The sequence below is a fragment of the Amphibalanus amphitrite genome, unplaced genomic scaffold (assembly GCF_019059575.1).
Source record: "Amphibalanus amphitrite isolate SeventyFive unplaced genomic scaffold, NRLGWU_Aamphi_draft 000734F_arrow, whole genome shotgun sequence".
Classification (NCBI taxonomy): domain Eukaryota; kingdom Metazoa; phylum Arthropoda; class Thecostraca; order Balanomorpha; family Balanidae; genus Amphibalanus; species Amphibalanus amphitrite.
The window spans coordinates 2,990-123,880 of NW_024882228.1; the positions used below are offsets into that span (position 1 = coordinate 2,990).

Here is a 120,891-nt window from a genome sequence, read left to right on the forward strand (position 1 = left end):
GCAACCCCAGCACATTCCACGGAAAACTCAGACCACCAGCACAGCGGGGGTTACACCATTGTGTTCTCGCCGAGACGTGTCGAATGAACTGTAATTGACCTTAAAATGCCATTTGAAAATGTGACCTATGCTCAAGGCAATGACCTGACCGGAAAAGGTCATGTTGCATCAGTCGATCCGTATCATCGACCTGAACACTTCCAGACACCGCCAAAATGAGCACATTGCCTCCAAAACTGGTGAGCCATCATTTCAAACAAATTCATTCCCAAATCGCATACATTTTCTATCAAAATGAAATGGCATCTTGCCAGTTGCCACCAGATTATGCCCTTGCCCCAGATTATCCCTCAGATAGCAAAACTATCAAAACAACAAGCTTAATGTCAAGGAGAGTAAAAGCAAAGGTTGAATCTAACGGTACTGGATTTGGAATAGATTACCTAACCAAACTTATCAAAAGCTACTTAGCACAGATGTTCGGTGCCACTATTGATGGATACTCTGCCAACTCCGTCAGGAGAACTGGTCTTTGTGGGTCATGTCAAGGCGATAAGTACCTACCGGTCTTGTGACACCTCCAGAAGCCGACCCGATAGGCAAGGGTTGTTTAACAAATCATCCAGGTTCCAAATACTCATTAGATTTCGATTGCTTGCATGTTACGACTTACATGTTACATGTGCTTCCATGTAATTGAACGTCGACCACCTAAGCAAATGAAGACTGCAACTTCCCAAGCTGAGAAGTGCATCAATGGCTGCCGATTGTTCAATGAGGCCGCGAATCGCGGACATAGAGATAATGTACCGCAATGCATTGCTTTGAGGGGAGCTCTTCGAGAATTCCAACCCACTGCAAGCCCCACCGCATCCCAACAGCCCAGTTGACCCACGTCCATGATGGGACCGTTAGACCCACCCGAAACGCCCTGACCCGGGCCCCCTCACTCCGAAACGCTCTGACCCCGGCCCCTCACTCCGAAACGCTCCGACCCCTCACTCCGGAACGCCCTGACCCCGGGCCCCTCACTCCGGTTGCCTTGAACAGCCCCTTGCTACCTCGCTTCCTTTTCTGGCCTATCGCAAGAACCTTCGCAGCTTCTGGGATCCTACAAGTCCCCCGCGGCTCCCGAAACCCTAGACATGCTAACACAGGTTCCGTTTCGAGCACATCCGACACGAGCATCGCAAGGATTCTACGTCCTCTTTCCCTGCCACGTCGAGGTGATACCCGACCGCCGCAGCGGTACGAGCGTGTCAGATACGTTCGCTTCAGGGCGAGCACATCGGCCGTGTACATACACTGCACAGCGGCCTCACCCAACTCAGCCGCTCCACCCGCAGAGGTGAGGATCCGCTGGTCGTGTTCAGTCACTACTCAGCCGCTGGGCGCCGCGGGTCCACTGAGGGGCTGCCGTCAGCGCGGCCGGTGTCGGCTCCGGGCGGCTGCACGTGGTCCGCCTGTTTCCGAGGGCCACCAGCCAGTTCCTGGCGATATCCACCTCGGCTTATCCGAGCCATTGGTCTAATGGTAGCTGCTCACGGCACGGAAAGAGGCGCTTGATGACCCCATTCTCAGCTTCTAGTCTGTTATTTTGGTACTTGGGGAACCATGATGCACACCTTCATGAAAGGCAGGGTTTTCTTCGAGCACCGTCTTCTCGAAGTAGTCCAGGAATGCCGATGACTTTGGCCACCTCGCGGATCATTTCCGGAGCGTGAGCCCGGCTGTGTTAGAACATGTCGCCCTCCAGCGACAGCTGCAGACCGGCAATGTCCGCCAGGAACATGTCACGGGATTCAGCCGGCTCCCTTTGTGCTCTCTCCTCCCCTGACTTTTGATGTGGACCCGGCACACACTTCGCACCGCGTTTGAGAACACCTCCGCACCGGTAATGGCTCGCGCCATGTCACCCACAACCACCCAAACCATTAATCTTAAAAGTTAATGATAAGGTGCTGAAAACAAATATGGTTGAAAATCGTTGATTTGGATACTAAATTTCACATTTGGATGCACGAGGGAATATCTGGTGGCAAACAGTACCAATTTGATTATTATTATAGGATTAAATTGGACTTACTCCACAAGAGAATCGTTTTCGGTCGGAGCTTTCGACATGTATTACATGTCCTCTTCAGCGAAGGTCGGTAATCGCGGCGAAAATAAAACGTTCGGGTCGAATCGAATCGCACAAGAACCTTGTGCGATTCGATTCGACCCGAACGTTTTATTTTCGCCGCGATTACCGACCTTCGCTGAAGAGGACATGTAATCATGTCGAAAGCTCCGACCGAAAACGATTCTCTTGTGGAGTAAGTCCAATTTAATCCTATAATATCTATTTGCTCTCCACACTAACATGTCTCTAAATTTGATTATTGTTGTGCTCAATTAGGCCGTGGTCTTCGCCCATGTGGAGGCAGTAGGTTCGTTTTGGTGGTGTTATGTCCATCACGGGCGTAGGAACGTCATGAAAAGTGGGTGGGCCACCTGTCAAGGGGCCTCCTTTTCCAGGGGCCTCCTATTTTCAGGGGCCCCCAACTTTTGCCTCGTCCTGCTGGCTGCTTTCAAGTATGACCTCCAAATCTAGCTTCTGAGATCGGGCAGATGTACCAGGGGCGTAACCGCTTAAGCAAATAGTGCGGGAAGTCCGCACCATTTTAACCCTCGCCCCGTTGGGGGGGGGGCCATTTTGGCCCCCCCCCCTGTGGTTTTTCCTGAATAGCAAGAAAACGGCGGCGCGCAGCGCCGCCAAATTTTCAGTACCTTCCCGGGCATCAATTTGACACCTTCCACCAAATTTCAAGTCTTAGGTCACCTTAGGTCAGGAGTTATGAGGTCAAACTGAGGTCATGTTCGAGCAAAAATGAGCAAAAAACATGCAATCTTGAAACGCTCACCAAATCTACAGTTATCAAGCAATTTCAAAGTTCTTTATATGGTCTAGTAGACAAAAGGCGGCGCTACAAAACTGCTATCTCGGATTTTCAAAATTTTGGTTTTTGACCCAAAAAAATCAAAAAATTGATTTTTTAGAAAAACTTTGAAAAAATCCAAATTTTTTCCGAATTTCGAAAAAACCGGAATATATGTGATAGTCCCAGCGCTCTTTATATACATACCAAATTTCAGATCGATATCTCGTTTTTGGCCAAGTTATAGCGAAAAAACTGTTCAAAAATGATGACGTCAAATTTTTGAACTCAATTTTTAGCAATTCTAGACCTCGTACGGCAAAACAAAGACCACCATTGAACTCCCCGTGACGAGCTGCATCGATTCGATACCCATTTTATGCAAAAATATTAACTTTGAAATTTGACCTAATTTGACCTGACCTTGACCTGACCTTGACCTGACCTTGACCAAAACGTGATCTAAGCTGGCCCCAAAGGCTGCCTGACCCATATAATCGCATTTGTCATGTAAATGGACCATAAAACATGTATCACACGACACTTTCATATTGTGACCCCCCCGTGACCTGACCTCTGTGACCTGACCTGGTATCAGTGACCTCAAATAGCAAAATATGTGTTTGAAGAACATTTCCCCATCGATGATTTTCAATGAAATGCATTTTACTCGATTTTACAACGCATTTCTTGAAGTGCCTGTAAACGGTGAAAATTGGACCTTTGACCTGACCTGTGACGTCATCGGTTTGACCTAGGTCAATAAAATTGGGTCACAAGGTAGTTCCCCGTTGGGGCTATCCAACGCCGTTTACCGCTTGTCGCTATGTTGCGTGGTTCTCGAGATCTTAGGGGGGGGGGCCAAAATGGCCCCCCCCCCCCAACCGGGCGCGTTGCTCGGCAGAGCCCAACGGGGCGCGGGTTAAAACTTATTCCCTTTCCGATTTTTTTTTTAGAATCTATTTGCCGCAAACGGCGCATGACCCCTGAAAACCCTTACACAAATGTCTTCCTCGTTTCCCAGGTGCCCCATTAGCTTCATAGGCGCCCCCTTTGGAATATAAGCGTCCTATGTATAGTCATCAGAGACATCCCTATATGTCCCACAGTTGTCGCATACAATGTGCGCTTATCATAGGTCTCTCTTTTATAGACACTTGAAGGCGTCTCTCTTTGCCATGCCGGCGCCCCTGTTTCTTATCAATGCACCCCCATGGCATTGATCAATTGCAATTTGCAGACCTCTATTGCATGTGGACGCCCATATATGTAGGCCTCAGAGGCGCCCCTCTTTCGCATTGAGGCGCCCCTATGGGCTTCATAGGCGCCCTCTATTGCACGTAGGTGCCCTACTGTCTCAGAACCGCTCCCCTTTGGCATGCAGACGCCCATCTTTCGCACGGAGGAGCCGCTGTGGTTCTTAGAGACGGCATGGTGCTCCCAGACGCAGATGGGGCTCTCGGAGTCGACGGTGTGGGACCTTCAGTCGCTGATGGGTGCCCGCCAGATGTGGATCCTCGGAGACGCCGGTATGGGGCCCTTAGAGACGCCGGTGTGGAACCCTCAGATACTTCAGTGTGAAGCCCTTACAATTGCTGGTGTGGAGCTATGAATGTGCTGGCTTAAATCCCTGAGTGGCCGGTACATGGACATTAGAGCTCAGTGAGAGCTTGTGTGGTGCCTTCAGCGGCCTTGTGGAGCCGTTAGACATCAACATGGTGCTCTTAGAAGCCGGTGAGTCCTCAGAGTCACCGGTGTGGGGCCTTCAGATGTACCTATAGAGCCTTGAGATGCACAGGTGTGGTGGCCCACAGAGGCGCCGGTGTGGGGCCCCCAGAGCCACCGATATAGGGCCCTAAGAGACACTAGTATGACCCTCAAAGGCGCCGCTGTGTGGCGCTCATAAACACTGGTGTGGAACCATCACAGGCGGGTGGAGCCGTTAGAGGCCAGAAAAGGGCCCTTAGATGCCTACAAGGAGCCTTCAGAAGCCGGCGTGGCACCCTTATGGGGATAAGCGTGTCTACTTAGGAGCCCTTGAGGTGCTCTCATGAGCTCTGTGGGGCCCTACCGAGCCGAAATATGGCCACGGCCAGCTGCCGCCGCATGGCTCTTCGGACTATCATTCTCAGGGGCCTCATCTGCCTAGTTTGAATAGAAGGGCCTCTAAGACATCAGTCTCATGGGCCTCCTCTGGCTAGTAGAAATAGAAGGGCCTGTTAGACCATCAATCCTAGGGGCTCTGGTTAGTATAAATAGAAGAGCCTCTCAGACCATTAATCTCAGAGGGCTCCTGTGGACAGTGTAAATAAAAGGGCCTCTCAGACCATCAGTCTCGGGGGCCTCCTAGGAAAGTGTAAATGTGGATAGAGGGCCCCCTCAGATTCATTAGGAGTGGACCTCTCTGACTATCAGTCTCAGGGGCCTCTTGTGGCCAGTATGAATATAAGAGCCTCTCAGACCATCGGTCTCAGGGGCCTCTTCTGACTAGTGTGGATAGAGGGCCCTCCCAGACCACCGGTTTCAGGGGCCTCCAGTGGCCAGTTATATGAACAGAAGGGCCTCACAGCCATCAGCCTCGGGGGCCTCTTCTGACTGGTGTGAATATGAGGGCCTCTCATACCATCAGTCTCAGGGGCCTCCTCTGCCTAGTGTGAATATAAGGGCTTCCCAGGTCATCAGTCTCAGGGGACTTCTGACTGGTGCCGGATTGAGGGACCTCCCAGACCGAAAGTTTTGGGGGTTTCCTGTGGCCAGTATGAATAGAAGGGCCTCTCAGTCGTTCAGTCTCATGGGCCTCTTCTGCCTGGTGAGACTATAAGGGTCTCTCAGGTCATCAGTCTCAGGGGCCTCCTCTGACTACAGTGTAGATGGATAGGCCTCCCAGACCATCAGTCTCAGGGGCCTCTTCTGACTATTGAGGATAGAGGGGCCTCCTCTGACTAGTGAGGGTAGGGGGCCTCGGCTAGACCGCCAGTGTCAGGGGCCTATTCTGACTAGTGTGGATGGAGGGGCCTCCCAGAACACCAGTCTCAGACCTCTGACTAGTGTGGATAGAGGGGGCCTCCCAGACCGCCAGTGTCAGGGGCCTCCCCAGACCAGTGTGGATATTGGGCCTCCTCAGATCCACTAGGGTCTCTCAGGCCATCGGTCTCAGGGCTTCGACTGACAAGTATGAACAGAGGGCCTCCTTAGATCCATCACGGCCCCTTGGAGTCCGTGCGTGGGCGGAATTCGTGGAACTTATTTTTACCGAGTTTGTTTATTCTGGAAGGTGACGACGTCTTCTCAAATCGAGACGAGGGGCCTCGAGTAAAAAGTGGGTGGGCCAAAACACATGGTTGGCCCCCCCACCTCGAAAAGTGGGTGGGCACTTGCCTACCTGGCCCCCCCCCCCCTGTTCCTACGCCTATGTCGGTAGTGATCATTCATTCGAGTCACTTGGGTGATTCATTAACCCTCGCCCCGTTGGGGGGGGACTAATTTGGCCCCCCTGTGGTTTTTCCTGAATAGCAGGAAAACGGCGGCGCGCAGCGCCGCCGCCGCCGGGCATCAATTTAACACCTTCACACCGAATTTCAAGTCTTAGGTCACCTTAGGTCAGGAGTTATTGAGGTCAAACTGAGGTCATGTTCGAGCAAAATGAGCAAAAAAAACATGCAATCTTGAAACGCTCACCAAATCTACAGTTACCAAGCAATTTCAAAGTTCTTTATATGGTCTGGTAGACAAAAGCGCTACAAAAATGCTATCTCGGATTTTCAAAATTTTGGGTTTTGACCCCAAAAATTCTAAAATTGATTTTTTTACAGAAAAACTAATAAAAAATAAAAATCCGAATTTCGAAAAAACCGGAATATATGTGATAGTCCCTGCGCTCTTCTATATACATACCAAATTTCAGATCGATATCTCGTTTTTTGGCCAAGTTATAGCGAAAAAAGCTGTTCAAAAATGATGTCAAATTTTTTAACTCAATTTTTAGCGATTCTAGATCACATAGGGCAAAACAAAGACCACCATCGAACTCCCAGTGACGAGCTGCATCGAATCGTTACCCATTTTATGCAAACATATTAACTTTGAAATTTGATCTAACTTGACCTGACCTTCACCAGAACATAATCTAAACTGACCCCAAAGGCTGCCTGACACACATAATCGTATTTGACATATAAAATGGACCATAATACATGCATCACATGATATTTTCATATTGTGACCCTCAGTGACCTGACCTGGTATCACTGACCTCAAATAGCAAAATATGTGTTTGATGAACGTTTCCCCCATCGATGTTTTTCAATGAAATGCATTTTACTCGATTTTATAACGCATTTCTTGAAATACCTGTAAACTGTGAAAATTCGACCTTTGATCTGACCTGTGACGTCATCGGTTTGACCTAGGTCAATAAAATTGGGTCACGAGGTAGTTCCCTGATAGAGCTATCCAACATCGTTTGCCGCTTGTCGCTAGGTTGCGTGGTTCTCGAGATCTGGGGGGGGGGGGAGCAAATTGCCCCCCCCCCCCCCAACAGGGCGCGTTGCTGAGCCCAACGGGGCGCGGGTTAACCCGCGCCCTGCTGGGGGGGTGTTTGAACACCCCCCTTGTGGTTTTTCGCGAATATCTCAAAAACGGCGGCGCGGAGCGACGCCGTTTTTGGTATACCTTATCATACATCAATTCTACACATGTTGTGAAAATTTCAGACCAAGGTCATTCAAGGTCAGGTCACCAGGTCACTTGAAGTGACCTCACCTCATAAAAAAGTTTCAATGTCTGTCATAGCTACACCGAGTGACCGATCGCTTTGAAACTTTCAGCGATTGATAAGAGTAACAGTATCTATAAAATGTATATCTCGGAATTTTGATATCGGTGACCTAAGGTCAGGTCAATTTTGCGACCCTCCCCATTATAAGTCAATGGGAGAAAATTGCAATGCGCCTCTTTTGGACGAAAGACATTATAAACACTCCCAAACACTGAATTACAAGTGGTTTAGTCACACTGAACATGAAAATGGTGTCCGTGACCCTTGTTTATGCCCTGAGGTCATCTTAGGTCACGAATTGTATCTAACAGTTTTTCGCAAATAACTTTTGATAGAGGCATGCTAGAGCGATGAAAACGCCTTAGATGTGTTCAGCTCGACGATACAGATCGACTGATATGCAACATGACCCTTTCCGGTCAGGTCATGACCTTGACCTGAGGTCAAATTTTCAAGTTGACCTTTCAAGGTCAAGTTATAGTTCATTCGATGCGTCTTGGCGAGAGGAACACGATGCCGGTAAAAGTAAGCTCGTACAAGGCTTGGGTCAAAAGTTATTGCCGAAAAACTGTTTCCGAAAAAACCGGCTATTTTTGCAGTTTTTGCCCCCTGCAGGCAAAACCGTTGACGTTAGGTCAAATCTGAGAGAATTACTCAGAAAGGGCGTTAATAGGGCTATCGAATGCGCTTTTCCGCGGCGCTGTAGCTCTATTGGTTCCCGAGTTATGCGTTGGCTTCTTGGAAATTTTCGATATTCGACCTGTCGGCGAAATTTTGCCTTCAATGACCTCTGGTGACCTGACCTTTGACCTGACCAAAAAATTGACCGAAGTGATTTCGTCATTGTTTTTGACGCTCTTTCGAACGCCGCCTTCCGCGTATCGCTACGTGGCCCAGGAGCCGAGTTACAAGGGGGGGGTGTTCAAACACACCCCCCCCCCCCCAGCAGGGCGTGGAAATCCAGGACCCCCAGCCGGGCGCGGGTTAATAGCGAGCCCCCAGTAAATCATGCGTGACTTGTCATGTAAATTCTTTCTGACAGGCAAATTTTAACAGGTCAGCGAGAGCATAAGCCAATGGTATATAATACGTCAAGGCATCTATGTGCCAGCGGCGCAAGAAAGGCCGTGGTTAGGAGTTAGGGCGGCTAATCGGGATCAGGTGTTGGCCGGCACCGTTACTGGCACATTGCGTGCGAGGTGCGGTGACCGGCAGCTGCGGCTGATGCGCCGCGCGCCGGTCAATGAACGCACCTGGGCGGTCGGCGCTGGCCGCGCGCTGGTCGCTGCTGGCCCTGCGCTGGTCGCTGCTGGCCCTGCGCTGGTCGCTGCTGGCCCCGCGCTGGTCGGCCGGCTCCGTCAGCTCCTTCTCAGCACCTTCCTCACTCCGCTCACTCCTGTGCCTGCGAACAGAGCCACCGATAGCGGCGTGACAGACGGCGGAACACGCCCACCGACAGCGGGACGGCGGAACACGACCACCGGCACCGTCCATTTGAGAACACACACCGGCCGGAAGGAGCGCTTTGACTAGCTTACCTAGGTAGTGAAGTCACCTTTGTTACAATTTGAAAGACGTTTTCGACAAAAAAAAAAAACGCACTTCAAAACGATGTAGAAATGAGCTATAAGCTATAAAAAACAGATTGGCACATTATTAAAACTCTAGTTGTCTTGTGGACGGTGTCTAGTGAATAATCAGCAGTAGGAGTGACAAAATCCCCCCCCCCCTCCCCCTTGTCAATAGTGGGTCAATAGTGGTAAGTCCCATTAGTAACCATAGTTAGAAGCAGGAGCCTTATGTATGTTTGTAATGTAAGTACGTTCTGCTACTTTAAGCACGTCCTCACGTTTGTACTACGTAGCACTGCATATTGACAGGTATATTCTGCCGCAATCGGTCTTACTCGATAGTCGACAGCCTATACTAACCGTGGACAACAGCCAAAGACCACCACATCTGAACTGATGAGAAAAAAAAGGAGCTCAAGGCACCCGCAATAGCACCCCGTCACCCCACCAACCTCCACAGAAGCAATCACCGTCCACAGGACTGCATGTGCTAACGGTGACCGCGACAGGTAGCAAATCGCCGTTCTGTATATCATACTGAACGAGGCGGGTGTAAATAAATTTTCGAGACCGAGGTCCTTACTGGATTTTTGAACGAGACCAAAGGCCGAGTTCACAATCAGTAAGGAACACGGACGTATAATTAAACGTCCGTAGTATGGACGTTTATTTATACGTCCGTGTTAAGGAATGAGGTCTTGAAAATTTATCACCGGCCGAGTTTGGTAATTGGTACGTATTTTACTGTATGCAGTAGGTATGCAGTATGCAGTGCAGTGTGCTTCTAGTATGCCCAATATCCGAAATACACAAGATGTTTTCCATTATTTTCTTCAGGAGGGCCACACCTCCGGGACAAACTGAACTACATGCTAATATTCAAATTCCGGGTGTCCTGGTATTATCACTCAGTCGAGGGTGGAGGGCAAGTACAAATAAATTAGAGCCAATGAAACACCGTCGGAGAGAAGGCGAGGCAGTACCTCCTCATTTTCAGTCACACCCAGGCAGTGAGGAGAAACCCCCCAAATTTGCAGTGGGAAACCCGTCATCAAATGCACGGATGGTTGGCATTCCCAATTTCCCAATCACTGAGTCAGAAGAATCATGATTAATCGGATAAAACTTCAGTGCAGTTTTTTTTTTCATCGGATTTCCCAGAACCAACGTATGCAGTGATGCCTGCGTGCTTAAAAAGCATGGGTCCCGAGTCAAACAGCCGCCGATAACGCAGTCCGCACTGACAGCCAGCTGGGAGTTAGGTAAGAGGGCGAGAGGCGGCGGCCGTCTCGTAAACGTCAGCGTAGAGCTCCGTCAGCCGGGCCGCCGCCGACGCCGAGAGGCCGGCCGGCGCTGACGAGCCGAGGCCGACCCATCCCCGGCGGGCGCGCGCCGGATCCGGAGGCCGGAACCGGCCCGGCTCGCCCACCCCACAGCGGTCCCAGGCGGCCGCCACAACAACGCAGTCGAGCGTCAGCCGGCAGTGACATCAACGGACCGAGACCAGCCCCTGGCAGTCCGGGCCCCGCAGCGGCGGGCTGACTGGCAGTCCGGGCCCGGCAGCCACGGGCAAACAGGCAGTCCGGGCCCGGCAGCGGCGGGCTGACAGGCAGTCCGGGCCCGGCAGCGACGGGCTAACAGGCAGTCCGGACCCGGCAGGGACCCAGCTGATGGACTGGGCCCAGCAGGGGCTGGTTAGGTAGCGGTCCGTGTCCAGAGGGACTGGCTAGCTGATAGTCAGGGTCCAATAGGGACTGGGGACTGGTCGGGGTCGCGGCAGATACTGGTTGGGGTCACAAGGAAGACTGGTCGGGGTCGCGGGTAGGTCGGGGTCACGGGTAAGACTGGTCGGGGTGGCGGCAGATACTGGTTGGGGTCACAAGGAAGACTGGTCAGGGTCACGGGTAGGTCGGGGTCACGGGTAAGACTGGTCGGGGTCGCGGCAGGGACTGGTCGGGGTCACGGGTAAGACTGGTAGGGGTCGCGGGTAGGTCGGGGTCACGGTTAAGACTGGTCGGGGTCGCGGGTAGGTCGGGGTCACGGGTAAGACTGGTCGGGGTCGCGGCCGATACTGGTTGAGCCACGGCCACACCGGACCGTGTCGGTCAGATGTGGCCGGAGGCGGTCGGCCAACCGGATATCTCCGCACCCATAAGCCGGCAGTTACGTGCGACTTGTTAGCTCGCTTGAATTGTTGCCTGGACCGCCCTGCAATAAAACTGACAAGCTTTCAAGCAGCAACTCTTGGAACGCGCAGACCCGATCCTTCCCGAGCCCGGCTGACGGGAGTGACGCATTTTGGGGAACTGTATTCGGGCAGCGTCGCGGGAACGGACTATTCAGCCGCAACTAAATAAGGCACCGTTCACAGTCAAGGTGTGCCTAGCGCATCTTTTCTCGGCTGATTGCGAGCGAGCGGAGTCTTGCGTAGAATAGTTCGTACTCTTTTGTGGAATAGTAGAAATTTCTCAGTTTAAACGGCATGCCGGCCATGGGGACGCTTTTGCGAGGCTTATATCTTCGCAAACACTGGACACGGTATTTTTGTAGGGTATGTATAATGTAGCTTCATCCCTTCTATCAACTATTGGACTATCCCGATGCATGTGGGTGACCCCTATTGCATCCGCCGCGTGCAAAACGAAGAAACGTCAGTTTTGTAACGATTACAATAACTCGGTAACTTCTGGGCCGATTGCGCTGAAACGGGAAACCTCACATGCTTCCATTTGTCACGGTTGGGTTGCTACTGCACGTGCGCACGCGCAGGGGTTACTTTCAGATCTCGAGAACGACTGGAACGATTGCATTCAAATTTGGTACACGGTTAGGGACCGGCGAGAAGGGCGCCGTGCACAAGTCAATTGGGTTCCAGCTCGCACGTGCGCACATGCAGGGCGACGCTTCCAGATCTTAAGAACGGCTGGGCCGATTGCGCTCAAATTTGGCACGCCGTTAGACACCGGTTAGCACGGTGCCGTGCACAGCTCAGTTTGAAGTACTTCCTTGATACCGGACGTGCAAGGCTCACTCGAAAAAACTTATCTACGCAAAACCCTCTCACTCGCTCGTTTGTCGCCCCAAAAGGCGTCCTATTGGTTGCACTGATAGCACGATCCGTTGATATTCGACAGGTTAATGCACGGCAAAGATGACTCTCGAAGGTTTAACAGGTAGAACGCAATAGATCTGAGCGTACGTCACCAAGAGGCGCTCCCGGCCCCGTCTGACGTCAACGGAAGGCCCGACCTTGTGTCCGCCGCGAGAGTGGGGGCGCCGGCTCCGGAGGGCCGTACCCCACCTCTGCTGGGGAGACACCGAGGCGGGCTGGCGATGTGAAGAGCTGCCGATGAGACTGGGAAGTACTAGTACGAAGTACGCGAAAAATCAATTAGTGGTGAACATTTTTTGCGGTGCCAAAGCTGGAAAAAGGACCATGCTGGGAGACCACACTGACCGAGCAGGGGCGCTTCAAATTAAGGCCCTCCAAACGACTAAAGACGAGGCCACGTCTTTCGCAAACTGGCAACAAGGCCGGCAAACGGCAATGGCTAACGTTCTGTGTCTAAAACGACAGTTACCTACAATATGGAAGCAGCAAACGGTCTCAGGCCATCCAAAAGGCTTCAGTAAATGTTTGTGAGAATCAGCACAAAATCCAATAGAAACGCTGCAACTTGGTGGCGTCTAAGAAGCTAAAATAAGATTATCTGGATTGTCGAGTCTCCGTTGAATACGGTAATAGGATACAGCTGACAGAGACGCACAACTGTCTGGTTTCCGCGACCGCGAGGAAGCTCCCCATTCAGCCCAGAGCGCCCAGGGGTTGGCATGTCGTGCCGCATAAGAAGATTGTCAACACAAAGCACAGTGTCCGCGAGGGCCGCTGCCGGCGCTTCAGTGTTTTGTCCATGAGGGAGCGGCCCCGTCCCGGGGGGCGGGCGGTGCCAGGTATTGTGGTGCCTATTTTCACCAAGGCCGGTGGTCGGGGCTCACTAAAAAAAGACCACAGCGTGGTGCAGGGACGGCGGCTGGCCGGCCTTCTGAGAGGTGTGGCACGGACTCACCACAGACAAACCTGATGGACAGCTCAAATAATGCCGGTGAACCAGGCGCCGGCGACTTGGTCGGGTGATGGGTACGGTGCCGTCAGCGTCACGGGTGTGAAGTCATAAGGACGTGCCATTAAAAACTATCTGGGGTTCAAACAATAGCTTGTGGTTGAAAGGTGCCTTAAAACGTGAACAAATCATTGCTCGCTTCGAGATAAATCGACCGACCTGCAGCAGGAAGTTTTATATCAGGTCATCACTCATGACCATCACATTAAAATTCGTAGCAACTTTTGAAGCGGAGATAGAACACTTAAGCGTTTAGAAGTTTGAGACACCCCTACCAGAGTGTGAGCCACTTTAAAGGGGTCGAAGAACGTCCAGCCTGTCCGGCTCACGGTCGGCCGACCACCGCGCCGCTGCGGCACGTGTCAAAACTGCGGGACTGGCAGCTTATCAGGCAGACCACATCTGCGCCCCAACCTGCCCAGCACTGCGTCGCCCATAAGTTATCGGAGACGTATACGACTTTGACACTCGGCACGGTGGCCGATAGTGTAATCGATACAGGAAGACTGCGGACCAAGGCTGTCGGTGATACCTCCCTCTGAGCTGGACAGGGAGGTAATCCGCGGACCGCAGAGGGCTGACACCCTCTGCTGGGCGGGGGTTCGGCAGGCAGTTCTTTTCTGTGACATGCCGCGCTCAGCACATAGGGCGGCCGGCACTTCAGATACGACAGCGTGGGACCTTAGGTTAGTTCCGCGCCTGGGACGAAGAAAAAACATTGGATCTCTGACATCCTCAGGTGTTTAACTAGTTGCGTAATACGGCCTGCGCCTCGAGGTGGTTATACTTTAATCCGCATACTTTAATACTGGTTCTGCAGTGTTTTTCTTGTTATCGTTACGTAACAGTAAGTGGATTTTTAACGTACGCTGCAGCTTCGTTAAGCCTTTCAATCGAGCACTGTACAGCCCCAGTTGGATCAGAAGCGTGCAAAACATAGCACCATGTTGTATCTTAACCCGCGCCCCGTAGGGCTACCGGCGGACCCTACCACCCGTAGGGGGGGGGGGGGCCGTTTCGGCCCCCCCCCCCTAAGATCTCGGAAAGTTACCGGCCGATTTTCAAAATTCAAACGGTGTTTGATAGCCCTACCCGGGAACTACCTTGTGACCAAATTTCATTGACCTAGGTCAAACCGATGACGTCACAGGTCAGGTCAAAGGTCAGATTTTCACCGTTCACAGGCAATTCAAGAAATGTGCTGTGAAATCGAGTAAATTGGTAATTTATTGAAAACCATCGATGGTATATTGTTCGTCAAACACATACTTTGCTATCTGAGGTCACTGATACCAGGTCAGGTCACAGCGAGGTCAGGTCACCGGGGGTCACAATATGAATGTGTCGTGTGATACATGTTTTATGGTCCGTTTTACATGACAAATGCGATTATGTGGGTTAGGCAGCCTTTGGGGCCAGCCTAGGTCACGTTTTGGTGAAGGTCAGGTCAAGGTCAGGTCAAATTAGGTCAAATTTCAAAGTTGATATTTTTGCATAAAATGGGTATCCATTCGATGCAGCTTGTCACGGGGAGTCTAATGGTGGTTTTTGTTTTGCTCTACGAGCTCTAGAATTGCCAAAAATTGAGTTTGAAAATTTGACGTCATCATTTTTGAACAGTTTTTTTCGCTATAACTTGGCCAAAAAACGAGGTATCGATCTGAAATTTGGTATGTAGATAGAAGACGGTAGGTACTATCACATATATTCCGGTTTTTTCGAAACTCAAAAAACTTTTTGGATTTTTTGGCTAATATATCCAAAAAAATGCTTTTTTGATTTTTGGGGATCAAAACTCAAAAATTTCAAAAATCCGAGATAGCAGTTTTGTAGCCCTGTCAATTCTACACCTTTTATGTCTTGATCATTTTTCTGTATCTTCAAAGCTGTAGGCCTGACAGGTCTTCTCGCGAAGGTCTTTTTTCGGTCGAAAATGACAGAACATGACGTCACTCTGACGTCATTTGTGGCCAACCTATCACAGCCTCTGGAAAAATTTTTGGTCACAATGTGTAAAATTGATGCCCGGAGGGGTCCTGAAAGTTTGGTGGCGATATCTCCAGCCGTTTAGGAGATATCGACCGAAAAGGACAGGGGGGGGGGGGGCGTTTCGGCCCCCCCCCCCCCTACGGGGCGCGGGTTAATTTGTATTAACGTTACCTACCTCAGTATCAAACACAATCTCGTAAGAATGCCTAGTTAACCACGTCTCTCACCAGCTACAGCAGAGTTTTGTCATTTTCTCATTCATCTTGATTCCCGAGAAACCATATGACCCGTCGAAGATGCAATCATGTTGCTGTCACGGCACAAGGACGGGAGTACGGATAAGGACAATATGGGAGGCTGCAGGGACGCCGTAAGCACGAAAAGGCCAGTGTTATCAGGTGCAAATATAATCCGGAGGGAGCTGCTATCGGTGGTGCCGCTTTCGGCTTGTTGTCGCCTGGATTACAGCTGAAAATTACCGACACCCAATTTACAACTGGCGCTGTCAAAAATACTATATTATCAGATGAACACTAATTGATGTACACTAATTAATAAGAGTTCGTAGCCGGATCTCCGTAATTTGCGCGCTAATTAGGAAAACTGTGTAGAGTGCATGCTTCAATAATTGTTCAACCAACTAATAAAAACATTGAAATAAACGGCTTTATGTATTAGTAGTCTTTCGCCAATACTATATCGCCAGAGGGAATTTCGTGCATTACGGATTTAACAATTACTTACGGCATATTATACATGAGCAAGTAAATGCTCATTAAACACGGATTTTTCACTGAGCATCGGCCACAAATCCCTGAATAATGGCATGCCATTTGCAGCTCTTGAGTCTCAACTATTCGTTTCTCTAACCAAACGTGTCCATTTTATATTATATGACCTTCGGCAGTGAGTGGCTTCGTGTGTGAAAATAGCAACATTTCGATGATTTCGAAACACCAAATATCCTTTCTTGGAGGATGCGTTTATGTAATATAAAAAGATGAAAACATATCTTCCCTCGACAAAACAGTTGGGAAACTAATGCCAGCACTTTACAAGTGTGTCTTATCTTTGTAGAGGAGCCGGACAAATGCTTCCCCTTAGAAGTTATGTTATGTCAGTACCAAACTGAGGTATTCTGAGCAACCCCCGGGTGTAGGCGATTTACAGTGTGAGCGGCCGGTGTGCGCGCTCGGGTGACGGTGCTGCCGCCGGCCCGCCGGGCGGCGCGCTCACCTGTGCCGCTGGTCCCGCTCCTGCTGGTGCCGCTCCCGCTCCTGCGGGTCCCGCTCGGCGTGCCGCTCCCGCTCCCGCTCCTGCGGGTCCCGCTCGGCGTGTCGCTCCCGCTCCTGCTGGTCCCGCTCGGCGTGCCGCTTCTGACGCTGCTCCTCGCGGGCCTTCAGCTCCTCGGCGCGACGGCTCTCCTGCTCCTTCATCCTCTGCCGGCCAGAAACGCGGAAACACGTCAGAAACTGCGCGGAAACAGCACTACTTAGGGCAATAGTTAGCTTCACCGGTTATCCGAGCTTCACCACCATACGCCAAGCTCACAGATCGTCCAACACGTGCACGATAGAGCATTAGACGATTTCACGCCACAGGCGGGCAGAAGTGAGTGTGACTCCCATACTGACCGCAGAATCTGACATTCTGCACTGAAGCGATTGAAACCAGCGATAAATCGGTGAACACTTAAACCCTCTCAGATCGACGACCTTCCCAGTAGGATGCATTCATTTCCAAAGGCATGTGCGCGCAGGGCTACTACAAAGCCCGTGGATAACCGAATCCAGGCACAAGTTCACAGCATATCCGTTACCGTAAGGCGGTACAAAGATCTGGGCTCCAATAAGCGGCAGGAGGCCGGCTCACCGCGGCTCGGAGGTCGCCGGCAGGCTGCGGGCGGCGGTCTCACCTCAAACTGGCTCAGTTTGATGGTGCGCTTCTGGGCGACGCGCCAGTGGGGCGGCGTGCGGCTGCGGGACCTGGCCATCTCAGGATCATAGCGCTGTCACAGACAGCAGGCAGGTCAGCAGACAGATATCACAGACGGCAGACAGGTCAGTAGACAGATATCACAGACAGCAGGCAGGTCAGCAGACAGATATCACAGACAGCAGGCAGCTGCCACAGACATTAAGCAGCTACCAACGGCGGCAGACAGTAAATCACAGACAGTGGACAGCTACTTAAGACATTATGCAGCTACCACAGACAGTAGACAGCTACCACACACAGTAGGAGGTTACCGCAGACAGTTATGAACAACTAACACAGACAGTATGCACACAGTTATACGCAGACAGTATGAGTATGATTAGACAGCATGATTATGAATCTATGGCACAGCTAACCGCCTAGACACAATTTCATCGAAATCTGAGAGGTGGGGTGTTTTGGCTTGTTCGATCTGCTGTGGAACACCCCAGCTACCCCAGACAGTAGGCAGCTACCGCAGACAGTAGCTGCCGCAGACAGCTTCCACAGACGGTAGGTGGCTGACCACAGACAGTATGCAGCTACCGCAGACAGTGGGCAGCTACCGCAGACAGTAGCTGCCGCAGACAGTAGGCGGCTACCGCAGACAGTAGCTACCACAGACAGTAGGTGGCTACCACAGTTAACAAGCAGATACAGCATGGTAGGCCGGGGCGGCAACTTACAACGAAACCTCCAGACGTGCTACCAGACAGCATCAAACTCGCACAGCCAGTGAGCCCGAGCCGAACCCAGGCTGATTTCACCTCTACTCGGATAACATTGAGATAGAAATACGGTTGGATATTGTGTGGATGGGGAAACATTGGCCAGCCCGCAGTCAGAGCCAGCCTGCAGTCAGCTGTGTATAATATAGGTGTGGTTCTGCGTGCCATAATTATCGACCGATGCCGATGGGGTAGCGCGCGGTGGGCGGTGGGCACCGTACCGCCATTCGGGCTGGGTATGTGTTGGATAGGGACGGGCGGTGGGGCACCGTACCGTCATTTGAGCTGAGTATGTGTTGGATAGGGACGGGCGGTGGGGCACCGTACCGTCATTTGAGCTGGGTATGTGTTGGGGAAGGGACGGGCGGTGGGCACCGTACCATTCTTCGGGCTGGGTATGTGTTGGGAAGGGAACGGGCGGACGTGGGCACCGTACCATCCTTCGGGCTGGGTATGTGTTGGGAAGGGGACGGGCGGTGGGCACCGTACCGCCATTCGGGCTGGGTATGTGTTGGATAGGGACGGGCGGTGGGCACCGTACCGCCATTCGGGCTGGGTATGTGTTGGATAGGGACGGGCGGTGGGGCACCGTACCGTCATTTGAGCTGGGTATGTGTTGGGGAAGGGACGGGCGGTGGGCACCGTACCATTCTTCGGGCTGGGTATGTGTTGGGAAGGGACGGGCGGTGGGCAACGTACCGCCATTCGGGCTGGGTATGTGTTGGATAGGGACGGGCGGTGGGGCACCGTACCGTCATTTGAGCTGGGTATGTGTTGGGGAAGGGACGGGCGGTGGGCACCGTACCATTCTTCGGGCTGGGTATGTGTTGGGAAGGGGACGGGCGGACGTGGGCACCGTACCATCCTTCGGGCTGGGTATGTGTTGGGAAGGGACGGGCGGTGGGCACCGTAACATCCTTCGGGCTGGGTATGTGTTGGGAAGGGGACGGGCGGTGGGGCACCGTACCGTAATTTGAGCTGGGTATGTGTTGGGGAAGGGACGGGCGGTGGGCACCGTACCATTCTTCGGGCTGGGTATGTGTTGGGAAGGGGACGGGCGGACGTGGGCACCGTACCATCCTTCGGGCTGGGTATGTGTTGGGGAAGGGACGGGTGGTGGGGCACCGTACCATCCTTCGGACTGGGTATGTGTTGGGAAGGGACGGGCGGTGGGCACCGTACCGTCAGTCGGGCTGGGTATGTGTTGGGGAAGGGACGGGCGGTGGGGCACCGTACCGTCATTTGAGCTGGGTATGTGTTGGGGAAGGGGACGGGCGGTGGGCACCGTACCGTCATTCGGGCTGCGTATGTGTTGGGGAAGGGACGGGCGGTGGGGAACCGCACCGCCATTTGAGCTGGGTATGTGTTGGGAAGGGACGGGCGGTGGGGCACCGTACCGTCATTTGAGCTGGGTATGTGTTGGGGAAGGGGACGGGCGGTGGGCACCGTACCATTCTTCGGGCTGGGTATGTGTTGGGGAAGGGGACGGGCGGTGGGCACCCTACCATCCCTCGGGCTGGGTATGTGTTGGGAAGGGACGGGCGGTGGGCACCGTACCGCCATTTGAGCTGCAGAGTGGAGGCAATCGGTCGTATGTGTTGGGGAGGGGGAGTTACTGCGCTGCGATCAGTCGGAGACAGGAGCGAAGTACGGGCGATACCTTTTTGCACTACATCCGCTATAATTTCAGTAACTACAATTCAAAACGAACACATGTCAGCTTCATACACAGCAGCTGCACAAAAAAAAATTGTGCCAAAACATATGATTTTGAATGGGTTATAATAACACATTGAAGGCTTCAAGCCTCTACTAAATCATCAAATGTTAGGTTCAAAGCCTCACAATACAATACAGTAGTCCAAATGAAGTGTTGAAGTTCAGGACGCTGGCGCAGTGCTTTGATCCCATCCCGGCCTGGCCCAATGTGGGCGGCGTCATCATCAGCCTCTTATCAAACAGCTAGCCTATCACTCACCAGAAAGCCGCGCCCTTTGACCTTTTTTCCGGCGCGTATTTCGGTGCGCGAGCGGCGTCGCTGTCGGCTGCGCGAGTCGTCGCCGCGGTCCCGGTCGCCGCGGTCGGGGCGGTCGCGGTCGCCGCGGTCCCGGTCGGGACGGTCGCGGTCGGGACGGCCGCCGCCGGACCGCTCCAGGAAGCGGTTCTCGGGCACGGCCGGGATCTCGTCCGGGTCGATGGCGGTGGTGGTGGTGAGCGGGTGCTCGCCGCCGGCCGGCTCCTCCGCCCCCTCGGCCGGCTCCGGCGCGCTGCGGGCGGCACGGACGGCCGACGGTCAGGCCGACGGCGCAGGGACGGCGAGCCAGCGGCCGGTACAGGGAACGAAGGGCCTCCGCCGCTGCACCAGCCCGTCACTGAACTCAGTCATGGGCAGTCATAAAGCAGACCTTCTCTGCCCGGCAAAGCCGGGGCAGAGACCTTCTCTACGGTGCGCTTGAAAATGCAATAAATTGCCATTTAAACGAATCTGGTTCTACGGTTCAGCACTGGCAAAGCCGGGGAAGAGGAAGAAATCCCCCCCCCCCTGTCTTCTTCCCTCGATATCTCCTAAAAAGGTAATGCAGATATCGCACCCAGACATTCAGTAGGTAGGTACCTCTTCCGGTATCACCTTTATACAGGTTGTGCAAAAAAAAAAATCGGGAATGCCCTAAAACCTTGTCTCGTTAATCAGCATGCATTAATTGGGCTCAATGGTACAACGAACTTACGGCACTTTCTCCTTAGCATGCTTATCTTTCTTGTCTTTTTTGCTTTTCTTCTTTTTGCCTTCCTCCGATGACGCGCTCCGGTCCCGTTTCTTCTTCTTCTTTTTGTCTGTAAGGACACCCAAAATAAAGGCAGATTTCAGTTTCATTATTCGAAATTGGAAATCAAAATCTCCTAACTGAAACTAGTGCAAGTTTGGTAAGCAAGTTTATCAATGTCATAGCAGCGACTTTTGGTGCCTAATGGACTGAATAGCGATTGCTTGCGGATACCTAGCATACAAATTTATATTCATTCTACTTATTCATTCTATTTAATCCGTTCATTCTATACCTTATATTTCTGTTCATTTTTATTCAAATCACATCAAAAGATACATAGAATAGAAAGCTGTCTGGGAGCAGCATGCCAACATTGCTGTCTCTGAAGGGCAAGTCTTGCTCACTGCTGACCGGAAGATTATCCAGGAATATATGTAGGTACGAGGGCAGGTAGAGGCCGCAGACGCCGACACCACTGGCCGCCATACACGTCTACTCCCCGTGACACGGCGGCATATGTAACGGACGGTTATACACGGAGCGTGGGGCGTCAGAGCCGCCTCGGACTACCCGCACCACTGCCGTACCGCCACTGACGGCGGCGCACCCTGCAGCCCGGGACGGACGGGCCGTACCACTGCCGTACCGCCACTGACAGCGGCGCACCCTGCAGCGGCCTCGGACGGCCCACACTACTGCCGTACCGCCACTGACAGCGGCGCACCCTGCAGCGCCGTACCACTGCCGTACCGCCACTGACAGCGGCGCACCCTGCAGCGCCGGACGGACCGCCCGTACTACTGCCGTACCGCCACTGACGGCGGCGCACCCTGCAGCGCCGGACAGACGGGCCGCCCCACTGCCGTACCGCCACTGACAGCGGCGACAGCGGCGCACCCTGCAGCGCCGGACGGGCGGCCCGTACCACTGCCGTACCGCCACTGACAGCGGCGGACGGACTACTGCCGTACCGCCACTGACAGCGGCGCACCCTGCAGCGCCGGACGGCCCGCGCCACTGCCGTACCGCCACTGACAGCGGCGCGCCCTGCAGCGCCGGCCCGCCCCACTGCCGCACCGCCACTGACAGCGGCGCACCCTGCAGCGCCGTACGGACTACTGCCGTACCGCCACTGACAGCGGCGCACCCTGCAGCGCCGGACACCGGTACCACGCCCACACCGGTACTGACACTGGCTGCGGAGGGGTGTCAGGTGCTTGTGATAAGACGGCCCTACGTCTGTTTCCCCGCCACATCCGAGTCACGGGCCCGGCGACCAGAAGCGCCACCCCTGTGTGTGGTCTGCAGCAGCAGCGCTGCGCGCTCACCCTTGTGTTTGGTCTGCAGCACCAGCTGGCCGCAGCGGGCCACGCGCACGTCCTGCAGTGGGCGCGACTTGTTGTCCGTGGGCACGGCCTCCACCTGGGAGACCACTTCCTGGCCGGACACCACTTGGCCAAACACTACGTGGACGCTGCCGGCGGACGGGGGGGGGGGGGCGGTCAGCGCGCCGGCCGGACCGCAGCGGCCGGTGTGGCGACATAGCGGCGAGATACAGGAGCAGCACACACGTCATAATGCTCAACTGACACCAAATTCAAGGTAACGGAGACTCGGCACGATCTACGTTTAGTAACGTTTAGATATGATCAAAACATCAACGACAAAAAATATCTGAGCAAGTTTAATATCACATCAGATATGTTAATGCATTTGGTCCATTAAATTTACGTTGGAGCGACTAACACGGCAGTGCGCTGTTGTTTCGGCGGCGAAACTCACCCATTGAGATGTGGAGCAGGCTGAGTTGTTCTACAACGACAAAACAAACGGTTGGCACACGGTAAACCTCCAGGACAGCTCACACGCTACGCAGAGACGAAAACGATCAGCGTGTGTTCAGTGGCAGTCATACAGAGACACGGCACTGCGGTCACTGTGTCAGTGACGGGTCAGCAAAAACAACAGGGAACAAAATATACAGTCGGCTGAGAAATAGCCGAAAATCAGTATCATCTAAATTTAGCAGCGTCATCACCTGATGACCTTCAATGCATAGGTATAAATCAAACCAACAGTCTGCAATCAAATCGCTGGACCACACTTTAATTTCGAATTCATCATCCTCAAAATATCAGCACATTAACCCGGCGGCCGCTGGGCCTCCGCGTCACCCGCCGGCCGCTGGGGGGGGGGGGGGGGCATATAGTTGCCCCCCCCCCTTTACTTCTGCGACGATATCGTCGCAACGCGAAAAGATAGAGAAGCGAAACTTTGCACACATCTTCCTGAATACCTAGCCGAGGTTGTGTCTAAATTTGGTGTTGATCCCATTTGAAATGACGTCACAGTGACGTCATAAGTGAAATTATAGAATTGCGACTCTCATATTCCTCACGATACATCAGATATATGGGACCGAATATAAAGGACCGATTATTGGTCAGAAACTAGATGGAAGTGTAGTTAGATGTTTTAGGATGACAGCAGGTGCAGCAGCTGTCTAGTTCATTTACAGTTGAGTTTCATGTTCAGCGTCGTCAGAAACGGTCCATATCGGAAAACGGCAAAACTTTATGACGTCACTGTGACGTCATCTTAGGTGCTACAAACACCAAACTTTCCTCAAACATTGCCTAGGTATTCATTTGAAGCTATGCCAAGTTTCACGTTCGTAGCTCATCAGGTTTCGGAGATATTTCACAAAACGTAAAGGGGGGGGGGGCAACTTTATGCCCCCCCCCCCCAGCGGCTCGTGGGTTAACATGCTAACTAGATAGCAGATTCGTGCTGGTTGTTCGTTAACGCTAATGCACCGATATTGAGAGCTGACGAAGTCGACCGGGGTTTTCGACGTTACAAGTGGCGGCCGTAGCCAGTGCACTGTCAGGGCTGCTCACAGGAAAAACTGCGAGCCGTTGGTATCCTTCCCGCGGTTGGCCATCGACAGCAGGAACGGACGGTCGTGCTCCAGCTCGAAATTCTCATCTGCAAAAAAAAAAACAATAATTCGACTTCTCATTGTCATGTACGGTCTACTTAGATCCTATGGATAGCTTCCAGGAGATAGGGAGCGGAAGCTGCACCGTACGCCGCTATTGACGTCTACTGAGCCGCGGTACACCGTCAAAGGTGCCACAGTGCGCTGCCACTCATCACTCACCGTCAAATATGCCGCTAAACGCTGTTAAATGTGCCCTGAAAGCCGCCACTCACCGTCGAAGGTGCCGCTCAGGCCGCCACTCACCGTCGAAGGTGCCGCTCAAGCCGCCACTCACCGTCGAAGGTCCCGCCGTAGATCGATTCGCCGCCGGTGCCGTTACCGGCGGAGAAGTCGCCGCCCTGGATCATAAAGTCGCGCACGATGCGGTGCAGCTTGACGCCCTGGTAGTGCAGCGGCTTCTGAGTGCGCTCCCCCAGGCCCCTCTCTCCGGTGCAGAGGGCGCGGAAATTCTCCGCCGTCCGAGGGCACACATCGCTGAACAGCTCGAACACCACTCGGCCCAGCGGTACGCCGTCCACCTCCAGGTCGAAGAAGCAGCGCGACCGCGCCTCCGACTTCACCGGCATAGTGGCAAGGCTGCAAAACAAACCTCGTCAGTTGCACAGTGTTGATGGTAGGGCACAGAGATCTGGCCATGGCAGATTAGGTTATCTCTGAAAGGCACAGAAAGAGGTGAATAAAAGAATATTAGAAAGCAAATTACCTTAAAATGATTTTGAAAGGGATGACACAGACGATAAGCACATCTCTTTTTGACACAACTTATCCCACCCCTCTTTATGCATTGGAGTGATAAGCAAGTTCCCAATAATGAGTTTACAGATGAGTAACACACAAAATATTAACTCGCGCACCGACGGGGTCCGCGCCAACTTAGAACCGACGGGGGGGGGATATCATCCCCCTGAGATCTCGAGAACAAAGCAAGTTAGCGAAAAGTCGTAAACGGCGTGGGGTACACACGGACAAGGTCTACAATTTTTACTCCAGTCAGGTCAACAATGACGTCACAGGGGTAAAGAAAGTCAAAATAGCTGTGCTAGATATGAAGTTATTTTTAATAACTTTCGAAGTAGCCAAGCTAGGAACAGACTAATAGCACCATCGTGATCCTCTCGTCGATCCGCATGGAGACATAAGCCTCGAAAGGTCAAGGTCAAAGGTTGACCTCAGATTACGTGACCTCAAGGTCATTATGCATATCATTTTATGCGCCTTGACGAGCTGAACACAATGAGACCATCAGCGCGGCTGTATCTCGTTCCTGTAAGAAGTTATTAGCAAAAAACATTTGGTGACCTTTGATAACGTCTCATGACCTTACAGTTGCTCAAGAGCAAAAGAGCATCAAGGTAGTCAAAGTTAATCGTATATGAAGTCATTCATGGTATATTAGTCGATTCTGATGCGTTGTGAAAAAAATCAGGCAGTTGATTGACTTACAATGGGGAGGTCAAGAAATTGATTTGACCTTAGGTCATTGATATCAAAATTCTGAGATACAAATTGTAGCTACCAATGACCTCATTATATCCTGCAACTTTCAAAGGACTCCGTCATCTACTGTAAAGGCCTGGCTACACTATGCGTTTTCTGCGTGCGTTTTTTGCGGGTTTGCGTTTTTTGCCTAATATCGTTCTAGAAAAAAAGTAAAAAATAATATATTTTTTACACTAGTTATATGCAGAAGTTAATATAACTCTTATACTTTTGCCAAATTGTCAGGGAACTCAGATTTGTTTTTCAATAGAAAAACACAATTCTAAAGAATAGTGTTTTAACTATTGACAACAAACCTTCGGTTATTAACTTTAATTGAATATAGAAAACATCACAAAAACATGATATCGTTTATTTTTCTAGAACGATATCGCGCAAAACCCGCAAACACGCAAAAAACGCACGCAGAAAACGCATAGTGTAGCCAGGCCTTAACTCTGACATGGTGACAAACTTGTGAAAAAGTGATTTGAGGTCAGGTCATTCAAAGTGACCTAGTGACTTCAGCTTGAAAGGTAGGAGGTTCAAACGTGCAAACAATGTGTACAATTGATGGGGATTAGGGGAATACTCATGCCAAATTTTGCTCCTCAGTTTTGAGTTTCGCGGGTTAAGTAGTAAGTAGGTACCTGGTACTGTGAAGGAGTATTACAAGCCACAGGTCTGTAATTACCTTTTATGGCAAGTCAATTATTCAAAATAGTTTATATTAGGACCAATTTTTTCAACCAATGTGTGACCAATCAATGTGTGACCAATTGGTCCTAATATAAATTATTTTGAAAAAAGACTTTTGCCATACCAGTCAGTATGAGCTTAAACGATTACCTTTTAGCTAAGTCCTGGCTCTTTGTGTCTGTTCATCTATGTAGTTGTCTGTGTATCTGCCATGAATGATCTGAGCCCATGGTGACAGTCGGCACTGATACTGTTTTGAACTCTTCAGACACTAGACAGTGTCAGCGGAAAAGTGGTTTGGTGAAGTAAGTTTAGGCAAAAAAATTATTTTTTACTTATAGAACATTTTTTGAAAAATGTAGCAAAAAACTTTGCGACAGTACACAGACAACTCATAGCCTGTGGCCATGCCGATTCAAGGTGATTTATTTATGTTAGCGGACCCTTTTATCATTCATGCATCTTGAATTGTTGCTTTTACCACAGATTATTTTATCTCAACAGTGCTTTGCTCCAGTGCCATTCTTTTGGAGTGGGCTGGATGCCACATTTGCATTTCAATATCAAATGGGGAGGTGTCAGTGACACTGCGGAGTGCGGAGTCCGCAGTGAGGACTTCGAAACTCGCAAGTTGAAGTAGCTCGAAACTAAGAGTACGTGGATTTATTAAGCGGATTCTACTGAACTTAACTGAACTGGACAACCAAACACAAATACCTGTCTTAAAAATAATGCATCATAACTCATAAGTCATAACATATCAATATTTACACTGTAAATATTACCACCTTTCAGCATTCCACGTCGGCGTCTATCAACAAAAAACACACCGTGCGTCGTTTTCGTAAAAAAAGCACGACGCAAGGTTTTACTAATGTCTAATAGTTGATTTCGTTTTGGCAGCTGATCACCTAATGACGTCAAGGAAAGAAAATAATTCGCACAGTGGCGTACGCAAATAAAGGACATTCCGTGCATGCCCTGTCCCTTTGGCTCATCGTCCCCGGCGCCCTCAGTGACTGGCGCCCCTCTGTCCAGTGTTGGCGCTCCTCCAGTCGATAGCGGCGCGCTTCTAGTTGATGGCGAAGCCCCTCTGTGCAGTATTGGCGCTCCTCTGGTGATAGTGGCGCCCTCCTAGACGATATGGTGGGCCGGTGGCGCCCCTTTGTCCAGTATTGGCGCCCCTCCAATCGATAGCGTCGCGCTCCTAGATGATGGTGGGTGGCGCCCCTCTGTCCAGTATGTCAGTTATGTTCGTTCCGCACGTGTACGAACATAACTGACACATTCAAGTTTCAGATATGTGGCGCCCTCCTTGTTGTTGGCGCCCTCCTTGATTGGCGCCCTCTCGTCCAATGCCCTGGTCCTTCGCAAATTCCTGGGTACGCCACTGGCTTCGCATCACGCATGGCTTCGCAGATCCACAGGTAGTTTTCGTTTGCCAATTCACAGACCACAGAGGCACAGACCACATTTAGAATGGATGGTAATTTTCTCAGCACTAAAAACCGGTCATTTTGTGGTATTTTCGGCAAAACTAGGCATTTCCAGTTAATTTGAGGTATAACAGGGTCATTTAGCACCTAACCAGTTATAACACCTATTTAAGGGACTTTTTTTAGGGGAAGAATTTTCTTGTCCAAGAGTGAACTGAGCCTACCGTCCGCCCAAGCGTACTGGTCCGCCAGTGCTGCTGTCTTTATTCTGTCAGGTTATCTAACGGCGCTATGGGCATGTAGGTACAGCATTGCAGTAGCAAATGCTTAACCCTCGCATGTGTGCGGCGTTTGCCAGCTTCTAATGTGTAGGGGGGGGGGTCGGTTGGACCCCCCCCCCTTGCCGTTTGGCCCCTGATCGAGCTAGAGCTTCGCGGAAAAAACGAGCGTGTTGCCCGTGACGAGAGGAAGCCGATGATACCCAATTTTAAGGTCCCACTCTTAGGTCATTGGTTGACTTTCCAGGTCAGGTCAATGACCCAAAGTCGGGAAAATCGGGACCTATTAGAAAGTCTTAAAGCATGGCTGCTAAGGGGTTTTTCGGGGTGCTGATCACGAATATCGTGTTAGTTTTGATCGGATGGTAATTTTCTCAGCACTAAAAACCGGTCATTTTGTGGTATTTTCGGCAAAACTAGGCATTTCCAGTTAATTTGAGGTATAACAGGGTCATTTAGCACCTAACCAGTTATAACACCTATTTAAGGGACTTTAGCACTGCTTTCAGTCTAATTCGCAGTACTTTTAGTTTGAATGGCACCTAATGGTAGTCATTTCGCACTATTTTTGGTAGATGTTTAGGCATCCCTACTAAATCTAGAATGATTTTAGTATATTATGGAGAAATAAACTACAATACTAGTCTGTACTAGCTACAGATTGTTTGCTGCCAGGTCGATTAGCGTCTGTTTCGGCGCATGCGTTTTGAGAGGACCGATAGGACGCAAGGCGCGCTTCTTGGACGGATTTGGCAAGGAATTTGGATAGATTGATTTACGTACGGCCTCAGCGTGTGCCGATCATCCTGCCTTTTCTTGTCCAAGAGTGAACTGAGCCTACCGTCCGCCCAAGCGTACTGGTCCGCCAGTGCTGCTGTCTTTATTCTGTCAGGTTATCTAACGGCGCTATGGGCATGTAGGTACAGCATTGCAGTAGCAAATGCTTAACCCTCGCATGTGTGCGGCGTTTGCCAGCTTCTAATGTGTAGGGGGGGGGGTCGGTTGGACCCCCCCCCCTTGCCGTTTGGCCCCTGATCGAGCTAGAGCTTCGCGGAAAAAACGAGCGTGTTGCCCGTGACGAGAGGAAGCCGATGATACCCAATTTTAAGGTCCCACTCTTAGGTCATTGGTTGACTTTCCAGGTCAGGTCAATGACCCAAAGTCGGGAAAATCGGGACCTATTAGAAAGTCTTAAAGCATGGCTGCTAAGGGGTTTTTCGGGGTGCTGATCACGAATATCGTGTTAGTTTTGATCACAGATGATGTCTTTAAGCATTTAGACCAGGTCGGGTCAGGTCAGGTCAGGTCAACCAGTAGGCGTCGTGACGGGTATTCGTAGTACGTGTCAACCGCCTCTGGCAGCTTCGTAACATGTTACGAAGGCACCAAAACTACTTCGTCAATGCTCAAATGGTTGCTAAATTCGAATTCAGCTCCAAAAACTAGCCTAGAAACATGTAAAACTCGAAAAAGTGAAACCGAGGTCACCCGAGGTCACCAAAGGTCAATGACCTGACCTGACCTTCAGGTGACCTTGACACCCACTCTAATGCATGGGAGCAGCATCAAATCACATGTTTGAACGTTTGAAACCACGAAAAGCTTGCAAACGCGCGGCTAATGCGAGCCGACATACGCGGAATCGCGATTCCGGCCAAACATGGTCTCGGAAAAGAGGTCACAGGTCAAAGGTCATTTGGGTCAGGGTCATGAAATTTTCAGGGTAGGTGTAAAATTGATCAATGCGAGGGTACTGAAAGTTCCGTCGCGATCGGCTGCTTTTTACGCGAGTTATTCGCGAAAAACCATTGGGGGGGGGGGGTCCATCCGACCCCCCCCCCCCTACACATGCGAGGGTTAATCTAAATGTGCGGTGGCATTTTCCCATGCTTAGTAGGAAGCGCTCGACGTCCCTTCCGTACGTGTCGTGGAAGGGACGTGTCTGACTGTTATTGACGCACATCAACTAGATGGATCTTGATTGTAGCATTTCGCAGCAGCGTTTCGTCGTTCAGCGGCCTAACGCCTAGCCAGCTCTCATTTCGAGGGGGTGGTACTTTGCTGAGGAGCATGAGTGGTCACGCTGCATCGTGAGCCAGATGAAGCCGGAGGGCAGACCGTGTACCGTACATTTGTGTACATGATTTTGTCCCACGAACCTAAGCGATGCGCATTTTTGTCCACAAATTTACCTAATATATACCCAGCATGCCTATTAGTCGTTAGGGGGCAGCACCGGGCGTGGTGTATTGCGTAGAGGGCAGGACCTATGCAACAAAACTTGCTCCAATTCCGTTTTCATCGTGGAAGTAATACGCTGAATGGAGGATCATACTTTGATGTCCAACTTACGTACAACATAAAAAATAAATACCTCAAGGCTCAAGAATACTGTGATCATAGCAGTAGCTCGTGCTCGGCAGTGAAATCATGAATAGTGCTCATATACCGGATTTAGTGCAAAATGAGCTACCACACACCCATTTATTATGCCAGATCTGGCATCGCCTCTATACTAACTAAAATAGTGCGGAATGACCGGATATACCTGTGTTTGACAGGAATTGCCTGCGAAAAGACGATAGTGCAAACTGAACTTATGATAGTGCAAAATAACTGAAATTTAGGTACTGAAAAAATTATCCCCCACGAATATTTGGCTAAAATGACGACACTTGGAAATCAACGTTGACGACCACAAAAAGTAAAAACCAATCCTGTGCGATAATTAGTGCTGATAATCTTACTGGCAGGTTCGCGAACAGAATGCAAACGATGCAAACGATAAGTCACATGTAAGCCAGCATGACGCATTTGATACAAATGCAAGGTTTTGGCGACGTCTGTCAAATCAGCAGCAACGAATATCAGCCTCACAGCAGCATATTTCGGAGTCTTTCAATTTGGCTGAAAATCGGTATCCAGAGTCTCCTCGATGCGCTGATTCCGAAAATATGCCTCTTTGGGGTGGTATTTTGCACCGTTAACGAGTTCATGACCAATTAACATTTTAACGGGAAACGGCGGGGTCTTTCGATTTAGCTGAAAATCGGTATACAGGGCCTCCTTGATGCGCTGATTCCGAAAATGTACCTCTTTGGGGCAGTATTTTGCACCGTTAACGAGTTAACGGCTAATTAACATTTTAACCGGAAACGGCGGGGTCTTTCGATTTAGCTTAAAATTGGTATACAGGGCCTGCTTGATGCGCTGATTCCGAAAATGTACTTCTTTGAGGTAGCATTTTGCACCGTTAACGAGTTAACAACCAATTAACATTTTTACGGGAAACGGCGGCGTCTTTCGATTTGGCTGAAAATCGGTATACAGGGCCTCCTCGATGCGCTTATTCCGAAAATGTGCCTCTTTGGGGTGGTATTTTGCACCGTTAACGAATTAACGGCCAACTAACATTTTAACGGTAAACGGCGGGGTCTTTCGATTTAGCTGAAAATCGGTGTACGTTCAGTGTCTCAGGGGCAGACAAACAAGCCGCCATGTGTTCCTAGCCATCGTGGCTGTGAAGAGTATGCGTTTTGTTTACGATTCGCCAAACAATGCATAATACATTTGCTCGTTGAAAAAAAGAAGATCATCTAGTTAATTGAAGTATTCGGTGATATGAAAAGGCTGTGGCATTTTTATTTAGTTTCCTCAGGTTGAGATAATTTAGATCCAGTGTTATGTTCCTTTGCGGCATTGTGTTCGGTATGTTGTCCTCGTTTGCAAAATATCTCATGTCTGATCAGTCACTATTCCGGTTTATACTACCCGTTTCCGTAATAGACGTATTCCAGACGACAGTGGCATTAATATACAAAGATGGACTCGTTTTAAGTTTTTTAGTCTAAAAATAACGTATTCCTGTTTAGGTCTTCGTTGTCAATTGCCACGAGTGGATTAAATTGTTACTCGTAGGGAAAGAGCCCTGCTCCAATACTGAGTAATGTTTGTGTCAAATGTGGAAAGAAACAAGTATTCATAGGGACTGTGATTTTGGGCGTTTACCTACCGTTTCCGAATCGCCACGACCAGTAACTAGCGGCGGAACACCCTCAATTAAGGGGGGCACTGTCGACTTTTGATCCCATTCTTTCCATGCAACGCCCATAGGGCTAATGTTAAAATGCCAAAATCAAAGGGGGCACGGTTCCCCGGTGCCCTCCCCGTTCCGCCGCCTATGGCCACGACCATGGTGGCGACTGGCGATACCCGAGTACCTACAACCAGGCACATAGCCAATGGAGGGACGACAGGGTCAGCCGTCTCTCCCTGGAGATGGACCACTTTTATTTTATTTTTTTATTTTTTTGTAACTGAAAATGTGGGCCCCTCCCGAAAAATAGTGGGCCGAATCCGGGGACTTTTCGGGTTTTGGTGGGGGTATACCCTGGGCTCCGGCAAACTACAACCCCAATGAAAAACAAAAAGTTCCACCACTGATGTCAATTAATGTTCGTGCCGTTAATAAATTGGAAAAAAAAGAAAAAAAAAGATACGGCAGAACGGCTATTTTTGAAAAATGATTAAAAATACTTTTGTGCTGTTATGACACATAAAACGCTTATCAGAATGTTCCTCATCGTGTGATAAAGCAATATCCGTGGTCGAAAATAGCTGAGCCCCTCCCAATTTCCAACCATCGACCTCATAAGCAAAGGATGTAAGCGTAATCCTTAAGGGTGACTTTCCCATACATATCCGTACATATGCGTCCTTATGGAAATCGGTAGTGTGGCGATTGGCGACGCGCGCGACATCTGTGTGGCGACCAAGTGGCGACTGTGGCGACACCTGGTGGCTGCTTTTCTGCTGTATGTAGGCATAGGGGTTTTGCCAGATATGGTTCCTACTGCTACACAACTATGTTGACCCAATACTAGAAAGTTATTTTGCCGGTAAAAGGCTAGCAAATTGAAAGTCAATTTATAAAATTGCTTATTAATGATAACAAGAAAATAATAAAGAAGTTTTGATTGAATATTTATTAAAATATCCAACCGTGAAACTATATTCTGGTAGGTTTAGTAGAAATTAGTCCGTGCAACCTTTAGGGCCTTGTTTATGTTTATCCTTGATTTCTTTTTATCTTGATAGTTGGTAATTTGTATTTATCATGATTATGACCAGGACTACGCGCACCGTAGTAAGTACCATTTATACGTTTCATATATGTTTGTATCTAGTTTCCTTATTCGGATTTGTTTGCTATTGTACGCCTACCTAAACGCCGTGTATTCGATCGAAAGTATTCGTTATAAGCGATAATATGTACAGTGTTTTTAATTTTGTATTATGTTTCAGGATGAAATTTGTACTGAAAATTGAACGCAAATTATTCATCACGGTGCCAACGTTCGTTTACGTTACATTTCATCTACGAGCTTTAACCCGCGCCCCGCTGGGCTATTCAGCCATACGCGCCCTGCTGGGGGGGGGGGGCAGATTCTGCCCCCCCTGTCTAACTTCCGAACCGATGGTCGTAGAAAGACGGGGAAAACGGCAATCGAAAGCTCTCAACAAGGCGGATCTTAAGAGCCCAAATTTTTTTGCTTAAGTAGGTCAGAGGTCAGGTCAAGGTCAGGTCAAGGGTACAAAATGCAAGTTTGTACAGTATCGGCCTTGCACCGTAGTTGCCGAAGAATGGACTGAGACTGATTGCCCAAAACGTGTTCTTAGACTACCAAGACAATATTCGTTGCACACAATGTCATTCAAAGGTCAAGGTCAAGGTCAGGTCAGGTCAGGTCAGGTCACCAAAAACAAAATATAGAAAAGGGCATGTGCGACACATGTTTTATGGGTCATTTTACTCATGGAATTCAATAGGCACACTCAATAAGTGATATGGACCACCTCTGGATGAATTTCAGGTCGAGGTCAGGTCAAGGTCAGGTCAAGTGAGGTCAAATTTTGAAGTTGGTTGTTAAGGCCTAAAAAGGTGTCTATCCGATGCAGTTTTTCACGGCGAATCGAATGGTGCTATTTTTGTTTCCGTACGAGGTCTAGAACTTCCAAAAAAATCATTTTTCAAAATTTTTGTGTGTCGTGACGTCATAAAATTTCGAATAACTCCCACATTTTTGAACCGATTCTTCTAAAAATTGGTATGTGGGTGCACATAGACCACGTCTTTGACATATATTCCGGTTTTTTCGATAAACTCAAAATTTTGGATTTTATAAATATTTTCCCAAAAAAGTCAGTTTTTTGGAAAATTTTTGGCCAAAATCCAAAATTTTCAAAAAACCGAGATAGCCATTTGATAGACAAAGTAGAATCACGTATAACCTTTTTTGTTACGTCTTGATTCCTTTAAAAATGAAGATGTTAGCGGCGTTTGAAATTTTGCCGTTTTTGAGGCGAAAATGGCGAACATGACGTCACTAAAACGTCAATTTCTCAAAAATTTTCCGACGGATTTCGCTCAAATTTTCAGGGAACGTGTCAAATTGATGTATGATAAGGTACTGAAAGTTTGACGTCGCTGGCGTAACGCGTTTAGAAGTTATTGGCGAAAAACGGGAGGGGGGGCAGATTCTGCCCCCCCCCCCAGCGGGGCGCGGGTTAACGTAACTCCAGACAATTTGATATACATGGAATCTCATTTACGGAAATTTAGCATATGGAAAAAATAGAAAACGAAATCAAGAAAATGAATCAAGACGGGGAAGAAACACTCGAAACGATCAAGCGGCTTCGAACGAATACAAGGCGTAGGGGAGAGTGGGGTGGGTTGTATCAGTTTTTACTCCGAGACCCATAACCTCGTAACTATCCGTGATAAACTCATTATTTCCATACCATCCCCTTCCTTGATTCTTCTGCTTTTTTGTGCAAAGTAACTTTTCCGCTACCTCTACCAGTTTTTCTTCTACGGTCTGCCGAATAGAACAATGTTTTTGATACAACTTGCCCCATGGCTTGGGTGAGTTGTATCACATGGTGGGGTAATTTGTATCACTATTTCACGTTTCAGGGAGTGTGCTTGCTACTGGTTTTGAACATAACAGCAACATTAAATGGGGTTAATACAATGTATAGGTATGCTCAAAGGCTTCACTTTATTAGACCAAACTTAGGAGTAATGCAATCCCAACGAAACATCAACAGACTAGACGCAAAAGTGGCCCGTTAAGAGCAAAGAAGCCAACACATTGTGCCGAAATGGAACGAGCATTGACTAGCTACCTACAACCGCGCGCCAGGGCTTAGCTTTCGCGATCAAAAGCAACATACCCATACATACATACATACATACATACATACATGTTACAACATACCCCACCCGGCTCTGATACAACATGTACCTAGCCGCCATCTTGGAAAAAACATCCTCGTGCTAAAAAAAAACAGCGGACAGCTGGAGAAATCCGTTTTCACTCACGCAGCCTTAGAACCTACCCTCACCACCGCTACGGAGATCTTTCAAATTCGTGCACATCTAAATGCCCAAAACACACATTTTCTTGCAACTTATTTTTTTAGAATGACATTAAAAAACACAAAATCGGCTCTCACCTCGAGACGCGTCCACTCAGCCACAAGACAGAACAGGGAAAGATGGCGCCCGGAAAACCTCGTCGGCTGGTCGTGTCGCGAGCGCCATCCATTGGATAAGTTTGGCACAATTCGCCCTGATACAACTTGAACATGATACAACTCTCCCCGCTCTCCCCTAAGTTTACCCGTAAATGCAATGCATTTATGGAATTAAGTCGTAATGACGAACACCTTTAAGTTTTGAAGGAAAAATTTGAGGATATCAGAGAAGCACATAAGGAAATTGACAAAGTCAACGATCGGTTGCTCACTGTTATAAATAGAACCGCTTCTCACGTAGTGATGAATTCCGTACTAGACGAATGTGATGCCTTTATGAAAGAGGTCGATTCAACGCTGGATTCTATCAGGGCTACATATGCCCGTCACATGCCCGAAAACGTTCCTAAACGATCAGAAGTACACGTTAAGCCTCTAGCCTCGGTTCTCGGGAAACATTCGCGAATACTCCAGTTTTCGGCAAGACTTCAATCGTTTAATGACAAAACAGTATGGAAAACAAGGCCATCTATAGAAGGTACAGTCACTCCCCCGCCGACCAATCAGAGACAGATCCTGAGTGACGTCACCCCTGATGCTCGAAAGGGGTACTCCATTCCTTTACAACGTAAAAATGACTAACTTCATTTGAAGATTGTTGGTGACACTCTACACATATCGCTCAACCATTGATGTCATTGGAAAGTCCAACTAATTTTCTAGCGATAAAAAAGAGCAGCAATATGCTTAGAAATGGCCGGTTTTGAAGATATAGACGATTTAAAAACCCTCTGCAGTTGCAGGAAAGCAACGTAAAAACGCATCGAGCTTATATTTTTACTATGAATATATCATTTTTCAGTAAGTTTTTAGATATGGTATCGATTTATTCAACAACTTTATTACAATATTTTTATTACTTGGAACTTTATTTCAAAATAATATTTTCAAAAATGGCAACTGTTGGCAAGTAGCTTTGAAGCGATTGTGGCGCGCCGCGCCATTATTGTCCTGAGGCCCCCATATGATGTCATCAAAAGTGGAGTGACATGGGCCTGATGGAAAAGACGCATATGCTCTGCGCTCTTGTTTGACCGGTCCTGCACTAGAAACAGTTAAGGGGGTCGAAGACAATTTTGACGAGATGTTTTATCGCTTAGACAAGACCGGTGATCCTAGAAAATTTGTTGATGCAATTATCCAAGAACTAAAATCCCTCAGAACTGTCCCTGAGGGAGACAGCAAAAGATTCATTGCTATGGTCGATACAATAGAGCGTTGTTGGCTAGACTTGAAGAAAATGGACCTTGCAGAGGAAATGGATACAGTTGCTATGATTAGCATGGTAGAGCAATTGTTACGGAGCGAGCGAAGCGAGCGTAGTCTTTCCTTAGATTAACGGAAATTTCTGAGTAGGGTAAGGGCGGGTAAGAGTACGCGGGCGATAAGAGTACGCATCAGCTGTTTCGGTTGCTTAGCAACGCGGGTTTGTCGAGTTCATGAAGTGACATGAAGCCGCCAGTGCGTGCATGTCACCAACGGAACGTGGGCGTTGAGCGGCGACGCTGTTGAGGCGATGAATATTATTTTCGAGCGTTATGATATTATTATGATATGGTACAATAATTTTGATACTTGGCAGTTGAGATAAGGTACATTTCCGTGATTGTTGTGGGAAACTTGTGAGGTTATCTGGGGAAATACTGTACAGTGCAATATTCTGTTTGCGAAGTTTTGCACAACGTTTCGGGGTTGTTTTGTGCGCGAATTGCATGTACGGTAAGAGGACGCACTGTTCAGGAGGGTAAGAGTACGCAGAATTATACATAAAATTGAATATACAGAAATATATAATTATTTATCTATCGCTCAATGACGTTTGTTTTGTAGGTATATCATCAATGAAGCACTGTGATGCAGATGCGTACCCGAAATTCTTCCAAATACGAGTTATTCTCCTTTTTGATTGTGCATTTTTTAAGAAACACTCGACATGATTATTTCCTGATTTATAGACTTGAAAGATTTATTTTATGTTTTTCTTTTTGGATACTTGAATTAACTTAAAGGGACCCTCCCACCTTCAAAAATGTTAATGAATTGGCATGAAAGTGATGTCGCTCGGTTCAGAAAGAGCAAAAACGAATATCTACCAAATTTCATCGAAAAATATTCACCGGTTTTCAAGATATTACTTTTACTTTTGTTTACTTTTTGGGATCTCCGCTGTTCCTAGCGACTTTATTTGAAAGTGCGGCATTTGTTGCGCGCAAAGCAGCATATACCACCGCGTGCTACTAAACGTTTTAGTCAAACATTTAACGGACGTTTGAAAGCCTGATGACGTCATCAGATTCCCGTAATGGTTAAGAGATAGGGACTACGCTGGTCCCACCCTGCAAGTAAAGGGAAGAAATTTCTTGAACACCATAAAGCTGCGGGGGTTGCAACCAGGATAAATGGTGGTTTCTGAGCCTGGCCGCAAACTTGGCTATCTCAACTCATAACTAATGTTAAGGTGGGAGGGTCCCTTTAAATGCCTTCTGAGTTTGAAGTTAAGCATTTGGACAGTGCAAGCTGCATAGGTGTGTGTTCATATGCTTGCGTACTCCACCCGCCTGGCGTGCGTACTCTTACACACCCCATATGGTAAGAGTACGCAAGTGCAACGGTTCAGAAAATGTCAGTTTAGACCACTTCCATTTACGCTGTCGTTGCCCCATGGGTTGATGGCTAATTCAATGAACTTTAATATTCCCTATTTGCGATTTCTTTCCTTCAAATATTAAACAAATGAGAGCAAGAAATCCACTAAGTGCGTACTCTTATACAACTTCACCCTATGGGCGGCCGGCCGGCCGGCCGGCCGGCCGGCCGGCCGTGGTCACGATTCTGCGACGCTTATATCTCAGCAACCACTTGACCGATTTACACGCGGTAATTTTTGTAGGGTAGCTTCATTCCTTCTACCAAGTATTGGACTATTCCCGATGCATGTGGGTGACCCCTTGTGCACGTGCCACGTGCAAAACGAAGAGGTGTCACTTTTGTAATTGTTGCAATATCTCGGTAACTACTTGGCCGATTGCGCTGAAAGTTGGCATGAAGGTAGGCACCCACTAGGCAATGCATATCCATGTGCCAGAATTGAGGTGCTGCTGCACGTGCGCACGTGCAGGGGTCGATTCCAGATCTCGAGAACGGCTGGACCGATGGCGCTCAAATTTGGCACATGGTTAGGGACCGGTTAGTAGGGTGCCGTGTAAAAGTCAGTTGGGACCCTTTTTGCACGTGCGCACGTGCAGGGTGCCGCTTCCAGATCTCGAGAACGGCTGGGCCGATTGTGCTCAAATTTGGCACATCGCTAGAGACCGATTAGTAGGGTGCCGTGCACAAGTCAGCTGGAGGTACCCCGTCGAAATTTCGCACGTGCAAGGCTCACCCTCTCGCTCGCTCCGTTAGTCGCCCCCACTGAACTCTATAATGTGGAATGCGCATCGGCCGCCAGATGGTGTCCAACGGTGCCGCCATGTTGCGCAGACCAGAAAGCGGCCGCCGCCTGTGTTGGGGAATAGGGAATTCGGGACCTCGATTTACGTTTTCGGTCGCTGCATCCGTTACGTTCAAGCTATGTGGACATGGAACCCAGCATCTTACGCAGAATTGAGTGGAGAACAAGATGAAATCCTAAAAAATCCTCAGATATAAGGAACTAATACGTTAAACCCTTATAAGTCAATGGGGAAATATGAAAACTGCTATTTTGGCGCCGAGAATGATCTGAAACTATCTCAAGCATATAGAATCATGATTTCATGCACTCCTTGCAAGGTTCTATGCTTCATATTTACATTGTTGCCCTTGCGTGACGTCATTTGTGACGTCACAAGGGTCACAATTTTTCTTCAATAACTCCCGATCAAATTGAGCTAGCGAGTCGGGAAAGCCACCAATGGACTCAGGAAGACCTACCGAATCGAATGATATGCGACATGACCTCTTTCGACCAACTTCGTGACCTGGGGGTGCTGACCTGACCTTGACCTGAGGTCAACACCCTATGTTGACCTGACCCGAACAAAAAGTATATCATTCGATGCGCCTGAGCTAGCTGAACACGATGATGCAAAAATCGCGGCTCTACGGCCATTTTTGGCGAAGTTATTTACCAAAAACCGAACCCTTGCCTTAGGGCTTAGATCACTTGACCTGACCTCAGAGGTCACCGGTTGACCTGAGACCTTTACAGCGGGTTCCTAACAGTCACTCTGCATTATACTTTGCCGCATACGACCACTTTACCGCTTAATTCTAGTTAAATTAGCGGCGCATTAGCGAGGTGGGTTCAATCAACCCCCTCGGCCGGGGCAAATGTAGGTCCGGCGAGTGAATTTAAGGAATTCTGAAGATACGATCGTGTTCCCCACTCAATTCTGCGTAAGATGCCGGGTTCCGTATCTACGTAACTTAAACGTAACGGATGCGGCGGCCGCAAACGTAAATCGAGGTCCCGAATTCCCTATTCCTCAACACAGGCGGCGGCGGCCGGTTCTTGGTCTGCGCAATATGGCCGCCACCGTTAGACACCACGGCCAATAGGATTGAAGCGGCATTGCTCCCCTGTGGTCGCCCCAAAAGGCGTTATACTGGTTACCACCTACACAAAAACGAGAGTGGATCTTGAGGGTGGATTCAAAGGGCAGGGTGTCAAAGAACATGTTTGAATATTTTTTACAGTACATTCTTCAGGAAAAACGCGTAATTGAATATATGGAACACGATGTGCGAATGCTGGGCAAAAATCGAAATGTAAATCAAACTATCATCGGTACTCTGACCGAATCTGTCGACGAACAAAGGAACCATATGGAGAAAATGTGCTCTCCAGAAGAGAACCAAACCTTAAGTCAAAGACAATTTCTTGACGAGATAGAAAAGGTTACAAATCGTTTAGAACATATTGCTCAAGTCTCCAATGTTTATGGCGCTAATCGTCCGGACTATAACAAAATGCATCGCACGGGATCAAATTTCCGATGTTGGATTCACAAGACAGGAGACCATACCGTGGCCTCATGCCATCGCTTCTGTAAAATGACACACGAGGAGAAATTAGTCAGCATGCGCCAAGTCGGAGCCTGCTTCAATTGCCTGCACAATGCACATAGGACATATAGCGAAGGACTGTTTGCAACGCACAAGGTGTCAGATAATTGTTTCTGACCAAGCATGCGGGAAGAGGCATCACTCGCTATTACACAGAAGAACTGTTTCAAAAAATCTACCCTAACAGCACATGGCCATTCACAATACACAGACAAGGGACCATAGCGATAAGTTCGGTTCGGTGTAACGATCGCAAACTGACCGTTTTATGGGATTCCGGAGCGGACATCTCGCTCATAACACATGCAGCAGCAGATCGGCTAAATCTGATTGGAACTGACATTGAATTGTCTCTCATCAAAGTTGGAAATTATCCCACGGTTCTAAATAGCAAGAAATACAATATTTCTCTAATACATTTGCAAAACAACGCGTGGGACATTTGCGCATATGGGATAGACGAGATAACAGCGGATCTTCAACACATAGACGACAAGCAAATTGCATCATATTTTCCCGAAATGAAACTTGCGGATATCTCCAGACCAACCGGAAAGGTAGATTTCCTTGTCGGTGTTGATTGTTGTGCCATCATGCCAAATGTTGTGAAGACGGTTGGCAATACCCAGTTGCTAAAAAATCAGTTCGGATATTGTGTAAGGGGTTCAATTGCTGGGACAAGCGGAAGGCGAACCGAACAAGACGAATTAATACGTACAATTAAATGCTTCTACGAACGAACAATATTCAAATCGATTCGGTTTCAGCTACGCAGAACATCCTCGAAGACTTCTTCAAGATTGAAAACCTGGGAATCTGCTGCAGTCCGAAATGCGGGGGATGCCGATGTGGCAAATGCTCGATGGGTATGAACGGCTACACTTTAAAGGAGGAAAAGGAGTTGGCAATGATAAAGGCGGTCTTGTATACAGTGACGAAAGCAAGTCATTCACCATTAATTATCCGTGGATCAAAAATCCTGAATGTCTTCTAAACAACGTTGCAGTAGCTAGGGCTAAGCTACGATCGACTGAATCTCGACTAAGAAAATTAGATCAAAATCGACAACTGGCTTATCGAAATCAAATGGAGGATATGCTAAACAGAGGGGTATCTCGCAAGTTATCAGAAGTTGAGATACTTCAATACGATGGACCAATCCATTACATTCACCATCACGAGGTACTAAAGGCAAATTCTACATCAACACCTGTTCGCATCGTCTTCAATTCATCGGCCTCATACATGGGACATGCATTAAACGACAACTGGGCTAAAGGTCCCGATTTTGTTAATAGTCTATTTGGAATCCTGACTCGTTTTAGAGAATTTGCCGTAGCAGTTACAACCGACATCTCCAAAATGTATAATTCTATACGGTTATCGATAAGAGACCAACATGTCCATCGCTATCTTTGGCGTGATTTACAAACCGATCAGGAACCTGGCCATTACGCCCTTACAGCGGTGCCATTCGGAGATCGGCCGAGCGGTACCATTGCCATGGTCGCACTGCATAGTATAGCTGATATGAACAAGGATACATATCCAAAGGCAGCGGAAATGATAAAAGAAAATAGCTACGTGGATGATTTACTGCAATCAGTTCCGAGCGAAGACGAAGCCCTCTCTCTGGCCTCCGACGTTCAAAACGTGCTTGCTCTCGGAAATTTTAGAGTTAAGCATTGGATCATGTCTGGACAAATTAAATCACCAAACACAAATGTCTTTTTACTGAAAACCAAACGTCAGAAGATACTGGGAGTAACATGGGAACCAGACAGCGATCACTTTTTAATTGAAATCAAATTGAATTTCTCGCCAAAGCAAGGCACATTAGAGACGGGACCGAACTTAACTAGGCAGAACGTTGAACACATGATACCTGAGTTGTTGACGAGGAAATTGTTGTTGAGACAAGTTGCAACGATATACGACCCCTTGGGTCTCATCGCACCGTTCACCCTAAGGGCAAATTAATGATGAGACATCTTGTGACAAAGCATTCGTCGCAAAGCGGATCAACAAGCTGGGACGAGCCCGTGCCGACTCAATGTAGAAGCAAATGGATTGCATTATTTAATGACATGTTCAAAATCGAAGATCTCCGCTTCCCTGGATGTATAAGACCGCCAGGGGCCATTGGAGAACCAACGTTGATTATTTTTTCAGACGCCAGTTCGCAAGCATACGGAGCGTGCGCCTATGTCCATTGGTCCATGGAGGCGCAAAGACACAAGGCCTTCCTCATATCGGCAAAGAGCAAATTAACCCCCATCCGCCAACTAAGTATCCCAAGACTCGAGCTTTGTGCTGCTGTTGTTGGGTGTCGACTTGGTGAAACCATCCAAAAAGAAATGACTTACAGATTTGACGCAGTCGTCTACGTTGTTGATTCTATTATTGTGAGGTCACAAATACAGAAAGAATCCTACGGCTTTGGAACTTTCGTAGCAACAAGGATTGCCGAAATCCGAGAAAAAACTAGCCCCTGCCAATGGTGGTGGATTAGTAGTTGCAACAACCCTGCGGATATGGTAACTAGACCGTCCAAACCGGAAGAATTGGCGGTAGAGACCACATGGCAAAACGGACCCTCATTCCTGAGAGGACCAAAAGAAACATGGCCCATCAGCCAGAAACCATACGAAAACGAATTACCGGATCGAGTAGTCGTTGGTATGACGACGGTCACGCCACTTTCCGATACTGATATATGCAACGACATCAAAATCAGCAACTTTAGCAGTTTTGACAAGCTCCTCAGAGTGACAGCTCGAGTGATAAGAAGTGCTGAGGACAGATCCTTTAAGAACATTGGGCAGCCCAAGGCCCTAAATACAAGGTTGCACGGACTTATTTCTACTAAACCTACCAGAATATAGTTTCACGGTTGATTATTTAAATATTCAATCAAAATTTCTTTATTATTATCTCGTAATCATTTATAAGCAATTTTATAAATCAACTTTCAATTTGCTTGCCTTTTACTAGCAAAATAACTTTTCTAGTATTGGGTCAACATAGTGGTGTAGCAGTAGGAACCACATCTGGCAAAACCCCAATGCCTACATACAGCAGAAAAGCAGCCACCAGGTGTCGCCACAGTCGCCACTTGGTCGCCACACAGATGTCGCGCGCGTCGCCAACCGCCACACTACCGATTTCCATAAGGACGCATATGTACGGATATGTATACGAAAGTCGCCCTTAAGGATTACGCTTACATCCTTTGCTTATGAGGTCAGTGGTTGGAAATTGGGAGGAGCTCAGCTATTTTCGACCACGGATATGCCTTTATCACATGATGAGGAACATGCTGATAAGCGTTTTATGCGTCATAACAGCACAAAAGTATTTTTAATCATTTTTCAAAAATAGCCGTTCTGTCGTATCTTTCAGTGCAAGGTGCCGTCGGTCATCCCCGACGTGACGTCACGCAGGGAATTTGCCAGATTTTCCTACTAGACTTCGACACCCCCTGGGGCAGCCATTGAATGCTGAACTTCTGGCAAAGGCTGAAAAACTATGGATAAAACATGCTCAAAGGCAGCTGCTCAACTGGCAAAATCGTTTCCGAAGACTAGAGCGCTATTGCATAAACATAAGATTTACTCCACCGGAGTAGATCGTAACTTTTTTACGAAACGGCCATACTCTACGAAGGGCCGTAAAACCTGTTGCATAAAGGCCGTGACCTACTTCGTAAATATTTGGAAAATCTAGGTATGACGTCATACATGAATGAAAATAGTGCCGGATCTCAGCGCGAAATGCAGAAGAATGGTGACAATAATGAAAGCGATTAAAGTTCCAGTATACTGAAATGTGTGAATCACGTTGTCTGGATAAGTGGTTCAAATCACCTTGAATTGATAGCGACTTTAGAAAACCTTTCGTACTTTTCAATATTCATGCGCCGTCCCACATCAAGCGGCGGTCGGCTTGGTAAACAACATCGATCGCGGCATCTTGGGAGTGTGGGATATTCTAAGAGCATAAATAATTTGCCCTCACTATGGGTTTCAGTCGATATTCTACATAAATTTGCATAGAACTGAGTGCACTGCATCCGTCTAGAACAGTGCCGTAGCTGCTACTGCCACCTTCCGCCAATTAAGTAAGCTGAGATTTGTACACTCGCCGTCCGGTGGTTGCTAGGTAGGTGACGAAAGTAAACAACATTCCAAAGAAGAATTTCAAGACAAGTGTCCAGTTCGGCTTGCAAGATCGAGCAAGATCATCATTTGGTGGCTGAAAATGAAGAATTAAGATAACCAGGGCCCAGAAACAAGTAAGTTTTCTGTTATAGCGAATGGTTAATGAACAATTGTGGGTTCATTGGCGGCGACAGTTCATTGCACATTGCTCACTGCTCAGCCCTTTCAGACCAATCGCGCTTTTTCAATAGTTAATGGTTAAAGCTAATGCCGCTACAATTCCTGAAAAGTTGGAACATGAAGGAAAAGAAAAGAAATTTTCTCTTGGTGTATTTTGAATTTGGCATCGTGTTCATCAGCCTCAATTACTCGCGACATTCCAGTGTTCAGTCGCTTTTTTTCTTCACCATTATCTACAATTAGGCATGTTGAAATGCCATATCATATTGATATGGTGTCTAATCAGTAAAATCATCTAAAAATCCACAAAATTACGTTTAATTATGTAATTGCAAGCAACAAGCCTTCGCGCGTTGAATTAGTAGGCACAAAACAGAATGCAGCATAAGGCATAAGCTATTACAAGATGTACCTACCTATTTGTCTGTGGGCTTGCGTGATATTTTCAGTTTCAAACGTAAACATTAAGGGCATATCAGCATAGCATCTAGATACCTACTGGACTATCCTGAATCTGCCAGTGGATTGCTTATTACTTTCAATTCACTGGCTTTATTTGAATGGCTTATTAAATTAAATTAAATGGCACTGGCTAAAATTCGCTTTAAAAAGTCAACTTTGCACCAGTATAGCAGGGCACAGACCTCTATACTTGCATACAAAGAAGTCTGAGAGCGAGGAGATGCATGGTGTCATAAAAAGTTCATTATTCGCTCGATTTACTTTTTCCGCCCCTGTCGTATCGCCTCTTTCTTGAATCCCTTAGTCCTCTCTCCTATTTCATGCTCTGTCGGCCACTTTGTCTTCGAAAATGATCTCCTCTCAATCCATTCGTTCTTGTCTTTCTGGTACTTACCGACATCTTTATTTCTGTTTCAGGAATTTCTATCCGACTTCGTGGAGGAGTCTTCTGATCACGGTATTCGGCTGTTCTACATGAAGGTTGAAGAATCCCGCTGGGTTCAGCCGACAGAGGGCTCTGATAAATCGCCGATAGATGGCGGATGCTACGCCAAGAATCACTACCTTCGTTGAAATCGTCCTATCAGCAGCGTCTTATCCCGGTGTTGGCGCACTCGGGAAAAGTGAGGCTGTGCAAGCTCAGCATCATTTGTTCCCTTTTTTAACCCTCGCCCGCACATGCCATTTTCCCATCCTAGAACGCACATGGGGGGGGGGGGGTGGTTGCCACCCCCCGCGCCATTTCGTTCCTGTTGGAGATAGAGCTTAGCGGTAAAGACCAAAAAGATTCTTTGGGAAGAGACAAATCCAATGATACCCAGTTTTACCTTCTCAGGTCAGTCATTGACCTTCCAGGTCAGGTCAAACTAAAAAATGTTGCTGTTTTAGGTCACCGTTGGATATCAAGCGCGCTGCTTGTCATATACCGATGACGACATGGGTGTAACTTTGTATACTTTCGAGGTCCCATGTGGGACCCCAATGCGAACATTTGGGACCCCAATTGTCATTTTGGGACCCCAATAGTGGAGGCCCCCGAGACGCATCAGCTTCTTTGCAAACGGAGGTCCGATATTCATATAAAAGGTTCTCTGTTTAAATAGGAGGCCCCTTGGACAAATCGGAGGCCCTGTTGGACAAATAGGAGGCCCCCTGAACAAGTAGGAGGCCCCCTGAACAAGTAGGAGGCCCCCTGAACAAGTAGGAGGCCCCCTGAACAAGTAGGAGGCCCCCGGAAAACAGGAAGTCCCCTGGAGAAATAGGAGGCTCTCTGGACAAGTAGGAGGCCTCCTGGACAAATAGGAGGCCCTAGACAAATAAGAGGCCCCTAGACAAATAGTAAGCCCCATGGACAAGTAGGAGGCCCTCTGTACAAATAGGAGGCCCCCTGCAAAAATAGGAGGCCCCCTGGACAAATAGGAGGTCCTAGACCTAGACAAACAGGAGGCCCCTTTCACAAAAGGAGGCCCCTGGACAAATAGGAGGCCCCATGGACAAGTAGGAGGCCCTCTGTACAAATAGGAGGCCCTTGCAAAAATAGGAGGCCCCCTGGACAAATAGAAGGTCCTAGACCTAGACAAAAAGGAGGCCCCTTTCACAAAAGGAGGCCCCCTGGACAAATAGGAGGCCCCTTTCACAAAAGGAGGCCCCTGGACAATTAAGAGGCCCCCTGAACAAGGAGGCCCCCTGGATAAAGAGGAAGCCCCCTAAAAATAGGAGCCCTCTGGATAAATAGGAGGCCGCTTGGAAAATAAGAGGCTACTTTAACCAATAGGAGGCCCCTTGGACAAATAGGAGGCCCCCTGAACATGTAGGAGGCACGCTGGACAAATAGGAGGCCTCTTGGGCAAAGAGGCCCCCTAGAAAAATAACAGGTCCCTTGGACAAATAGGAGGCCCCCTGGACAAATAGGGGACCTCTTGAACAAATAGGAGGCTCCATGGACAAGTAGGAGCTAGAGGCTCTCTGTACGAATAGGAGGCCCCCTGGACAAATAGAAGGCTCCCTTAACAAAAAGGAGTCCCTTCAAAAAAGGAGGCCCCGGGACAAGTAGGAGACCCTTGGACAAATAGGAGGCCCCTGCACAAATATGAGACTCCTAGTCGAATAAAAGACCCCTGGATAAATAGGAGGCCCCTGGACAAATAGGAGGCCCCTGAACACGTAGGAGGCCCCCTAGATAAAGAGGAGGCCCCCTGGAAAATAGAAGCCCCCTGGATAAATAGGGGACCTTCTGGAGAAACAGGAGGCCTCCTGGACAAATAGGAGGTCCCATAGACGAATAGGACGCCGCTTGGACAAATAGGAGGCGCCGTTAACCAATAGGAGGCCCCCTAGACAAACAGGAGGCCCTCTGTAACAGTAGGAGGCTCTCTGTACGTACAAGAGACCGGCGCTCGACCTGTAGAAGCTTAGCCGTATGTACGCTAGGAGGCTCTCTGTGCAAGTAGTCGAAGTAGGAGGCTCTCTGTACTGTACCTACAATTACAAATAAGAGGCCCCCTGGGTAACTTAGATGCAACACAAATCGGAGGTCACCTATAAAAAAGCGGGACTCTGTTGGAATACCTGATTTAATAAATTATTTTCCTGATATTCAAATTACTTAGGTAATCCTCGTCCGCACATGGGGGGGGGCAGTGGTTGCCACACCCCCCACCCCGACCTAGGTAGTTTTTTCTGCTCTGCACTAAACATTTTGATTGCTAGAAGTCGGATATTTCGTATAGCTGCTGCTCTATCCTTTTTTAGCGTCCACTGAAAATTTCAAGTTTCTGTAGTTTTTGGTTTCGGAGATATGACCTTATTCTTCAGGTAATGTCATAACCCAAATGACAAATACCCAATATCTTGCGTTGGCGTTGGGTCTTGTGAGCTTTTGACACCTTGATTTCGGCCTTTTTTGTCAGTCTTACCTCCCACCTATCATGGAACATGTTGTTCAATGATGTAGAGATGCCAGGGTCAGGGTCAAGGTCAACCTAGGTCGTCTAAAAATATTGCGTTTTAGGCAAGCTGAATTTACTTTCGTGAAGTTTCTTTGACTGTATTTTTGGCAAAAGCTTCTCAGTTCATGATCTCATGTAATATGGACACATTCACAGTCGGTGCACACATCAGTATACTCGTACACACAGACACACACAGACATACAAACACATGTCATTGACCTTGAGCTAACTTGACCTGAAATGACCACAGCCAGCAAAAACCTAGTCGGATAGTGTGACAAAGAGGTTCTAGCTGGCTTGGCACCACAATACGGCAGCGTCATCGGTACATGATGAGCAGCGCACGTGATATTCCAACGGGCAACGGTGACCCCAAACAGCAACATTCTTTAGTTTGACCTGACCTGGAAGGTCAATGACTGACCTGATGAGGTAAAATTGGTATCATTGGATTCGTCACTTCCCAAAGAATCTGTTGCTCTTGACCGCAAGGCTTAAAATCTTGTAAGAAAAAATTGTGGTGATGTCGAATAAGATACCTACACAAGCAGCGGGCCAACCCATCATATACCGATGACGCTGCCGTATTAGTGCCAAGCGAGCTAGAACAGCTCTTTGTCACACTATCCGACTAATTTGCTGGCTGTGGTCATTTCACGTCAAGTTAGGTCAAGGTCAATGATATGTGTTTGTATGTCTGTGTATGTACTGATGTGTGCACAGATCGGTTTGTGTGTCCCTATTACACTTGATCATGAAGTGAGAAGCTTTTACTAAACATACAGTCAAAGAAACTTCACGAAAAGTAAATTCAGCTTGCCTAAAGCGCAATAATTTTAGATGACCTAGGTTGACCTTGACCCTGACTCTGACATCTGTACATCGCAGAACAACATGTTCAATGATAGGTGGGAGGTAAGACTGGCAAAAAAAAGCCGAAATCAGCGTGTCAAAAGCTCACAAGGCCCATAGCCATCGCAAGATATTGGGTATTCGTCATTTAGGACATGACATGACCTGAAGAACAAGGTCATATCTCCAAACCCAAATGCCGCAGAAGCTTGAAATTTTCAATGGACGCTGAGAAAAGATAGAAAAGCAGCTATACAAAGAAAATCAGGTTTCTAGCTTTAAAAATGTTAAGTGTAGAGCAGAAAAACTAACTTGGGGGTGGCGACCCTCCCCCCAGGTGCCGGCGAAGGTTAACCCTCACACTTTCTGGGGTCGGCTTACGGCTAGATTCCTTGCGCAATGCTGTGCCGTTAATTTTTTTTCTATTATAAAGGCATTGTGTTTTATTGTCAAAAGTGAAAAAGCCAGAAATTTTCGTCGATTTCGGATGCCGCGGGGGATATTTACATACAATGTCACCCTGCTGGCCTGGATCCACCAGTAGGGTCAGGTGACCTACCATTTCTTTATCGATATTAAAAAAAAAAATCATGGCATCAGAGCTGTGACGAAAAATAAGTGGCCTAAATCCGATGAGAAAACTGGATTTGGGGGTACCCCATGTTTGGCTTCTGAGCCTCTGGTCCCCCAATGAAAATTTCTTAGAGGAGGCCCTGGCGTGGCTCGTAAATTACCGCTTCCGCAATTGGAGGCCCCTAATTGCTTGGAGGCCCCCACTAAATGGAGGCCCCCTTGGACGTTTGGGACCCCAATGGTGATGTCAAAGTTTCACCCATGGATGACGATGCCGTTTTCTGGTGCCAAGCCAGCTAGAACCTCTTTGTCACACTACCCGACCAGGTTTTTGCTGCTGAGGTCATCTCAGGTCAAGTTAGGTCAAGGTCAATAATATGTGTTTGTATGTCTCTGTGTGTCTGTGTGTATGCTGATGTGTGCACCGATTGTTTATGTGTCCATATTACATGAAATCATGATCTGAAAAGCTTTTACCAAAAATGTAGTCAAAAAAATTCAAAAAAGTAAATTCAGCTTGCCTAAAACGCAATTATCTTAGATGACCTAGGTTGACCTTGACCCTGACCTTGACCTCTGTACATCGTCGAACAACATGTTTCATGATAGGTGGGAGGTAGGATTGGCATAAAAGGCCGATATCTGGTGTGTTGATACCCAGTTTTTTTTATTTTTACTTAAAAAAAACTACGATTTACTTTTTCGTAAATCGTAGCTTTTATGCAACAGAAACCCCCTTTTAACACCTTTTAAAAAGGTGTTAAAAGCTCACAAGGCCCATAGCCAACGCAAGATGTTGAGAATTGGCCATTTGGGTCATGACATGACCTGAAAAACAAGGTCATATCTCCGAAACCAAAAACCACAGAAACTTGAAATTTTTAGTGGACATCAAGAAAGAATAGAGGAGCAGCTATACGAAAAATCAGCCTTCTAGCTCTAAAAATGTTGAGTGCAGAGCAGAAAGACTACCTGGGGGGGGGGTGGCAACCCCCCCCCCCCCCATGTGCGGGCGAGGGTTAAAGAAGCGCTCTGCGTGTTACGATTACAGTGACATGTCAAGTTTACGTGGGTCTCTAGCTCAACTTGAATCGCGGCCGTATTGGTGCATAGACGTTCTCTGAATACGTATTGTACATACGTACTAGAATCTGAGGCGAGTGTGTTTGTATGTTCACTAAAATCGTGAACGGAATGTGGGAACCACAAATAAACATCGACACGGCTGATATGTTTGATGACTAATGCGTCTGCAGTTCCTCAAACGAGCTACGAGCGTGCTTTAGCATCAGTCACCACCGTTTAGTACGATTGTCAGGTACGACCATGCTTATGTCATGCTATTGCATTGGTTGAGAAATGAGAGGTGCGGTTGCAGTCTTTCTATAAATTTTTCGAGGATAAGAAAGCATCAGTGTGTAAAGGAGTTACCTTCATATGCATTCATAGCCGTATAAGGACTCAAAAAGTTGGAATTCGGCGTCAAACAGCTGCAATAGCCGACTTTCGGCTAAAATCTAAGAAGCCCACCCCCTCCGTAGAATATTTTACGATTTTTACACATTTGGCGCATCTGCGACATTTTCTGCGCGCTTCGGCGAACTACTTTTTCGTAAATCGTAGCTTTTATGCAACAGAAACCCCCAAAAGTTACGTCACGTGCTGGAGTAAATTCCTTGCTCTCCGTACTATTTTTAAGACCTTTGTGAAACAGAATGGCGTAGAATATGTACGATTCTAAGACAATTCGTAAAATATCTGGTGCCGTAAGTTTTATGCAATAGCGCTTAGGTCCCAACATTGATAGCGAAGGTATCCTGGTAGTCGGCAATCGCATTTCGAAGTGGTTGAGGGACAATTGGAATCGGCACACTGCACAGTTTCATACTTTTGCCAGTCAAGCACCCCCTAACCGACTTAATCGTTCAAAAGTTACATAATAGGGATCATGGAGGCGTCGAGTCCACTCTAGCTCGTCTACAGACCAAATTCTGGGTGCCTGGTACCAGAAGGGTGATAAAACGGATCAAACGACAATGCGTGACATGCAGAAAATTGCTCAAACAGACCCACAGCCAAATATTGGGTCCAGTCATACCCGAAAGAATTCAGCCCTCCCCGGCATTTTATAACACAGCATTGGATCTATTCGGACCGTTCTTCATCAAAGACACCGTGAAACGCAGAACGAAAGACAAAGCCTACGGCGTATTGTTCACCTGTTTATCGACCAGAACCACGTACATAGACCTCGCCGAGGGATATATTACCGAAGATTTTTTGCAAACTTTTCGCCGCTTCGTTACACTGCCAGGCTACCTACCCGGCCACAATTTATTCCGATGCGGGGTCACAGTTAGCAGCCGCTAAAAAGGAACTCGAGATATGATCCGTCGAACTGGATGAATTGTCGAGCATAGGCTCCGCGCAAGGTTTACGATGGAATTTCACAAAATCGTCAGACGCTCCGGGGCAAAATGGTTGTAGCGAGGCGCTAATACGTCTAGTGAAACGCACTTTGAACATCGTCATAGCAGAAAACATTCTCACTTTTGGCGAACTACAAACAGTTCTTTTCGAAGTTGCCAACCTATTAAAGGGACCCTCTCACCTTCAAAAAAGTTTATGAATTGGCATGAAAGTGATGTCGCTCGGTTCAGAAAGAGCGAAAACGAATATCTACCATATTTCACCGAAAAATATTCACCGGCTTTCAAGATATTAGACTTTTACTTTTGTTTACTTTTTGGGATCACCGCTGTTCCTAGCGACTTTATTTGGAAGCAATAGTTTGGCAGCTGAAAGTGCGGCACTTGTTGCGCACAAAGCAGCATATACCACCGCGTGCTACAAAACGTTTTAGTCAAACATTTAAAAATCGTTAGATATCTGCGCTGACGTCACAAATTCAGAGGGGTATTCCTATGCATTAGCCCCTCTGAATCAAAATGCTGCAATTTTGAAATTCAATATTTCCGATTTAAGGCATTTCTCGATGTTGTGAGTGCAGAAACCGGTAATTGTGAGCCAGGGACCCCATTTTGGCTATTTTAACTCAAATCTAATGTTAAGGTGGGAGGGTCCCTTTAACCCGCGCCCTGCTGGGGGTCCTGGATTTCCACGCCCTGCTGGGGGGGGGGGTGTTTGAACACCCCCCCTTCTAACTCGGCTCCTGGGCCACGTAGCGATACGCGGAAGGCGGCGTTCGAAAGAGCGTCAAAAATAATGACGAAATCACTTCAGTCATTTTTTTGGTCAGGTCAAAGGTCAGGTCACCAGAGGTCATTGAAGGCAAAATTTCGCCGATTTCCAGGTCGAATGTCGACAATTTCCAAGAAGCCAACGCATAACTCGGGAACCAATAGAGCTACAGCGCCGCGGAAAAGCGCATTCGATAGCCATATTAACGCCCTTTCTGAGTAATATTCTCAGATTTGACCTAACGTCAACGGTTTTGACTGCAGGGGGCAAAAACTGAAAAAAATAGCCGATTTTTTTTGGAAACAGTTTTTCTGCAATAACTTTTGACCCAAGCCTTGTACGAGCTTACTTTTACCGGCATCGTGTTCCTCTCGTCAAGACGCATCGAATGAACTATAACTTGACCTTGAAAGGTCAACTTGAAAATTTGACCTCAGGTCAAGGTCATGACCTGACCGGAAAGGGTCATGTTGCATATCAGTCGATCCGTATCGTCGAGCTGAACACATCTAAGGCGTTTTCATCGCTCTAGCATGCCTCTATCAAAAGTTATTTGCGAAAAACTGTTAGATACCATTCGTGACCTAACATGACCTCAGGGCATAAACAGGGGTCACGGACACCATTTTCATGTTCAGTGTGTCTAAACCACTTGTAATTCAGTGTTTGGGAGTGTTTGTAATGTCTTTCGTCCAAAAGGGGCGCATTTCAATTTTCTCCCATTGACTTATAATGGGGAGGTCGCAAAATTGACCTGACCTTAGGTCATCGATATCAAAATTCTGAGATATACATTTTGTACAGTATATCTAAAAAGTATGTCCCCTGGTTTGGCTCTCCCACAGGAGGCGAATCGGTAACTTGGCTGAATCCCAGTTGCGGTACCCGGCCGCCAGGGTCGCTGCCGCGCGAGCGGCCTTGACCGCTCGCATGTCATTGGCAGTTCGGTCCCTCCCCATCTATACCGAGGTGGGGAGAGGAGAGGAGGGGAAGAGAGGGGAGGGAGCGGCATCCGCTCGGCACTGGGCGATACCTGGCTGACCCCGCGCTCCCTCGCTGACCTTTGTCCTGCCCTCAGGCGAAGCCCGACTTCCTGGCCTGTAGCGGCCGAGCGGAAAACCGAGCTCGCGGGGCGCGACTCCATTGGCCCAATCTTATAAATGGAATGCTGTCGTATTCACGGCATTAGATAATATTAATAGTGATACCAGCAGTGGATGTGGTAAAATACAGTCCAAAATAAACGAAAGCACACGATTCGTGCATAATGCGCCCTCCCATTCAAATAAGCCCGCCCACTTCGATAGATGGTGTATTTTCTTAGGGCGTAAAAGATGCAAAACTCTACCGATTTTTTTTTTTTTTAGCTCGGCCACTGGGACCGACAATATACAATTGACTGAAATGCATGAAAACCATTTTGCATTTAGGTAATAGCCGTTTTCTGCACCCAAACTTTAGCCAATGACGCCCTGTCCATTCTAAAGCGTTTATAAGATTGGTCCCAGCACCCGATTTTATATGAGGAAGTCGTTTAAAAAGCATCTTATTTCTAACGAATTTATTATTATGGCCACTTTTACAGGACGTCTATAGAGCTTTGACTTTTACATTTCTTCCTCGTTCAGGAGAAACGTTTTAACCCTCACCGGACCTTCAGGTTTTCTGAATACCGAGGGGACGTTGGGGGTTGGAAGTGAGGAAACAACCCCCTTCGCCGATTCGCCCCTAATTGAGCTAGAGCCTCACGAAAGAAACGATCGTGTGCGTCGTTACGAAATGCAGCGATTGGTCTCCGATTTAAGGACCAGGGTCAGCCGATGACTTCGGAGGTCAGGTCAAGTGGCCCAAGGCACAGGTTCGGTTTTTGGTAAATAACTTCGCTAAAAATGATCGCAGATCCGCGATTTTAGCAGCATCGTGTTTGTCTAGCTCAGGCGTGTCGAATGGTATACTTTTTCTTCGGGTGAGAAAGTAATCTTGGGTGAGTTCAACTTAACCCTCGCCCGTATAGAGGGGGGGGGTCGAACGGACCCCCTCCCTCGTTTTTTTGCGAATAACTCGCGTAAAAAACGGCCGATCGCGACGAAACTTTCAGTACCCTCGCGTTAATCAATTTTACACCCACCCTGAAATTGTCATGACCCTGACCTTAATGACCTTTGACCTGCGACCTACTTTTCGAGACCATGTTTGGCCGGAATCGCGATTCGGCGTATGTCGGCTCGCATTAGCGGCGCGTTTGCAGTCTTTTCGTGGCTTTAAGCGTTCAAACATGGGATATGATGTTGCTTCCATGCATTAGGGTGGGTGTCAAGGTCACCGGAAAGTCAGGTCAGGTCATTGACCTTTGATGACCTCGGTTCACTTTTTCGAGTTTTACATGTTTCTAGGCCAGTTTTAGGGGCTGTATTCGAATTTAGCAGCCATATGAACATTTACGAAGTAGTTTTGGTGCCCTCGTAACATGTTGCGAAGCTGTCAGAGGCGGTTGCCACCTACTACGAATACCCTTACTGGTTGACCAGACCTGACCTGACCCGACCTGGCCTAAATGCATGAAGACATCATCTGGGGATCAAAACTAACATGATATTCGTGATCAGTACCCCGAAAACCCCATAGCAGCCACGCTTTACGACTTTCTAACAGGTCCCGATTTTCCCGACTTTTGGGTCATTGACCTGACCTGGAAAGTCAACCGATGACCTAGGACCTTAAAATTGGGTATCATCGACTTCCTCTCGTCACGGCCAACACGCTCGTTTTTCCGCGAAGCTCTAGCTCGATCAGGGGCGAAACGGCAAGGGGGGTCCAAAGGACCCCCCCCCTTATACGTTTGCGGCTGGAAAAACACCAATACGGGCGAGAGTTAAGGTGTTAACCTCGGGTCAAGGTCAGGTCACAGCCCGTCAGGTCACGAAGCTGGTCAAAGGAGGTCATATTGCATATCAATCGATTCGGCAGGTCTTTTCATGTCCATTAGTGGCTTTATCGACTCGGTAGCTTTAGTTGATCGGGAGTTATTGACGAAAAACTGATAGCCTTAGTTACGTGATCAATGACGTCACGCAAGATCAACAAAGCAAAATTGAAGCATCAGACCTTGCAAGGAGCGCATGAAATCACGATTCCGTGCGCTTGAGAATTTGAGATAGTTGTATATCATTTCCGGACCAAACTAGCAATTTCCATATTCCCCTGACTTTTAATGGTGAGAGACTGACCTGATCTCAGGCGACCCTTCAGAAAATCCGAGATATACATTTATACAAGCTGTGAGACCTCTCGATCATACTATAAGATCCTGTAAGTTTCATCTCCCTATGAAAGCTCTGCACTGAGGGTGTTGCGAAGTTGGAACATTTTAGGACTGTGCACACAGTCCTTAAATGTTGAGGGCAGTTTAGGATAGTTTCACACAGTTCATTTTAGGACTGCTCATTTATGACGTCATAGATCAGTGACCTGACTTGACTTAAAAATGCGGTTGGCGTAAAAAAATCCGACTTATCAAATCCCGACTAAAAAAAAAAACGACTTATAATCCGGTTAATCAAATCCCGATCATGTTTTTACATGGCCATTAATGTTCTAGCCTTACAGGTGATTGTTTGAACGCGGAAGATGCTGAATCTTGGTTAACCCCATACTTATCGTATGATAAAGAACGTCAGTGTTAGAAAGTTAATTAACAATTTTATTTAGGATAGTTTAATTCAAGTGGGTATAATCCGACTTGACAATTTACTAGGAGGGTTTTGCAGCGCTATTAGTTCGGCATTTAATTATAAATCATTGCTAATTTCGATCCGGATATCGTTATTCAATGCTGGCCTTTGCGTCCTCAGAAAGTTGTTTATAGTCATGAAGGCTTGCATTGACCCATACTTTCCATTTTTCAGCACTATTATTCGCCGTAGTTGACCAGGTGTTTTTCTTCAGCTCTCCCCTGAATCCTTTGGCTTAGACCTGGCGTATCACCCGTGCATCGCAAGACACACAAGTTCATGATCCCCACGAACCCACATCAGCGTCCGTTCGCTTGGTGTGTGACCCCTTGACCTTTGGCCGCGACAACTGCCTGCTTGCTGGAGTACCCCTCCCTACACGCGCTGCCCCGCCCGCTCCCCTCCCTCCCCCCCCCCCCCGGGGTCGTGTCACGAAGGTTCGGGCTTACGCTACTACCGGCCGCTGCGCAGCTGTCACCTAGCGCTTGGGAATGTGTGGTCTGGTGCGGATTCAGCCAACTACCGGCTCGCGACACCAGCGCCACGTAGTGGCGACGGTACATTCTTTTTAGACACACTGTACATGCTATTGCTCTTAGCAATCACTGAAAGTTTCAAAGCGATCAGTCACTCGGTGTAGCTATGACAGACATTGAAACTTTTTATGAGGTGAGGTCACTTCAAGTGACCTGGTGACCTGACCTTGAATGACCTTGGTCTGAAATTTTCACAACATGTGTAAAATTGATGTATGATAAGGTGTACAAAAAACGGTGGCGCTCCGCGCCGCCGTTTTTGAGATATTAGCGAAAAACCACAAGGGTGGGGGGGTGTGTTCAAACACCCCCCCCCCCAGCAGGGCGCGGGTTAAAGGGACAGTACCACCATTTTGATGAAATTTGACATTGCATAGGCCCCACCTTTCTGGTCCGGGAACTGAAGACCGATCCTCGAAGCTCCACACCGTTATCCCGCTATCGCCGCTCAAAGTACGAAAGGTGTACTACACTTTGAATCGTGCTTCACTGTTTAAATGTTTGCGCCGTTTTGAATTGACCGCCAGTAATAAAACTTTTACCCTGGTCATTTCATAAAATTTTATAAAGCCAAAACGTTTTTCGCACTTATTCATCACCGTTAAATTCATTAAATAGTCGTAGGCAATTTCCGCTGTTTCCTTCGGATTCTAGCGGCTCAACAAAGGAATTCCTCCAGCCTGAATCACAATCTCCCTCCAATGTATGACGTATATGTATGACGTCATCTGATCTGCTAAAAGTACTTCACATTTGCTTGAAGTACGAGAATATTGTCACGTGATATCTTCCGGGCAATACCTAATCGGCCCCCGCCGAAGTTAGTTGGTAGCACTGCTGCTCCACGGCGTACATTTCCTACCAGCCCATAGGGTTTACATGTTAAATGGCCTGTTTTCGGCGAGCGATATCTCGGTCAACCTTTGAAGGAATCAGTGGTTCTTAGTCTCAAATGATAGATCGATGAATTTTCTTGAGACAATTCCTCTACCATTTTTCACGAAACCCAGCCGATCTTCTACGGCGTACAGGGTAAAGATTTCTCTGCACGCCAGCACCCGCGATCCGCCTCTCCGATCGTCGGTTCGCGGTCCTCGGTAGCGCAGTCGGTAGCGTATCGGGCTACATATCAGAGGGTCGTGAGTTCGAATCCTGGTAACGCCGCGTGATTTTGGCTAGAATTAAATGATGTAGATTCTTGAATGTTTGCATAATCAATTATTTAGTTATTCATTTGAGTAGGATTGCGGGTTTTTTGAAACGTTGAGTTTTTGCAGCGAGCTTTTTCTCTTAGGGCTTGCGAGATAGCTGCGTGCACACATATCTCTTCAACATTGCGCGCCTCACAGGAATGCGGCTGATTCACGTGCTTTTGTGAGCGAGGTGCTTCCCTCCGGGAGAAATTCGCCGTCCCCATATGCTTAACACAGAGCCGAGCGGCGGCTGACAGGTGGCCGGCTCTCGGGAGATCGGCAGCCGACACTCGAAAAATCGACAAGCCGCCGCTGAATGCGCGTGCGGCAGTGCTGAGCCGAGTCGTTCCCACGGTCTGAGGTACCCCCAGTTTGAAGATTCGGCTGTAGAATATGTAGTTTTAAATACGTAGTTTGACGTAAATCTCGGAAAAGTGAGATACGGCCAGAAATGAGTGTGGGTCCCTCCGTTCTGAAGATTCTGATCGACGCCGATTGAAATAATTCGCCGTGCATATCTCGGCTTATTGACGACCGATTGACACGGGATAAACACCGATCGATACCAAATGGCTCTGTGGGGGGGGGGGGGGGGAGTAGAGTGGCAAGTTTTCCTACCCGACGAACCCGGAATTATCCCGAGGGGTAGGTGTGGGAGTAGAGTCGGGGGAACGGGGGGGGCGAGTGCAAGTACCAAGTACTTTCGCAAGTACCAAGCAAGTACCAAGTACTTTTACAAGTACCAAGCAAGTACCAAGTACTTATGGAAATACCAAGCAAGTACCAAGTACTTTGGCAAGTACCGAGTACTTTGGCAAGTACCAAGCAAGTACCAAGTACTTTTGCAACTTCAGCAAGTTTTTCGCCAATATCGAAGCTTCTAGACGTCCGATCGTCACCGGAAAAACACCATTCGATCCCAAATTTTCTCCCGAATCTTTTTATGGCCAAAGCGACGCGGAGCGAGCCAAGATATCTTGTTTAAATATCCATTTGAGTAGGATTTCGGGTTTTTTGAAGTGCTCAGTTTTTGCAGCGAGCTTTTCCTGTTAGGGCTTGCGAGATAGCTGCGTACACACATATCTCTTCAGCATTAGACGATAACAAGGAATGCGGCTGATTCACGTGCGATTGTGAGTGAGGTACCCCCAGTTGGAAGATTCGGCTGTAGAATATGTAGTTTTAAATACGTAGTTTGACGTACATCTCGGAAAAGTGAGATACCCCATATGCTTAACACAGAGCCGAGCGGCGGCTGACAGGTGGCCGGCTCTCGGGAGATCGGCAGCCGACACTCGAAAAATCGACAAGCCGCCGCTGAATGCGCGTGCGGCAGTGCTGAGCCGAGTCGTTCCCACGGTCTGGCGGCCAGCTGGGTGGGGGCGGGGTGGGGAGTGGGGCGGCCGATTGCCAGCCGCTTCTCCACGGGCAGGTGCTGCCACCTGCGCAGTAGTTCCACTGGCGGCCGCCAGGCCCGTGCGGCAAGCGGGCCGTGCGCGGTAGTTCCGCCAGCGGCCGCCAGATGGATACCGCCGCGCGCGTCGTGTCTAACCTGACGAAGCTACAAAAAGTTAGATAACTTTAATAAGAGGGACGGTAAAGCCACAATTCCAACGCTGAATGTTGGGCAAAAGCAAAGGGATCCAACACAGCCATCTGTATTTACTGTATTTACCCTTTTCAGTCAGCGATAAGCTCCAGCAATCGCACCGCTGCAAAACTCGCAAGCTGTTCACCGTGCAGGGTATTGCATTATAACCACCCACCGGCTCTTTCAACGTAAGTGTAATCGCATAATAAGTAGGACGCAAAAAGCAAATGAGAAATGGTAGGTAGGTGAAACAAATTACGAATTGAAATTAAACATAGCTCAAATTGCAAACAATTCGTTGAAAACAAATCAAAACGAACTGAGACCAAGGAAAATATGGAAACTCTGGTCGTCTTAACACGTCTGATTTAAACGTCGGAAAGGAACAAGTTCTTTGGGGTATTTAGGCAAGTAAATACCAAGTATTTATTTTAGAACAAGTTCTTTGCGGTATTTAGGCAAGTAAATACCTTTGGCAGGTTTTCAGTACATTAGCAAGTTTCCAGTACATTACCAAGTAGCAGGTGATACAAGCAAGCTGGCAGGTACTTTGGCAAGTTCAACAAGTTTTTCGCCAATATCGAAGCTTCTAGACGTCCGATCAACACGGGACGAACACCAATCGGTCCCAAATTTTCTCCTTAATCATTTTATGGCCAACGCGACGCGGAGCGAGCCAAGATATCTTGTTTAAATATCCATTTGAGTAGGATTTCGGGTTTTTTGAAACGCTCAGTTTTTGCAGCGAGCTTTTCCTGTTAGGGCTTGCGAGATAGCTGCGTACACACATATCTCTTCAGCATTAGACGATAACAAGGAATGCGGCTGATTCACGTGCTTTTGTGAGCGAGGTGCTTCCCTCCGGGAGAAATTCGCCGTCCCCATATGCTTAACACAGAGCCGAGCGGCGGCTGACAGGTGGCCGGCTCTCGGGAGATCGGCAGCCGACACTCGAAAAATCGACAAGCCGCCGCTGAATGCGCGTGCGGCAGTGCTGAGCCGAGTCGTTCCCACGGTCTGAGGTACCCCCAGTTGGAAGATTCGGCTGTAGAATATGTAGTTTTAAATACGTAGTTTGACGTACATCTCGGAAAAGTGAGATACGGCCAGAAATGAGTGTGGGTCCCTCCGTTCTGAAGATTCTGATCGACGCCGATTGAAATAATTCGCCGTGCATATCTCGGCTTATTGACGACCGATTGACACGGGATAAACACCGATCGATACCAAATGGCTCTGTGGGGGGGGGGAGTAGAGTGGCAAGTTTTCCTACCCGACGAACCCGGAATTATCCCGAGGGGTAGGTGTGGGAGTAGAGTCGGGGGAACGGGGGGGGGGCGAGTGCAAGTACCAAGTACTTTCGCAAGTACCAAGCAAGTACCAAGTACTTTTACAAGTACCAAGCAAGTACCAAGTACTTATGGAAATACCAAGCAAGTACCAAGTACTTTGGCAAGTACCGAGTACTTTGGCAAGTACCAAGCAAGTACCAAGTACTTATGCAACTTCAGCAAGTTTTTCGCCAATATCGAAGCTTCTAGACGTCCGATCGTCACCGGAAAAACACCATTCGATCCCAAATTTTCTCCCGAATCTTTTTATGGCCAAAGCGACGCGGAGCGAGCCAAGATATCTTGTTTAAATATCCATTTGAGTAGGATTTCGGGTTTTTTGAAACGCTCAGTTTTTGCAGCGAGCTTTTCCTGTTAGGGCTTGCGAGATAGCTGCGTACACACATATCTCTTCAGCATTAGACGATAACAAGGAATGCGGCTGATTCACGTGCTTTTGTGAGCGAGGTGCTTCCCTCCGGGAGAAATTCGCCGTCCCCATATGCTTAACACAGAGCCGAGCGGCGGCTGACAGGTGGCCGGCTCTCGGGAGATCGGCAGCCGACACTCGAAAAATCGACAAGCCGCCGCTGAATGCGCGTGCGGCAGTGCTGAGCCGAGTCGTTCCCACGGTCTGAGGTACCCCCAGTTGGAAGATTCGGCTGTAGAATATGTAGTTTTAAATACGTAGTTTGACGTACATCTCGGAAAAGTGAGATACGGCCAGAAATGAGTGTGGGTCCCTCCGTTCTGAAGATTCTGATCGACGCCGATTGAAATAATTCGCCGTGCATATCTCGGCTTATTGACGACCGATTGACACGGGATAAACACCGATCGATACCAAATGGCTCTGTGGGGGGGGGGAGTAGAGTGGCAAGTTTTCCTACCCGACGAACCCGGAATTATCCCGAGGGGTAGGTGTGGGAGTAGAGTCGGGGGAACGGGGGGGGGCGAGTGCAAGTACCAAGTACTTTCGCAAGTACCAAGCAAGTACCAAGTACTTTTACAAGTACCAAGCAAGTACCAAGTACTTATGGAAATACCAAGCAAGTACCAAGTACTTTGGCAAGTACCGAGTACTTTGGCAAGTACCAAGCAAGTACCAAGTACTTATGCAACTTCAGCAAGTTTTTCGCCAATATCGAAGCTTCTAGACGTCCGATCGTCACCGGAAAAACACCATTCGATCCCAAATTTTCTCCCGAATCTTTTTATGGCCAAAGCGACGCGGAGCGAGCCAAGATATCTTGTTTAATTATCCATTTGAGTAGGATTTCGGGTTTTTTGAAACGCTCAGTTTTTGCAGCGAGCTTTTTCTCTTAGGGCTTGCGAGATATCTGCGTGCACACATATCTCTTCAGCATTGCGCGTGACATGGAATGCGGCTGAATTCACGTGCGATTGTGAGTGAGGTACCCCCAGTTGGAAGATTCGGCTGTAGAATATGTAGTTTTGAATACGTAGTTTGACGTAGATCTCGGAAAAGTGAGATACGGCCAGGAATGAGTGTGGGTACCTCCGTCCTGAAGATTCTGGTCGGCGCCGATTGAAATAATTCGCCGTGCATATCTCGGCTTATTGACGACCGATTGACACGGGACAAACACCGATCGATACCAAATGGCTCTGGGGGGGGGGGGGGATAGAGTGGCAAGTTTTCCTACCCGACGAACCCGGAATTATCCCGAGGGGTAGGGGTGGGAGTAGAGTAGGGGAACGGGGGGGGGGGGGGGCGAGTGCAAGTACCAAGCAAGTACCAAGTACTTTCGCAAGTACCAAGCAAGTACCAAGTACTTTTACAAGTACCAAGTACTTATGCAAATACCAAGCAAGTACCAAGTACTTTGGCAAATACCGAGTACTTATGCAAATACCAAGCAAGTACCAAGTACTTTGGCAAGTACCGAGTACTTTGGCAAGTACCAAGCAAGTACCAAGTACTTTTGCAAGTTCAGCAAGTTTTTCGCCAATATCGAAGCTTCTAGACGTCCGATCGTCACCGGAAAAACACCATTCGATCCCAAATTTTCTCCTTAATCATTTTATGGCCAACGCGACGCGGAGCGAGCCAAGATATCTTGTTTAATTATTCATTTGAGTAGGATTTCGGGTTTTTTGAAACGCTCAGTTTTTGCAGCGAGCTTTTTCTCTTAGGGCTTGCGAGATATCTGCGTGCACACATATCTCTTCAACATTGCGCGCCTCACAGGAATGCGGCTGATTCACGTGCGATTGTGAGTGAGGTACCCTTAGTTTGAAGATTCGGCTGTAGAATATGTAGTTTTAAATACGTAGTTTGACGTAAATCTCGGAAAAGTGAGATACGGCCAGGAATGAGTGTGGGTACCTCCGTCCTGAAGATTCTGATCGGCGCCGATTGAAATAATTCGCCGTGCATTTCTCGGCTTATTGACGACCGATTGACACGGGACAAACACCGATCGATACCAAATGGCTCTGGGGGGGGGGATAGAGTGGCAAGTTTTCCTACCCGACGAACCCGGAATTATCCCGAGGGGGTAGGGGTGGGAGTAGAGACGGGGGAACGGGGGGGCGAGTACAAGTACCAAGCAAGTACCAAGTACTTTCGCAAGTACCAAGCAAGTACCAAGTACTTTTACAAGTACCAAGCAAGTACCAAGTACTTATGCAAATACCAAGCAAGTACCAAGTACTTTGGCAAATACCGAGTACTTATGCAAATACCAAGCAAGTACCAAGTACTTTGGCAAGTACCGAGTACTTTGGCAAGTAAGTACCAAGTACTTTTGCAAGTTCAGCAAGTTTTTCGCCAATATCAAAGCTTCTAGACGTCCGATCGTCACCGGAAAAACACCATTCCATCCCAAATTTTCTCCCGAATCTTTTTATGGCCAAAGCGACGCGGAGCGAGCCAAGATTAATAGCTAATTGAATGTATCTGCCCACTAATTGGCCCTTAAAACCTGTTATTTAAGAAATTTAAGAAATGATTGTCACGTGCGCGTCACGACTGCCAACCATAAGCGCTACCATATTCTAGATTGAACTAACTTTTTGCTAGTCCCGACCACATATAGAAGGCTTTCTAGTAGTTATACTAGAAATTCCTACCAAAGTTCGTCCTACCCTTCACTCAATATACCCTGATACCTAATGCTGCCTTTCCCTAACGACAACTCAATCAGAAGAGCGGCCGCGTAAGCGTAGCGTCAATAATGTATTATCTGCGCCAGTTCTGTAGTAATTTCGCAGGCTTCCAAAGTGGCGGCCATGCTTGTAGTGGTGGTTCGCTCATGAAAATGACTCGCTCATGAAAAAATATTTTTCACAGAGTTCGGTCCCCAAACTATGTTTTTCTGATTCAGAAAAATAAGAAATGCTAGTAAGAAAATCAGCTCCATACATTGATTTTTTTCGATGATACTGTCCCTTTAACCCTATTAGTGGCAGGCTCCTGGCTACCCCCTATTAGTGGCAGGGGGGGGGGGGGCTGTTTACGACCCCCCCTTGATATCTCGAGATCTAACGGGCCGATTTTCAAAATTCAAACGGCATTCGATTTCGCTCAACGTGATCTACATTTCTAAAAAATAAAAATTTAAAAAATGTCAATAGGGGGGTAGAGGGGGGTAAAAACAGGCAAATTGCAGATACATTTTAGACTGTTTATCACGTCCAGGTTTCTGAACCAATCTTAACGCAACTTTTGCCGATCGATAGAGAATGAACCAGGAATTCACATGGATCCTAAAAATATGCATTTTCAAAAAATCATAGGCGGATACAGATCATTGAGATTGGGGGTACACAAAAAGTATAGTAAATAAGGTTTTTGTTGGTACTGTTTCTAAAAAGGGTGGTAATGGTCTTGTTATGTTACAATTTTCTTATGAGAGAACGACTACAATTGTATTGGTCATGCATAGGCGGTGTCAGGGCACCTATGTTGGGAGGTAAAACATAACCCCCCTTTTTGGACGCCTGGATCCGCCTATTATAGCAAAAACGTGTCAAAAGAGGATGCACAATAACTGTATATGTTATCACATGATACCTTTCATTCACTGTTCGTAAAACTGGTGCAGCATCGTGATCTACGCCCAAATAACTCGCTTCACGAATAGTACCCCCCAATCCCCAGTGCTCTGGAGCCGCCCCTGGTAAAGTTATGAACTTGAAATTTTCAGGGAATGTGCCCAATTTAGTTTTAGGAAAAGTCAGAAAATTTCAGCATCGTAGCTTCAGCGGTTTCGGAGATATTCCCGAAAAACCTGAGGGGTGGATAAAAACAACCCCCCCCCTGCCACTAATAGGGTTAAACGAACGACCGATCGGCAGAAAACCCGGGGCTGATCCCACGGCGGGCGTCTATCTATCACCCAATGACCTCCTTCGGACGAACAGAAATCGCGCCACCACAGGGACAGTGGGCTGATACTTCTAGGCTGGCCGACAGATTTTTATTTCTTCAACGAATCGTTACGTCCTTTTGGAAAAGGTGGTACCGGGATAATTTTGCATTGTTGTTGATACGACAGAAATGGCATAACAAGAACTGCGACCTTCGACCAGGAGATATTGTCCTTGTACAGGAAAACAAGCCACTACGGGGTACATGGAAATTAAAGGGACCCTCCCACCTTCAAAAAAGTTAATGAATTGGCATGAAAGTGATGTCCCTTGGATCAGAAAGAGCGAAAACGAATATCTACCAAATTTCACCGAAAAATATTCACTGGTTTTCAAGATATTAGGCTTTTACTTTTGTTTACTTTTTGGGATCTCCCCTGTTACTAGCGACTTTATTTGGAAGCAATAATTTGGCAGCCTTTAAGTGCGGCAGACGTTGCGCGCAAAGCAGCGTATACCACCACGTGTTAACGATGGTTCGGCCAACCCGATATCATCATAAAACGGTCAGTCCATCGGCTCGTCCTCCTCATCGAAGCTGACTCAAGATAGGGGCTGGGAGTGTATCGCCAGAAACAAGGCCCTAAAACATAAGGTTGGACGAAGTTTCCTACCAACGAGGTACTAGAATTTGTCGTGATATTTCGTCCTTGCAGTTGTTTCTTTACAAATATAGAGCAAACAAGCATGTTTTCTAATAGTATGAAAATTTGAAAGGAAATAATAAGTCACTTTACATTTGATTCACAAAAAGTCATTTCGAAATCAAATTCAGTGTAGTTTTGACCAAACTCTAGTCGACTTATCCAGTATCTACTTAATTTTCCAGATGCGTGGTTCAGACAAACACATTGCTATGGGCGGTTGCTAAGGACGCTATCTCGTATTTGCAGATAGTTTTGTTGTTATGAAATAGGGTAAAACAAGCTCTTTGGATATTTTCCTGTATTTCGGGGCTCATCTAATTTATCTAGCTTTGGCATAATATTTTTACTTTATCATATCATGGTTCCAGACACAGGTGGTTAATTTCAGCGCGTAAAGAAATAAGAATAAAGACTTATTATGTTATACAGAATGCAAGTCGCCAGTCCCTGGCGGTAAAGTGAATGATACACAGAGATATCTGTTGTTATCCCGGTAGAAGCATCCTTGCACGGTATATAGAGTACTAGGTAAAACCGGTTCGAAATTACAACACTAAGGTATTTTGACCACTATTTTCAGCTGACCCTTTAAGTCTAAAAAAGAGAACTAAGCAACAAATTTCAATGAGTTTTATTATTTGTATATATATTTTTGATTTATGATCAGAGACCACGCCATGTATGAATCTGTGAAGCATTAACGAAAATAAATTGTTGGGTATCTCCGCCATTTCAAAAATTATATATCTTAAGTTGCAAGGATTGTTCATGGACAAAATTAATTTTTCACAATCAAAATTAAAAATTGAAGGACAAAAAGTAATATCAAAGGCCAACTCCCTTTTGTTGAATTTCGAAATTACCATGGTTCTGAGCTGTTCAGCCTACCGGACCTGCCAATGCTCTACCATGAATTGTCGAGTAACTTCAGTGATTGGGGCTTACAACATGGTCAAAAAATATCAAAATTGAATTATCTATCAGATTCTGTGCCTTTTGTTGCCTTTTAAAGGTTGGAAACTGTGTTTAGTTGATGTTCAATACATAACCACCATTGCTGTCCATGGTCACCCTGTTCCACTATATGTAATGATTCTCAAAAACTAGATCGATGTGGGGTCTAAATATTTCACTAAAATTAACAAAATCGCTTACATTATAACATATTAAAATGTCAAAACGTAAGAAACGCGGGAACTTTAAAATATTTACGTCTAATTATAAAACTTCGAATTTTGAATACAAAACAGTTCTGGACGAAAACATAGCTAGATGGCGAACTAGTCATTATTGGGCTCACAAAGACTCTTTATTGAAATAAAAATTCAATTTTCTTCCAAAATATGTATGATTTATTGCAGTTTAAGAATTAAAAGATGCATTATTTTGGTCTGGTATGCGTTGGCTTCCTTGCCGCCCAAGGTCACACGGTGAGAGTTAATGGCATATTAATAGAAAACAAGACCGATGTGGGGTCTATTTAAAGCATGATAGTAAACAAAATTGAATTTTGTATCTATTGGTATAGGTTTTTAAACAACATATACGCGGGAACTTTACGAAACGTGGTATTGAAAACTGCCGACCATAATTATCACCCGCAGTTGCGCGCAGTTTTCTGTACTGCTATCGCTAGCAAACGCTAGCTTTTGTATTTGATTGGTTTAACGGCGTTTCTTTTACTGATTGAGAACACTTTTAAGTTTCAAGCTATTCAGCATGGCTTTGGATTCAATTCAAGGCGCTCAAGGCTATAAACATTTTCAAATTTAATGAATTTTCTTGTTGGATTTGTTTTTGATAGGCCACGGAACAGGAAACGGATTTTGAAATGTATTTTTATTGTGAGTTTATCTGTGCCGGGTGGGGTGGATTTGTGTCAAGTTTCTTTTCTGTGGTTAGCTGAGATACAAATCAAAATAGTTTTTATATTGATTTGCCATCGGGATTATTAGGTAGGTACCTCTCCTACGAAGTATGTAGTCTACCTGAAGTCAAGTCTATATAAACCCCTCACCCAGATTTGTTTTGGTCCTCTGCTCTCTTCTTTCCATGATCCTGATCCTCTCTTTCTCTTCTGCGTCTCAATCTCCTGCTTCAGGTTGAGACCCTGCTGTGGTTGGCCATTTCGAGTTGTGCTTTTGGAGCTTGCAGCAATGCGTGTTGCAAGTAACTCACCAGAAAAGATGATGCTCTGAGAATTAATAAGCAAAAGCCCACAAAGTCCTGTAATTGACAAGTTACATGGATAAGTTTGAGTTGTTATATCATTAAAGTCTTGCAATGTGTGTAGCGATCATGAAATACATGCCCTCTGCGGGCTTTGTCCACCTCTCCCAAACATCCACCCTGCTAAGGGTTGGACAGACAACTATCCGATGGGGGAAGCCTGGAGGTTCCCCCAGGGTCCAATCTTATAAAATGTCTTACTATTCTATTCACGACATTTGGTAACATTTATGGTGATGTCAGTGCTGTCAGTGCTGAGTCTGGGTGAGTCTGGGAGTCTTGACAACTCACCTCAACCTGGGTGTCTGCCCAGACCAATGTTTCCTCATCAAGTCTCCAGGTCTCCACTGCTCTCCTCGCCTGTTTCAGCTGTCTACCCCTGCACGCCTTATTCCTGACTCCCTCTCTCATTCGCTTTACCCAGGTTTTGCCAATGTTCTGAGTGTGCAGTTGCTACTTTTCGGTGCGCACACACCCCAGACTCTCCATCCAATTAACGCCTGAACAGTTGCTGAAAGTGCCTCCCACCAGACTTGCTGAATGGCTACTACTTGCATATGCTATCTGGACTGAAGCTTCCCCAACTAGCTGCCATGGCTCTCGACAGCTGGGCTTAATAGGTCACAGGTCAAAGTTAATTTGGGTCAGGTTCATAAAATGTCAAGGACATGTGTAAAATTGATCAACTGGAGGGTACTGAAAGTTTCGTCGCAATCGGCGTCTTTTTATGCGAGTTATGAGTTATCCGCGAAAAACCGAGGAGGGGTCCGTTCGACCCCCCCCCCCATACGGGCGAGGGTTAGGCCACATTCGGAAAGTCAAGCTACATCTAGCTAGGCACATCAGCCTATCACGGGCGTTTGACTAGTAAAATATAGACATTTGCAGCCTTTTTTTGACGTTGAATAAGCTGATTTAGTTATAGGTCGTCAATCGTCATTATGTGCCTGCCGCCGCTTTTGTCGTCTTCATTGTGTGCTTTGTGGTTTTTTTAGTTTTGATCATATCATCCTCCATCAGGCTTGTTTCTGGCGGTGGTTCTGGAGACAGCGTGTCGATCCAGCTGTTGAACGTCATCCGGAGGTGGCAGAGTGTGATGGTCAGCCACGCGGCGCGCGTATCGACATTGACCAGAAACTATCACATCCAGTGTTGCCGTTGGGAATTTTCGATACGTACCAGATTCTGAGTGAAAATGTACCAAAACGGACCTATTTCGTACCATATGGGGTATGCCAATGTACCAAGTTATGTACCATTGTATAAAATACACCAAAACGTCATAGATGAGCAAGATTCTACATCAATTCCGGTCAATTCCTGTGTTTGGTGCTCATATTTGGATATATGTGACATCTGCTGTCCGTATCCACTTCATAATATGATTTGCTTTAACCGCATTGATGTTACGTAAATCAGGCTAACAATAATTGTTACTTCTCATACCTACTATATATATTGCTAAGGAATATAGTTATAGTTCGTTTTTTTTTTCAACACCGGTTTGATTCCAAGTTCATTATCGAAGCTTTCACGTTAGTTTTGGCAACCTCAGCGTCTGGCCAATTATAATTTATTACCGGTAAAATATTCAATTTCAAATTATGCTCGTCAAATACATGCAAATTGTATCTTCAAAAATTATCACATTATGATGACGTCACTGGTGGCAGCTGGCAGCTAATATTCCTACGGTGGCTTAATGTGTCGACGAATTAATGAAAATTTCAGTTTCATTGTTACCGAGGTCAGAACGGAGTAAACAATTCTGTCCATGGTAGTAAATAGTAATAGGTACTGGTTATACGTAGTAAAGGAATCTTGAGTTATACGAGGGGGTATCGAAAAGTTCTGATCATCACATAGAAGATATAGACCTATTTTGATGATTTTTTGTTGGTATTATATTTGGTTCTCAAGAACAATGTTCCCGTAAGGAAAATCCTGAGAAGTGGTTTTATCGTATGTAGGAGAGACTTAGAAGTAAAAAAGATGAGTATTGGGCCCATTGAGGACCGAACCGTCATTCAACTATAGCATATGAAACGGTATCACACTGATATAATACATCAAACACGCGAAATTAGTTTATGGCGAGGAAAGACCATCTCATGCACTTACCGAAAATGAAAAAAATAATTTTCAACTTGGTTGCATGGCCTTTGCAGGGGAGTCAAGAAGTGAGTGACAACCAGTGACTGACAAGGTGGTGACTGTGAAGGAAGTGGAGGACCTCATCCTTACAGATCGTCGTGTGACCTTTCAGATGGTCATGCAACAGAAAGGTCTCAATGCTGGCAGTGCCTGAAAATATTATCAGCAAAGAACTACAGACGATAAATGAGTCAGCCCGCTTAGAAGTTCGTTTGCCTACTTTGTTGAAGAGAAAAATGCATCTTGGCCTTTCGAAACGAAAACCCTTCTTTTTTTTAGGAATTTGAAGACATCTTCGATCATTTGATGACTTGTGACGAATGCTAGATCTATGTGTATGATCCAGAGACTAAAAGATGATCAAGAAGTTTAAGCACGGCACATCTGTCCTTCTTAAAAGGCGAAGATGCAGAAGCCGATATGGAAGGTCAATGCTATCAGTGTTCTGGATATGGCGTAGGATAGTCAGTACTGGCTGTCTTGATGATGGTTGGATAATGATAAACAAGCACTGCTGCACACTTTTGAAGAAGTTGCGAGATGGCCTCAAGCAGAATCGCCGCAAAAAAGCCCAAGAAAGATGTTTTATCCTCACCGACAGCGCCCCCGCCCATTCGTCCTGAGCTGCGGTTGAAGAAACAACATGATGTGGACATTAAATCCTACTGCATCTAACAAATTCATCTGACCGGGTATTAACTGACTCTTGATTGTTACGGGAGATGAGGAATCCACAGTATGGCCGGTGATTTAAGGACAGAAATGACGTCATTGATGAGGTGGAGCAGTGATTTACGGGACAGTGCGAAGGTCCTACAATGACCGCCTGAGGCAGCTCAAGAAACGATGCAATAAGTTTGCGGTCGTGTGTGGTGACTTGCGAAGGAGTAATGAATATCATGTAAAAAAAATAAAATTTCTATCACATCTAATTCATGGTAATGATCAGAACTTTTCGATACCCCCTCGTACATTACATTGCAATGCAAGTTCGACAGCATCACTGTTCCAATGTTTAGTTCTAAAAGGTATGCATGGAAAGGCGACGTTCGATTTTCTCAAGCTCAGTTTTTGGTCGTTTCGCTGGGTAAAACGCGTGCTTAGTCGAAAAATGTATTTGGATTCAACCGGTTTTGAAAAAAAACGAACTATAGGAATATGCTTAGGAAGATGCTTATATAGTGGTCTTCCTGTTACAGCATATTCGTTTTCATATTGATTCTGATTGATTTTGGTGGCAGAATTATATAATTTAACGCAAAAAAGAAATGCTTGCGCGAAACCGTGAAATGTACCAGATTTGGGCCTCAGTGTACCAGCGTACCAGAAAGTGTTGAAATGTACCAGATCTGGTACAATCGTACCATAGCGGCAACACTGATCACATCTTCTCGAGGTCAGTACCTAATTGTGTGAACCAACGCGTCCACAGGTCAGCTGTGTCCCTTTCGTCACTAGATCAGCGACGTGATGGCAATTCTGTGACCCGTCAACCGCGTCCTTAGGTGGGTGGCTCGGGAGAACTTTTGTGTTGCCGGGATGGGATGTCTGCTAATGCAGGTGCCGCTGCAACTTAGTGTCGTGACGTATGATGGGTCTCAGGTTCGGGTTTCGATTTCTCGAGTGAGAAATGTGTGTACAGGCTTATGTACTGTTATTATAGCTGAGTGTGCGTCAGGAAACGTTATGAGCTATGAGTCGTGGTCGCCGTGGCTCGTAGTGGTATTTGACGACCGTCGTGACCTGTGACGGTCACCGTGACTGCTATGTGATGGTCGCCGCGGCTGGCATATGACGGCCGCCGTGACTTCTATAACGGCCTTCGTGACTGAAACGTGACGGTCGTCTTGACATGCCGCGACTCGCTGCTTTACAGGTCACTGGTCGAGGGCGCTCGAGCTGACGGTGTCTTCCGACGGCTCCACGGTGACCAGCGCCGCCACCGCCGAGACCATCCGACTCCTGAAATGCTAACGGCCGTGCACGAACAAGAGGCTCAAAGCATCCAGGTGCAAGGCAAGCGCCATGCTCAGAGGAGTCATCCGAAGAAGGCCGCACAGTGCACTTTAGGGTGAGCTCGGGTGTAGTGCGCGCCGACGGATAGGATGAAATGACGGGCCGGCCATCAGATTTCAGTGCGGGGATCAAGATGGTCGGAGCCGATGTGGCTCGGTTGATGGTGTGGCAGGGTTGATTGAGAGTGAAAGCGAGACACCCGGATCTGTAAAGAATACGCCGATACGGGTCTCGAACGTCGTCTCGCAATTTGTGCTCTGTAATATGACGGCTATGCCGTGGTATCATTCACTCTCGGTGCGCTAATAAATAATAAATAGGACAGAGGCTGGAATTAAGATATTATATTTGGATGTAAGGGGCAGGTTTGGGCCAGCGCTATTTTAGAAATCGTGAGCGTGCTAGTTTCAATCAATCGTGCGCTTCTTGTTGAGCATCTGTGAGCGAGAAAATACTTTCTTTGGAACTTAGCAGTAAGCAGTTCGTCGTGAAATATTTGTATCTTTGGAGTAAGTTGTCAGAACATGAATGCATTTTTGGTGTCCACTGCAGCTGCTGTTCTGGAACAGAAACATGCCGAGATCGGCTGTGTTTGTATGTTGTGGCAAAATCAAGCAGCCGTACCATGAATCAAAAGCGATATGTGAATTAAAGTGAATATATTTCACTATTTTTCAGTTTTATCATACAGATCACAGAAATGCGTCAAATACTGATCACACCCGGTTCCAAACAAAAACGCTTGCGATCACTGGAAAATAAATAAACAATAGATACCCATGTGGCTGCCCCTAGCGTGATCCGAGACTCTCTCTCTCTCTCTCTCTCCCTCTCTCTCTCCTCTCCCCCCTCTCTCTCTCTCTCTCACTGTTGTTGCTGACGCACACGGCCGAATCGGCCAAGATGGAGAGCACGGAACGATGCTGGTGACTGGCGGACCAGCGAAAACAGGAAAGGAGATAAAAAGCTCTAGCTCCCGTCTGCGCGCGGAAGGGCGCTGATTGGCGCGGCTCACAGACTCCATTGGCTCATCAGACTGTTGTTGGTTTTCTCCCTCCCCTCCCACAGCCCTAGCCAGGTAGCTTAGTTGTGCGCGGAAGCGAGCGGCCAGAGCGGGGCTAGGCGTCGCCCTCCCAGGTACGGGCAGTGCAGCTGGACTTGCCGCGGATGGTCCCCCTCTGATCTCGGCACACTCGGCAGAGTGCGGCCGGACACGCCATGGAGTTGCATAGCGTGGATAGGCCGTATGGTGTCGCTCGTTATTATAAAAGCGTAAGTAGAAGGTTGAAGCAAGATAGAATGCCATCTTTTTTCGAGCTTTGTTACAAATTATTAGTATTGGCCGTTTCACTACATATAATATCGCAAAGCACAGCTTTATGCGCTGGCTACAATATATGCGCGTCGGTTGCGGCAGTAATCATCGAATAAATATATGATTTATGAACGTTTCTTGGTCATAGAATGATAATACATTGCAATGATTACCTGTTGTAAAGAAAACTCCTATACTGCCGCTCTATCGTCCGGAATTATTCGTGTTTTATTACGGTGATTCCGCCACTCTATCAGCTGATTTTTGTTTCCGAGTCACGTGACCAACCGGTGTCTCCCTGCATCCTTGGACCTTGTGATCTAAGTGTGATCGATCATAAATTGTCTGAGAATCAGAAGTTTAGCTATAAGTCAAGAACCACGAAACAACCAGCTTATAGCTGGTGGAAGAGCCGCCACTCAGAAGCTTTCAGAAACCGTGAACGGTTGAGATAGCCGACAGGTTGAGAAATCAAGAGACTGAGGCGCCAGAGAACCAGAGAATGCCTGGGAACTTTAAGGAACCGCTGGCTACCAGATCTTGACTAGAACCAGAAGCCATGAAATACCATTTCACGATCTAAGATGCAGATTCTGGTGCCTGAAAATCGTGTGAACACACTTGACATTCCAACAGCAGCTCATTTCGGTATCGTTATAAGTCCAAGGCTGCGCAGTCGATGGATATTCGGTGACTCTGACTCCAACTCCGACTCCGGCTTCCAAAAACCAACTTCGACTCCGACTGTGGGCATACATTACCTATCGACTCCAGCCGACTCTATTTCCGACTTCGACTCCGCAACCCTGCCAGGTCTGCGGAGTCGATTGGTTTTCGGTGACTCCGACTGACTCCGGCTCTGGTTTCCAAAATCGACTCCGACTCGACCCCGGTCAGAATGTGGTTATAAATAACATGTCTGTGAATAAAAGCAGTTTCGGGTGCAGCCACCCCCTTTTGCTTTTCACTCTCAAAAGCTCGTCCAAAACAGGAAGATGAACAGGAACTTAGCTTAAACATCGGTCTTGGAAAGGTCACCGAACGTAATATTTTTTCCGCAAACAGACGAAGACCACAAATTTGAGCAATGACATGTCGATTAAGACTCTGAATCCGGGCAAAACTGTCGACGCCGATCGACTCCGACTCCGACTCCGCAGACCAAAACTTTGTTCAACGGATTTCCATGAGACTTACGCCGGCAAAATGTAGATAAACGTGCTCCTCTCGTCAATCGCGTCAAAAAACTTTTAATGACGACAATAACACATTAAAATTAAAAAACACATAAACACATTATCGAGCGTAGAAGCATGACTCTTATGTTACGTACAAGCGTTGTTCAGTTTGTCTGTAAGCACCATCAAATATCGCAAGCTTCAAAGGGTCAATGCCCTGGGGCTGTGACGTCACGCTGGGGATCGTGACGTCAGCCGTGGGGTTGCCAGTCTAGTATGAACTAGACTTCGACCCCCCTGGCCAGAAAGGCAACGGCGATATGTACGGCGGAAGTGCTGTGGTCTTTTTGTATCATGCTTAAATTCGGGACGCGATTTTTTGAATGATCGTTTAACCTGGGCCTGTTCATGAAGTCTGCGGCCGCTGCGGCCGGCCGCAGGCTCTAAGCTCCGCCCATTTTTGAAATGTCATCACTCACTCGGCCGCAGCAGCGCTCCATGACAGGCGCGGATACAAGGGGGGGGGCCATGGGGGCCATGGCCCCCCCCCTTGGCCGATTTTTTTTCAAAAATAAAATAAAAAGTTAAAAAGTTAAAAAGCTGAAAAGGGGGCCTCCTGAAAATAAAGTGGCCGAAATCCGATGAGTTTTTTTAACCTACCCAATTAGTTATTTCTTAGAAGACTAGCTGAGAAGACTTCTTTTTAGAAGATTGGTAAAGCTTTTCATAACTTGGAGGTCTCTTATACTCAAAGAGATGACCACTTTTACAGGGCCTCCTAACCTGCACAGAGGGCCTCCAAGCCTGCACAGATGTTGAGATGTTGCCTGAACGGCTAGATAAGCTCAATAGACGCAGTTTTTTTGGGGGGCCAACAAGTGGGAAGATGGGGCCTCCAACAGGTGGGATTATGGGGGGGGCCTCCTGGTTTCTAATGGCCCCCCCTTGGAGATTTTCTGGATCCGCCCCTGCTCCATGAACAGCGTCTGCTGTCGAAATACTTTCCGATAATTGTTTACAACTGAAGCACACCGGTAGATAATTTGTTTACAAACGTCTCCATGACAACACGGCTTGCGCCTATTTGACTTCAGTGCGCCAAGTTCAGTGCAATTAGTTTCCTTGAGGCTCGGCGGTCGCTGGATTGCGGCCGCAGAGATCGCAGCGGCCGGCAAGATGACGTCATACATTCATCATACTACATGAGCCCCCCCCTTTTTGCGACCGTAACAACCGGCTGGCCGCAGCGACCGCAGCGGCCGCAGCGACCGCCGGGGTTCATGAACAGGGCCCAGGCATAGTTAATTTTGAAATTTGAACATGTCATGATTTCATATCTTATTTATGTTTATCCTTGATTTCTTTTATCTTGATAGTTGGTAATTTGTATTTATCATGATTATGACCAGGACTACGCGCACCGTAGTAAGTACCATTTATACGTTTCATATATGTTTGTATCTAGTTTCCTTATTCGGATTTGTTTGCTATTGTACGCCTACCTAAACGCCATGTATTCGATCGAAAGTATTTGTTATAAGCGAGAATATGTAGTGTTCTTAATTTTGTATTATGTTTCAGGATGAAATTTGTACTGAAAATTGAACGCAAATTATACATCACGGTGCCAACGTTCGTTTACGTTACAGGGCCTCAGGACAATAATGGCGCGGTGCGCCACAATCGCTTCAAAGCTAATTGCCAACACATGTCATTTTGAAAATATTATTATTTTGAAATAAAGTTACAAGTAATAATAATATTGTAATAAAGTTGTTGATTAGATCGATATCATATCTAAAAACTTACTGAAAAATGATTTATTCATAGTAAAATTATAAGCTCGATGCGTTTTTACGTTGCTTTCCTGCACCTGCAGAGAGCTTTTAATTCGTTTATATCTTCAAAACCGGCCATTCCTTAGCATATTGCTGCTCTTTTTTATCGCTAGAAAATTAGTTGGACTTTCCAATGACATCAACGGTTGAGCGATATGTGTAGAGTGTCACCAACAGCCTTCAAATAAAGTTAGTCATTATTACGTTGTAAAGGAATGGAGTACCCCTTGCGAGCATCAGGGGTGACGTTACTCAGGATCTGTCTCTGATTGGTCGGCGGGGGAGTGACAGTACCTTCTATAGATGGCCTTGACCCTACGTCTTCCAGCAAGATAAAGCTCCAAGCCTCCACAGCACCGGCCCGGCCGTGTGCCGTGTGCTCACGGCCCGGCGTGAGCACACAAAAAACTGATTTTCTAGCGATAAAAAAGAGCAGCAATATGCTAAGAAATGGCCGGTTTTGAACATATAAACGAATTAAAAATTCTCTGCAGGTGCAGGAAAGCAACGTAAAAACGCATCGAGCTTATAATTTTACTATGAATAAATCATTTTTCAGTAAGTTTTTAGATATGATATCGATCTAATCAACAACTTTATTACAATATTTTTATTACTTTTAACTTACAAAATAATAATATTTTCAAAAATGGCATCTGTTGGCAATTAGCTTTGAAGCGATTGTGGCGCACCGCGCCATTATTGTCCTGAGGCCCCCTCATGTCATCAAAAGTGGAGTGACGTGGGTCTGCGTAGGGTGCGCCGCCCGGTCTCATTGCTTCCAGGGAAGGCAGCAGCACATCTTCGAGGAGCTAAGCTCTCTAAGATGCGGCCGCATGTGGGCCCGTTATCCGATACAGTTCGCCACATCCATGCCGATCAACCCAACCCCAAACGTGCACGCTATCTCGGGCACTCAGTGCTGTCAGATGGGGAAGACGGTAATCCTCCAGATTCCTCCAAATTCCATTACAAACCCTGTGCGCAATCCTCTAGATTGGGACCTTCAAAACGGTCGGGTGTAATAAAATGCCACGTTTAAAAACAAAGACTGCAGCTTTGCACACCTCAGCCCCCCCAAACTCCAAAGTCATATGGCAGCATGGGCGTGACCTTTCCTACTAGCCCATAGGGTTCTGGGTTGCGTTTAAAATGCGACTTTTCGCACTCGGTTTCAAGGTCTCGTAGTGTGGGCATCCTCATATAAAGTATGTTAAAAGATAGCTACAACCTTTTGTTTCCATTTTTGGGATGAAAGTTCAAGCCCAAGCGTGGAGTTTTTTTTTTGGCCATTTTCTTATCTCTACGTTTTTACGATGGACAGTGTTTTCAGGGGATGTCTGAAAAGGTAATTTAAAATGAGTATAACTCATCGGTTAGTCCAAGGATACCTATAGAATTCGGGTATACTATCAAATATAGGCTCAGTAGTCATATGCCAGTCCATTATTTCCAAACCTCTCCGACAATTACGCCAAAATGTGTTGTAAACCTGACGCGGGTTTTCGACGATTTCAGCACAGCCGGGACCGGCATTGCGTATGTCCACTTTAGCTAGCTTTTTGAACACCGAAAGGAAGACATTGAACCAAAGTATTGTGATGTTGACATACTTTGGACAATTTCCTATCGACTGATAGGTATAAAAAGTCAAAATTCCAAAATTCGTTTTTTGATAAAATTCGCGCTAATCTGACGTTTGGCCACACTGTGCGACGGTCAGGCCCCGAGCCGTCTGCCGCTCAGCCCGCGGGCGCCCGGTGACCTTGACCGGTCGGGCCCAGGGGTCACGCACCGGCCGCAGCAGTCGCCGCGCGGTCAGCGACCCGCGAAGGGGAGGGGAGACAAAGTCTCAACTCGCGACATCACAGTCCCACAACCCATTACAAGCTCAAGTCCAATTTGACTCGACCTGATTAGGATAATCACAATTCACAATGCCCTGCTGCATATGAAGCGAAGTTCTGTCTTACGTACCTCAGATTCGACAGTCTGGCCCTCGTTGCTCCACGGCAAGAGCTTGAAGCGTGGATCGAGGATGGTTGCAGTGACGAAGGAGCTGTTCGTCTCCGTGGCAGCGAACCTGCGGTCAAGCGACTCCAAAAGGGCCGCCCTGAACTGGCCCGCCGTTTTTGATGTAGTTGGACCTCATTTATATTTTTTATCGCTGGTATGATGTGCGAGGATGTTACAATCCGCTCGCCCTGCAGAATGTCTGTCGCCGCAGCGAATGAGTCGGGAATCTGAAACGTTAAAAACAACATCAGTCACGAATTGCACATTACTGTTTCAACATTGGTGGGGGCGGCCACAAGGGGGGGTGTTCAAACACCCCCCCCCCCAGCAGGGCGCGGGTTAATTATGTCATTGAATTGATAAAAAAGACCACTTCACATATCAATAGGCATGTACACATATCACACACTAGAGGTGGCAAAAGATGAAAATTTTGGGAACCAGACTCGAACCAGACCCGGCTGGATATTTCTGGAACCAGTCAGACCCGGTCTTAGTTGGAATCGGAACCAGTTGGACCCGTTCCCCAAAAGTCAATTAATACAAACTACTTGTAGGTATCGTTAGTAAAATTTTGGGAACCAGACTCGAACCAGACCCGGCTGGATATTTCTGGAACCAGTCAGACCCGGTCTTAGTTGGAATCGGAACCAGTTGGACCCGTTCCCCAAAAGTCAATTAATACAAACTACTTGTAGGTATCGTTAGTTGCATCAAGTAAAACAGCCTATTTCCCACTGGGAATACTCACGAGCTATTGTGTGCAAAGAAACATTCACTTCATTCACTTCATATTTTGCAACAATGTGTAGTGTGCAATATGTATAGTTTATGGAAGGACCCGGTTGGACCCGACAGAAAATTTCCTGGAACCGGTCTGGACCCATATGGGTCCAGACTGGTTCTTTGGACCGGGTCCTCGGGTCCACATTTTGCCACCTCTATCACACACATCGCGTAATGTCATCAATTGTGGTGACCTGCTTGCTAATAACAGTTTTAATTATGAATGTATGACTAGCCAGTAACAGTTGGTACAGGGACCCGCAGTTGCTACTGTACACATATATTACCAATTTAGAATTGTGCTATTATTTGCTAAGTGCTGGCCATTGGAGAAAGGAAATGTAGCGCAAAGTATGGAGGAATAACACATGTTTGCTCCTAGGACGTATGTTTGTATAATTCCTCTTACCGCAACAGATATTCTTCCAAAACTACAATCGTGCTATTTTTCCGCGCCGGTTGCCTCCCCAGAGCCCGTCCTTGGTATCGCCTATAGCTTCCGTTCCCGCTACGTGAATGAAAGTCACGTGACTACTACAGGTTTGCGCTCAGTACTAACACACCTAGCCCGAGGGCCGGTCCGTAGCGGGGAGGGGTAGAACGCCTGAGCTCCAGCGCAGTGGAGGTGGTGGTGGCCCGTATCATAAAGAGGCAGCCGTGAGCAGAACTACAATTGCCGCAGTATAAGATTATGATCAAGTTTTCTTTAAATGTATTGATTGATAAGAAAGTGTAATGCTTATCCAATATAATAAAACGGTGTCCAAGGCTTTGGAAGAACTATAAAACATATTCAGCAACGTATAAATTTCTGATACAGGCCATGACCTTTCACCTTGCCTCCGGGGAGCGTATTCGCCAATTGTATTACACGAATCGGCCCATCAACTAGCGACATCTCTAGTGCGACGTCATAGCCATCCGCCGCGACAATGCATGCATTGAGGCTAGATTTGAGTTGAGACTATTTTTGCATTGTATATGGCTTTGAAACATGTATGTGTCGCCGTAGCCGAGTGGTTAGAGTCTTGGTGTGATGGACGACAGGTCGGTGGATAGATTCTTGCTTCAGCGGTTCTTTTCTCTTAAAAAGAAGTCGGTCGTAGACGCGCATTTTTGGCCCCTACGTTCGCACGCCAATATCGTACGCCCAATAAATCTCTGACAAGTGTTCATCTGATTAAGGAATAAGTTGCAAAAGAACTGCAGTTGCAGTCTATACCTGAACTAACAATTTTGTTACGGCACTGTCGATATTCGTCAAAGTCGGAAGAGCTATTATGAAACACACTCGAATGACAACGGATTCCTGTATTATTTCATCGATCAGATAAGACATGTATAGAGATAAATTGATGACAGCCCGCCGTGAGCATGCAACTTAACAACCAGTCCCAAGTTATCTTCATAAACGTCTAATATAAATCTTTTGACTTTAACCAGATTCCAAGTAAGAGGACTTAGGTATCCCCCTGGCGGCTGAAATGTAAAAGTTATAGTTAGGGCATAGCTCCTATAGATGACGCTCTGACGGCTGGAAACTGATTATCTCGTCCCGTGATTGCGCTAACAGCTATGCCGAACTTTTTTTGTGCATGGTGATTCTTACACGAAAAGCTATCTAATAGCCTGCTTACCAGCGTGCGATTTTTACTTTTCATCTTAGGTTTCGCTACTTTTAGGTACTTTACCTTGCCAAGTGCCCACCTACTTTCAAAAGGTCAGCGCCGCCCCTGTCAATGCTGCGTGTTATCACCCATTGGCAGTGAGAAATATTGATCAATGAATGGCCATCGCCCAGCACCATTTGTCTTTCCATTGGCTACGTTCGCATAGTATGCACTATGCATTAGTGATGTCAATCACAGAAAATCAGAACACCGCTACCAAACCAAATACAAACAAAGACCATTGGAAAATACCGAAACCGAACCAATCGGTTGGACTGCAAATATCTATCTTATGCAACATATTCATTAGAAGAATGCCTACGTCTGATTTCTTAGGTGCACGCCGTTACAAATGTATAAAAAACGCACAATGACAGATGACACGAAAATCGAAGTCGCCGAGTGGATTCGAACCACCTACCTCAGAATCACCAGTCCGATACTCTAACCACTTCGCCACGGCGATAATGTACCCTACATAGCTTAAATGTCAATAACTTAAAACCTAGCTTCAATAGACGCCACCAGGGCGAGGACCGAAAGTATGACGCCACGCTGACGTCACTCAGGAGGCAAGCTATTGGTTGGCCGATTCGTGTAATACAATTGGCGAATACGCCTCCGGGGAGGACCGCTCAGGAAGCCACATACCGAACGAATCGAGGCCTCGCAGCGCGGCGGCAGAGGAGGTGGATAAACCATCGCCAGATCTTTCGGTTACTTATGTTTCCAGAAGAAGGAGGGGGGGGGGGTGGAGGGTGAGGGCTGTTTTCAACCCACTCACCAATCCTTTCCTCATTAACTTATAGCTTACCGAAAAAATGCAACACAATGGTGGCCGTCACGAGATGTAGCGAAGAGTGCCTCAGCTACACCGGTTTTGAGTAAACTTCAAGCTGGAATTCAGGCCAGTGATCCTGAAGCATTATTTTATTTTTGTCGTGCATAAGCTGGGATGACGTGGTCCAAGTTAATTGCGAAGAAACGGTTTTAGTTTCAGAACATTTATGAGGCTAATCGCGCCAAATAGTATACGTTTGTTGTAAAATGTCAAATAGAATGTTGACGTGCTATCCAGATGATGGAATTTATTTGACACAAGAAGTCAAAAAGTGGCATCGTTAGTCATCCTGCATACCTATAAATCGATTCGTCACCTTGGTTCGAGCTCAATAGTTCTTTTCGCGGATGATCGGTTTCGTTTTCTTTTTCTTGGGGGGGGGGGGGGGCAGTTCATGAGCCAGTAACCACCCTCCCCAGTCCCCCAAACAACAATTGTTGACAAATACTGTGATGGCCTAAAAATGCCCTCAATTGTGTTACGTAGGGAAGAATGAGGTAAGTTGAGCCGCTTTTTGTTTTTCGTAAGCTACAGGCTAACTTATTGATCATTTTTCTGCGTTTACGGGTTGGACGGACAGAGTGGTAATTGGCGCATGTACACTCAGAAAACACTTGAGAACATTTTTGAATAAGGGCTCATATGAGTGCCAAAACAGGGCTCAAATCTGTATGATTTTAAAATCGGGATCAGTTAGGCGCCCTTTTCGGGCTCAAAGTACATTAGCCCCGAAAGCGGCATCAGCTCGTCTTCCTTTTCGGGCTCAATTCGAGCTGCGTTTTAGGGCTCCATACGACATTCCGCCATTCCGTCTTTTGCTGTTTTCAGTGCCATGTGTTGGTGTACCTACCGCCGTGTCCGTGATTTCAAAATGAATGGTAAGTTATTAGTTATCAGTTATCGCTAGCCATTTTAATCCCTTATCAATTAAAATTGTGGTGGCATTTGTTAAGAAAAGGTCTGATCTACAATTGTGGCGCCGTTGATACGAATACGCACGGGTTTGATTATTCGTTTTTCTTGTATTTGCGCCACATGAAAGCATCATATCTGGATTCAGGATGTCAAATAGTGTAAGAATGTGCAAAAATTTTGTCTGGTTCTTCGTGATGATGTGATTGAAGCAATGCTTTCAAGGGTAGGTAAGGATTTTGTTACTTGTTCGTAATGGTTATCTTGATGCTCAACTAAAATTAATCCTAACCTTGCCTACTAACCTATTAAGTTAAACTTAGTACCAATACCTACCAACCTACAACCTATTTGGATCTTTCATATACTTATAACATGCTGCTGCTTCTGCTAACATGCTGCGGAATGCTGGTTGACATGATGGAATGCTGGTATGACAGTGTTCCATGTTTCAGAATTTTAGGTGAATAACCACACATGATGGGGAAAATGTTTTCATCCTAAAAATATGACAAGTGGCTTTATTTCATCTTTGCTAAAAAAATATGTCAAAAGTTTGATTCAACAGCCAGCTGCCAGGTTACGCATGACTTGACAGTTGATGCATCTACTCTACATCATTTCATTTCAGATCCTGTGAAGGTTCTGACAAAATCTGAGGTAAAAATGGCATTATGCAGTTTTGCGGAAAGACTAAATCTATCTCATTTTGTCTTCAGATTTTTTTATTGGGACACCCAATTGAAATCCAATTTTAGAACACTGTGACACCATGCCTGTGTGCCAAGTAAGAGGAAGGGTCTACAAGTATACATCAAGATAACCAATTATGGACAAGTTGAGACTTGAGTCATGAGCTCTTATTTGTGGTTACAATACCTTCAACTGCATGATTTTGCACAACTTCCATACAGGCATCCAGACTGGAAAAGGTTCAAGTCCATACTTATTCTGGTGCTTGAATATGGCAGTTCAAAGATGGAAGGCATATGATGCTACAAAATGAAAAAAATAATTCAACTTACAAAAAATAGGTATTCATATCTATCCTAAACTAAACTAACCTAAACTTACCTAACCTAATCCAACCCAACCCAACCACCCCAACCAGCCCAGCCCAGCCCAGCCCAGCCCAGCCCAGCCCAACCCAACCCAAAACCTACAGTCTAAAACCTAGAGCTAAAACCTGCAGCCCAAACTGGAAAACATCCATATGGTACGCCGGACGCCCGTGAAGCCGTCATGCGCCGAAGTTCGGCGCAAGCTATTTTGCAATTTGCGCTGAAATTTCTGCATTATTTGCGCCGAAGGTTAGTGCCCTTTTGCGTCAAAATTAAGCCACTTATACAAAAAGCACGTTTACATCTGCTGGCCAAGGTTTTATAAACCAGACAGAACGCTCTGGGCCTTAACCACTCCTGACTCCCATGTTTGAGCGTCCAAATTAGTTGATGTTTCCATGGAAGCTGAATACCACAATACGTGTAGCGCACTGTATCATCGTGCCGTGAAATAAGGCTCGGGACGGAAGTTCCGGGGTCACAAAAATTGGTGTGGCGGTGTTGTCGCGGCTGGCGGGCTCCAGCAAGGGGTTTAAGTTTACGACACCACTCTTGTTTCAGGAGAGGTGTCAGCGATTCGAGACTACTTGGGCATGCGGGCAGCGGGGTCGGCGTGGCTGCCTGCGGCTGCGGCCACACATCTTGGCGTCCTGGAGGCGGAGATGCTGATGGTGGCATGAGTCATCACTGGCTGCCCGATTTCCATGCTCCAAGACTCGCCGTGAGGGCCGAGGCGGGCGTCGTGCCGATGGAGAGATGAGGAGGGATGCGCTGGCATCGCGCCTACTGGCGAAGGCGCTCTCCCTCCCGTCGGAGGACCCGCCGCGTCGTGGCGGAAGCCCCCCCCCCCCCCCAACCGTGACTGAAGTCAGTGACCGGCTGGAGAGAGCGCGGGGGAGCGGTGTGGGACCACTGGAGTGGCGCTGCCCGCCGAGGCGCGCTTATCCACGAGACTGCCCCCGTAGACGCCAACAGACGGCGTCACGGTCCACCTGGACCTGCTGCCGATCGGGGCGTCCGCGACAGCGAGGAGGAGTGCTGCGGAGGCGTGACTGGGAGCGCTCCCCCAGCGTGCGACGTGGGCCTGGGTCGACGGGTCTGCGACCGGGGGAGTAATAGGAAGGCGGCGCTGGGGTCCTCACCGAGCACCCAGACAGTACAACATTGGTACTGCGGGAGGCGGCGGGGAGGATTTGCTCCATTTACCGATCTGAGATGGTGGCGCCCAAAACGGCAAAGCAACATCTCCTGAAGCACCCGTCCTTCGAGGAAGACCCCATAATCATTTGCTCCGACTCGCAGGCGTCGCTGGCGACGCCACGAGGTGGACAAGTGGCCCAGACACCCCCCCCCCCCTCATCCCCTAGGTGCCGCCATCTGGGAGTATATGATGGCCCTAGTGGCTGTAGGGGGCCGAAGAATCCACCATAGAAGGAGGGCGGCGATAGCCCGATTAAGCTGGGCGTCCAGTGGAGCCTCGGCTCTATCATGGGCATTGGGCAAGGACTCTGCGAGCACCCCCGTCTCCTCCATCTTCGACGGCACTCCAGTCAGAAAGCTGTCCCCACCCGAGTTTCCCAGCAGCATGGGCCACATGAAACCGAACAGCGCCGAGCCGCTCGACGCTGAGGACCAGGCGAGAGTAACAGTGAAAAGGTGAAACGCTCGAAACGGCGCGCGCCGCCGGCCGAGGGCGCCGAGCCGGCCCAGGCCGGCTGCGGGTCAAACAGAAGCCGTCTCCGCGGCGGCCGCCCAGTGACAGCGACTCGGACTGACGTCGAGGCACCGCTGCCGCCTCCGCCGACCAACCAGCCGCCCAGCAAGGGCAGTTTGAAGGCGGCTGCGCCGGTGAAGGTGGCGCGGCCTGGCAGGGGCCGCGGCCGGCCCCAGGGGGGCGACACGGCTATTCGCGCAATGTATTAATTTATGGGCCGCGCGGGGCCTCGCGATGACGCGGCTGGAGGCAACTGCTCAGCGCGCTAGGATACTTTTGGCGGGGCGGGGCGCTGAACGGTGTGCAATGAATGGGTTATTGTCGGGCAGACAGAGATGAGGTATTGAATTTGAATTGACATCAGCAATCGGGTGGGGAAGGAGAACGTTTCTAATCGAGCTTGGGATGGGGAAAGCCGAAAATATCGCGATCGGCTCATAGCTCAGACAGGGCCTGGTGCCGTACCATGTGTTGTATATTTAGGCGGGCAGACAGAGATGAGTTATTGGATTTAAATTCACCTTACCATCGGTTTCTGGTGGGGTTTGAAGACGTTTTTAGTCAAGCTCGGAGTGGGGCAACCCACTGGCGGATCCAGGGGAAGGCATTTGGGGCAAATGTCATCCCCCACATTGGCAGCGCCCGAAATCGCTTTTCGAGAATCAAAGAAAACTTCACAACTTTTCTGAGGAAATGTTGGTTAATCACACTGCACAGCAGTGCGCAAGGAATCGAAATCCGAGTTTTTTTTTAATTAATTCCGAGAAACCTTTTTGGGGTAAGCCCCCGCAGGGTCCAAGACCGCTTCCTGGATCCGCCAGTTGTGAATAAGTCACGGTCGATACCGAGCTTCGGCGGGACCAGGTGCTGTATACGTTGTTCTTTCAATGAAGAGGTGGACAGACACCTAGCCCCGCATCCTACTGCTATGCCCGTGCTTCTGTAGGTGAAGCCAGAAGCACTAAAGCATCACGGAATCCCACAGGACCAGCGAGTCGACGAGATGGCCGCTTTGGCCGCCGGGTACTGCAGCTCCCTGGAGTTGCCTGGGACCGGTGGCAAAACAACAGCTCCGGCGGTGCCCCTATGGGCCGTAGTAATTAGCGAATTCCTGTAATGTAGAGATCATATCCTCAATAATCTCCATTACCATTTTATATTCCTAAACAGTATGACAGAACAATTATGCTTGCCTACGTTCAGGCATTACCTCTGATGGTCATACGCCCAGTACAACATGTGTTGTCTGTCAAACAACAATCGACGACGGGATCCCTTCTCATCATCTCTTAAGCCATCGGTTGTCAATTCACCCACCCCGTTTCCCTAAAAATAGACGGTCAGATTCGGCCTGGGTCCTTACGACCCCTCTAGATTCGCCAGAGACGGGATCGGATCGCCGTTATTGCACCCGTCTTAGTGTCTTTAATACTATGACAGCTTCGACCACGGACGTCGGACGGGGTGATCGTTCCACGAATGTACGCACCATCCAGGCCTAGGATGCATCGAGGTTTAAAAGAATGCAGTCTGTAGATCAATCAACATAACAATGGTGGTATGCAACCACATTAAAATATCTCCCCGGCTCCCGCAACGTTCCAACGCCCTTCCGTTATGCATTCGCCTTGTGTGTCCGCCGAGCCGGCTTGCCTCCAATGACGTCATCGGCCGGCCGGCGGCGTTCAAGGTCAAACGGCTGGTGTCCTTACCTGGAGTTCTATAGCCTTGGCCGGCCCACTCCCAGCTACCCGTCCCGCGAGGTGCTCAGTACCACCGACTCGTCCGATTCTGAGGCAGCGCGGTCGGCGGGCCGCCGCCAGCAGTGACGACGACCGGCTGGCGGCGTTCGCGCGGGACTTGTCCGACTCCTGGTACTCGGACTTGCCGCCCAAACTGGACGCCGGCGGCGTGAGCACCAGCAACGCCAATAAAAAGTCCACCTTCATCCGGCTCTTCTCGCACCGTGTCAAAAGGACTACGCCGCGCGGCCGGCCCGCCAACTCGAATGAGCGCAGCGAAGGGCACACGTCCCCGACGGCGGCACTGGCGCCTCCCGCCGCGCCGCTGCCGGCGTTGCTGGCAACGCCGATCCAGGCCCATCGATTTCTACTGTTTTGTTGCCTACGTGCCGCTGCCGCCGCTCAGCCAGCACAATGGCGTGCCGGTGTTGCGCTGTCGGATCGAAAAGCGGCTCGTGCAGCGGACGGACGGGTGCGGCCCGCGCGATGAGCCGCCGCCGCACACCGAGCTGCGCCGCGCGGACGTGAAGGTGGAGCTGGCAGCGGCCTGCTCAGTCCCCTCAACGGCGTCGACCGGCTCTCCGGCGATTTGCGGTCAGAAACGCCGCCGCTTCTGGGACCAAGGTGTCAGAGCGCGGCGCTGCCCGTGAGACGTTAAGTTAGCACAGGCAATGTCGTCTGCACTCCTTGCAGTTCATGTTGAATACACAACCATGTTGCGAAGTAATAGGCGCCGGGTTTTTCAGTTCATAGAACTTTTTCCCTGGCTATTACACCCCACAACCGAACACTGACACCTTGCACAAGTATGACTGTGTGTATGAATGTTAATAAATACATGAACCAATGTTGTGTTTTCGGTTCCAGTACCTTCTTTGGACACCTCGGCAACAAGTAAGTAATCCGTTAGCTTTGCCACACCTAAGATAGGCTCCCACGTTGTTATTTGCTCCCGGGTTAACATAAACCGGTTTAACGTAACTTTTGCATCCCGGCCAAAATTGCCGGTTAACTGTCCCACCGCTCGAGACTGGCGCTAGGCTGGCCGAGCAAAAAAAAAGTGTCCGCGGCTTCGTCTTATTCGCAGCTGCTGGACACGGGGGAGGGGGGAGGAGGGGCTGCATCGGACGAAAAGCGGGCTCTGGTATTAACTGGATTTTTTGCCAGCTGGCGCCGTATGGTGGCGCTAGCAGAGCTTCTTACATATCAATGCTAGATATAAAAGAATGAATATTTACCAATCAATTTTTCATTTAAAGCCATTTGAAATATTTATGTCCATCCTACTACCGCGCTTAGGTATATCTAAAATTAAATACCTTTCGTGCGTCGCCAGCTGGCCAGCCAGCTGACGCAATCCAGCTTTTACCAAAGCCCCGAAAAGCGATGACGTGAGCCCTAATATTGGCTTCACCACACAATTTGAGCCCTCAAACTGGAATCAGGTGAGCTCGAAAATGGGGATCAGGCTGAAAACTGGTATCATAGTGAGACTAGTTTTAGAGCTTGACACCGATAATGGGTACTGACTGAGCTCTGTTTCTGCGATCAATGATACCGATTTAAGGGATCGTATGAGCCCATGTGGCGCTAGCTCAGAAAGTATTCTCGAAATGTGCTGTCTGTTTTGAATATGGTACATTAGCCCGAAAACTGGTCTCTGAGCCCGAAAATCGGGACACTGTTTTCTCAGTGTAATGGTGGCCAGAAATGTTTCATACCACTTCTTTTTGTACTGAAAGGCTACGTCAAAAATCATCTGGCACGTTGCTCATCTTACCCCATGGGCGGGGTAAGTTGAGACACGTCGTGGGGAAAGCTGAGCATGGATAGAAAAGCGAACCTCTTCTTTTCCCGGGCGCGGCGAAGAGTGCAGGGCTCTTTTATTTACTCCATGACATACATACTTACGGCAGTTTTTTTTCTGCATCAAAAAGTGACTGTTTTAAGCCTTCCAATAACTCGTCAAGTTTTCTATCATGGAAGAAATCATTTTATCCTTCAGATAATCTGCAAATCACTTACAACTTGTGAAATCAACAAAGAAAAACAATTTCCTACCATTTTTATTCAGCAGAAACAAGCGCAGCTCAGTTTGGTTTTCGACAGCGGAGACAACAATGGCTTATCCGGCTCATCTTCCCCCAGGTGAAAATGGGTCATCTTGCCCTACCCGTGGCCATTTTCGGTTAATGACACCCGCTAAGGAAAATAACCATGCACCGCAGATAACAACCATCTCATTTTAAAGGCAAAACATGTCTTAGTTATCAGGGGCGATACCACATGTTACCGGGTGCTGAGCGTGAGAACGTTGCCGTCTCACGTGAAAGACTGCAGCATCGTAAGCGAACGGCACATGGAAGCTCAAGTCAATTAGCGCCATAGGAGCTGAGAAACATGGGGTGGCTAAACTTGCCCCTTGGCTCATCTTACCTCACTCTCCCCTATTTGGGGCTCTCAACCTTGATTTGTTAAAGTTATTTGTCTGTTCATTATAAAAACTGTCAAATTTGCCGTATCATTAAACTTTTATTGAGTTTGTATTTCACACTTATCTAAAATGAACAATTTTGTCACTGGCTTCTTTTATGAATGGAATTGAATGGTCGCATGAATGAACGAATGAATAGCTCCATTTGAGCATCAGCTGAAATCAATCCTAAAATTTAATCTACCAGTCTGCAACGAAAATGTTTAAAAACCAGTGCAAGTTAGGTGCAGTTTCTAATCTATGCCGTTTTTTATTAAGTGTCTCATAGCTCCTTAATCTTGAGCCGCTTCTCTCACGATTCATTTTATGTGGTGCTTACATTGTTCAAGAAGTTATAGTATTCGAGCTCGTTGGTCTTAAAAACTGCTATCGAAGTAAATTAAAGTGCTTCGGGCTTCGGCACTTAAAAACCAATCAATATTTAACCCTCACCCATTCAGGCATCTCTTTTCAGCGTCTTACATGTAGCGGAGGGGCGTAGAAACCCTCAGCCATTCGGCCCTTGATAAAAAGAGCCAGAGCTTCGCTGAAAAATAAAAAAGAGCGAGCTGCTCGTGACGAGAGAAATCCGATGATTTGAGGGTCCTGGTCATCGCTGACAAGAAAAAGCCAATTATTTTTATGTCCTGGTCAATGCTGAGATCCTATAGTCACTGGTTGACCTCCCAGATCAGGTTAATAACCCAAAAGCAAGGAAAATTGGGTCCTGCTAGAATTTCTGCAAGTGAAGTTTGCTGGGACTTGGCTTGCTTCTGACTCCGAATTTGCACTTGCTTTGATCAAAGATGATGTATCAAAGCATTTGGGGTAGGACGGGTCACGCCAGATCACCCATTAGGCGTTCTGCCGGCTATCCATAGAATGTTAACCAGCACTTACAGCCTTGCAACATATTGCATAGGCACTATAATTATCCCTATTAGTGGCAGGGGGGTGGTTTTTATCCACCCCTAAGGTTTTTCGGGAATATCTCCGAAACCGCTGAAACTACGATGCTGAAATTTTCTGACTTTTCCTAAAACTAAATTGGGCACATTCCCTGAAAATTTCAAGTTCATAACTTTACCAGGGGCGGCTTCAGGGCACTGGGAATTGGGGGGTCCTATTCGTGAAGCGAGTCATTTGGGCGAAGATCACGATGCTGCACCAGTTTTACGAACAGTGAATGAAAGGTATCATGTGATAACATATACAGTTATTGTGCATCCTCTTTTGACACGTTTTTGCTATAATAGGCGGATCCAGGCGTCCAAAAAGGGGGGTATGTTTTACCTCCCAACATAGGTGCCCTGACACCGCCTATGCATGACCAATACAATTTTAGTCGTTCTCTCATAAGAAAATTGTTACATAACAAGACCATTACCACCCTTTTTAGAAACAGTACCAACAAAAACTTATTTACTATACTTTTTGTGTACCCCCAATCTCAATGATCTGTATCCGCCTATGATTTTTGAAAATGCATATTTTTAGGATCCATGTGAATTCCTGGTTCATTCTCTATCGATCGGCAAAAGTTGCGTTAAGATTGGTTCAGAAACCTGGCCGTGATAAACAGTCTAAAATGTATCTGCAATTTGCCCGTTTTTACCCCCCTCTACCCCCCTATTGACATTTTTAATTTTTATTTTTTAGAAATGTAGATCACGTTGAGCGAAATCGAATGCCGTTTGAATTTTGAAAATCGGCCCGTTAGATCTCGAGATATCAAGGGGGGTCGTAAACAGCCCCCCTGCCATTAATAGGGGTAGCCAGGAGCCTGCCACTAATAGGGATAACTGATACCTAAGTAAGTATGCCTAGTTTTCAAATGCTAAAATGGGTGCTAAATTTCAAACCAACACTTCCTAAAAACCACAGTAAAAAGGTGTAAATTTAAGGAAGTTAACAGAGATCATTTCAAGTAAATGACCTTAACCTGAGTTTCACGTGACCTTGGCACCAACAACAATCAATGAGACAAACATTAGATAGTATATTTCACATGTTGTCACGTTGCTAATCACGAAACGACTATGGAAACACACAGAAGATGTGCGCTGACTTTCAATTGCTATTCTGGCCTGACATGATCTTCAGTTAGTAACCATAACAGCGAAACGGCTTATTGTAACACAATGCATTGTGTATACGAAACCTACAAGTCCCTAAAAATAATCCTATTTACAACTTTTAAAAAGACACAGCTTATACAGCTTGGGCATACAATTTTTTCTGCATTAAGATAATATTCATTCATCTCCACAGAATATGGTAAATTAGTGCTGCTGAAGTTTGCTTTCGAAGCGTCTCCTTCAGGCATTCCACAGCTCTCGTGCCATTTTGGATCACGGAACATGGCTGGGCGCAGGACAGGTCGTCTGCGAGCTTGGACGGACCACGTGACCACCTCCTCCACTCCCCCTCACTCCCGTCCCCTTCCCCAGCAGGGCGTCCGATCTAACCGCGCCCCAGGCAGTCGGCTCGGTCCGACCCTCCCCATGGTCGAGCCACGACCCGGTGCCGCCTGAGTTTGTGCCGGGTGCAAAACTGGAGCAGTAACTAGCGCCGGAACTAGTAGTCAGCACGACCATCGTCAGATGGCAGGAGTAAATGGAATAAGCGGTTCCAGGTTTCAGAAGGAATGGGGCAGGAAAAGGCGCTGAAAACAATGTTTTGCTGATATAGCCATAAAAAGTTCACTGAATTAGGAGAGCAGCACATCAGTTCAAAGCCCTTCAGATGGTGGTTTTAATAAGCACACAATCATTTCCCAATTCGCCTCCAACGGTGTCACAGGCCAAGAATACGCTGAAATACTAGTGTGTACAGAAGCAACTGCGGGTCCCTGTACCTGGTAGCATTAGGCCAAATGGGCGCTCGAAAACTACTACCGGCCTTGTTACTACCCCATAGGGTTTCCATGTTGCATATTTACGTCTGGACAACGAGTTGCGGGGAAAAGTGCTGATTGTGTTGCAGTTTTAGGAGCCGGTGATTAGGCTGGATTTTTGGGTTACTTTTTCGCTCCGATTCATGTATTTCATAGTGTTTGGCTTTTGAATATTTTAGTTGTTTCAGATAAATATTACTTACCTTACAACTTTTGTAAAAACGTTTCATTTTTTATAAGCCGACGTTCAGAGTCCTAAAAATACATCAGCACTACAATCATGGTAAACAAACAAATGGAGCACCACTTGGCTCTGTTCCAAGGCCATTTTTTAGTTTATCTGGTGGTTTTCTTGCTCTTGTACGTCGTTTTGTTGGATGTTTTGAATCCCTTAAGATTGACTTTCATATTTAAGAAGCATGTCGACTGAAAACAATCTGAAGTATCCAGGAGGCTGACAGAGGTCCTGACTACTGAGCAATATCAATATCAAGTTGAACAAGTTATGAAATTTTGGTTGATAAACGCAAGTTGATCGGGCTCATATATCAGCAAGAAAAAGTAAAATTAAAAGAGCTTCTTGTCCAAAAACAAGCTATAATATGGCAGACCTTGGAGCAATACTGAAGAGCACGCTGAGCAGGATCATGCCAGAAAATGTTTACTGATGAGCGCAAATTGATGTACCTATTGGTATGAATATTGAATGATAACTTACAACAGCAAGATAAATTAGTGCTAACTATCAAATTAAAATCTAGAATGAATGGACTTGGGCAGTTTTACTATGCTTAGATGCTATGCAGATTGTAATGTGCATCGGGTACCTACTCAGTGTCTGGCAAATGAAACGCGATCATTCCATTACTACTGGAGGAGAAAGCTTGGATCACTAAATCCACTTTATGTTGATTTTGATGTTAATCATCATCACTATATTTCTTGAAAAAAGGATTGTAGTAAAATTGTCAATGTGACAATCCATGCAATGATGTGATCATATTATGTGTTCATAGTCATTCGTGATAGTCATTATTGGTCCAATATACAATGGCAAAGCTCTCAGTCTCAGCGTTTCTTCCTGTGGATGGCCAGCCATAGGCGCGGGAGCCGGGGGGGCAGTGGGGGCAGCTTGCCCCCCCAACTCTGGGGCCGTGGGGGCGGTGCCCCCACAGCTTTGAGACGGAATACCACACTTTTTTTGCAAATGTTTTCTCTTTTTTTGTTGAAAAAGCCGAGGGGTGAAAAATAAGTGGCCTAAAACCAGTGAGAAAACTAGATTTGGGGGTACCCTAGGTTAATCTCTATTATGGTGTGCCCCCCCAGTCGGAAAGTAGTTCCCGCGCCCCTGCCCTAGGTTGATCTCTATTATGGTGTGCCCCCCCAGTTGGAAAGTAGTTCCCGCGCCCCTGTGGCCAGCAGTGACTCAGAGCTTAGAAGTATTAGTTTTCTTCACAGGGCTGGGATAAAAAGTACTGAGGGTAATCTTCCACAAGGCACAAGGAACTCTACTTTGACATGGTATGAGTGTAGGCACAAGTAGGTAGGTGCTCAGTTCCTATAGTCAGTAGTTGTGTATGTTTAATCAGGTTAGCTTAGATCAGATTGTTAGTTTTTTAATTTGCCAAATGTCCATAAAAATGTGACCTGAGCAATGAGCATACCTGATTCCTGAACCTGACTAACCTGACAGCTGACCTAACCTCAATCATCACACATATTTGCAGCCTACCCAAGACCTGCATGGCAGTAGCACCCAACTTATAGGTAGGTACTCACTACTCACCCTAACTCAATCTTACCTGCTAACCTTCAACTTGCCAAAAGTTAGCTCACATTGCCAAGCTGTGTCCAGGGAAACAGTCAACTGAGGAACTGGCTCATTGGGTGGCTGGTGTACGAGTCTGTCCATTTAAAGTGTTTCTTCTCTGAAGCTGCTCTGCACTGCTGTATGTCATGTTAGATGCTCAGAAAATGTGGGAAATGATTACTAAGCTACTTTAGTACTTTGTTAATGCTCGAGACATGAACAAGTACAGATCCTGCAGGGTACAGCTATGAGTTAGGTGCTAGGTGAGTATGTTATGTGAATGTGCTGTTCCCTGTTTGACCGTAAGTATACAAACAAGCACAGGGTCACAGTTATATTCAATCTCCACATAAACATACAACAAAAACGGCCATATATAGCCTAACTCCGAACACACCACAGGTAACTTAAGCCTTTGAAGGCACAAACATGTTTTGATTAACAGGACAGGTTTACAATATATCCTCTGTCCTTGGGGGATCTTGCTGCCAAGTTGAGGTATGATGACTGAACTTCAGGATTGATCAACCTTTTCTTAGCCACTGCTAAGCTGCTTATATACGAGAAAGACCAAATGCTTGTTTGTTTTGATTTACAGGACTGTTTTGGGACAGGACTGTTTTACAGGACTGTTTTTGTTTTGATTACAGGATTACTTTGCCGGTCCCGTAGCTCAGTTGGTTAGAGCGTTGGACTCCGCGTGGTGAGAGCACGCGTTCCCGGTTATGACAGTCCGGGTTCGAAGCGCGACGGGCGCTCGACATTTATGGGCCTCCTGACAGGTATGGTTGCGGTTGGTGGCAGGCCGTAGCTAGGCGAAGTCAGCGAGGGGACCGGCCGTGCGCGGCTTTGTGCGCACGTTAAACTTTGGACTCCAAATTCTGCCATAGAATCGGAATTGCGCGATCGGAGGGTAGAGGGCAGGGTCATTGCAACAAGCTTCGCTTAGCGGTGGCTCTGTCCTTGTGAATCCTTCCCATCAAAAGGTTCGGCCTAAATTTATTAAAAAAAAAATGTATACAATATATCCTCTGTCCTTTGGGGATCTTGCTGCCAAGTTGAGGTACGATGACTGAACTTCAGGATTGATCAACATTTTCTTAGCCACTGCTTATAAACGAGAAAGACCAAATGCTTGTTTGTAAACTGCGTTGAAAATTTTATGATCCACCTTCAATTCTGACATGAAGGCACAAATGAAATAGTTCCCTCTCCTTTTGGAATACACAGATATGTCAAAATTGTGTATATCACACCGGGGTGGGTGTGATTTACACAAATGGCCGGTATTGTGTAAATCTCACCGTGGTGTGATATACACGGTCCCTATTCGCTTCATATTTTGTAACAAACGCGCTAAAACTGCCATATAACAGCACTATATGCTTCTTGACAAAATGCCATAGTATTAAAAATTTAGCCCTGATGGCATTCATTCTTGGTGGAAACGTAATTACAAAATATTTTGTAGTAACTATTAAATTCCGGCCGAAAACAGTGCACGGTTTAAAAAAGAATCATTCCAATGACGGTCCATTCTTGCGGTCCTGAAATCGCCACTATTTCCGGCCTCTCCAACGCAACTCGTTGTCCAGACGTAAATATGCACGTGATAAAAAATCACGTGCATAAAGTTGCATTATATTCACATTCAGATTCGCGTGCACATTCGTGGACCCCTCAGATTTTGCTCTAAATTGCACAGCTTATAGATTTTGTGCTCCTGATGGCGAAAATCATGTTTTTTAGCACACCGTCAAGTGGTTCTCAAAATATTCACATTTGTTTTACTGCCAACATATTGTGGACCGTAACCCTTATTGGAAAAATCGGATCCTACCAAATTTTTGGAAAACTCCTAATTTGATGTCAACATAAAAGCTGAACAAAAAAAAAACTAATTTGTATTAAACGCCGTCTCATAGTTTTCTCAGGATGAGCAGCTTATTAAGTTCAAGGTCGTTCAAGGTCATGCACTTTTCCTCACCTTTTGACGCGGCGTTAGGTGGTTGACCCTACCTACCTGTTGACTATTTTTCTGTTTTTGGTGGTGGTGTGTTTGCTATTTGTATTTTGCAAGGTGGTCAATGAAATAAAATAATACATTATTTTGGAATGTTTCCTTGGCAGAAGCCAGGAGCCGGATTGATGTGTGCTGGTGAATGAGATGGCTCGGAAGCATTAGCTGATGATATGTTTTGCAATGTGCACAAGAGCCCTTTCATCATATGCAGAATTTTTAAAACAGTTTCCCTGTCATTTTCCTGAAATATTGGTGTAGGTAAGAGATGTCAATACCTTCTCAGAAGTACCGTAAAGGGGGGTGACTGCCTCGCCGGGTGACTTTGCCATGCTTCTCGAAAAATGCTTTAGGGAGATCTCCCATGATATTTTACGAGGAATGTGGTGATGTTTTATGCACAAACGAAAGGTATTTGATGGGCCTCCCAATATAACTAACACTGATAGGTGAGTTACCACTAAATACCTAACTGGGCTCCATTTTATTGGAGTCATTGAAATGGTCAAATTTGAAGAGTTCCAAACTTTTTATTATCTAACCATGTCTTAGACCACCTGCGATGCTGAAGCTTGGTATGGTTGATCATGACAAGGCTGTTAAGTTAGCATATCCAACAAAACTGGCATTTGTCACTTCATTTAGCTAACATTTTTGGTGGCGATTTTTCCAAGAGAATAGCAGGCCACATGGGGTGACTTTGCCACCTTGTTATTTATGCAAAAATCGAATACTTATCCAATGCAATTCAAACTAATGTTTGATGTAGCATCATTTTGACCTCCAAACTGGTTTTTAAAAAAGTGAGAGTTTATACGTGTAAAATTAGCACAGGAATGCACAGTGGGAGTATAGAAAGGCAAAAATTACCAAACTCAAAATGGAGGAAGCTGGGCCCAACTTTCCAGCACAGTCATGATCATCTAAAACTCCTGAGTTTGCCAGTAAGACTAGCTGAAGAAATCGGTATCATTTTATAGATCAAAACGCTGACAAAAAGGGTGCCGGTAAGTTGCCGCAAGAACGTCTTCTTTCTGTTCCTCTCAATGCCGCTGGAGGAACGTGCACGGACACGGTCCTAGAGTACCAATACAATCATATTTTTGCTTATTTATCTATTCTGAACCATTTTTCAGTTTCTATTTTCTATCAATGTCAATAATTTTCAACAAATATATTGTATTATAAAAGTAATGTATCTCTCCTCTTTTGTACATCATTTAAGAGCATTTTTAAGAGCAAAAACTTAAAATTGCTCATTTGTTTCCTATAAAACAATTAAAGATGGTTGCTCTTCCCCATACAATGGAACAAAAATGCTTAAAAATTATTTGCAAGCGTTAAAAAACCATTTTTTTGACATAGTGGCAAAGTCACCCCTTTTTCAGTTTCTTTGCCACGACTCTTTTCTTAAAAAATTATATTTTAGGCAAGATATAATTACGATAATAGCAAAACCAACAGAGCTTATCTTCATCCGTGTTTTGAAGTTTGAACATAGTCATCCCAACAAGTTAAGAAGTGTAAAGAATACAAGCGTCTAAAGTTGAAAACATGACAGTCACCCCCGTTTACGGTACCTACCTTCTGCTGGACAAATATTTCATTGGTTGGACGAAATAGGCTGGTAGCCTTTTGAACACCTAATGTAAGGTGAAATTTTATTTCTATTAAACTCAGAAAATAAAGTTCAAATTATTCATGTCTACATATATTTTCATGAGTAAGAAAGCTTTCCACAAGAGTAGATAACATGAGAAAATCTATAAAATGACATATTCTGAAGGCTCAATAATGACAGTGCTGCCTCAAATAATAACTGACTTGCTGGCTTGCGAATATTTCTTTATTTTACTTTTTATTTATTACGCATGAATATTTCTTTATTTAACAATACACGGCAGTGAAATACCAAAATAGTGCAGTAAAATAGGATTCGCAATGATCAAACAACACGTGCGCCATTGATGTCTGCAAAAATTGCTACCAGATTGCTACCAAATCCGTGACGTAACCACGGCGCCTTTTTTCCCTAGTGAACCAACCTGAGTAGTAATCTTGCTATACACCAGGTAGGGTCGTCCGGCGATTCTACCTGATCGTGACGTCAGCTCGTGACGTCATCGGGGGCACGTCTTGAACTCCCTTCGAGTCCCATGTAAATGGGCTATTTTTGAAGCGCTGTAGAACAAACTCTGCTAAGATAGTACAAAACTAGGAGTAGGTGCATCCTCGGAAAGACGAGACATTTTTCTTTAAATTATCGAAGACCAGTTTTTCACTAAACACATTAGTTTTCCCAAAAATGCGTTAAAGGAAAAGGGCCACCTTTAACATGGGGATTGAAACTGAGATAGCCATCTTGTAGCCCGTGTCCGAAAACCCTCCAGTCTATCTCCTTACGGCCGATTTCGGCTTCCATTCGTAGGTATCGGCAATTTTAAAAGAGGAATGCGTCCTTATCCCAGGAATGCGTCCTTACCCTGTAATACAGCCACCCGCGGCGAGGCTTTGGTTTCTTACCAATCAGCTCCAATCAGCTCAGCTTTAACCAATCAGCTTATCTGACACAATCCGACGAGTCTGTCTTCTGAACGCTGATTGGCTTGAGTGTGACGTCATCGCTATGCCATCATACAGTAGGTGCCGTAGAGTATCAACATAGTACCAATATGTTAAATAGTTTTAAATACTTTTTCGCGAATTGTGCACTTCTGGCACCAGTTTTAAAAAGAAAATGAAAAATAATAATGTCAAAATGAAAAACAACGATATCTTCATATTTCACGAAGGTGGCCCTTTTCCTTAAAAAAAAAACGTGCTTCCGCAGCCTTCCCTCCGCCGGGCGCTGCGCCGCCGCGGTAGTGTAGTGGTTAGGATGCATGCGCCGCAATCCAAAGATCGTGCGTTCGAATCTAGGCGCGGGTCGGACATAAATCGCAAGGAGAATGTTTTTTTTTTCTATACAAATCACGCATATTACAGGTAACCGTTCATTAAACTATCGATAATTGACTGAAACCCACAATATGGAACACGTTCTTATAAAACTAATTCAAATATGGCGGCCGTTGCGCTAGGCTCCGCCCCCAACTCCGCCCCTTCGTGTGACGTCATCTGATATTGGATCAGGTGGGTGACGGCATGTGATCGCCTGAGGCGGTGGGGGAGTAAAAATATTTTCGTCATTTAATGCTCAATGCAATCGCTGCGACTTTTAAAGACCTTCTCTTCGTCGTTGTTTCTTGCTTTCAACGACTGGTCCCCGAATGATGACCTATCCTCACGCAAGATAGGATGAATATAGCTAGCAAATAAGCCCAAAAAACATATTGAAAACGTTACCAAACACTTCTTTTGAAGGAGATGAATTGAATGGTTTTGGAGCCTCACAAAACATGTTTCAGACATGACGCGTCACACAAACTGACGCATTAAGACTGTGTTCAAAAGTTTGAGCAGCAGCTCCGCAAGCACTTGTTGACGAATGAAATGCGTAGGAACTGCCCGGTCGCCATAGCAACAAGTGAGCGTCACAAACTTCGAACACTATCCGAGTGCGCCAGGTTCGACTACACCGAGGACGATGGGTGATGGTTGCCAGCTGATTAAATTAATGAAACGCGAATAAATTTAACCCGCGCGGGGCTGGGGTCTCCAGCCGAACGCGCGGGGCTGGGGGGGGGTAAATTTTACCCCCCCTGTTATCTCCCAAACTAATGGTCCGATTTGGAAAATTCAAACGCCAATCGAAAGCTCTCATCACGAACTACTAAAAACATGTACTTAATTTAAAGTTTGAGGTCAAGGTCAAGGTCAGGTCAAGGGTACAAATTGCAAGTTTCTACAGTATCGGCCTTGCACCGTAGTTGCCGAAGAATGGAGTCATGGACTGAGACTGATCGCCCAAAACGTGTTCTTAGGCTACCAAGACAATATTCGTTGCATACAATATCATTCAGAGGTCAAGGTCAAGGTCAGGTCAGGTCAGGTCAGGTCACCAAAAAACAAAATATAGAAAAGGGCATGTGCGACACATGTTTTATGGGTCATTTTACTCATAGAATTCAATAGGCACACTCAATAAGTGATATGGACCACCTCTGGATGAATTTCAGGTCGAGGTCAGGTCAAGGTCAGGTCAAGTGAGGTCAAATTTTGAAGTTGGTTGTTAAGACCTAAAAAGGTGTCTATCTGATGCAGTTTTTCACGGCGAATCGAATGGTGCTATTTTTGTTCCCGTGCGAGGTCTAGAACTTCCAAAAAATTCATTTTTCAAAAATTTTGTGTGTCGTGACGTCATAAAATTTTGAATAACTCCCACATTTTTGAACCGATTCTTCTAAAATTTGGTATGTATGTGCACATAGACCACTTCTCTGACATATATTCCGGTTTTTTCGATAGACTCAAAATTTTGGATTTTATAATGATTTTCCCAAAAAAGTCAGTTTTTTGAAAAAATTTAGGCCAAAATCCAAAATTTTCAAAAAACCGAGATAGCCATTTGATAGACAAAGTAAAATTACGTATAACCTTTTTTGTTACGTCTTGATTCCTTTAAAAATGAAGATGTTAGCGGCGTTTGAACTTTTGCCGTTTTTGAGGCGAAAATGGCGAACATGACGTCACTAAAACGTCAATTTCTCAAAAAATTTCCGACAGATTTCGCTCAAATTTTCAGGGAACGTGTCAAATTGATGTAAGAAAAGGTACTGAAAGTTTGGCGGCGCTGCGCGCCGCCGTTTTTGAGATATCGCAAAAATTCGCGAGGGGGGGTAAAATTTACCCCCCCAGCCCCGCGCGGGTTAACTTTTGTTTGAGATTGCGAGTAAAAATGTGTTTGTTAGTTTCAAATATCATTGAATTAGTTTTTGTAAATAAATGAACTACAAAAGCCTCTGTGCAAAGTATTTCAAGAATAAATCAAGGTTTATGAAAATCGTGAGTAGAGTTGGGAAAAGCAAAGAAAAGGATCACGTGACTAGCGTCCCAACCTTATCTGTAAGAATCTTGATATTGGACACACAGGGAGATGTGCGACGACATGGGCCTGAATATGTCGGCGCGCTCACTAAACGAAGATGTGTGCGCACGCTCTCTCCGCCGGTTTCCCGGTCCGAAGCAGGTGCTGGCGCTTCCTCTACGCCGCTCCACAGGCCCGCAGCAGCAGGTGTCGGCGCGCTCTTTCCGCCCTTGCCCAGACCCGATGCAAGAGATGTGAGTACCGCCCTCCCCACCGTGTCCCAGACCCGATGCAAGAGATGAAGTAGCGCCGTCTCCGCCGTGTCCCAGACCCGATGCAAGAGATGAAGTACCGCCGTCTCCGCCCTTGCCCAGACCCGATGCAAGAGATGAAGTAGCGCCGTCTCCGCCGTGTCCCAGACCCGATGCAAGAGATGAAGTACCGCCGTCTCCGCCCTTGCCCAGACCCGATGCAAGAGATGAAGTACCGCCGTCCCCGTCGCTGTCCGCACCAAGTGTCGGCGCGCCCTCTGGCCCGCTGTTCCGGCCCGCAGCAGAGGGCTGCCATCCCGGGACCGCCCATGTATTATTCACCAATCAGCTTAACACTACCAGTGACGTCACTGGTGGACCGCCAATTGGCGCCGGCCGGCAAATTGGCTACCTACGGCCCGTAGGTAGTAGAACGCATATTGATCAAGACAGCCAATATTCAGTACAGATTCGGGACATCTCCGATCAAGCTGAAACTCGCACAATGTAGGTCCTGACATGCCCAATCCACATTCCGAGTCATTCGGCGGCACTCCCAGCCGTTTGACCTACAGAGGTCAGCAAAGGCCACGTGGCCCAAATTTGCACAGCAGATAGTGGCCCACCCAGTAGGCGCTAAAAATGGCACCAATCGACTCGCCAGCATCTAATCTTACTTTCTCAACACTCATTTGACCTCTAAAGATCATGCGATGACCTGAGGTCATTTGTGGGCTATGTCGAAAATACACTTGCACAGCAGTTTTCGAGTAGAGGAATTGACCGAATTCCAAATCAAAGCACATCATCGGGTAGCCCATAGGCCGTAGTAACTTTCCTTAAAAACCGCTTTTCGGTATGTGAGTTGTGACCCCGTTTGACCTCGGCAGGGTAAAATGTACAAATAAACGACACTCTATACGTCGCAGCCCGGATTCAACCCAGATTCTGGACAGTGGACATCTCCGATCAAGCTGAAACTCGCACACAATGTAGGTCCCGACATGCCCAATCCACAGTCCGAGTCACGAGTCATTCGGCGGCACTCCCAGCCGTTTGACCTACAGAGGTCAGCAAAGGTTGGGTTGTACAGCGCACATCAGCCATCAGGTCTCTACAGTAGTCACAGCTCGAATGGGAAGAAAGAAGAAAATTGAGCAACGGGCAATCATGTGGTATTTTGTCCAGACGAAGAACGTGCGCACCTTGGAACAACTGGATCATCTCTTCACGCTCCTGTGTCGCTTTGTTATGTGTCGCCAGACCCCAGGCCCAGCCATCGACGTGATGAGTCATTCACTTCCAGAGGCCGACGTGAATGAACATGAGGATGTAGCCAGCTAGCTCCACCTTAGACGTGCCCATGACTTGCCCATGTTCTCCGGAATGAAATGCGATATTAATACTGTGAGGACAATTCTGAGTAGCATACCCGTTCACAAGGCATGTGGTCCGGACAGAATAAGTGCACGAATCATACGCGAGTGCAGCTATGAGCTCAGTGTCCCATTGGCCAAGATTTGTGCAATGTCGTTCAACCAGGGGACCTTCCCACAGCGTTGGAAAGAGGCAAACGTTGTCCCCATTCTCAAAAAGGGCAACGCCAAGGACCCCAAAAACTACAGATCCGTTTCTTTGATTCCGCTGTTCGGCAAAGTTTTAGAAAGGATGGCATACATGTTGCTACTCTGTCATGTGAACCCGGTTCTATCCCCAGATCAGCACGGCTTTGTCTCCGGCAGGTCGTGTGCCACTAATCTGGCAACTCTCCTGAGCTCCTCCTGGGAGTCGATAGCTTCTGGAGATCAAACTGATTGCATCTACACTGATTTTTCTGCGGCCTTTCAGGGTGTGAACCATTCTCTACTGATTCATAAATTACAAAATTCATTTAACGTAACTGATACCGCCCCATCTTGGTTCACCTCGTATCTTGAAAACAGACGACAGGTGTCATAGTGAACGGGAGGTGCTCGGAATGGTGCCGGGTTACATCGGGCACCCCGGAGGGCTGCCTGATTTCCCCCCTTCTCTTCGCCCTCCATATCAACGACCTGCCGTCCGAGGTGTCCTCTCGGTGTCTCATGTTTGCGGATGATGTCATTTACCGTCGGATCACCTGCGCAGCCGATGCGGATCTCCTTCAGGCCGACCTGCAGAAGCTGTGCCGGTGGTCCGAAACCTGGAAACTTTCCCTCAATCCGGCCAAGTGCAAGTCATTCAGAATGACTGAAAACAAAACCCATTTCAACAACGTATTTTGCCAAAAACACGGCCTTAGAGCACGTGAAGTGTGAACTCTATTCGGGACTTAGGAGTAACTCTGGACACCAAATTAACTTTCGGCCCTCACATCCAAACAGGGTTGTATACGACTCAATCAATAGCAATCGATTCAATCACTACAAATTTGGGAAACCAATCAAATCAATCAAGTCAGAGCAGTTTTCGGGAATTGATTCAATTGACTCAAACGCGACAATGAAAGGAATCAATCAACTCAATCAAACGACTCAAACCAAGACATACAGGAGGTTTTTTGCCCCACCAACTTGGAAAAGTGTCCGTTAGGCGGCACGGGCGGACATCGATAGCAGCGCCTCTATCGGTCACTAGGGAAAGCTGGGCTGTAGGCGACGAAATACCGGCTGAGTTGTCACACGTTGAACAGGTTTATAGCCATCCGTCTTGTGAAAAAGTTGAACTTTTGCCTTTAATATTTCTACAGGCAATTTTAGAAGTGTCTTCACATGGAATACAAAACCGTTTAGATTATTGTATTCACTTCAAGCCTTCCCTATTGTTCTTGATGATGCGGGAACTATTGCTAATTAGTGTTTCTAGCTTAGTAAAAGAACATACTGTGCAAACGATGAAAAAGCATAAATGGAAGATTTTAAATGCAATTTTCTCTAACAATTAATGGTAAATTCTCTACATATCAAGGAAAAGGTGCATGCTAACTGATAATTCAAAATTCTTGGGGCCAGTTGTTTTCTTCTTTTCTTACGTCGCCCCAATGGCCGCGAATACACTTGTGATAACGCCTATCGCCATAGCAGTCTGGTGTACCTACCTACCTACCTACCTACCTACCTACCTACCTACCTACAGAAGAAACATAAAATGTTGTCATTTAAAATTATAAATTGCCATGCCATTCAAGGTTTCTATGTAATAAGGAAGGATACCTAGTGATGGACAGGTGGATCATGATATTGAGGTTCAATGGGTAGAATTGCAGCAGAAGTTTCATTTAATGGGTGCATAATAACCCAGTAGTTGACTCGCCCCTTAACCCAAATCACCACCTTTCACCTAAAAGTTGTCAATTTAATTTTGGCCATATTCCAACTCCATTTACACTAAATATCAGATATTGCAGTTGAAAGTTGGCTACTCGGATTTTGGCAGTGTTCGTGATTTGGCCATTTACCCTACACCATGTCTATTTTAATGGATAATATGCATCAATAGCATATTAACCATAGGGAAATAGAATTAAATATCTTACCTGCATGTGACGGTTTCGGTTAGACAGAGACTGACGGGCAGCCTGAAAAATCTTTCCACACAATGTGCATTTGAGACGTGGGATGTTGTCAGATTGGGAAGGAAGAGATTTGAAGTATTTAGTGGTCCACGACTCTGGACGTGGCATGTCAATGTTAGGTACCTATGTGAAGAATTCAAAACATTTTATTGCAATACAATTCGAAACTGTTAGAACTTAGGACTGGGGGATAGGGATGAGGATTAAAAATATACTTAAAAGGAAATGGACAGGACAGGGACTCTGGAACCACAGGATAAGTTAAGGACAAAGGAAGTAGGAACAAGGAAAATTAAAACGCGAAAACGGCACGGTGCGACTCTGCGAAACAAAGAAAACGTTTTGCCAATAAGTATGCTAAGCTTTTATAAATCCTTATTCTACGTCTTTTGATTTTTTGGCAAGATGACGTCATTGATTACCATGTAGTATGGTAGATCATCATAAAATAAATCGGTTGTACAACGCCAATTTCGTTTTAATTATTATTTCCTTTGAAATAAAACCACTTAATAATATTCGGTAAAATATTTAAGGAAAATGAAATTTATTAAATATGTTATGCTTAGGCTCTCAGGAGGAAAGGATCAACAAACGTTCTGCTGCAAATTAAACAATGCAGCAAATTAGGTAAATAAACGTAATTAGCGAGACGAAAACGGCGCTTTTGTTTCAGTTATTTTTGTAGGGGTTTCAGTTCAGAGGCCTGTTTCACTAACAAATAAAACTTGTATTTACAAAGAAAAAGCTTGAGTTTACAAGAAATAAGTACCAACATTTGAGATTTGGATTTCACGAAACCTTTGAACATGAATTTTGAGTTAAAATTCGCAAACTTTTTTACAAGAAAAAGTTTGCTAGAAAACATGGGAATCGCAAACTTTCTGTTTCACGAAGACCAAAAACTTGAAAGAAAACAATGTAATTACAAACCTGAAATTCCAGTGGTCCTGACGTTCGGAATTTTGATACTTTTTGTGCAATAATGCAAAACAGTCATATATTTAGAACAACTATGCTTTGTTGAGTCGTTTCATGCTCAATTTTTACTTAGCACACACGGCACACACCCTAAGAAGCAAAATAATCGGTATTAAAATATCGTCAAGTTTTGTCATTCGCGCGCCATAATTGCATTCAACAGTCTTCTGCTGTCAAATGTTTTGCGTGTTATTTTCTTACAATAATAGGACAATGTGAATTATCATTTATATCTTTTTCCAACAGCATCATTAAATATAATTTAATTAGGCAGCTTTTGACATGAATACTAGACAATATTTGATACAAAGAAGCAATATCTTTAACATGCTATAGTTCTTGATTAAAAACATTTTTACTGATTTTTACTGTTTACAAGTTTATTTGCAAACATTTTGTTATCGGAGGTGCCAGTGGCGATGAAGCTTAGTGAAATCGGTTTTTACGTAGTTGGTAAAAATACTTATGAATTGTAAACTACAAACACTTGTAAATACAAGTTTTTAGTGAAACAGGCCTCTGATATTTATAGAGTTCAGTGGGTTGTTTCTGAGGAGATGTGGAGATGTGAATTATTAATTAATCACACTTTATTAGTATAGGGTCTTGCACTTTATCATCTGGATTAAAAAAAAAAAAACGTTTCCTGCTGAGTGCAGAAAGGTAGGTAGGTGCATCGCCAGGTTCTATCACCAGGATTGGAGCAGTTTTGCAGTTGAAAGTCAAAGTAGGCTATTCATGTTTAGGCCCTGTTCTTTATTTGGCCATCTACCCCATATGTATTGCAGTTGTGATGACAAGCAGTTTTCAGTGTAGTTTTGTGATCTTTGATGTCATCAATTGGTGTCATTATTTTTCGTCAACTAAAACTTATTTGAACTTTCCATTCAATCGACTCAATCATACGAGTCACTCTAATTTTCGGGAATCAAATCAGTCAACCAGTCGCTAAAGTCAAACGAGTCAGTCAACCAGTCATCTCGAAAAGTCAATCGACTCAATCCAATCAACTCAAAATACGCGTTGAAACAAATCAATCAATTCAATCGACTTGATTGGTATACAACCCTGCATCCAAAGCACCGTCATGAAGGCCAATAGGGCACTCGGAGTTTTGATTCGATCATTCCAAACGGCCACACCGAGGGGACATCAGTGCTGCCAGATGGGGAAGGCTGTAATCCTCCAGATCAGTTACAAAAATCCTCCAGATTCCTCCAAATCCTATTGGTAGATATAGAAAGGCGGTCTTGGACGCTGCGGGGGGCTATACCCCCAAAAAAAGTTTCCCCAAATTCTAAAAACTCATCGGATTTCGAATCCTTTCGCACTGCTGTGCAGTTTAAAAGCTACTTTTTCTAATAAAAGTTGTTAAGTTTTCGTTCTATCCTAAAAAAACGAAAATTTTCGTCGATTTCGGGGGCTGCAGGGGGGCCGGGGGCATTTGCCCCAAATGTTCCCCTTAGATCCGCCAGTAGTTTGGTACCCTCGTAGATATAGCTACAGACAGACATTCTGCAGTCTCACGGTGATAAAGGACATGATATATCCTAACGGGTAGGGTAACGCTGGGCAGGAAAATGCCTTTTTAGTCTCGAATGTTTTATATGTTTCCATGAAATTAAATATAATAATTGGGCGACAAATCCTCTAGATTTTCCTCCAGAATAAAAATCCTCCAAAAACGAAATTTGTCCGCAAATAGAGTTCAAAATCCTCCAGATTTGCGGAAATCCTCCAAATCTGGCAGCACTGGGGACATCTCAACACATCAGCCGTGCTCACGTCGTACTTTGCTAACGTGCGATCTGTACTCGAGTTTTGCAGCGTCATATGGGGTGGCGCAGCAGCCGTCCACTCCGACCGAGTAGACCGAGTGCAGCATAGGTTTTTGATGTGGCTAAATGCTCACTCTCGCAGGTGCTCACCATCCATGTCGTATGCGACTTTGCTTAAAGGGACTATCCCACCTTCTAAAATGTTGTTAAAACCAGTTAAATTGTGCCCGACTTTATAGATTGGATGACCAGGAACACGGTACTGGCATTTATTTTTCATTAAACATCTTAGGCTTCCTATATTCCAAACACAAACTTTCAAATATGTGACGTCACAGCCCAAAATTACCTCCTTCCCCAGGCCACATTACTGTCATAAAGCTGATTCTTTTTACTCTGTAGGCACCACAAAAAAGTTCAGACCAAGGCTATGTAAACCAGGTAGAACGCTCCCGACGAAAAACTGGGGACAACAATGAATTTAGTAAGCGCGACTCTGGTGACCAAACAAACTCAGGTTGCCATGGTAACGGGGCAAATTTGGCATGAGTACGCATCTAATAACTCATTTTTCTACGAATTGTTTTAGAAAAAAGCAAAAAGACTTGTTGGAACACTACAAGAATGAACTGCAGTTTTCACAACCGACCAGAGTTTTTATCAGACTGGCCTAAATATTAATATCAAAATCAAGTGCTAAACGTAGCGGCCCGGGCTGCTATAGGTTACCTCTAACGCTCTGGCCCCCAAAATCGTCACTGGCTTATCAGCCAATGAGCGTCGAGTATTGTCGTACGCTGATTGGTGGGATTTCTGCAGTTGTTGTTTAGAATGCTTACGATGCTGACAGCGCTAGCGAAGGTGTCTCCACTTTTCGTAATGTTAAAAGCCCGGAGCGCACCCCCCTGGTTCAGACCAAGTTTTAAGCGATTTTTCAACGAACAAACCCATTTAAATCAGAATGACTAAATAGGCGACGTCACACCAACGGTCGCTCCATGTTGAAGATAGGGCCTTGTACAAGGCACATTTTCAAATGAAGGGAACGAATTTCTTCAACACCAAGAGGCCGCGGGGGTTGCAACCTAGATAGTGGTTTCTGAACCTCGCCGCAAACTTGGCTATCTCAACTCAAACCCCATGTTTTAAAGGTGGGACAGTCCCTTTAAACACTTCAAAGACATGCTCGTTGGCATCTCGCAGAATCCAGCACGACATTTTGTTTGCACGCAACGTGCTGACCGGGAAGTTACGCTCATCATTCCTGCTGAGCGCCTTTTCCCTGAGCACACCCATCCGTTCGACGCGGCAACAAGTGCTGTTGTATGTGCCCTATGCTAGAGTCAGCACTGTGAAGGGTGGATTATTTGTGCGTTTGCCGGAGGCTTGGCCGGAGGTCGTGAACAGCTTTCTGAGACAGCGATCGCAAGCTGACATCTTTCACGACTCATATGTCACGTTCCGTTCCAGTGTTATCGCATATGCGTGTGCTGCGTGATGAGAAGTTTCTTCGTGTGGCTGTAGGCATGAGCTGTTTTGTTATCACCACTGTATGTATTTTAAACTGTATGCTGTTAGTGTTCATTTACATGCCATATCTGTGTTTTTAATGTTTGACTTCGTCGCTAATTGGGGGACTCCCCGTAGATGATTTTGCTGAATAAATGAAATAAACAAAAATGAAATGGAAGTCATATCGCCTCTCCACAAGATGGGGTCGGCGACTCTTTAGTGCCCTGGGGTCGGGATTTCGAGGAGTTGAGGCGAAGTGTTGAGGAAGTAGAGGCATCGGAGGGGAGCGTGGATGTGACAAGTGATTCTTAGTTCTTACAGTCCATCTATCGCACAGGACATGTGTGCATCGGTCATGCCTTTGGCACCACTCTGGTCACAGATCATGGCACCAGAGTCGTTGTCGAATCCATGCGTTGAAAGCCAGGGCATATTTTAAGGATTTTTCACTGCGTCCCAAAGGTGGCATAGGGCACATGCTTTGATCGGAAAGGGCACATTGCAAGCGAAATAGTATATAATGCAAGTGAGATAATGTACAGATACATTGTGTACTGTGCTGGTGGAGGGGCACTGCAAGCGGGATATTGGGAGCGGGCTGTGATTGCTTTTGGCCAGTCTCGAAATTCGCCCAGTCGTAGTGCGTTCTTTATCCGCATTCAAAGGGCGGACCGGCGATTTACAATGACATTTACATTGTTGTTAGTCACTCGTTTTCCTGAACGGCGTTGGGCGTGTTTGACCTCCCTTGACGCACCAAATTGTAGGGGAAGTTGGGGGAACGCCGAATACTTTTTTTCTGACGCCCGTAGCACGCAAGGTAGACAACATAAGCTATTCTTGTTGGCGTCATTCGAGAGGCCAGTCTTTTGTCTTTCAAACATACCAGGCGCATTTGATGAATTCGCATACCGTTAAGCGCACAAACTAAAAACATCAAAGAAGTGACTTTTTCGGCGTTGCCCCGGACTGCGGGGAAAGCCGAAAATGGGAGAAATGATCTACGTGGAATGCCGACATTGATGTTTTGCCACTTTATCTCAAACTTTATCCAGAATTTATCAAAGCTGACACGCGTTTTAAGAGCTTGAGGACGCTTGGTGCACACTGGAACAGGCGCGGATACAAGGGGGGGGGGGCCATGGGGGCCATGCCCCCCCCCCCCCTTGGCCGATTTTTTTCAAAAATAAAATAAAAAGTTAAAAAGTTAAAAAGCTGAAAAGGGGGCCTCCTGAAAATAAAGTGGCCGAAATCCGATGAGTTTTTTTTTAACCTACCCACTTAGTTATTTCTTAGAAGACTAGCTGAGAAGACTTCTTTGTTAGAAGATTGGTAAAGCTTTTCATAACTTGGAGGTCTCTTATACTCACAGAGATGACCACTTTTACAGGGCCTCCTAACCTGCACAGAGGGCCTCCAAGCCTGCACAGATGTTGAGATGTTGCCTGAACAGCTAGATAAGCTCAATAGACGCAGTTTTTTTTGGGGGGGGCCAACAATTGGGAAGATGGGGCCTCCAACAGGTGGGATTATGGGGGGGGGCCTCCTGGTTTCTAATGGCCCCTCCCTTGGAGATTTTCTGGATCCGCCCCTGCACTGGAAGTTATAATTGTGTGATATAATAAGAAAATGCTAGGTAAATAATTCCTTATAGGTAACAGGCCGTTGTGTCGGTTGAAAGTGTAATTTGTGTGACTAAAAATTCGCGTTGCTATTCTACAGCAGTTAAGTCCACGTAGCGTGCTTTAACGTGCGTAATTGCACGTTTTCGGCATTACCCCAGCCAGCCATACTTTCATTTGCAGGCCCATAACTTTTCAACGTGCCGTATAAATTTCAAATAGGCAGCACACTTATGCAAAGACATGCTGAAGATTACTTGACCGAATTGGCCAGACAAACGGTAGCATAATGAGTAAGAAATGCAGCTTCAAAGGCGCATGTAGTACAAGGAACGCGTACCTTGAAAACGCTCTTGGCGCCCTCACAGCCGAAGTATTCCGAATGACGACTCGTAACAAACATGCGATAATTGTAGTCACTTAAGCTTCAGAGCATCACTGACAGGTGGCATCCATGTCTTACGGTTTTCGAAATATCTCGAATTTCGGCTTTGCCCCAACTCCGGCATTGCCCCAACTTCCCCTACCTATGCTTAGAGAATAAATATGAATATGCACATGATAAAAATGTGATACATACGTCTCTTCATGCGTTTTTCACCCTTATCAATTGATTCAAAATAGAGGTTGACGTGTGAAACATGGCCAATTTGCATTGAAGATACTATGTGTTTGAAATAATTAGATGACGTAAGGTCAAACAGTACCCACCTAAGTTGTGACAAAAAATCATCGGATTTTAAAGCTACATAAAAAATCCATCATAGATTAATGCTTTGGATGAACGGATGCTTTGGATGCTTCGGATTTCGCTTCCTTACTGCCTATCATGTAATATAACCCAAACTTTTCCCAATGGAAGTTCCTTTGTTTAATTATTATGCCCAGAAATGTGTCGATTTTGTGCCATTTCCGGGCGCTTTGGGGGGGGAGCATGGCCCCGTGGCCCCCTCTATATCCTCCTATGGCCAGACGGCCATGACGGCCCTGAGCTGACCGTATGCCATCAAATGTCAAACTTCGCAATGATGCGATATTTTTTTCGGAAAACGTGCCGGTATCTCAAAAACTATGATAGCTAGGAGGGCGCAATCGATAGGAGAAAAGCAATTGATATATCTTGAACAGCTCTTTCGTCAATATTTCGTCAGGATTGAGTTCAGATCAACGGTTAAGGCTCCATAGCCAAAAACGGGTAAAATTACAATTTTTGTCAATATTGGTTTCATGAAAAGCTTTTGAACTAAAAAAAGGTAGAGAATTTTCGTTTGCACGATCGTTCTTCTCTCATTTTTACCTCGACATGTCAAGGTCAGAACTTGAGCTCACATTACGGTCATTTCGTGACCAAGATAGATCATGTCGCATATCAGTCGATGCGTTTCGATGAGGTACCTCAAAACAATGATACAATCCACTGTGCATGCAAAAGCCCTGTAGGGCCGGATTTTGGGCCAGGCTCCGGGCCTGCGGGCTCCAACTTGACATCTCTAAACAGGACTTTAGGGAAGGACAGGACACAGAGTCTGAGCCCTAAGGACAGAGCAGGCACAGGCCATGAAGCTAAGCTAAGACGGATACTTGAGGGCTGGGTAGGATGCAGGGTCCGAGGGCAAGGCAAGGCGCGGGTCTGAGGCTATCATTACACAAGGCCGGAGAGTAGTGCAAGACACAGGGCCTTAGAACACCTGATGATCAACACACCTGATGGCAGGGCAACACGCAGGATCTTAGAGCAGGGCAAGAAATAGTACCTAAAGGTAGAGCAAGACATAAGACACAGGTATGACACAAGGCCCGAAACACCGCCCACGTCTTGTCATACCTTCGGGCCCCGAAGGTATGACAAGACGTGGGCAGTGTTTCACGGACGTCGGACGCTGCTATCAAATTCCGCGAGCTGACGTCATACTTGTGGTAGTGTTTGAGCAATGGGTCTGTTGATGTCTCCATGGAAACCCAATTTGACACGTGTAATAGCAGCGTGCTGCTATCACCGGTGAAACAGGGCCAGGGTATGGGGCCTGAGGGCAGGGCAAGGCTCAGGGCATGGAGGCAGAACAAAGCACGGGTTCTGAGGACAGGTAAGGGCACGGGGCATGAGGACGGGAAACGGCACGGGACCTGAGGGCGGGAGACACCACAGGGCCTGATGACAGGGCAGGGCACAGCGCCTGAGAGCGGGCATGGGACACGAGACCTTAGGGCAATGCAGAATACAGGGCTTGAGGGCAGAGTAGGACACAAGGTCTGATGGCATGGGACGGCACAAGGCCTGACGACAGGGCAGAGCACAGCAACTTAGGGCGAGGCCGGGCACGGGCCTGAGGGCGATACAACGCATAAGGCTTAATGGCAGAATAGGGCACAGGGTCTAAGGGCAGGGCAATGCACATGAGGCCTGGAAGCAGAACATGACAGGACAGGGCCTGAGGCAGGGCAAGGCATTAAGGGCAGGGCACAAGGACTGGAGAGGGCATGTATGTGCTTAGGTACATAGTAAATCAGGGCACAAAGCAATCGGAAAGCCAACATCTTTTACACAGTAAAAGACCGAGGCATGTTACTTATTTTTGCTCGCACTTTTCGGCTGAAACCGTGGCATTTCAGTGTGGGACGCAGTGGTCCAAATTTCGCGAGGGCTACGTCCCAAAGGCAGGGGGCTGCGTCCCAAAATGGGACGCAGTCAGTATGTTAAAATATGCCCTGTTGAAAGCTGGTTTAAAACCGTCAAGAAGCATTTAATGTTTCACAAGTAGCGACTCCTCGACCCCCGCAGAATTTAGTTGGTAGCACTGCTGCTCCACCGTGCAGCATCAACGCCGTACATTTCCTACCAGCCCATAGGGTTTACATGTTAAATGGCCTGTTTTCGGCGAGCGATATCGCGGCCAATATTCGAACAAATGGATGGCTCTTAGCAAGGCTATATAATGAGTGTCTCGAAAGTGGGGTCAAAACAATTAATTCACTTCCTATAGCAAAAACCACTTGCATCTAGCCTTATTATGACATGAAATGATGATTAAAAAAAATTCATTTAATGTTAAAGGTTGTGTGCCACCTTTGAAAGATTTCCCATTTTATTTTTCCTAGGATAAGAAGCTTCTGTTTTTACCTAATATCGCAAAAAAAAAATCAAAAATGGGCCTGGAATAGTGCTTTTTTCGCCTAAAAGTTTTTCGGTTCTTAGATATGTATAACAACTGTAGTGGGCTCACCTGTAAACATGCGTCGGGCAACAATCGCGAATGCGGCGCACTTGTGACAATAAGCAAAGGTCATTATAGTGTTACGACCATACGACGTACGGGAATGAGTTATCAGCTGTCTAATCGTAGACAACACAATGTCGAGCCTTAAACTGTAAGCCCGTATTGGTATTGTTTCTTTTATTTGGCTGTCGAACATTATTTATGGTTTGAAATATGATTTTATGTAAAATAATTGATATGAAAAAGCCGTCTTATAAGTTATGACCCCATTTCACCACACGCAAGTGGCAGAAATGACAATGATCAGCTGACGCATTTTTCTTGGCCGAAGTCAGAGCGCGCGGCCCGACGCACCACGCGTATTTGGAAATTCCGACCTCGACGAGTATCAGAAGCCACCTAACAGGCGTGTTCGAAACCGCAGGAGATGATGATGAACGGGTTTATCGAAACTTGATTGGATGAGCATATCGGTAATAGCGATTTCAGTGTGTGCATTTATTGTTCATAGTGGTGTGAAATGTGGTTGGGGTACGACCGACAACCCGTCGGGGCGAATTTCGCACTGGGGTACTCAAAATTTGAAGAATTTAAGACGTTTCCATGAGTTTTGAAGGTATAGATAAGTTCTAAAAATCCGGTTCTCCTTATCTGGGCCATTAACTCCATACGGTCCAAGAAAGCTGGCACACTACCTTTAACCAGCGCACCTCGTCTATCGTAACCCTTTCCAGACAATTTCAGGCGTTGCAGTCTCCATAGGCTTTCTTCGGTGTTATTTTCACGTAAACCGTATAAATGCGTTCTCGCTTCAGCCTGCGATCTTTCTACGAATCAATACATTTGTTGCATAAACATTTATTAAACACTTTACTAGCGCAACATCCAAAAATTGCTACGTGAGTGATACTCGTCCTGCTGACAGTAGGTTATGCTAAAAGCTAATATCCATGTCACTGACTAGGTAAAATGCAGTAAGAATGCCAACACACATGATATACGGCGTTTTCTACGTTTCTGTCTTGCTCTTGAGCGTACTCCATTCCAATTTTTTTGTCCGGATAAGTGGGAGGTCGAGCCTCGACTTCGCACGGCTGACATTGATATCGGCCGTCATGGCCGGCACGCTTCTGCGACACTTATGCGCTAACAGCATTCCTCTGCTTCAGGAATCATCGGAGAACATTGCTTCTCCACGGAAGCTGCGTGCGAGGAAGACTAGCGGATCCAGATTTGCGTTTTTTTTGGGGGGGGGGGCAACTCATGCAGGAGCCAAACCTAGCGTACCACCAAATCCTATTTTCTCATCGGATTTAGGCCACTTATTTTTCGTCACAGCCCTGACACGATGAACATTTTTTTAACTAAAGATAAAAGATAAAAAACGGTAACCCACCCGACCCATGCCTTTATATCACTAACACTTCACATTGCTTTTGTCGACAGTTAACCCGCTCTGGATCGGTGCTTGGCGCAACCTTTGCGGGCCGGGAGGTGGTAAAACACCCCCTGTTTAACTCGGCCCCTGGGCCACGCACTGATTGAACTATGTTTCATTATCGTTGGGGGGGAGGGGGAAACAGGCCACTTTAGGCCTTTGAGGGGCATAGCCCTAAATGCCCCCTCCCTGCAGATCCGCCAGCGTAAGAGGCCATTGGAGCTGGAGGAAGGTCTGCTAGGTGGACATTCAGGACCGGGACCACGGTCTTGTTACAGGTAGTTGGACCGGGCTTTGCCATGGCCTGAGAATGAATGAGGAACTTCAACACCAACGCATACATCGACAGTCGACACCGCACGAGAGTTCAACACTGGCGGGCGCAGCCCCTCGAGGTTAAATTCACCAAGCCTTCAGGCGGCAGCGGGCGTCGTTCTCGTCCTCGCCAAGTGGCAAGTAGGCTCTGGACACGAGACGGCTCACAGTTGTCAGTTGTGGCTTGGTTATGGTTAAAGCAGACGAAAGTTATCACTGTGCTGCTGCCTCGGTTGGGCTCGAGGGGCTCGAGTGTCGACTAGGCGTCTGTGGCGCTAGCGTGTCTGGTCCGAGTTCCGACTGAGATTATGGGCTGGTGCCGGACGTGGTTTGTCCAGAGTTTAGCTGCGCTGAAGCAAAGGTCGCATTACAGGCGTGACTTTAACCCTCGCCCGTATTGGTGTTTTTCCAGCCGCGAACGTATAAGGGGGGGACGTGAACGTATTTTTCCAGCCGGTTGGGCTCGAGGGGCTCGAGTGTCGACTAGGCGTCTGTGGCGCTAGCGTGTCTGGTCCGAGTTCCGACTGAGATTATGGGCTGGTGCCGGACGTGGTTTGTCCAGAGTTTAGCTGCGCTGAAGCAAAGGTCGCATTACAGGCGTGACTTTAACCCTCGCCCGTATTGGTGTTTTTCCAGCCGCGAACGTATAAGGGGGGGCCCGTTGGACCCCCCCCCCTTGCCGTTTCGCCCCTGATCGAGCTAGAGCTTCGCGGAAAAAACGAGCGTGTTGCCCGTGATGAGAGGAAGCCGATGACACCCAATTTTAAGGTCCTAGGTCATTGGTTGACCTTGCAGGTCAGGTCAATGACCCAAAAGTCGGGAAAATCGGGATCTGTTAGAACGTCGTAAAGTGTGGCTGCTATGGGGTTTTTCGGAGTGCTGATCACGAATATCGTGTTAGTTTTGATCACAGATGATGTTTTCATGCATTTGGGCCAGGTCGGGTCAGGTCAGGTCAGGTCAACCAGTAAGTGTATTTGTAGTAGGTGGCAACCGCCTCTGACAGCTTCGTAACATGTTACGAAGGCACCAAAACTACTTCGTAAATGTTCAAATGGTTGCTAGATTCGAATTCAGCTCCAAAAACTGGCCTAGAAACATGTAAAACTCGAAAAAGTGAACCGAGGTCATCAAAGGTCAATGACCTGACCTGACCTTCAGGTGACCTTGACACCCACCCTTATGCATGGGGGCAACATCAAATCACACGTTTGAACGCTTGAAACCACGAAAAGACTGCAAACGCGCGGCTAATGCGAGCCGACATACGCCGAATCGCGATTCCGGCCAAACATGGTCTCGAAAAGTAGGTCACAGCTCAAAGGTCATTTGGGTCAGGGTCATGAAATTTTCAGGGTAGGTGTAAAATTGATGAACGCGAGGGTACTGAAAGTTTCGTCGCGATCGGACATTTTTTACGCGAGTTATTCGCGAAAAACCATGGGGGGGATCCGTTCGACCCCCCCCCCCCCCCCCCTATACGGGCGAGGGTTAACCCTCGCACGACCAGGCCATTTCTCATAACACGAACGACCAGGGGGGGGGTTGTTACGACCCCCCCCTGGCGTTTCGAAACGGAAGGTCGTAGAGCTTAGCGGAAAAAACCAACGGATTGCTCTCAACGAGATCTCGCGATTGGTGGTATATTTTTTGGTCCTAGGTCAACATTTGACCTACTTTTGACCGGTCAAAGGTCAAATTTTCGGAAAAATAGACTTTTTTTCAACTTTCAGCGGCGATTGCGGCAAAACGGTGGGAAATATCGACTTGAAACCTTCACTATCGTGTTCCTTGATCAATTCTCTATCGTTTGGTATGTATTTCGTTTCCCTAGCTCTAAAAATGGCGCGTTGGGAGCGCCGGAAGTCGGCAAGGTCACAGTCGGCGGCAGAAATTCGAAAAATCAAAATTTAAATTTTTGAAATCTGATTGTATTTTTGGATTTGGGAGGTCCATTTGCTCCCTATAGAAGCTAATATTGCTGCATATTCCCATTGAGGTGACAAGAATTAGCAAAATAGTGGTTCGGGCGCTTTTCAAAAATAGTACCGGACGCTGTTCCTCTTGTGACGTCATAGCTCCGTGACCTGACCTGACCCGGTCAAATTTCTTATACCATATGATAGCCAATACTTGCCCCAACATGCATGGGAAGTTTCATCACGATCCATCAACCGATGTCCGTACCACCGGCAGGAAACCTCGGGCGTTGGCACTCAGTTTGTGAAAATCCGGCCGGAGGCTGTACCTCTTATGACGTCATAACTCCGTGACCTGACATGACCCGATCAATTTTTTTTCGGCAAAAGATGCGCAAAGGTTGCCCCAGAGGGTATGGAAAATTTCAGCCCGCTACGACAAGCCGTTTAGCGTGCACTTCGAAAAAACCTCAGGGGGGGGTTGATACAACCCCCCCCCCCCTAGGCGTTCTAGGGTTAAAAAGTGTATCGACAACGTCTACACTAAATAAAGTCAATAACTACCGACTTGAAACTACGCTTAATTAGATTCTTGAATGATTACGGAGCGAGCGAAGCGAGCGTAGTCTTTCCTTATTAACGGAAATTTCTGAGTATGAGCGGCCGGCCGGCCGGCCGGCCGGCCGTGGTCACGATTCTGCGACGCTTATACCTCAGCAACCACTTGACCGATTTACACGCGGTAATTTTTGTAGGGTAGCTTCATTCCTTCTACCAAGTATTGGACTATTCCCGATGCATGTGGGTGACCCCTTATGCACGTGCCACGTGCAAAACGAAGAGGTGTCACTTTTGTAATTGTTGCAATATCTCGGTAACTACTGGGCCGATTGCGCTGAAAGTTGGCATGTAGGTAGGCACCCACTAGGCAATGCATATCCATGTGCTAGAGTTGGGGTGCTGCTGCACGTGCGCACGTGCAGGGGTCGTTTCCAGATCTCGAGAATGGCTCGGCCGATGGTGCTCAAATTTGGTATACGGTTAGGGACCAGTTAGTAGGGTGCCGTGCACAAGTCGGTTGGAGGTACCCCCTCGAAATGTCGCACGTGCAAGGCTCACCCTCTCGCTCGCTCCGTTAGTCGCCCCAAAAGGCGTTTTACTGGATAGGGTGTGTCGACAGAGGGTTTTTTCTCACAGATTCGCGTTAGACAAAGATATAAATTGGCGGGAGCATGCCAAAACACTAGCCCTGCAGTTGGTTTTGCGTAAAAATGCGATTTGACGAGGCTCGGGCAGGTCGAAGTTACAGCGAAAAAGTCGCAGTCGACGGTGCTGCCACCTACATTGCCAATAACGGGCACTATCATATCGTTATAATTGGGGTAGTTTCAAATGAGAAATGACTTCTATTTTTGTTCAAACTGCTTAAGAAGAAATAAAACAATTCGGAAACATACATTTTTCCCAAATATCGCGTTCCATTTTTTCCTGTTGAGTTGTTAGGAAAGTGGTAAATTTCAAGGTTGACGGCTAAAAAACGAAACAGGAGGAACAGAGCAGGAATCACCAAGACGTGCGCCGCGCCGATGCTGTAGCCTGTAGATAAGGGGTGAGCAACAGAACCAGCATACCTAACGATTTTGATTAGTGATAGATATTTTTCTCTAAATGAAAGACTATTAGTAACTCAGGCAAGCCTTCTAATATAGGTATCGACAGGGTTGCGGTAAAAGGTACAATCGATGGCACATTACAATTATTCTGAGTTGCGAAACAACACTCTTCAGATACCTACCATCAACAACCTCACTATCTCCTATATGGGAGCTATTTCATCTGATTCCAGCGCCCTGAAAACAAACAGGTTATCATCAAAAATCTCTGTATTAGCGCCCACCGACATATGCTGAATGACGCTATCAATACCCAACATTTGTAAAAGGTGATTCGCCACACAGCCCGCCGGCGTCGGAGGGGTTGAATCAGTGAGCCAGATTGCCAGCGACTCACCGCTGAACTACCGGGCGAAACAAAACGGACGATGCGACATGACTCAGAGATCATCACAGACGCGACGGTAAGCCGCCAAAAGCTCCTCTGATGTACCTATGCTTTAAAAATGTTGGCCAAAATTTAAGATCTATGTTATCTAGTGCTAATATTTGGGTTTTCAGTTTTTCTAATCCCCTCTATTTCACGGATTGCTTGAAAAAGAGCTAGAGGGTTTCTTTTTACCGATGTCAAGTGGTTTTAGTTCAAAAGATTGGTGGTGCTGCTACTGGCAACAGTATTGGCGCAATATAACCGTTCTTTAGTCACCATGTCAATAATATTGACACAATCAATGACCACCGACTCTCACTGAATGTGTCTTCCTGTGTTCCGCAGGAAGCTGAGCTGTGACTGACTGGCCATTGCGTGTCATCAGTTCGGCCAGTAGCGGCAGAATACCTTCAATTAAGGGGGGCACT

The 120,891-nt window shown here is 46.9% G+C and overlaps 1 protein-coding gene and 1 long non-coding RNA gene across 2 annotated transcripts; one reads left to right on the forward strand and one right to left on the reverse strand.

Annotated features, from left to right (window-relative positions):
- Positions 1 to 8,951: 8,951 nt before the first annotated feature.
- On the reverse strand, positions 8,952 to 26,354 carry LOC122365355 (peptidyl-prolyl cis-trans isomerase G-like; the record flags this gene model as incomplete). Its single annotated transcript, XM_043336499.1, has 10 exons — positions 26,185 to 26,354; positions 24,131 to 24,432; positions 23,753 to 23,840; positions 22,635 to 22,664; positions 22,181 to 22,326; positions 20,814 to 20,919; positions 20,063 to 20,351; positions 17,295 to 17,387; positions 16,616 to 16,818; positions 8,952 to 9,100 (listed from the first exon to the last, which is right to left on the reverse strand). Coding segments are annotated over exons 2-10 (1,396 nt in total), but the record flags the coding sequence as incomplete, so codon positions are not given.
- A 6,491-nt stretch (positions 26,355 to 32,845) lies between these two features.
- Positions 32,846 to 73,378, forward strand: LOC122365361. Its single transcript, XR_006253726.1, has 2 exons — positions 32,846 to 32,894; positions 72,459 to 73,378. It is a non-coding gene; the product is annotated as an uncharacterized LOC122365361 (long non-coding RNA).
- The last annotated feature ends 47,513 nt before the right edge of the window (positions 73,379 to 120,891 follow it).